Source organism: Gobius niger (genome assembly GCF_951799975.1).
Source record: "Gobius niger genome assembly, chromosome: 11".
Classification (NCBI taxonomy): Eukaryota; Metazoa; Chordata; class Actinopteri; order Gobiiformes; family Gobiidae; genus Gobius; species Gobius niger.
In genome coordinates, this window is record NC_136862.1 from 25023220 (window position 1) to 25167398 (window position 144179).

General features: G+C 42.3%; 1 protein-coding gene across 2 annotated transcripts; it reads right to left on the reverse strand.

Moving 5' to 3' along the window:
• Positions 1 to 3193: 3193 nt before the first annotated feature.
• gabrg2 (gamma-aminobutyric acid type A receptor subunit gamma2) lies at positions 3194 to 99372 on the reverse strand. 2 transcript variants are annotated; one of them, XM_079565989.1, is made up of 10 exons: positions 98766 to 99372; positions 81077 to 81216; positions 69124 to 69191; positions 62703 to 62923; positions 58690 to 58772; positions 55016 to 55153; positions 18635 to 18787; positions 12103 to 12308; positions 9270 to 9293; positions 3194 to 3999 (listed from the first exon to the last, which is right to left on the reverse strand). In XM_079565989.1, exons 1-10 carry the CDS (start codon positions 98870 to 98872, stop codon positions 3721 to 3723), a joined length of 1419 nt encoding a protein of 472 aa, XP_079422115.1. In that variant the 5' UTR covers positions 98873 to 99372; the 3' UTR covers positions 3194 to 3720. The 2 variants fall into 2 exon arrangements, with proteins under 2 accessions (XP_079422115.1, XP_079422116.1); XM_079565990.1 differs by lacking the exon at positions 9270 to 9293 and having other exon boundaries at positions 98766 to 99371.
• Between the last annotated feature and the right edge of the window lie 44807 nt (positions 99373 to 144179).

A 144179-nucleotide genomic window follows, 5' to 3' on the forward strand; every position in this document is an offset into this window, starting at 1 on the left:
ACAAAAATAAGTATATCATCAATAAATAGGTAAATAAATACCCTTTTTCGCCCTTGTTTTTGAGTCCATAGCGTTATACATGTTTGAAACTAAGAAGATGCGGTACAGTAACAATGCAGAAATTACAAAATATATACCCTTTTATAAAAGTCCCAAAGGGTTAGCTTCAACAATATTTCTTTTTTTTATCTTCATATTCTTTTGTATGTACATAAGCAGTGCGATTTTTCGTGTAATGGCGTACTGAAGCAGACTCGGTTGCATCCAGGTCGGACGCTTTCGTAACTTTTGACTGGTCTCTTCACACAACGTCCAGCGCGGTTGTGGATGGAACTTTTTAAGAGAGTGGGAAACAAAAACAAACGAAAAAAAAGAAGAGAAAAAGAGATGATGGTTTGATCAGCGGCGTGAGAAAAGAATATTTCGCGACCCATGTAGTTATTTACATTCAGATTGATGCGTTTACCAAAAGCCAGGATGTGAAACATAATAGTCGTAATAAGGCATACACGATTTAACGAGTAATGGCAGTCTATTGTTTCGTATGTGATGGAGACATATCATGCATTTTTTTTCTCCCCTCAGCTTTCAACTGTTTCAACAGCTCAGTTGAATTTTCCATCATTGTAGAGACGGAGTGGCCACATTTTAAACAGACCTGTCTTAGAAATGTAAATTACAAGAGGGAAAAGAAGCTTCAGAAGAAGAAAAACGCCCTCGGATTAATGAACCCGGTCAATACGCGACATTTAACCATATTACAGCATTTCAACATACCTGAAGTAGCATTTATCTTGAGCAATCGCACTCGCGTCGTTTTTTCTTCTTCTGCTGAAACGCTTTGATCTACTTTGTCTAGACTCTGTTGGGTCATAGATGAAACATAATCCACCTGCAGACCTGTTCTGTGTAGTCAAAGTGTGTTCATCACGGCGCTATTGATTTGCTAGCATGCCGTCAGCTCAAAGCGAAAGCTCGTATTCCCTCTTCATTCTCTGCCGTTCCCCATGCTGCCTGCAGAGGGGGCGCCGATTCAAAAATCCCGACCGGCCCAGTTCCTCATATCTTTTTGTTACATTGGCCTTTTTAAATTTTCAAATGTAAACTTGTTATATTGAGGAATTGAAACGAATGATTATAATCCTCAACTTAAAACACTAGATAGTCAGAACCTGGTATTGTGTCTATGGCAAAAAATAATTTCTCCACCTCACAGTCGGTGAGGTGTATTTTCTGTGCTGATATCAGTGTTTGGTAATTTGGTAATGCAGCACCTTTTTTACAAGACAACGCCTGTAAACAGAAGGGTTTCATAACCATAATTATGCGTATTATATAAAGGCTTTTAGCGATGAAAAATCAGCGAATGGGAGGTCAGTGGCGCCCATGTAAGGTGAAAGGAAAAAACGACTGCAATTTTCTGACATCCACCCACCTGTATGCAAAATGAGTTAAAGTCGTGTTGTTGTTTTTTTCTCTTTTTTTTCCTTTTTTTTTGACGTTTCCGTTACCAGCAAAAAAGAAAACATGATCTGTTTATTTTGGCCTGAATAGATGCATGCAATAAATGTAAACCACTATGCATGGAGTAAAATATATACAGTGTCTGTACAGAGGAGTCCTTTGAAATGCATTGTGTCGGACCGTTTGGTGGGTAATGTGGAATTGTGCTAGCGTCGCAGCTAAACCAGAGTGAATCCCAGCGTTTGAGTTTTATCTCTAAAGTGCTTCAGGGGTGTTGGTCGACAAATGAGGGTAAAAAAAAAAGGGCCAGTTTCACAAAAAAATATGTTTTAGAGTAATGTATAATGTAGGAGTCACTATACAATTTCCGCCATGGAGATTTATGGAGCTGAACTGAAGTGGATGAAAGGGTTTTCGATTTGAATTCATGTACGGAGTAGAGAAGAGAGTATTACTTGGTTAAAGGGATAGTCTGGAAGTTTAAATGTTTTACAAATTTGATCAAATGTGCAAAATCAACCACTTGGTCTTACATTTTGATGTAAAGTAAGTAATAATATGTATATATATATATATAAGTCCCTCCTACCCGTCCCGGATAACAGCACCTAAGCAGAGGCTAGTATCCTCCCGTGTTGACCATTGAGACAAGCTTTTCCTGTGAACCAGCCTGTCAGCTCCAATCAGGAGGGAGGGGGAGGAGCTTGATCATTAACTTTTGAAAATTCTGCTCCTACTCTTTTGCTACATTTTGCAAACTAAGAAGGGTTTTTAAAGAGGGGAGGAATTTGAAACTTACAGACTATCACTTTAATGGAGACATATCATGCAAAAGTCTATTAGTTTACATCCTTCACGCAAATTTGAGAAATCCTGTTTACCCTTGGTACCTCCTCTTCAGCGGAAGAAACGCTTCGATCTGTATTTCCTGTATTTTGTTGAGTAATAGAGAGATAGATCTGCAATTTCAAAGTCCATAAAATATCACCATTCCCATTTTGGAATTGTTTCCCACTCACACTGCATTTATTTCAATATCATGTCATTGGCTAAGAAGTAAAATGTTTCTCTTTTTAATGGATAATGCACCCCGCTGCCAGTGGAGGGCGCACCACACAAGAAACAAGAGTGCAGTTTTCACTCATACAGTACGTACTTTTCCATCAGATTGATTAGGTGAAATATACATTCTGAGGTGCCAATAAAGAAGATTTGTAAGCCACTACTATCCACATGATATGTCCACTTTAAAGTCTACGATGCCTACACAACAGTATAAATACTTATAAAGACTTAAAGTGATAATCTGGAAGTCTAAATTTATTAAACATTTTAGAAAATGTGCAAATCGACCAACTGGTCTTGCATTTTGATGAAAGTAAGTTATAAAACATCTATATTATTTCATTGCGAAGACCCTCCTCCCTGCATCTAGGGAACTAATCAGAGTCTAGTATCCTGCCACATTGACCAATGAGACGAGCTTTTCCTGTGAACCAGCCTGTCAGGTCCAATCAAGAGGGAGGGGGAGGAGCTTGATCGTTTACTTCTGAAAATTCTGTTCCTGCTCTCCTCATTCTGCCAACAAAGAAGGGCTTTTTGGTTAAAGAGGGAAGGAATTGGATTGTTTGCTTTCAAATTTCACTCTCTCCTCACTTTGCAAACTTACAGATTATCACTTTAAAGGGTTAAATTCTACCTAAGGGATCAGAATGTAACCGAATAGAAGAGAGCTGAAGTGTCTAGGAAGGTATTTTTCTCACGGCATGACATGGAATTAGTTGAAAACTGAGTCGCTTGTCGGTTTGTGGTTTGCGATACGGAACGTGAGCTAACGTTTGTGATACTGGCCCCCTTAAAATAACTTTATCTCCTATGGTTGTGGATTGCTTTGAAAATTCTGAAAATGAATGATATACCAAAAAAAAAAAAAAGCAGCTATAACCCAATAATTCTCCCCAAATCAAATGTTACGTCCACATACAACAATATTCTCACAACAATCGTCAAAACCAGTTCATGCCGTTTAAAGATGTAATGCTACAAGATCCGCAGTGTCTTTAGTTGTTCCGTTTTTAAATACGACTTAAACAATGAGTGAAATCAACGCGAAATGAACGCAGAATAGTTCAAGCCAGTTTCGCTTCCGTCCGAAAGTCCTTTTTGCTTGCTTGTGGGGGCGAAGAACTTAAAATAAAATAAAAATAATGCAAAAACCGATGTGCGCCAGGGCCCGAGGACTTCCGCGCCTGATCCCTAGAGGTACAGGTAGGACACCCAGTAGACCAGGTTGAAGAGGCCAAACGCGGTGGGGAAAAAGATGCGCGCGTACGAGTCTATTTTGGCCACGCGGATGTGGAGGCGCCCGTGCCGCCACGCCCCCGTGCGGCAGTCCTCGAAGCAGCAGAAGAAGCTGGTGCAGTCCTTCCCGTCCAGGCACTCGTAGCCGTACTCCTCGTCGCGCTCCGTCATGTGCGTGGCGTTGTTCATCTGGATGGCGGTGGCGGAGCGCGGGCGGATGTCGACCGTGGGCGTCTACATAGGAGTTGTTTACAAGGGAGAGAAGACAAGAAGGGGGTGTTAGAGGGAGACGGCACACTTGGGCGTTCTTGAGAATCAACGGAAGGGAAATGTATCTGTAAAATTTCAAGCTTAAGTGTTGGTAGCATTTTACAGCCCAGTACAGTAGTAGCATGGTAATAGGATGGGAATTGCCTAGCACCTATTAGTGTAATAACCAGGTAATTATGGCAATTACAATTACATGACAATAATCCAAGCCCTGTAAAAACTGTCTATTACCAGGAACAACTGTTATTTTCCTTATTTTAAAGCAGAACTAAGTAACTTTTTTTTACCTTAATCAATCCTTGTCGTAGTCCCTCTGAGGGTAATACAAGTGTTAATGGGATGATCGGGGGGTCTTTCATCTCCCCCTGGTGTCTCTGGCCAGAAAACCACAATTACAACTTTCCCTGCCTCCGACCCAGCAGCCCCAATACACACTAATGGAAAACTGCTGTCAGTTGTTTACAAAGTCACTTTTGGCTATAGCATTTCTGAGGTTTATGACATGGCACAGGTAAGTCCTGACTGGATTCTGTCTACTGCTTTCGTTTTGTTGATGAACATTTTGGAAAACGTTGTTATTTGGTTGATCACAATCAAAAGAAGCTAACAGGCTAACGGGTAAAGCTAACTGTAGGCTGGCGCCACTTTAGCAGTATTTACAGCCAAGTGTGAGCGAGTTTGTAGCACAATGTACAATATCCCCCTCTCCCTTTGTTTTTTCTCAGCGTAGTATTTAGTCTCACGGACAGTTAATGAGTGGAATGTTGCTTGTGGCCTCTGGGGGCAAAAGTTACTTTGCTCTGCTTTAATATAGAAACAGATCTGCCAAATGCATTCTTCCATGTTATCGCTCCAAAGCATGTTTTTTTTACATCTTGTATTACCATGTTTAATACTTAATGGGAGCTGAAACTGTGGGATCCATTTATGCCGAAGAGCCGTTTAGAAGACTGACTCATATGTATTTATCTTTTTCTTTTTTTCTTTTAAGCCAATTGGATAACTCAACAGAGGCCCACTGTGTTTTGAATATAAATTCTGCGGGTAAGGTTCCAGAAAATGAAATGCAGCAACTGATCTGTCAAATAATTGCAATTGCAATAAGTGCAAAAAGCTTTCCCTGATGTTCCCTGTTCTGCACTTCACTATGTGGTTGACATTTACCTCAAATGTATTTTTGTACATTCTTGAATGTACCCTTGCTGTTTTGTTTTGGCCTTGGTTATAGTTGAGATTGAGCCCTTCTTAAAAGATAAATAGAGGATGACATCTTTGATGTTTTTGCTTTCTAAAAAGGCAAAAACAATGAAAAAAACGCTACAATGGCGACCTTTTTGTGGTGTATACTGTATAAATATAGCTGAGATTGTGGTTATTCTGGTAAATATAGCATAGCTATTCCCACCTGAAATAAATCCTGCCTTTCACATTCTGAAGTCGTGCAAAAGTACAGTAGTTAATATAAGCTAAAAGAAACCACCAATAGCACCAAACATTTAAATAGGTTTGGGAACATAATTATTTTCTCATAAGTGTCTCATATGTGTCACTGTCCAGAGTTTCCCACTTAACGGTATACCGGACTCAAATGGCTACCTACTATTTAGACTTATAGTAGGTATCAGTCTTTGATGTGACTGATAACCTCTTTCTCAGTCCCAGCTTGTTTTCCCTCCCAAAACTCCACTCCCCCGCTTTGCTTTCTATCATTACCCTCAGAAATGCAATTTGCACCTTGCACTCACCCAAGGACCCCTTCTAATGTCATGAAAACACAAATGGGCCCGTAAGTGGCACCTATGGTTGTAATTAGCGAGGCTCCCAGTAACAAAGGCGTCGTCCCCACAGGCCGCACCATGCAAATTACACCTTTGGGTTGGGACGTAGTAGCTGACGGCAAATTTCCAAACGGCTTTATCCTATTGTAGCAGTGTAGCTGCGGCGTCAGGCATCGCTAACTTACTTTTAATTGTGATTAGCGAAACATTTCGGGAGGGCGGTAAGGAAGACTGAAGAAGACAGATGGCCAAAGGCAATTTGTTGTAAACACACAATGCAATAATGTTAAATGCGCCGTGATTCAGCGGAATGCAATTATTTGAACCGGTGTGGATTTTCTACATTGCGTTTCGACCTACATTAGAGACAGGGGCGGGCTATTGGCACAAAGTCAGCGGCAAACCGGGTTATAAATAGCGCCTAAACGAGTATTACAAAGTTCATGTGCAAAAAGCAAAAGTGGCTTGAATTTATCATAGAATTCAAGCCTCAGCCATACAGTCTTTATTCCTATGTGCACTTGTGACATTATACTGAAAATGTACAGTATGACATGAGAATAATACTGAATTAGATTTGAACAGATTTTTCCCTTCCTGTGGCAACAGAAGTCACAAACCATGACAAGAGTTGGCAAAGTGGTGAAAGCTTAACCACACATTTGCAAGAACAGCAAATAAGGCGATTTACAAAAGAAATAACTACAGGGACTAAAGGAAATGATTCCACTACAGGGATATAGAGAAGTTGCTTTTGTTCACATTCCCCTCTGAAAGTGGAGCAGCGGCGTCAGAAACAGCGGCCCGTTCTAAGGGAAGACAATTAGTATTCGATGTTTTCACGGGGCTTTTATCTCCAAATGCCACGCCACCTTTGCACAAATTGGACTGTTGGCTGTTTGGCACATTAAATTTGTCTTTTCTTTTCGGCGGTGCGCCAGCTTCTTTGACCTCGCTGATAAATTTGGGTGTCACGCTCGTCATTTATCAAAAGACAGTGGAGGCAGGCACTATCCAAAGTTCAACTTGTGAAAGTTTACACCTTTTTCTGCTTTCAGGCGGTGGCAGCAGCTGTCATGTGAAATGTTTATCTTTTTTGTCAAGAAGGGCAATCTATAAGTGGCTACAAAGGAGGGTTTTACATTTCTTGGAGACTGTATTCGTGTGTGCATTTCGAATCGGTGTTCTTTGACACTTCAATAGAAATGAATAGTATTGATGAATATTGCATTGAAGGGCCTAAATCATGCAGAGTTAACTTTTAAGATCGAAGGGACACAGGGACACCTCCTCAAACTCTTTCCCCTGCCCTCACTCGAATGTTTATTCCAATTTCCTTTTAGATGACAACGCACATTTGTTCCGAAAGAAATTTACATTTACAACAGATTGTTTTACTTGTGGTTTTCCCTGCAATTGCAAAACTATGGCCATGCACCAAATAGAATTAGGCCAATGCTTTTCTCTTTGAAGCATTACGAGCAACAAGCAAGCATCACACAGTTAAGTTACCAGAATCTCTTGCACAGCACTTGTGCATAGACAAACTGTCCCTTTGAAAACAATGCATAACCATGAAATGCAAACATATTTTTTAGGCTTTCCCAAAGGAATTTCATCTGAGGAGGTTATGAGTCAGTTTCAAAGGGGGGGGTCGGTAGTGCCACCAAAAAACAAAACAAAAAAGGAAAAGAAAAGTGTAAGCTCAAGCAGAAGGCGCATAAATGAGGCCTGCCGCGCGGTCGAACCGGACTGTGTCGACCAGTGTTAGCAAAGGAAAAAGTTCAAAAAGACAAAATCATACAAGACAGTGGCATTGTCAGCTTTAACTGGCTGAAAACAGACAACCTCTTTTGCTCGTAGAGAACTCAACGGGACGCTAATAGCCCTGACCTGTGCGTGTGAGCGGAGATTAAAGCGTCATTTTGGGCTAAATTTAGCTGTGGGTTGGTTGCCCCACCCCCCCCACCCCACCCCCTTCTGTACATGGGCATTTCCTTTAAAGATTACGCCGTGCTAATCTTGTGTGAATGGGCCCGGCGACTGTAATTAGCCCCAGCGCATTTGTGGTTGTCCGTTTCAGTCTGTTAAGGCTCTGCTGACTCCACGGGAAGCGTCAGGTTTGAAAACAACAACAGGCGTGGACAAATGTGAGGCGCGCTTCGATTAAAGGAACAAAAACACACACGTGGGATAACGTGGCACTGGCAAAAGCAACAGACCTAACAAAGCTACCTGAAATAATTGACATTGATTTGGAATTTGTCACAGGAGATATTTTGAATATATCGTCTACTGGACTGGATTAGACGAGTTGAAGACTTTCCAAATGACTGAGATTCAACACAAATATTGTGAACGGAAGCTTTAAGATATTTAAAGGCTTTAGGCATTTTAAACATACCCAGGAGCACTAAGATTTGATATTCTGTAGTTTTGCTACTTTTTTCTTATTTTAAGTGTACAATTGATCTGCTTTTAAAGTGATAGTCTGTAAGATTGCAAAGAGAAACAGATTTCCAACAATTATGTCCCGCCCCCACCCCTTTTGATTGGACCCAGTTTAGTGAAATGAGTAGAGGGAGAAAAACATATTTTAAAGTAAATGATCCCCTCCTGAATGGACCTGATTGGCCGGTTAACAGGAAAGCTCGGCTCATTGGTCAAAGTTATGGCACCAGGGATTCTGATCAGTTTCGAAAATCAGCAAAAGGAGGTACATTAGAAGAAATATGATGTAATATTATTTACGTTACGTCAAATTGCAGGCCCAGGTGGTGAATTACACTCAATCTACAACATTTATAAAACATTTAAACTTAAAGACTATCACTTTAAGCCAAAAAATGTCTAATTTCAACAATTCAAAATTGGATTTGATTGTGAATTACCGTTCATCTCTCTCATATTTTATTTTCGCTACTATTTTCCCAATAGTCATATTTCAGTAAACGCCAGCTTCATTGCCATTTTAATTATAAAAAGGTGATCCGTTTTTTTTTTCTTTATTCATTGAAGGCACCAACAATTTTGTCCACGTCCGTAGGTTAAGATTCAGTGGCAGGTTTGAAATTAGGGAAAAGAAGAACAAAAAAACGTAAGCTGTGCCGTAAGTTACAACAACAAGAACATAATGAGTGAAACAGGACAGAGGGAGCCAGCGTCAACGGGAAAAGTGGGATTTGAACACTTTAAAGTCAGGATCGCTCTGGCTGCAGCAGCTGCCTCTGCACTGCGAAGTGCCCCTTTTGAGTGTTGGCTTTGAAACCTGCTGTCATTGTGTGAGTGCATATACTATACAATACATATATAGGTTTAGTATAAAGAGGAAAAGAGGGCGGGGCTGTCGGACAGTGAAGCTGTGAGGTTCGGAAAAGCTCAAAATGCAGCAGACACATGCATCAGAGACAGGCAACATCATTGTTATGAATATTATTATGATGATTATTATTATACCTTTGAGGAAAAGAGCCGCAGGAGCTTTAGTCCAGACGGGAGACAAAGAAAATGTGGAGTTAACACAAAACAAAGATTACAGATAGACACATTAAAAAAAAAAAAAAAAAACATACAAATAATAATTAAAAATACTGAAAATAAAGGGTGTGAAAAGACATGATTGATATATATACAATATATGTAACATATACGAAGAAAGAGAGAATAAACTGCAGACATGTACTTTACAAACAGAGACAGAGAAATGCATGAAAAACATAGCACACATACCATAATATACTTAAATGAAACTTTACTTGAATATACATGTCGTACTTGTCAGTTTGCTAAGGAAAAAGATCCCCTCAGGTAATGTTTTTGTCCCTCAAGTATATTCTACAGAGCAGTGGTTCTGTGTAGTCGCAACACAAATGAAAATATTCATTTCAACTTACAACAATTTGCGGTTTGGCCTGTTTTGGTATCAATATCAAAAAGCGGTACTTCATCAAGAGATCTATTGATTTAGGTATTGATCAAAAGACTGCCCCAAACTGCGTTGTATACTTGTTACTTGTGTGAGCTGTTACTCGTCCTTTTACCATACTCGTACATTAAACTGTGGATCTGCAAGTGGTTCGTATGGACCAGTTGCAGTACCAGTACTTTTAGCTTGCCTTAGGGTTCTATCAACATATCTCTGTGAGTAAAGACCATAGACTGTAAAAAAAAAAATGGACGTCTTATGCTCACTCCTCCCCGTTTACCATAATGACCACGGTCGAGGGGGAATTCATGGCGGATTTACAGACTCCCCCTCCCCAGCTCTGACGAAGCATGTTCCTAAAAAGGACATACGGGCGGGATCTTCACCGTAGACTCGGCCCTTGCGTGACGTGTAGCTTGCGCTGCTCCAATGCTAACAGTCCGCGCCTCATTAAGTACGAGATTTCAAAAATTCATATTACGAAAACCAGCCTGGTTTCATATATTATGATTAACCCAGCGTTATCTCAGGAGGAATATCTAGCCTAGTCTAGTGTTGAAAAAATTGAAACCAGGCGTTAAAGTTGTTTTTAATGTGTCTAAACTCCAATGCTTTTCAAAAGGGGCCTAGTGACGATATGGAGGTACTACAGCAATGGCGGCCATTGGTAAAGACTGTATTTTGATGCGTAATATCATTAAAAAAAAGGCCAAACTCCAGATTATTTTTTACAAAACGTTGAATTCAATATTTTTACGTCGGTCACAGCTACATGTTCACTGTTCCAAAGCTGATCTAAACCTTTAAAAGTGTTGTATTTGTCCATATGGACCAAATGTTAGTTAGAATCTTTCCATGTATTGGTTTCCTTTTTAAAAGAGTTATCCAATGCATTCTCCGGCTGTACTGTATGCCTGATGAATTCCATGGGATATAGGCCGACATTAGCCATGGTGCTTGTGAAACGTGGATAAACAAATCCCCCCTCCCCCACCAACCCCCCGAAATAAGGTGCAGCATTCACATTATTCCATGGCTTTCTCCATCTTGAAGTATTCATGAACACCCAAAATAAATTCAACATTTTTCTGCCTACTTTGTTCCCGCAGCATCCCGAGAAAAGCCCAGTGAGATGGCAAGCCGCGATACACCTTCCACTTCATTATACACTCAGTCATCCACGAGACAGTCGCTTTGGCCAAGTGTAAATCCTGCTGCAGAGACTAGAGTGCCCCCGTTTCATTCACCGCCTCCTCCCCCAAGAACGGTCTCAATTCTCCGGCTCCTTTTAGCCCAATGTCACGTCACATTTTGAGCTCTTAATGGCGCTCGCACGGGCAAAGCATTGTTTACTGTTTTAATGCGTGTCCTCAAAGCGCCGAAGCTCGCGTCTGACCTTTTAGTTGGTCTGGAAATGCGCTTGTGACAGATCTATCCAAGCTCAAAATGCAATTTGGGTGAGGGGAATCAATGAGAGGTTTCTTTTGGGGAAAGCAATGATTTTGTGTGGGACTATTAAAGCTTATGAAACAAAATGGTGGAATGGGCCGGACCAGACAGGACCTTGCATATTTTTTTTTCCTACGTCTGGTGTTTGAAAAAGAGGACATACAGATCAAAATATTTTAAATTACAAAAAAGAATCCAAAAGAAGCACCTATTCAATGGTAAATGTGTTTTAAAGGATGTTTACATGGCGATAAACATAATTGTCAATTAGTATAATGCATTTGATCTAGGCTGTAGTACTTTTTTTTTTTTAAATCTTTTTTTTGTGTATTTGTTGTGTATGTGTATGTGTATGTTCTGACCATCAACCTGCAGTACTAAATGAGCCAGAGTTAACTATCGGCGAACTGGACTGAAGGCCCTTTGCCTGATTTGACATTATTACCCATGTGTGCAGTGCATCTAATAATAAAAGCATTTAGATTTGAGCTTTTATAGTTTGTAAACAAAAATAATCAGGAATAGGGCCTTTAGTCAATGTGCCCAGATCCAGAGAGACTTTATTTGTTCTCTGCATTTGATCAGGTTTTAGTTGGGAGACTGGCCAGCATGTGTTTTAAGTTGATGGGGGAAATTGAGCTCCGACGGGGCATCCACACGGGCATTCTGTGAACCACACATTCTGTGAATAAAATCCCACACCTTTTAGTTTATGGATACCTGCTGTTACAATTAGGTCACAAACAGCTATCACCATGAAAAAGAAAAGAAAACAAACATTTTCCTATACCTTTTTTTGCGCTGTACTGTACATTGGTGCAACAGTGAGAGAAATCCTACAGTGTAAGTTGCTCGAGACACAACTGGGGCAACACTGAGTGGCTATAAAGAGGTATTAATCACAGAGCGACTCACTGGATTTTTCTTCTTCTTGTCCTTTTTGGCGCTGGGCTTCCTGTTGCTGACAAAGTAGTGCAGCGTGCCGTACTCGATGAGCGCGGCGAAGACGAAGATGAAGCACACGGAGACAAACAGGTCCATGGCAGTAACGTAGGAGACCTTCGGGAGGGACTTTCGGGCGATGGTACTCAGGGTGGTCATGGTCAGCACTGTGGTGATGCCTGCGGGGAACAAGAGGGGGAAACGTGTGTAAAAGTACGACAAATTGAGCGAAACCGCAGTCAACTTTCAGCAAAAGTGGAACCAGCCAAATCGGGTGTGAACAACAACATCTGTGTATAAAAAAAAACATAAAACTTACCCCATGAGTCCCTTCATAATCAAAGTGTATACTGTTGTGTGAGACCTAAAACACTATTGTTTGCTTGAGCTACATGCTCAGGGTCCTGGGGGTTCCTGACTAGGCCATGTGTGATGACTCGCCCATTCTTATACCTTTCTCTTGGACAAAATATTTAATAGATATTTCATCTACATTAACCAATGAGTCATTCTTGGGAGCATGGCCAGGGCATAGGGTAAAAGACCTGTTGGAATTATTATTTCACTCTTCCAAGGTTTTCTGGCGTAATATGACCATATTTAGCCCTTTTATCTTCCTCTACAGGTCTCTGTACCTTTTTCGGTAGAAAATATGCATCATAACATCACAATGATGGAGTGAACATTCACCGTTTCTTAGGATTATATTCTGTTCGGTAAGGGTAAAAAAGTGAATTGATTTCACTGATAACATATGTATTTGTTGTTATAGAGCTCAACAGTCCTGGCCACTTCCGGTGCCATCCATCCATCCATCCATCCATCCATCCATCCATCCATCCATCCATCCACCATCCATCCATCCATCCATCCATCCATCCATCCATAAATCCATCTTCTTCCACTTGTCTGTTGCCGGGTCGTAGAGGCAGAAGTTGGAGCTGCCCAAATCACATTGCACCAGCCCCTATGGCTCCTCTTGCAGGTGGTGGGTCCACAGAAGGACGACCTCACGAATAAACCGCTCTATGTCTGACCCGTCACCTAGGACCTGTTTGCCCTGGGAAACCCTACCGGGGTTTATACTTGAACGCCGACTGTAACAAGTGAATTTCTCCTTTGTGAGATCAATAAAGGATTATCTTATCTTATCTTATCTTATCTTATCTACAGGCAGAACCAAGCCAAAAGTAAAAATCCCATTTTGCATTGACTTTTCTAAAAGTCACATAGCTTGCATGACGCAGGGTAATCAGCTATGTGATAACTCATAAAATAGACATGACAGACATAACACACAATTTATCTAAAACCTTATTAAGTGAAAAGTTATAAAACCATTTTGCCATATTATCAGGTACTTAGTGTGTTCTCTCTTGTAAAATGTCCACATGATGATTGGTAGGTAGAACATAGCTGATGAGCTTGCGCCTTGCTTCTTTTAAACTCTTGGTATTTATATTTTTTGAGAAGTCAATGCGAAATATCAATGGGATTTTGACTTCCGGCAAAGGACCGGGAAGTGGGTGGGACTGTTGAGCTCTATAGATACAGATGGCAATGCGACATGCTTTGGTCCATGGCCTAGCGAAGGAAGAGGAAGTCTGTTATGGGAAATAGCATCTACAAAGAGGGAAAAAAATATATACTATTATAACATATTTAGCGCACATCAATAAAGTCAAGTCATAATCGGGAAGCTATGGATGTTATGACACCAAATTGTTCAGTCGAAGCGGAAAGAACTGGCATCATGAGCCATCACTGATCTCATGTTAGCATTATGGTTAGCATTTCCTCTTACATGCACAAATTTGGACCGTTTTGTCCTTCTCTGTGTCTCTGTATCTTTATTTGGCAGAAAATTAATCCATAAGTAAGCATTTGGTGGAGCAGTCGGTGAAACAGTAGTTATTTCCCCCTTCTGTATCTATAGTGTGGTAACTGTGGGAAGAGAAAAAAAGATCGACTTCCACTCAAAACAAAATGTGCTCATACAACTTTCATCGTTGTGAAACTTCTATTTACTCTTTCAGCCCACGACATGTGTAATGCCTGCGGAAAAGAATTGAATCCATTTTGGAAAGAAGAGGGTAGAAAATTATGCTGTAAACATCGATTCGAGTTAACTTAAAAGCCCTTTATCTGATTCATTTATTTGTTTTGTTTAGGAATAATAAAAGAGTGTCAACTGTGGCCCAAAGTCATTCCTAACTTTCCTGTAGCATTTCTAGCATCCCACATTTTATTTACAGTGAGAAATAAAGGGTTTGTGCATTTGATTGTTTATACAAAAACAAGTGCCAGTTTTTTTCTCTGCTTATGGGGGGCATTTTGTCTATGCTGAATGATTTTTGGCACACAACTCTACATAGATCGTGGTAGAATTAGCCTCAATACATCAATGGATTTTCCGATTTTCCTGTAACCTCCATGGAGAATACATTACTGTGTTACAACCGCAGCGACTTGTCTTGTTTAGTAACAAATCAATAAGAAGATTAATGGGTGCAGTTTGATTGCAGTTGGGGGAGGAGCAAGCATCTGTTTTGTTTTCTCCCTCCTCTTTCGTCTTCATCCATACAGGCCTACGTCATGCAACCATTAACTGGAAGTCGGTTATCCCACGCACTTAAATGCACCATCTGCCCAAGCCCATACATCTAAATCTACTACAACCACTACGTATTTATCCGTGTGATTCCAATGTTGGGGGAGTGGACCAGATCATAGCACATTAAGGGGAAATGCGTCCGTAAGCTTGACCCGATACAATAGATTAGCACAAAGCCCCAACAAGAGGGTCCACACCGCCCACGTACACTCGCTACGTAAACATCGCGCCCGCATAAGGAAGATGATGTACGTCTATATTTGTTGCGGATTGAAAGAAACCAGTCGGTCGGAGATTAGCGCCGCGGCATTGTGGGTGAATTGCTGTTTCCCGGGGGGGGAGAGAAAAAGCGGAGAAGGATTAGAAATTATGTTGAAAGTATTAATCCACTCCTGAACCACCTGGCTGCCTCCGTGCCTCCTGACTCAGAGGAGGAGGAGGAACTGAGGTGAAATTCAGTGCTTTTCTAAACATGGAAATATTAATTTGGGCCACGGATGAGACTTAATGTGTAAAATGTAATAATAGAAAGCTGCAGGCCGGAGGCGAAGCAGATCCACGATGGTGAAGCGGATTCGCCATGATAAGGGTATTATTTGTTAACATATTTGATGTTTTACAATTACATTGTTAGGGTGAGATTAGGTTTGTTTGGATTAGGGTTAGGTTAGGGTCGTTTGGGAACAAAAACAGCAAGCAATTCTGGTAAATGGTCTCAATTTACAGGCGAAAATTAGAATATCGTCAAACTATATGATAGACTTATTACATGCAAAGTGAGATGTGCATATTATAATTTAATTTATTGACTGCAAGCCATGATGATCAAGATTATAACAAATAAAGGCTTGACATATGTCACTTGCATGTAATGAGTCTATATCATATATTAGTTTCACATTTTAAGTTGAATTACAGAAATAAATGAACGTTTGAACGATATTCCAATTTTCCGAGTTTCACCTGTATATCGCACTTTTCCACAGACTGTACATTAGGCACTTTACAGCAAGGATCCAGTCACCCATTCACACTCTCATTCATACACCAACGTATGCAGAAACTGGAGGCAAGTTGGGTGAGGTGTCTTGCCCAAGGACACAACGGCAGTGTGCAGGAGGCGTGATTTGAACCCCCCGACCTTCCGATTCATGAGACGACCCACACTCTACCATCTGCAGCCACTGTCGCCCCCAATATCAATCATGTTGTTCAAGATGTGTTCACAATAGATTAAATATTTCTTTTGTGTGATTTCTTTTTTTACTGACTCCTCACATGCGTAACGTAGATCAATATCAACCTTCCTAAAAGCTGTACGGCCTAGATCCGCTTTTCCAGCAGAGGGCGCACTATCATGGATGGACGGTGGATTTGCCTCTCGGTGGATTTGCTTCGCCTTCGGTGCAAACAGCTTTCCCCTTCTTACAAAACGGGAAGTTCGGGTGTCTTGTTTGAACCACTGATGAATGAAATATGAAAGCTACGTCGAAAACATAGGTTTTTCTATCATTTAAAGGGGGGGTATTATGCAAAATCGACTTTTTTACATCATGTTATTATGTCATTCCCTCATTAAAAAACATGCCTGAAGTGTTGCCTTGGCACATTCACGTATTTTTGAGTAATCTGTAAAAACTGATGGCGGCCATTTTAGGGATAGGTTTGCCTGAGTCCTCCTAGGAACGCCCCCACCTCCTGGAGACGCCTCCGAGCTTTCGTCACCAGCCGAGTAACCAACCCCTGCTCCACAGCAGAACCCCCTCCCCACTGATGCCACAGACAGAGTGTGGAGGGGGCGTGTCGGAAAGGGTCAGAGGTTCTTAAAGAGACAGAGGTCTATTTCAAGACATTCACTACAGCCATTTTGAGAGAGCAATTTTATACAAGGCAGTTATTCTAATTTACTGCATTTACAGACCAACAGAAGGTTTGGTCATCATTGTAGTGTCTAATAGACTGGTGCTGTGTGATTGAAAAAAAGCATAATACCCCCTCTTTAAATCAGGCTCTATTCCTGATTATGTTTTGTGGTTGAATTACAGCTGCAGTTTGGTAAATCCAGGTGACGACTTGTTGAGGATAAAACACGTCTGTGCTCTGTATGTAAAGCCTTTTAATCTATCATGAAATAGCAGCCTATAGTTGTACTTTACATCGCTACTACACTGTATGGCTCTCGGTTTAAAAATGTGCTCATTAACTCATCCGGGATGTTTGAAATGCTTGGGGAAAGTTTAGGTGCGAGTTTTCAGGCCAAAGTTTTCCTCGACCTCAAACTGTGTAATGTGTCCATTTCTACGTCGGCGCGTCCGCTTCGTCGTGAATCCTGCAGCGATGTGGAGGTCTTGCTGGATGGGTGGGCCAGGGAAATATAGCGTCAGCGTCAGCAGAGGGGGGGAACAAAACATCCTTACTTTTAGTGCTGTTAATGATGGACAAAGTAATGATGTTAGCGATGCCCTGGAGGGACTGGCGCACGTTGCTTTGCTCTCGCTAATGATCACATCCTGAAAGACTGGGGGTCAGGTTCGGGGCTCCGAAGAAAGCTGAGTAAAGAGGTAGGGAAAGTCAACTTCACACCGCACGCCAAGGGCAAGTTCAAGGCTGATGAATTTACTGGAAAGATGCACTTTTACCCCGTTTTTTTCTCCCCTGCCTCTTCCTCCGGGCCTTGTGTGGATTCAGCGAAGACGCCACCTGCATGATGATTTGCTGAGGCGGCGTTCTCCCTGATGTTCTGCATAATTAATGTCTCATTAAGGCCCGCGCGAAAACATATGTGCGACGGTGGGCCCCTCTAATCAGGACGGACTAGAAGGACTGTTGAAGTTTTGTCTCCGGGGTGAGTAGGAGGGGATGAAGGGAGTTTGAAGATTAAATAATTGCTTTACCACATGCCATATCGCAAATTATTATCAAACAAGCTTCTTTTCCTCTTCATAATAAGTCCAGTTTGACGTCGATATAAGACCTCTCTCGCCCCTTGATTTTTTCTTTTTTCGGCTTTGCAAATCCAAAAGTTGATCCGCCATTTCAAGCAGTCAGTTTAATTTTGTACTTCAGTCGCTTCACGGTGTTTCAAAGAAATTGCTCATTTGATCAAACAGAACCTCACCGGAGGAGAGATTTTACCGTAAAATAGGGGAATGGGCGTAGTAGCCTTCAAGTCTCAAACTCTTCTAAACCATGTCCAAGAAAGTGGTGGCAATTATTGGGTGCAGCTACTATCATTACCCCATCATCGTGGCCTATTTTTTTTTTTTTTAAATCAACCCCTTGTCTCTCGATGGTCATAAGGAGCTAGCAGAGACAAAATGAGGTGAAGAATTGCGTCCTGAATCTAGTTTAAGCGGATAGTCCCCACCACCAGGCTGCAGGGAGCAATTAATGACGGGGCGCTAAATGAAGCTGCTAACCGGAGAGTCCGTTGCGTCTTTGTGATGATAGATGTGGGGAAGGTGTCCGCAGAAGGAATCTAGCGCTGTCATGTAATTAGCAACAAGAGGCAGTGGAATTAGCCAGGAATGTGCGGGGCATTCACCCGGAGACAAAAGGCGCTGTTATTAACTTAATGATGTGATTGAAGTGTTGTTTTGTCAGTTCAACCATTGCATCGAAAATCGTTAGAAAACCAGTGGATATTCCTGGCCAAGACTACCAGTTTCTTCCTATTCTATTCAAAAAAACATAGTCTGGTTTTGCGATCTATTCAAGGTCAGATGAGTGTGATCGACAGGCGGGCAAAGCGAAAAGGATTAAATACAACTCCAGGTCTGTTTTTGACAAAGGAACAAAGTTATATGTTTTTACGGCCTTCTTTTTGTCAATTATATAATGACAATCCTTTGCAAAAAAACACCTATCGCTTCGGTCCTGCCCAGACGTTACCTAGCGAAGTGCGGGCGGGGACGGCGTCCTTGTTGATCCAGAAGGAGACCCAGGACAGCACCACGATGAGGGTGCAGGGGATGTACGTCTGGATGGTGAAGTAGCCCATCCTCCTGCTCAGGTCGAAGAAGACGGTCAGCACCACGTAGTCGCCTGCACAGAAACAACACATGGACTGTCAATGGGCGGTTCATCAGAAGACTTTATGTAGCAACCTTTAAACGAATCCTCACGTCGACCGCATGTCATGCTGATACAGAGAGTAAACAGGCAGATCCCTGGTCAGAACCATTGATACAATTCTCACTAACAATTAGGCCTGGAACAAATTTGGAGTTCGATATATTAAAGGCGCTAGATGCAAGTTGGCCATTTTATACTCACTAGTGCCACCTCTGGTCATATGCGTAACTGCAGTATCTATATTAAGCTCGTGCATGACGGCACTTCGGACCCAAAGTAACAACTTTTTGAGTGACAGTGCAGGATTTTAGTGGCAGTTGTGGTGAACAGGTCTGAGCTCATTCTACACATTAGGACATGGCTGGAACAGGTAGGGGGAGGAAAATACTAACATTTTTAAACTCTGTATAGTCTCTTTAAGGCAGGACAGTATCTAGATAAACGATATTATTGACTCTAATGATACTAGATACTGTCAACTCTCAGGCATAAACATTACAGTAAACCTTTGTTCTATAAGTGCATACTCATGTCCTCAAATTAATTTGCTTCAGTTGCAAATTTTTACAAAAAAAAAAAATACAATAAAAAAATAGGGGGGTAATGCTAGTAAATGTACAGATGATAAATATCTAGGCAAAGTCGATATAGTCATTATCGTGCACAGCCGTACAGAGAAAGAAGCTGCTAAATCGGTATATGTTCAGCCTACTGTTTAAAAGATAACTCAGTACTGATGAAGCCTCTTGAGGTGAAAGCTGAAACGCTCTCAACACCAAAACAATCCTGTGTTTCTCAACTACACCCGTAGGTTTATCAGTGAAATGCTTTTGCAGTAGAAAAAGTAGCTGTGCTCGACAATCACCGTGTCTTTGAGTCAGCCACCAGAGAAGCATAAACGAGTTAAGTTGGAATAGAATAAATATAATTCGATGATGGCGACTGATGCAACTGTGGGTATGATTTTAATGGGACAAAAATCTCTGCAAGGATGCCAAAAGTGCACAACAGTTGATTGTGATTAAGAAAGCTCTATAATTTATACGTACGGGACAGAATGATAAGTAACAACAAGGACATGTGTCATCTATTCTGAAGAGTAATAGAGCTACTTAAGTCCTGAGTGTTATCAAATGCAGTGAGGTACCGTATTAGGTTAGCTGCCAACATCATAAGTAAATGGTTAATTAGCATAAAGATCAATACACAACAACGCAGTACAAACAAAGATTTCAAAGTGCGCCTCTGCCAAAGGCATCTCAAGCGTAGATTCGGCCCGATCCCAAATGCAAAATAATGATCGAGGGAGCCAGCTTTTGTCGTTCAGACGCAACAAAGACCGAAGCTCCTGCCAGTTTGGAGTTGGATCCCGGACAGCGGCGCGTCTGACAAAGCTTCATACCTGCGCAGCCAGTCTGACCCCTGCAGCAACTGTTGGTGTTAACGGATTGTTTGGGGGGGTTGAGCTCATTCACATATATATAAAAAGGCGTGATTTTAATTGTACTGCAGTGAGCGTGCATTTACCGTCGTCGACCTGTTTAAAAATGCAAGCCAAGCACTCACACATGTGCACATTTTCATATACGCGGCTCTCGATCAGAATGCATCAGCTAATCCAGAACTGAATGCGGAGACAGGCGTGCAAATGAGCTCACAGACAGGGGGACGCGCTCAGCTGTACGTCTGCCAGCGCAGAGGAGCCTGCCAAACACACCGTCCTGCTTTACCTATGGGCCGCTTTGTCTCTGACGGGGCATTGTATAAACAATTGCACATTGAAGGGAGAGGTTTGTTATTGATGCCGAGTCACATTGGCAATGGGTCAAATCAGCAGTGAAGACGCGACGCTGCAGGTGAACGGGGGGGAAAGAAAGTCGAGATGTCAATTTGAAACTTTTGCTGTAGATTTCTGATATGCTAATAAGCTTTCTGCCAAACCGCCTTTGCTCTGCCCAATCCCGTCAGACCTTGGAAGCTAAGCAGGGAAGGGCCTGGCAGGACTTGGATGTGAGACCGTTTGGGAACACCAGGAAGCCTAGCGAATGTAGTGTGTGAGTGAGTGGTTGGTGGTGGTCGGAGGGGCCGATGGCGCAGACTGCTTGCCTCGCTTCCGTCAGTCTACCCCAGGGAAGCTGTGGCTACTATATTAGCTTACCACCACCAAGTATGGAGTGTATGAATAGTGCAATGTAAAGCGTCTTTGAGTGTCCAGAAAAGCGCTATACACTGCGTTCCAAATTATTATGCAAATGACATTTTTCTAAGATTTTCTAAATTGTCAACTCAAATGAGAGTCAGCATATTTTTTAAGTCTTTAACTGGTAGAGGATCATTTAAATGTGGTGGAAAAAATTTCCTAGTGATAACAGTATTTTTTTCAAAAATAAATATAGTAAAAACCTCAAAATCCACTGTTCCAAGTTATTATGCAACTCATCGTTTCAATACATTTTAAAGCTGGTAATTAACTGAAAATGGTCATTTGTTGTATTTGTAGCATTAGGAGGTCATATTTACTGAAATCAAAAGCTATTTCAATCAAAAAAATATTAACAGGTCAAGTTATATTTTACCATAGGAGCCCTTGTGTGATAGCAGCTTCAAAATTCTTAAATCCATTAAAATTGTACATTTTTGGACAGTTTCTGCTTGGATTTCTTTGCAGGATGTTAGAATAGCCTCCCAGAGCTGCCGTTTGGATGAAAACTGCCTCCCACCCTCATAGAAGTTTTTTTTGTTAAGGCTCCAAATGTTCTCAACAGGGTTGAAGTCAGGAAAGGAGGGGGTCCACATCATGAGTTTCTCTCCTTTTATGCCCATAGCAGCCAGTGATGCAGAGGTTTTCTTTGCAGTATGACATGGTGCGTTGTCATGCATGAAGAGGATTTTGTTAGGGAAAGCACGGCTCTTCTTTTTGTAGCATAGAAGACAGTGGTCAGTCAGAAACTCCACATATTTATCAAAGGTCATTTTCACACCTTCAGGGAGCCTAAAAGGGCCTAAAGGGGCCGACCAGCTCTCTCCCCATGATTCTGGCCCAAAACATGACTCCGCCACCTCCTTACTGACGTCACAGCCTTGTTGGGACATTGTGGTCATTCACCAACCATTCACTACTCCATTGAGTTGACCATCCAGGGCTACACGGCGCTCATCAGTGAACAAGACTGTTTGAAAATGAGTCCTCATGTATTTCTGATCCACTGCAGCCGTTTCTGTTCATCAGCATTCAATTAACCGTTTAGGGGAGGCCCGGATAGAAGGTTTATGCACAACTGCAGCCTCTGGAGGGTCCTACACCTTGATGTTTGGGGGACTCCAGAGGCACCAGCAGCTTCAAATACCTGTATGTTGCTTTGTGGCATCTGTTCTCCTAATCTGATGTGTTTGTCTGGCAGAAACCGTCCATATTGTGCATTTATCTGCACAAACCTGAGTGTGCTCTGAATCATCCACAAATCTCTTATCAGTACGATGATTACACTTAATCTTTCATGAAATATCGAAGGTTTTCATACCTAGACCAAGGCATTCAACTATTTCACGCTTTTCATCAGCAGAAAGTCCCTTTTTCTTTACCATATTGCTTGAAAATGATGATCTGCATAATAAAGTGGAACACCCTTTTTCAGTAGTTTTTCCCTTAACTGGGCTTAACCCGACAACTAATCATCCCAGGTCTCTGAGATTTATGTCAGTGATTCATAGAGCCCCAAGACACGACACCATCCATGAGTTTCATTATTATTGCTTTTTTTTTTTACCTTTTTGACACAAAAATCCAATTTGCATAATAATTTGGAACGCAGTGTATAAAACCAATGCATTGTTATTATTATTATTATTGTTTTCACATAAAAATAAGGGATTTTATACTTTAAAAAAATGCCAAAATTATCTATATCTTCAGTGTCAACATCTAAATATTGGATAGAGTCAGGTTTAAATTTGTAGTTTTATTTTGTTGGAATATTAGTAACAAAGGTTGTTTTTTCCCCTAGGATTTCTTGTTTAGTTTTTGATTAAGCCATTCATAAGTGAGGAAATCTGGATACATTCAAATTTCACCATGTTTTTTTGCAGTTCAAAGTTATAAACAAACTTGACAATAAACCTAAAAGTGCAAGACTGGGTTGGATAGTTTGTAAGAGCTACTATGTTGGAGATTGTTGCAAAAGTGTAAAGAAAAACGGTTCGAAAGTTATCTAATGTCTACGCATGCCTGTATATTTCTCATTTCTTTATGGCCACGGCAGTCGTCCAGAATGAAAATGACCATATTTGGATTACAGGGTCGTCTCAGTCGCCTCTCGTGCTACACATGGATACCAAACATGTCGGTATTGGTAAATTAATAAGCGCGGGGAAGACGAGGGACCACCGGCTGCACAGTTGTCGTTATTTACGGGAAATCTCTGGCTCGCTAGCGGACAAAACATCGTAAAAAAAGCATGACAAAATAATAAGTTTTGTCTAACACTGACCACTGCGTGTAAAATGTATGTTTTCAACTGCCGCGTGTCGCCTTAATGATCAATTTATTGAAAGCCTAAGTGATCCGCTAAGTGCATGACTGTCACACCCGTTTACTGCCCTTTTATTCCTCACTGTAATGTGTCCATAATATGAGCATAATATGAAAGTCTTAAGGACGTTACTCCATCTCCCTGTCCGCCCAATCATTACAGCATCATTACACAAAACCAATGTTACACCCCCCAGCTGCCCCATCAAAGTATCTGCTCACATGTGCTTTTGCTGATACAGGCCGCCCCACATATTACCGCCTCATTTTGCCAGAGCGCTGTAGACATATGAAGCGCGCTCCTCAGGGTGCAACAGCCCACTATTCGTTTTTTATTAACATTACATTAGGAGAGGCCCCACACTCCGCACCCAGGGTTAATACACTGAGTCCAGCTTGGTCAGCAGCACCAAGCCCAGTGTGCATTTACTCAAGCGCCTAATGATAATGGTGTGTCCCACCACAGGGAGCGGGAAGAGAGGTGAGTAGGTGCGTAATGTAGTTTGGTTGTGTGTCTGGAATTGGGTTTGTGAACTCTAGAATTAAGAAAAACTCTCGCACATTGAAGTAATTTAGGTTTTGTGAAGTATTAAAATGGTGATATTGTCATGACTACTTCCATCACTATGGAACAAATTTACCATTTGGAATGAAAAGAAATAAAGTCATTCTTTGATATACTTTTACAAAAAAAAAAAAAAAAAAGAAGCTGGGTGAGGGGTTGTGGGAGTGAACATGTGCTTTTGTTTTGGTCACGTTGACGCAATTATGGCCGCGCGAGTGCCGACCCGTGCCACGGCAGGACCAGCTATAGGCTACATCTCTTTCTCTCGGGACAGAGACATTGTTTATGGGGTTATTAAAGTTTTTAGTTTAGTTAGACCTGTGAGACCCTATAATGCTTAAGGAAGAAAAAAAGTCAGCGCGATGCAAACAAGGAAATGTGAGGCGGCCATCAGAGCACCGCTTTCAGTGCTGCTTGTATTAAACCATTCTGTGATTAGAGTTTGCACTGTGCTCTGATCAAGATCGGTCCCCAAATATTTTTCTTTTCATATTGTGAAAGCAGCAATTTCATATAAGTAAATAGCCTGTCTCGATTGTATATAAACCAATCATTTTGATTGCAGAGAGCTGTTGGTGTTGCCATAAAAGTAAACTCAACTTTGCATTCTGAAAGTTGTACATTATGTGACAGGAAAGGAAGGAAATCCAGGCATTCTATAGAGCAGTGGTTCTCAACTGCTGGGTCGGGCCCCAAAAGGGTCACAAGCCAGTCCCAGGGAACATTTCTTTCAATATTCTATCTTCTTAAAGGTTGCAAAAACACTTCCTGAGTCTGTTTTTGGCACTGCTAAGATATATTGATTATGATTTTGAGCTTTATATGTTAAAGGGGCTAGATGCAAGTTCGCCATTTTATACTCGCTACTGCCACCTCAGGTCATACATGTAACGGCAGCTTCTATAATAAGCTCGTGCATGACAGCACTTCGGACCCGAGGATGCAGGATTTTAGAGGCAGTTGTGGTGAATAGGTCTGGGCTCATTCTACACCTTAGGACATTGTTAGAACATGTAGGGGGAGGAAAACATAATTTCCAATTTTTTAAACTCTGTATAGTCCCTTTAATTTAAAGCTTATTTAACAACAATATGTGCAACATAATGTCTGTATAATATACATAAGTGATAGTGGGTCTCAAAGTCATACCAGTTGAGAACCACTGCTCTAGAGTGTCCAATCATCAACTTTGCCTGTAGATTAATACATGTGGAAAAACAAGCTAAAAAGGACTCTGCAAGTACACACTTTCCCTCTCTGAGTATTTAAGCAAAAATATGAAGTTGAAATTGCAGTTTCTTCAGAAATAATGAGGGTTTTGACGTGGCCCTTTTACTGACATCATCCTCTTTGTGGTCAAGCGATGCCACTTGAGAAAACCTTTAAGTGTTTGTGGAAATTACCTCAAGGATAACTCACGATATGTGCAACATGTTCAGCGATGGACCACAAAATCTAACATAATGGGAACTGAGTAATTGCAGGGGGTCAGCAGAGTACAGTAAACCATTAGCGTGTTTACAGAGGAAACTTTGCATGTAGCTGAGGATGTTTACATTGTATAACTGTCAGCACATGGAGCAGATCAATTAGCTCGGATCCGGGAGCGCCATAACTCCGCCTTTACAGTGCAGTGGGGAGCTGATGACTTCAAACGGCCGGGTCCACATGCGCGCCCGAGTCCGCCTGGCTGTGTGCGATCAAAGAGCCGTGTTGATTTCTCCAAAGACAGCGGCACACAAATCAAAGCCCTCTCTCCCTGCAAGAAGTCCTTCCCCAGCACCCTTAGTTAGACCTTCCCATCTGTCAGCAAGAACAGATGAAGATGTGGGCACAAGGCTGCAAGACACTCGCGATCGGTGGCCAGTGGAATGAGTACGAGAAAATACCTAGTCCTAGTTTGCTTTCCGAATCGTTGTTGGTCATAGTGATGAACCATTGAGAGGTAAAGCACGTGACGAGCGCCTTCTTTAGAGTAAACACACACTGCATCAAAATGCCGTATTCAAAGGATGCGTTATGGTTGATAAAGTCACGCGTGGAAGATGAAGCGCAAGCTCCCGGCACAATTCCGTCACAATAAGTCCACGATTAAACTTTAATGTGTAATAAACGCCACGCACGTTTCGAGAGTGAAAAATCGCCCCGAAGACAACAACGTAAAAGCGGCATTTGTATAAAGATAAGATTTGAAGTCTTTTTTTAAAATTTTATTACGATCACACATCTTTGTTGGCAAAAGCGATTTACTACGCGGTGATGTAATCTTCGGAAAGCAATAAAAGCTCGGGGCGGACGATCATTCATCAGGAAAAACGCCGCGGCTTTGTTGTCAGACACATAGCGAGACAGAAACGACGACGCACAACGCCACAAAGGAATAAATATCATTGCTCAGCCCGGGATACTTTCTTGCATCACAACGCCAATGACTTTGTATCGTTTGGAGTTACGGACAAGATGGATGCTTCATTACTGCTACTCACAAAGTGCCAACAGTTTGTGTCTTTGACTTTGGGGCTTCAAACTTCGGTGGGGATATCATCACTGATCATCACATCACTGATCTTGGACCAGGTCAGGAGAACCTAGCTTTGGGATTAGCCAAATCTGCATGCAAACGTCTGCCTAAATCACAGCCTTAACCCTCTATAGGCCTCCCTGCTGCACATCAGGTAAAGCATGTAGTCCTCACTCAGCCAATCACCCTACATCAAGATCCCACCTCTGTGGCATTTGACCAATCAGCAGAGACCAGTCGCACTCTAAACTTCCTTTTTCTGAAAAAGACCCAAGTTTGGCTAAATTCATGGTACATTTCTTTACATAACTTGAAAACAAATCGTGATAAGTTGATGAAACTCACACATTTTATTGGTGAATAATTGTGCTAAGTGATGATGTATGTGTTGGTTTTGGAGGACGTAGTGAAATAAGTGAAATCACAGTATGAAAAAGGCAGGCACCATATTTGATCATATGCCCTGTTCACATTACAAAAGCTCTTGCCTATGACAGGTGTGATAATTCAAACATCAATATCACAAAACACAATGTCTCCTGAGTACCAACACCCCCGAGACCCAAAAGTACTTACTGTAAGTTTTATATATAAACCTTTGTATTTTTTTTTTTTACGCCTTAAAGGACAATTAACTAAATATGGTAACTTCACTCATTTTCTCCATGATAATAAACATTTTTGAAATGACTTATTTAAGTATTTCAATGAGTGCCCTGTAAAGGGTTAATATAAAAATTATAGCCTACAATGTTTTGCAGTTTTGGCTGAAATTGAACGCATTTATTGGGTCAAAAGTTACCCGTTGTGTCCAATTCTCTTTCCCCTGTGTCTGAAATGTTTTCAGATCTTAAGAAATGAAATATAGGCCGATTTATTCCCGCATTTGTGGCATTAAACTGCAGTTTTTTTGCATTCATTACATTTGGCTTGCCTCTGCCTGTATAAACCCTGCCCATCGTAAAATGTAATCCGGTTTCATGACATTTCTTTTAGTTCCATGTATTCATTTGGTGCAATTTCTGTTTCAAAGTACAAAATACAACGTCATTAGTTTTGAAAGCTGGATCCTGTGCTCCCGATTTTGCAGCAACAGGCCATAAAGGTATTGTACTTTTTTGTGTGCGCGCATAATCTTCTGCGTTACAACAACAGCCACAACTTTTTATTAGTTCCTATTATAAAGAGATGGATGTTTTATTATGCACATCTACACAGAAATTGCCAGCGCGTCGTGCTGTTCATAGCTCCTGAGAAGAATGCCGGTCCCTGTGCGGCCGTACATTTTTGCGTAATGGCCAAAGGGGGGGGCGGGGGGAGGCCATAGGAATGAGACATAGTGTATAGAGATTGCTGACCAAAGGAGAAAATATCTTGTCACTCGAGAAGCATTGTCCGAGCCGCGCGCCTGTAAATTGGAGAGGCTACAGCAGGGCAGCCAGTCCCGAGGCGTGTGCCGGTCAGAGCTGCTGACAGACTGTCTGCTCCTGTCTTCTCCAGTCAGAGGCCATCAGTGTCAGGGAACCGCAGGAGACAATGTTGTACAAAAAAATAAATAAAAAAATGTGTTTTCGCTAATGACCAGCAAATTGTCAGGTCAACAGTGTTTACGTAAAAATGTGAACTCTTTCCTCAACGCGGATGGAAGTCGCTTTGCCACAGCCGAGGTTTGCACAAAGGTCCGGAACTGTTGAACAAATACTTCTATTATTTATTAGTACGGCACCGCTCCATTGATTTTGTAACTCGGGAAAAGGGCTGGATTTAGAGGACAAACGTGGGACAGAGCTAACTCCACACGCCTGGGTGAATACTTCTTGTGGAGAGGTAATTGTGTGACAGTAGTTCAGTGGGTCGTCCGATAACTGAGAGGTTGGCAGTTCAAATCCTTGCACGGTCAAGGTCAGGCTCAGAATGTCATGTTGTTTGACGGTCGTCCATGTGGCGCGTCAACACACATCGACACAACACGCACCTCTTGTCCCTCCCTAACAAAAGTCTACAGCGCCCCCTGTCTGTCAGGTGTCAGAGGCATACCGTGTAGTTGCCAGTGTTTTGGCCGTCATAAAGAGCTTTATAAAGGGCATACCGGGGCACATAGGTACCGGGGAACATATTTACCGGGGAAAATAGCGAACCGGGGAACATATTTATCAGGTAACATATTTACCGGGGAAAATAGTGAACCGGGGAATATATTTACCGGGTAACATATTTACCGGGGAACATATTTACCGGGTAACATATTTACCGGGGAACATATTTACCGGGGAACATATTTACTGGGGAACATAGCATACCGGGGAACATATTTACCGGGGAACATATTTACTGGGGAATATAGCATACACTGAAAGAAATGGGAAAGGCTGTCTGTTAAATTGACTAAATTTTATTTTGCTACGTCTACTCTATTGTAACGTGTTCTGTGTTTCAGCACGTTAGTTTTGTGTTGAACCGACACAAAGGGCGATAAAATGCGCATACACCTTAGATAAGTGTCAGCTCAACATGAACAGTCCATGTTACAGTAACGCAATTCATTTTCCCGCCGAAGACTACAGAGGCGGGCTTTTGCAATGCATCATGGGAAGAAGACAGCGGAGACTGCGGTCTTGACAATCAGCAGCAGCAAAAAATAGGAATAATAACCATCAAAAGTTGGTAAGTACACATTTATGAGAGCTACATAATTTTGTTTTTAGTAGATAAAGGAATGTTGTGTTTTTTGTATTATTATTATTAATGTCAAAGAAGCGTTCGGCCGGAAAAAGTGGCTTCTGCCAATGAGTCATACGCCATTACTGAAAATTTTGAAATGAAAATTTCATATTAACATTTTCTTCGTTTGCGGTCATTACCCTTTTTTTTAAAAGTTACTCCTTACAGATAAACTGACCGCTGTGTACATGTACTTAAAGTATATCCATAATTGTGGAAATGGCCTGTTACATTCGCGTCTCAGTGACCAACGTTTTTTTTTGGGGGGGGGGGCAACGTCTTTTTCTGCCGCTGTTTCAGCAGTGCTAATGTTAGCTAGACAGAGCGCTGGCCTCGCCTCTGTGGAGTTTACACGCGTTTACAAGAACGTATTGTCACTGTTTTTAAAAGCGTTTCCCCTCTCCTGCTGGCTCTCGCGTTCCCTGCCCGCTCCGCGCTCACCCTAGCCGCCCCATACTGCAGCACCGCGTTGCCTCCACGCTCCGGGCGGAGCCCCGTGCTGCATCCCCGCTCTCCGCCCCGCGTTGCCTCCCCGCTCCGGGGGGGAGCCCTGTACTGCATCCCCGCTCCGACTGGAGGCTCGCGCCGCGGTCTCGCTCCAGCCACGCAAAGACATGCATCAGGACGCAGAGGATTTGAAGCGGTTTTTTGTCAAGTTCTTTACTCCTGGTGTCCTTTGCTATGTTAGCTTGTTAGCTTTCCTACATATCGAACTGAATTTGGGAAAGAATGGAAATCTGTGATGTGTCTGGTGCAAAGCAGTCCTGTCCATAGACAACACGAGTTAAAAACAATATCTAAAGTTTGATGAGGGCCACTGGCTATGTGAACGATGACAGTTTTGTTGTTGCAGATTGTGACACGCGGCTTAACTCAAGTTGACCCAACATGGCTCTCCCTCACGTTTTGTGGTAAGAAATATTTGTGGTTTTACCATTAATTGTCTGGAGCTTTATCTTGGGTTGGTTTTTGGAGGCTGCTGTCTGAACCTGACGATCCAAGCAGCTTATACTTCATTATTTTCACTGCACTTTGTCATCTCCTGTAAAATGTGGTATAGGAGTATGGTTGGAATAAGCAATAACCTCTACATTTGTCATGTTTTGTCCTCAAGTTTGTTTTTATTTTATTCTAGTTTGATACAACATGTGATGACTGGGGATGGAGTCAGGCCATGCCCTCATTTATGTAAGTATAAATAACAATATTTTAATATTTAGTCCATTGTATGCTATAATTTACATTTTGATTTATTGTGCTGTAGTTTGTAAAGTCAGCCCATGGTGCTGGAACAATATAGTTATGCAATTTTGTGTAATAGTTTCCACAATTCTAAGCTTTACATTTTAGAAAATATATATTTAGTGATTCATTTGGAGTTGATCACTGCTACATGTCCTTTGAGAATTTTAACATCAGCCAGTCAATGTAAACCCCTTTTGAAATAGTTCTGTGTTCTGTATCCCCTTCATGGCTGTGAAATATCTTCCTTATAGAGAACGAGGAAGGGCTGCAGCCTCTTCTCACCTGCTCTCTGTGAAGCAGCTCGGCCACTGAGGCGCTCAGCGATGGGATACATGTGCAGTGCATTTCAGGTAAATGTTTGGAGGCTTTTTTATTCGTCTTATTGTAATTTCAGCTGTTGAAATGTGTGATATTGTATATTTGCAGATAAATGCAGAGTTCACGTGTACAACAAGAGTCCTGTCACAACGGGACTGTTGGATTCCAAATCTTCTGAAGGTGTCCAGGAAGCTCTCCATCCTGCATGGAATAAAGCTCGAAGACCAAGCTGCTGAAATGCCTGTAAGTACTTAGTGGAGTCAGTGGATTTCTGTTGTGCTGTTTTATTGCGTAGTTATAAGGCTACCTCAAAACCCGCTCGTGTTCCTTTGTTCTGTCGACATTTTAGCAGAAAATTATTTTATGTCACAAACTTAGAGCAGCACTGCTCTAAAGCTACATCACTGTGGAGCAGCACGCAGTTTCACTTTGCATTTCATATGTAAACTAAACCGTCTTTTATGGTTGATGGTTCCAACATGATGCACGCTCACATCAACGAGAGATTAATTAATGACCGATTAAAATGCCCCAAGACCGATTGTTGTCCAATATGTATGCAAGATATTCTATGAATTTCTAACATTGTAAATTAACATGTTTCATTTTAATTATTATTATTTTTATTCCCACTAGAACATGGACATGAAGCTCAGAATAGGCCACCGCTGTGAGGATCCACCAGGCAAGATCCAAAGTTGGACTATTCTGATGTGTTGGGGTGAGGTCGTCCTCCATGACTCGGACAATGAGGCCCTTGAAGTGGGAATAAACTCGTCATGGAGTTGGAGCCAACTCTGCTGTCCAGAAAAACTTGCGCCCTGAAAACGTAAATGAACATTTGTCTTTTTGGGCTCCTGGAGGGATATTAGCTGTGGTTCAGTATTGTGTTGTCAACATTGTATAGCATTTAAACTTTGGCCAATGCTTCAGCGTTAATTTTGTCTTCTAAAATTCTATTTTATTTGTCAGTAATATTCTTGCTGACTAAAATAAGACCAAAAATGACTCAAAAACTAAAAAGTAAAAGGGACTAAAATTATGTGGACTTCATATGATTTAAATTCACTCAAAGAAACAGGTTTGAGCTTTGTCCATGTGGGACTAATTGTGCATTGAATTATTGTTTACTGAAAACAATCATTTGACTAAGTCTTGACTGACTTGTTTTTGACAGTGAGGAGATTAGGGAGAAATCTATGGTAGATCTATTAAAAAAAAAAAAGTTTGAATCTAAATTCCTAAAGCACTCATGGATATGGTCAGAATGTTTATCTACATAAATGTAGTAATAGGTTATACATTGTTTTATATTGGCAAATATTTGTATCTTTTGATGCATTTGTGGGAGTTGTGTTTTATGGACTGAGGGGGTGGGGCTTAGCTTCAGCCTGACTCCAAACATAGACTGTATTATAGCAATGAACTAAGTCTGTGTGGCCTCCCCCATAGTGTTCAGCAGGGCTCACTGAACCTGGTTTATGCAGTCTGGCTGGACTTTTGCCGTTGGCTCCTATATTTTGAACAGAGAAGTAAAAATAGCAAAAGGGGGAATAATGGGACAATATAGCATATGGTAAGACAAACGCGTTTTCAATCTAACTTCAACTGAGGGATGGAAAAGTCACTACAGCAAGGAACTTTCAGAGCTTCCTGTTCAACTTCCCACAGCAAACATGTTTTTGTGTGTTCACTGACACTGATTTTACAGTGTACATAAGTGCAGTTTTATGCTCAATTGTTGGCACTATGTTTCTTTCACATTTATATCAAATAAAGGTGAAAAAAGTATTGAAATTGTTTCTCATTTTGTATGCATTTCATTTGCATTGTCATCCTTCATTTATTGTAAATTGTATTTTACTTCAGTTAAGGTTAATGAGAATACAGGATGTGTGATAGATTTGAGGTATCTTGTTAAAGTCACATGATTAGAATCATGTAAAAGTCACATGATTAGAATCATGTAAGAACAACATGATTAATATCAAGTAAGAACAACATGATTAGAATTATGTAAGGGTAACATGATATAACCATCTGAAATTGAGTAGTTTTAACACATTTTAGTTCTGCATACTGAACATAAATCTATAGTGTCAATTCTTCAGAATTACTTCATGTTGATGCAACACAATTTGCATCATGTAGCATCTACACAAACTACACGTGTGGAACCAATGTCCACAATTAAATTGTGTTAAATCAACATGGTACTTTTTTCAGTGTACCGGGGAACATAGCGAACCAAGGAACATATTTACCGGGGAACATAGGTACTGGGGAACATAGCGAACCAGGGAACATATTTACCGGGGAACATATTTACTGGGGAACATAGCATACCGGGGAACATATTTACCGGGAAACATATTTACTGGGGAACATAGCATACCGGGGAACATATTTACCGGGGAACATAGGTACTGGGGAACATAGCGAACCGGGGAACATATTTACCGGGGAACATAGGTACTGGGGAACATAGCGAACCGGGGAACATAGCGAACCGGGGAACATAGGTACCGGGGATCATACTATAGGGCTGACCCGCGTGATGAACGTTAGCAACATTAGCATCGCAGAGCAAACAGTCCCTTTTATAAACGACTCGTATGCAAGAGCTGAGTGACAGACAGCGAAGCAAAGGAGGACAACTAAAGAAGAAGTCTAAAAATATTTTAGTCGGTTGTTTTTGTTTACTGCTAACGCCGTGCATCGTCATGTTGTTCTCCCCAACCTCGGGGCTTGTGAGAATCGTCAAACTTTCCCAGTGGGAAATCCGACACTGGGGGGTGTTCCAGTTGAAAGTGTGACTACAGCCCAAATTTGCTGCTTGCACAAGTTCAGTAAATGTTATACTGTACGTTTTAAGCCAGAAGCCGTGATTGCTGATACTTTCCCATTGTTCCATGCACGGACCAGGCCATGGTCTAGCCTGCACCTTTATCATGATTACGTGCACCGTGCATTTTGTTGCTGTTACTTTGTAGCTTTTATTCTTGTTTGCCCTACATTCGTTATCCCATCATCCTCTCTGCAGGCGTGATGATGAGGTGACGCCATGCGGAACAGTCACGGCATCGTCATGGTGAGTAACCACGGCAACCACCCGTCTCCCTCCCGTCTCCAGCCCCGCCGTGGGTTTTCTGATTGCCTCGTTGTTAACATTGTGTTTACTTTGACAGGGACCAATGATTATCCCCCTCCAAGACGCGCTAACAGCTCGCAAATTATTGAGAGCCGTGCTGTTTATGAGATTCCCTGACAGGTTGAGAGACGTGAACAAAACGCTTTTCATCCGGCCCCCGTGGGAGTGCACTGAGATACATAGAATTGAAGTTTTTTTTTTCTTCTCTCTTGCGGGATTACGTCACTTCAACCCACAGTGGACATAAAAATAAAGATTCTTAATATATCCCAGCAGCGCAGCACTTTCTTCGATTCCTTCTTCTCGCCTCTTTCTCGGCTTATCCGGGCCCCGGCTCACCTTGTCTAAAAATGGATTCATTATTTCTCATTCGCACTTCTCCGAGATGTGATTTTCACTCTTATATAAGTTCTATCTGACACTCGGGTTTTTACTTTTTGCAGGTGTTGGGGGAAGATTTGCCATGAAGATAAAAAAGTAAATGGACAACTTAGAGCATATGCCAAGCACAAGCAAGAGTTCAGCACGAGGTCATGACATAAATTCAAAGCACGACAATCAGATATTACTTTTGTCACATACTAGACGAAACGAGAATTTTTCCTGGATAGCAAAGAGCTTTTTTTGTAATCGGCGGTAAATGAGCAAAAAACACGCCGAGGGTAGGTGAGTTTTGTGATTCATAATCCTGTCCTTCACTGATTGGTTTACTCTGCTTCCTGTTGGTTTGCCTATGTGCCGACTTTAACCAGCTGCACTGTTCTGTCTTCACCTGAATTTCTTCACTGGGGAGTTTGACTTCTAGTTTTGCATTCAATGTGGTCGTCCAAATCTTTGCATGCATAACATTATTTAATTGCCGATAAATCTTGTTTTGTACCACCGCACATGTACAATTTTAAGGCACTATACCTGATTTTTAACCTTGTTAGTCAAAATGTGATGAAATGGGTATTTCTAATTGGGTTAACCGTACACAACATCAATAAATCAAAATACAATGCAAATCTCACCCATCAGGATTTTTTATTTTACAACATACTTTTATGGGTAAAAAAGAATGCCAGGAACAGGGCCTTTAAAGGTGCATTATGCAACTTTTTCTGTGGAAAAAAAGTTGATATTTATGTGTTGACCCTTTTTTTTTTCCATATAAAAAGTTGCGTAGTGCAACTTTAAGGCTGATTAGTTCATTTTCCTGATTCCATCCTATGACCTATGCTAGTTTAATAGTGCATTTTTCATTTTGTATGCACACAACTGGACATAAAGGAATGTGGAATACACAGAACAAGTACAACATTGTACCAACAATGTTTTTTTTCCGATGTGTATTGAATTTATTCAGTATTTGTGTGATGGATGGAGCTGTGAGGCCTCTTCAGAAAACAACAAATGAACGAGTGGACAATAACATTATTTGATCAGTGACACATCATGACACATCTCTCTGTCGTCTCATATTGAGGCCCGCAGCTAAAAGCAGTCAGTCAGTCAGCAGGGTTCAGGCCAGGGTTTTACCAGAGACGCAGAGATGCATGAAGCGGAAGCTGTTTCCTTTATTTTCCATTGGGCATCACATTTACACCAGACAGAGGCATGCTGGGTAATTGGGAGAGTCGGGACGTTTCCCGGTGGGCCGCTCGATCGCGGTGCTTTTGGGCCAGCCCGTCAGAATAAAATAATGAATTAAATATCGAATTGTGCTATTCCCTAAAGGCTTTAACTGGGCTGTTCCAGATATAAATTAGGTAGCACAAGCGTAATTGTCAGGTAAATCTATTAAACAACGAATGATGTATCAAAATCAGAAATAATTTTTGCATCGAACTTTTCATTCTTGTGGCAGGGAGATACCATTTGGTGTTGAACTAACTCAGAGGGGTGTTTCAGGAACACCCTATGTTTTAGTTCAGGTTGGTGCAGTCCAATTCAGCGGAGACAAGTGCCGTATTTGAACTGTGGGGGAACTACCTGCTCTGGAGAACTGAACAAGTGCTGAGACCAAATGAAAGCTAATTAATTATACATTTATGAAGTAATCATTCTCTTCCTCCTGAGAAAGCAGGTTTGAAGCAGCTGGACCGCTTATCTCTCCTACGCCGTCAACACTTTCCCTTCAAGGCCAAGCCACGAAACTAAACCAGATAACGACTGAGCTCTCTGGGTCATATTTTGCACTGACTTTCAGGATTGTGAACAACTGCACACACATACCCCTCCCTAACCACGCCCCCGTCGTTCTGCGCCTGCCTCAACACGTTTCTTCAGGTCAATGGCCGGTCGTCCTTCCAGTCCCCAAGAAGAAATTCCGCACATGACCTCGTGCTCTGTGTTATTCCTATATCTGTTTTTATGTATGTGCTTTGCCTTAACTTAACCTGATTGTAATTTTGCATAATCTTCTTCTGTAAGGCGCATTGAGTCGCCTTGTACATGAAAAAGCGCTGTATAAATAAAGTTGCCTTGCCTTGCCTTTGAACCAGCAACATCTTGTACTTGAGGTGAGCGCACTACAACTGAGCGATAATTCCTCACGAAAGTGGGCCAGTCTTCTCTAAACTCCCGGGCCGAAATGAGGTCCCAGCACGCCCCCAGACACCCGAGCTGGAACACCGCATTGATTTCGAAATATACTGTGACTTCCTGCCTAATATTGCGATAACAATGTTGATATTGTGCAGCCCTGATAAAATCTCCCGTGAAAGTAAAGGCACTGAAGCCACATGCACACAGTGAAACCAACTGACTCACTGCTTGATGAATACAGAGAATGTAAAGAACTGACTGGACGACTGAGCATGGCCTCGCAGCATTTAAAATCTAATCATTGGCACTCAGTGAAATGATTGCCTTAAAGTGTAATGTATGCCGGTGCATACCCACACTCATTCATGTATATCATTCATCTGGAATTAATTGGTGTGAAATAATACATGTTGCGTGGATTAGGCGATATAAGGGACCATCAGACTTCGTATAGATTCAGGGCTAATGAGAGCAGCGCCCAACTGAAGAGATTTTTAAATTAAAAATGAAAAACGTCACTCCTAACAGACCTAACATTAATTTTGAAATGATGTGTTGCATAAGTCATTGTAATGAGCAATAAATTCATGGGTTTAACTTGGGTATAAAAGTTTGCTAATTTAGCTTTTATTGCAGTGCAGCGGGTGAAATATGGACTGGCGGAATGAAGTATTTTAGCAACATACTGAGGAGCGAGACACGGCGTTCTCATTATTCCTTGTAGTTAATTACTTTGAAAGCCGCGCATTATTACACAAGGCCAATAACCTCCGTGCCGAGGGCGCCCAGGATTGAATGCAGTACTTCATCGTAAAGTAAAATCCCGGTCAAGGTGAAAGCGCTTTAGTGAAGGTGCAACCATTTTAAGAAAAGACAATAGCCTCTGGTTATGCTTAGATTTTCTTTAAACTAAAAAGATTTAAGGTAAAAAAATAAAATAAACATGAACAACAGGCTACTCCCACTGAAGCCGCATGAATCAAGGTCAAGGAGAAGTTTGTACTTAACATTTTGACGTACTATTTGTGTGTATGAAAAGGAGGGTACCGAGCTTCGGTTGGAGCGTACTCCGCTGGCAGCAGGAGGGGGATAAAAAATGCTGAAAACAGAATGCAAGCCTCTATTTTCACACAACGGCAGGCTGACAAATCAATGGTGGTGTGATGAAACGACCAAATGAACAAGATTAAACAAAATGCTGTGAGAGAATCAAAATATTACTCGAGGGTAAGTCATTTTGCATGGCATGTTCTTTTTTACGAGGGTAGCAGCATAGAGGACGACCAATTATGCATTGACCAGCTTTTGGTCTTTCATATTCATCCCTATTCAACCTGTTTGGGCTAACCACTCTGCGAATGCTCAACACACGATTGCCGTTCCCGTTGTTTATTCATATCTCTCCTGCCTCATTATGAGCAACCTGCTTCTTTTTTTTCTTCACCCAGTCTTGCAACTCTACGACTCTCTCCCATCAATGTATTCCGCTGTGCCCTAGTTTACCGCCCTCGGCTCTTGGTGGTCGGTCCTCAGCAAAGATCTCCATGACGACAACTGAGGGGGGAAGAAAAAACAGGAAGTAATGTATTTCCCAGTTGTGCGGGCTTCCTACGGTGCACTCCGCGGGTGCTCTTTAATGCACAGGTGCCCATGGACAGGGAGGAAAACATACTATAAGCTTTCTTTTCCCAAAGCAATCGTTTTCTCCGCATCCCTTTTGCGATTCTGCACTTTCTGGTGTTAATTAGCAGCTCATTAGACTGTCAGGGAAGGGAAGCGGCGAGGGAGACGCACGTATGTTGGGGTTAAAAAGTAGGACACACATATCAAATATAAGGTATTTAATGTGAGCAGTCTACGTTATTTGGACGTAAATGACTGGAGACTGGACATGGGATGAAGCTAATCAAAACTATATCTTAAAGTGTGGTGCTATAACTTTAACAAGTGTTGAGTGATGGTTCCAAACACATCACGATCACTATTTTACATGTTTGTGAGATGCCATGGTCAACATGCACCACAAGTTGCCTAAGTATCTTTATTGGGAGCTCACTCCCCTCGCTCCACATCAACACAAACCTCTGCGCATATCCGGCTCCGCGGATGTAGCTACTGTTGGACGTCAGCACAGTATTAGAAGGTGCTACAGCGTGTTGCTCTGTGTAGGAATATCTACTGTAAATAGGCATGAATTGCTCAAGTTCTTGAGAGGTCGCAAGTTCTTGGGGTCCCCCCGCCATAACCATTTCTCCAGTTTAGCTTTACCCAAATCTAAAATGTTACAGCCTATAGGCCAGATAAAAACACCTCATTTGAAAGCTAAGACCTACAAAACTGATCTAAACAGATCTTTTTCCTCACGTTGTTGCTATGTTGTCATCACTTTTTTATTTCATCTTTCTTGCCACTTTTTCATCACGTTTTTGTCACTGTTCTGTTGCTCTTTTGTTGCTTTTTTGTCACACATTTTTGTCACTTTCTCATCCCATTTTTGTCTCTTTTTCGTCCCATTTTTGTCACTGTTAAGGCTGTGAGTGAGTGAGTGAATGGAGTGAGTGAATGGATTGAGTGAATGGAGTGAGTGAATATGGAGTGAGTGAATGGAGTGAATGGAGTGAGTGAGTGAGTGAGTGAGTGAGTGAGTGAGTGAGTGAGTGAGTGAGTGAGTGAGTGAGTGAGTGAGTGAGTGGTCATCAGAGGGGCTGATGGCGCAGACTGGTAGCCTCACTTCCATCAGTCTACCCCAGGGCAGACGTGGCTACAATAGTCGCTTACCATCACCGAGTATGGAGGGGATGAATAATGCACCGAATTGTAAAGCGACTTTGAGCAGCAAGAAAAGTGCGGAAAAGACATCACATTTTTGTTGCTTTTTCATCCTGGTTTTGGCTTTTCGATTTGGGTAAAGCCAAACTAGAGAAAAAGTGCTTGGTTCAGGTGCGGGCAAACCTGTCTAAGAGCACTGACACCACAGTAATATTAGCTCGTTAACTATTACAATAACCATGTCCATTTCCACACATGTCTCCTGAGGGTTTTACAGACCAACACTCTAAGAGAATGAGATATTTACTTCTCTGCAGTGGATATTATGCAACTGCAGCCTTTGGGATCCGCTAATTGCGGCCAATTCCAGCAGCTACTTTTTCTTTTATTTAGTTCCGCCCCACAGAGCAGAGAGCTTACAGCGCGAGCATCCAGGGTGAGTTTGGTTGTTGTGTGATGGGCGGACTGACGGGGAGGAGAGTAAATTGGTGTTTAAGATGACAAAAGCAGGATTCGGGCTGAGTCAGAGGGCTTGTGCCACACACTTAAACTATCTGCACAAGCACACAGGGGCGCGGGGGATGAAGGTGGATTTAGGACAAGCCGCGGGCTGTCATAGAGGCGACGGAGCAGCAGTGAATTGTGCCACAATAACCTTTAGTTTTGAGCGCTGATTGCCATGTTGTAGGGTAATTGTTCAAAAAGTCACATAAAACTTGGTCTGAAAAGCTTGTATTTAGTGTAAAAGTTCATATTTCTTCTCTCGTATGTTAAAAAACAAAACCCTCATCCTATCCTGTGCCTGCTTTCTAACTCCATGCGATATTAAGGACAGCACTGTAAATGGCATGTTTTTAAATAGCGACCATCAGTCAGATATTGGCAGGCCACTATAGAGCTCTCGTATCCCACTCGCAAGCCCACATGAGGAACTGGGCCGAGCTGCAGGCATCAGAGCTACATCCCAAAGACGGATATGATCAAAATCGTCCACTTTCGCCGCAACAATTCCTGCTCCGCTTTCTGTATTGCTCAGGGTCAAATATGTGTAAGCCTGTTGTAGTCCACTGAGCAGCGATGACCTTCTGCACAGTAGATAAAGACTTGGCACAGAGTTGAAGAACAGCCTATATCTTCAGACATATTATAGAAATATATTATATTTCATAAGTATTCATTCATAGTTGCCATCCATCCACCTTCTTCCACTTGTCCGTTGCCGGGTCATCAAATCACACTGCATCAGCCCCTTGTGGCTCCTCCTGCAGGTGGTGGGTCCACGGGAGGATGGCCTCATGATTAAACGGGCCTATTGGTCTCTCATGAGAGGCTTCTGATTAATAGTTAATAGTTGCCGATAGTGGAAAATATCAGCAGAAGGTGAGACACTAGTAGATATCAATATTAATCTCTTAACCCCCCGCCAAAACCAAGTGCATTTTCTCCAATTCAGCTTTACCCAAATCTAAAATGTTACAGCCTATTTGCCAGTGTAACACCTCATTTAAAGCTAAGACCTACAAAACTGATCTAAACAGATCTTTTTTTTGTTTACACTTTTCTTTTCTTTTCACTTTTTCATCACTTTTTATCTCTTTTTTGTCCCTTTGCTGTTGCTCTTTCATGGCTTTTTATTTGCATTTTTATGCCTTTTTTTCCTCCTGGTTTTCGTCTCATTTTTGTCGCCTTTTTCAACAAGGTTTTAGATTTGGGTAAAGCCAAACTGGAAAAAAAGTGCTCGGTTCAGGCAGGGATTACGAGGTTAAACTTTTGCTGTACTGTACTTTTGCTAATATAAATATGAGGGGGAAAAAAAAGATGTTTTCAAGTTTTTTATCCTTTTATATGTATAAAAATGAAAAATGTATGGTTTTATTTTGTTGATATATTAGTAATACAACCATTTGTTCTGAGGGTATTTGGGATTTGTTTTTGAATAAGCTATTTTCAAGTGAAAAAGATCTGTAAAACAAAGTCAAATTTCGCCTTGTTGTTTGTGCTCAATACACCTGGCTTGGAATTACGCATATACATTTAAAAAATCCCTCAGACGAAACCTTCAAAATACTGGTATGTATAAGCCTGGAAAGTTTGGCGTCCCAGGAGCAATGAAAGTGGGATATTATTGCAAGAGTGCAAAGAAAACCTTGCCTTAAAACACAAATCCAAGCTCACAATCATTAACCCAGGCCATACAGTTTGATAATTGTGGCAGGGGGTCCATTTTGAGAAACGATTTACATAATCTTTTTGCACATTGTGCGTGTAATATCTTCATTTCTGAACGCTGTTTCGCACTGGAGTCGAGAGCTGCAAGGGAGCTACAAATTTGTCAAAAATCAAATCAAAAACAATATCTGCTCCATCTAAATCTATATAGACCTTCAATAATATCCCGGTCTGTTGTATTTTGATCATCATGAATTATTCTGAAAACCAGGCCCCCGGGCGATTCGGGAATTGAAAACTCAAATCATGCGCTACAATAATCCTGGTGCATTCACAGGTGTTTTATTTGATGTGGGATGTAATGTCTCCCTATTGGCATTTGGGTTTTATTACATTTTTCTTTTTTTCTTTTCTTTTTTTTGCCTTTCTGAGCTCCCTTGATTAAACCAAGCAGTCGACGACAAGCACCCCGCCTCATCTTTTCATTCTCGCCGAGTTTCATAAGGCTTTCCACGTAATTTGTTTTAGACTTTTGGCTCCTAAACCGTATTGGGCGTAACTATTACAGCGGGGATTTCTGAAGCCCCCGGGCGCCGAAACAATAATGCCACATGCTCGTCCCTTATCACTTTTAAGTGGATTTTCTTAAAAAAGCAGCTCCTTGGTTTTGAGCAGTGGGAAGGGTCAGAGGGGAGTTGGTACGGCAATGGCACAGCACTTTGTATGCTGCGGGTTATCAAAGCAAAGTAAATAATATGCAAGACAAAGTAAATAATAGTTGAAAAATAAAATGAAATAGTGGTTCAGACAGAAACAGATCCACTATTTTTTTCTTTTAAGATTTAAACAATGTTATAATGTGGTTCCCTCATCAAAAACAAACCTGCTTCAGTTTTGAGTGATTCCGTTCACTTTGGTAATTGATTGACTGCGGAATTCTTCCGCAGTCAATTATTGGTTTTCATGTTCTTTATTATTATTCCTCTTCCATCTTTTTCCCGATTTTCTAGAGCTTTCAGCAACTTCATGCTTTGTGCAATTTATGCAAGTTATGCATCAAAATGTTCCGCATGTTGAGGAGAAGGGTGCTATTACTTTTGGGACTTCTGCAACTTACGGTCTTTCCGCAATCGGCCAAAATGTCGGAGATTTTTCCCATTGACTTATAATGGGGCTGCCGCAAATCCATGCTTTTCTGCACTTTTTTCTGCATTTTCTGCAATTTCTGCACTTTGTGCATGTTCAGCTTCTGCAGCTTGTGGGTTTTGAGAAAAAATTGGCCTTCTGCAGTTTTCCAGTTTTTTGCATTGGTGTGTATGGGGGGAATCCAGCCAATGGGGAGACTCCAGGCCTTTCAGCCATTTGTGCAGCTTCTGCCAATCAAGCACTGAGGCCATTGCAACAGTTTGACCAGTTTATGGAATATAAAAGTTTATGCAATATTAACAATTTATGCAAAGCAACCACTTTATGGGATTTAACCACTTTATGCATTTTAAAGCGTTTATGCAACTAAGAGTTTATGCCATTTAGGATTTATGCATTTTAAAGAGTTTATGCAATTTACATTATTTATGCAAATTAACCCATTCATGCATTTTACCACTTTATGCAGTTTATGCAACATGACATTTTATGCATTTTACCAGTTTATGCAAATTTGATTATGCATTTTGAAGAGTTTATGCAATTTCTGCATTCACTTCCTGCATTTCCGCAGTCAATCGCAATGGCGCAGCCATTGCATTTCTAGTTTCGTATTATAATGCTCAGATCACGCCTCTATTATGGTTTTTATCATGAAGAGCTACCAAGTGGAAACAAAAAAGGGATAAACGAGGAGGTATCCGGGCAAGACTCACGCCTCTATTATGGTTTTTATCATGAAGAGCTACCAATTGGAAACAAAAAAGGGATAAACGAGGAGGTATCTGGGCAAGACTCACGCCTCTATTATGGTATTCATCATGAAGAGCTACCAAGTGGAAACATAAAAGGAATAGACGAGGAGGTATCCAGGCAAGACTCACCGCTAAGCCACTATTGTTCTGGCTAATGGACGTTCACTGGATAAAACAAATTAACTAACTAAGCTTTTCCCAGAAGGCGGTGAAAGACTGTTGTGGAGTGGAGGGAGCTGCGAAGGAGGAAGAGCAAGGAGGAGGTGGCGGAGCTGACCAGTGCAGGACGCCACGCTTTGGCAGCCAGGCTTCCTTCGGGTGCTACAGTTTCCCCGACGTCAAAAAAAACATGCTGGTCAGGTTGACACACAATGGTGGCGCGGCTCAGGACTAACACCTGAACACACTTTTGTTAAAGCATTTACTTACTCCAAAAGTAAAGGCGCATTGAGTTGCCTTGTGTACAAAATGCGCGGTATAAATAAAGTTGCCTTGCCCAGTTTTATGTTAGCACAACACAAACACAAAGATTCAGATCTATATTTGTGCCCGTGCTTCTGTGCGTGCCACAACTAAACTTGTGCCCCTATATGTGCAATATTAGTTTGCCAGTCTTTAGTTATAGATCCAACCCTCTCTATAGACACTGGTTAAGTGTACTTTTTATCCTAGATAGTGGGAAGCCATGCTCTCAACCTACGCTGAAATATTAATAGTTTTTCTCTCAAGCAACATCCTTTATGGGCAGCCTAGTACTTGACTACAACCGCCACTTCGATTTTTGGCTCGCGATCAAAATAAAACAAACAGGAAACAAAATAATACGCTGTACACTAAATCTCAATCCGCACTCTTTATTTCACCTATGTGTTTATTTTATTGCCGATAAGCTGTTGGCCCTCTGATGCCGAGGTCACCACAGGACCACTAAAGAGCTAAAGATAGCGCTGCGCATCACTTTGGAAAGCTATAAAGGGAAAGGACTTCACACTATGGTGTATCGCCGGTGTATGTCCAGTATTTTAGATGCGATATTGGAGTTGAACAATCTCAGAAACATACACTATCCGAGGGTGATTTCTTTTCCCCACTGACAAATAATGGAGCCATGATTACATTTGCCGTTTATTTTTCATATCAAGATTTGGTTTATGGCGCAACATTGCATCACATTGACCACGCATTACCATAACAATGGCTTCTCCTGCGATTTGATGCAACTTTTCAAATTAGGATCCTGACTGCGATTGCCGCCCAAGGGAGCATATGAAATACGCTTGACTTTTCTGCACTCGACGGGCCTTTTTTTTTTTTTCCTTTTTCTCCAGCGCAGCCTTCCAGATTCGCCCCATCAGAGGATTCATGTGCAAAATCGTGAAGCGTCCTGATCGCGGAACGGGCCAGTGATGTGTCCCAGGGCTTCCTCCACTCACAGTGAATCACACAGGCTGCCGCACAGAGACAACGGAGGCAGCACGGCTTCGGCTTCCGCGAAGGTCACTCTAAGAATAGACTGCAATAAGGAGAGAGGGGGGAAAAAAAATTGCATATACAAATATAGGGGGGACTGCACGCGAGCGAACGGATGCATAAAACATGCATTGATTCGCGGAGCACTCCCGAGCACTCGCGGTGGCGGCTCGAAAGGTGGACGTGTGCTGCAGCTACATGCCAGCGTGTTTAGTTAATAGAAAGGCAAATTAGCCACCTCACAGCCTGCCTAAACACCCTTATCATTCAGCACAGGGGGAAAAGAAGACAATTGCAGAACAAGGCCCAAACACAGTGAATTGTATTGATTTGCTTTATACTTGGGAGAAAAGGCTTTTAATGCTCTAAGTGAAGCTTCTTGTGTTCTTGTTTATGCCGCTAACGTGCTGTAGGAGGTCGGCAGCCAGCGCCAGAGGGAAGAAAACAGTGATTATTGTTGGGCAATTCACAATGGTTTGAGCCTTTGTAATGATCAACACTGATTTGGCCAGAGATTCACGGCATGGTCATGGACGACTAGTGTGGACTCATAGAAAGGGTTGGGCCTGGAAGATTAGAGAAGATACATGCAACCACCAAGCAGAAAAAAGCAGAGGAAAAGTCCATAAATAATCCAGGCATTTTGTTTTCTTCATGCCGTTTCATCATTATGAGCGTTATCACATGGCTATAATCCCAATTCCAGATTTGCTAATCCCCTGTCCCCGTAATAGAGATGGACCGCATAATCACAGAGGTTTTACGGCCCTTTCGCACACGGTGACTTTGTTGACGCCATAAAACGCGATATTTACAGCTCGCCGTCACGGCGCAGCTGCACTGACAGCGGGCGACCGTAAAGCGGCGAGTGGGAGCCGAGACTCTGTCCTTCAAAGCAACATGACCCCGAGTCCAAGTCTCATCTCAACATCTGCCACTGTGCGTCTTCTGACAGGCCCATGAGCAAAGCACCCACTACTCAGGGGTATCTCCAGACATGACCTTGTTTGAAAGTGCCTATACGTCAAAGTGTTAGAGTTTCACCGTCAAACTGCAAGGAATAACTGTGTAATAACCACAAAGAGTCCGATGAGTCCAGACCACATTGAGATCTTTTCGTGTGTAGGAGAAGATTATAATTACAAGATCTTGGTGAAAAGTTAATGTGACAATGCAGTGGAAATACATTGTTCGACATTGCAGAAGATTATCGAAACAATGTCAGCGAGTGAGTAATCAATGCTAAATCATTCCAGCTCAAAATTGACACTGACTTTCCATCTTTAAATATTCAATTTGAACACATTTTCTACCTGAGTTTAGCAGGTTTTAACAAGTATGATCTAAGAAGAGTATATTATACACTTGCTGCTGTAACTGCTGCCACTCCTTGTCCTTCTACAACTATACTGCCAGCCTCAAGTCCAAGCCAAGAATGTACTTACTTGGAGTGCCATCCATTCAAGGCTATGCTGTAAAACGTCCACATTAAAGAGTTTAAGGCCCGTGTATAACAGTGTATTTTGTTTACGAATGCCACGATGTCGGGGTCAGGTGAGGGAATTCACAGAGTGTGAGAGTGAGTCAGACGCAGGTGGAGAGGCCGTGATGACTTTAGCAACTCCCTTTCAGCACGTTCACCAAGCTCCCGGGGGGCTTTGCTCTCCCGTCCTACGCACTTATTTTTGGAGCTATAAAAAAATAATACATATAAGGTGATGAAAAGCGGTGCATGATTAAAGAAAGATTGAGTGATATTGTGAAGCGCTGGGGTTTGATGTTTCTTTGTGGATTTCCATCTGCTCCGCAGGATTTCAACTTTACCAAAAATGAAATAAATAAATACAATGAAATTCTACTTCAGGTACACTGATCATCATAGAAATAGTAATGCCTTTAGCTATCTACAACTGCGTACTTCTGCTAGGCAACGGCATGAATGGAGTGTTCTGTCCCCATACAAATGAATGAAGCTAGGCTCTACAATGCATAGCGAGGTTTGACATGGCCTTTTCATGGCATTTGTATAATTTCTGTGTTCTGTGTTTCTCCATCATCAACATATTATAAGAGGAGGCCATTAGTGGCCATTGGATGTGTATCTGTATACCTCACAAAAATTCAGAGGCTACTTCTATATGCTAATTCGTATCTAAAATAAAATTTTCAAAAGGTATGTACATTCATTGACCCCAGTCAGCGGGTTGACAACACCTGAAATCATAATCATAATCTGTGATGTTTGACGGCTATAGGAAAGATACATTAAACAGGCTAACGGACTAGCCAGCTTGCTAACTGTTCGCATATGCCGCTTCTCCTTTTTATTTCCATACTGTTAATCTTGTCTTTTTTTAGTGTGTGTGTTTTTATAGTATTAGGCAGGTCACAATACAGCGAACACTTGTGAAGGGATAGAAGAGACATTCAGCAGACTGTAGGATTAACTTTAACCCATTAGTTGATCATCTAGCCTACCCAAGGAAAGAAAGTATCATTTAGACCAGACCTGGGCAAAATACGGCAAGTGGGCCACATCCGGCTCGTGAGATAATTCACGACTGGTAGGGCATAAATTCATAAGTATGTAAAAAAACGTAAGTCTCTAGACCATTCCTGTGCAGAGTTATGATTTTTTTAAAGAAATTACCAGACTGCTCAGGCCAGCCACTAGGGGGCAGCTTAAATAAAAAGGAAAGAATTCCACTGGTGTCCAGCAGAGGGAACTGACATAATGAAAGATCAGGATATGAACAACACGTTATAGTCAAGTGGGAAATGGACAGTCTCCCCCCTGGGCAGCTGTGGCTACAATAGTAGCTTACTACCACGACGTTTGGAGTGAATGAATATTGACTACAATGTAGCAGAGACTTGTGACACAGGCTGGTACAGTGCAAGCCAAAATTATGAGGCTACAGTCCTGCCAGGCTAATTATTATTCATTTATTGAAAAAAAGTTTCCTCAATAGTATTTTCCCAATCAACACAATTTTTCATTTTGGAGCTTTTATTTATGGACCCCGTCCATACACTCTCGAAGAAGCACAGAGGTGCTTTCAGTGAGATGGTTGAAGTTTACGAGGATAAAAAGTTGAATAACTTAAATAATGATGCACACACATGCGTGTACTTGGCTTGACATGGCTAAATATTTACAGAAAATAATAGTCCTACTAAATAACTGTAGGTATTGAAAAATACACAAAGTTGAGCAGGATAAGTTTGAGTTATTGTGGGTGCGGCCCTCCAACTCAATTCAGGTTCTCATGTGGCCCCTTATGAAAATGTTATTGCCCACCCCTGATTTAGACTTATGAATATATATCCTAGAACTGGGACATTGTCTCACGTAAAGTTTCAAATAAAGTTTAATATTCGTCTGTAAACCTCCCTTCCTGTCTCTGAGCCGGTGTCCAAAGGCTCGTTCTCTCGACGTGTCACTTCACATCAGGCCAGCCCGCGGTGCCTGCAAGTCTATACCTGCATTTACAAACAGACAAGCCGCCATTTGCATGCACGACAGCCGCGCTCGGGCCTCCCAGAAGAAAAGAAGAAAAAAAAAAAAAAAATGACAAGCCCTTGAAACAGACACAAGGACAGCGGAGAGGAAAGGGAAAGAGATGCAAAGAGTTTGGACAGCCCAGACAGCGGCGCGGAGCTAGCGTTGCTGTTAGGTTAGCTCCACTGTTACCGGCGGATTAAAGATTAAAACTGATCTGAGCATTTGATGTAGACGTCGTCAAAAGGCCAGATGGTCAAAGTGCAGATAAGGCCATAAAGTAGGACAATGGTGAATAGAGGGGTTTGTAAAAGAGGAAATGTGGATTACAAGTTAATGCCGTTTGTGGTGGTTACACTTTTGGATGATTGTTTGCTTTATTGTCAAAAGTATCAGTATGTAAAGGGGAAAAAAAAACAATCGTCCAGACTATTCTCAGACAAAATGTATGAATGGAGAAAATATTTGCATTGGCAGCAGGTTCAGTACTAGGACTCTAGGCCTCAACTTTCTACATCTCTCCATTTTCCTAGAATCTCAAATTACCTGGACGCCCACAAAGCTGAATCCCTTTGATATGGTTCGTCTGATCTCTTGACCTCGCCCTCCCTCTTATGCTTTGTCTTAAAGCTTTCTGACTATCCACCTGAGACCGACTCCCACCCAGAGTCTCAACAACCCAAGCAATTCGCAACCTGCCCATGTGAATAATGTAAAAGATTTTTCTAAATAAACGTTGGCCCCTGCAGCTTGGCATAACGAAATCAATGGGACAAACGCGGAGATCAGAGGAACACTTTCATTTCCAAACAAACACAACGGCCCACTTTTGCACGGCGGACATTGTGTTTCAACCCGCCTTTGTTATGGTAAACTGCTTTTGTGAAGTGGTTTATGAGGGTGGAAAAAAAAAAAAAAAAAAAAGCACTTACGTAATCCTTTCTCTGACAGACTAAAAATGGGATTCGAAAGAAACGCTGCAGTGCCTCCCACTGCGGATTGGCCACGAGGTAGTTTATAACAAGATTCTTGGGTGAATTCTCTTCGTGATACAAAAATATTTCCTACCACCATTTTTAGGTGATGCACAAAGACTCTGCACAGGCTTATAGGATTTAAAAATGTGGAGGACACTTCTGGGTACTATCTATGACACAACAAAGTGCAAGAAATCTTAAATAATGTTTGAGAGCTTGTTTGATGCCGTCTAAACTATAGGGTTAATGTTTTGTTATAGAACTGAATCCAATGAGGTTGTTTTTGAAATGATTATTGCAGTCAATTTGCTTTTTGTTTCCAGTCTAATTGTTATTTTGACTCGATTGCGTCTGTGACTTTTTACTTAATATTTGCTCTGTCTGCAGCCTCCCTGGTGCCATCTTGGTTCGGGGCGACAGCTGTTGTGTTCATGAATGTTGCAGCGGGTCAGATACGCGGGCTGAGTGCTAAATGAGACAAGGGCCTTCGCACGCTCACTCAAGGTTCCCTGCACTGACAAGACTCCAGATGGCAGAACAAACCATTCCTCCGCTGCTGATCATCCTCCTACGCGCACTTGGATTGTCTTTTTCAAGTTGAGAAACGGTTTCATTAAGATTCCCACTTTCCGTTCTGCGCTAAACCGGCGCGGGGATTTCTTCACGCGTGGGGAACAACTCCGTGTGTAGATGCACAAGGCAGGCAAGTGCGTCACGGCGGCACGCTGGTGAACCGAAGATTTACAGTAGAGGCATGACGGGATCGACTCCAGAGGCGAGGTCAGCTGTTTGTTTGGTAACACAGGAGCAGCGCTGCTTGTTATGCCAGACGCCTAATCCGCAGCAAGAACCAAGCAGTCTGAACAGGCTGGCACAATAGATGGGATGGGGATGGGATTTGCAATTGCAACAACAGCAGTAGATTTAAAAAAAAAAAGCATGCAGTCAAGACACATTTCTGGCTATATTCGTATGCAGTGGAGTGTAGCTGCAAACTTTTATTTCTACATATTTTATGCTATTTGTGAAGTGCTCCTCAAAAACATAACTGGAGTGATGCTTTGTTTCAGTAATCCTGTGCGCCATCTGCTTATACATACTACATTTGCATAAGGAGGAGTACGGTATATTCAAAACACAAACATTACTTTAAAGTTACACTACAAAAAATGTCAAGGCTAAAAAGTTTGAAGTAGTTGTGGATGTCCAAATAAAGCATATCAAATCTGACTCAAAATCACATTATTGCTCAAATTGCGCAATGGTCCAATACAACAAAATATAAATCTAGGTGTGCAGTTTTTTGTACACCTTAAAGTGCATATGACAGGTTTTTGAAAATATGACTTACTTAGATAGATAACATCTGTTGTAAGTACCATATTTTCCGGACTATAAGTCACACTTTTTTCATAGTTTGGTATTTTAAACTCCGGAGTGACTAATATGTGATTTTTAAAAAAGCAGCAGAAAGACATTTTGGAGTGAGCGAGGAAACGGAGGTTACTCTTAGAGAAGAAAACAAATCAAAGCTAATCACCGGTTAAAAGCTAGATGGCCACAGCTAGAGGAACGAGTTCGCAAATGAGAGCTTGATAGACGTGCTGCCGGGAGAGGCTTGTCAACGGTGCAGGTACGCCTCCGTGCCCGTAGTTGCCATGGTGATTGTTCAGAAGTGACACAGAGGATGAAGATTTCAATGGATTTAGTGATTTGGAGTGAGATCGAGAGTTTGGTATGTTCTTTATACTATTTTTTACGATATACTATTATACTGAACTGTTTATGTGACGTTAACATACCAGACACCTATTTAGTTTGTTGTTTATGCTTCATGTAGCTAACCATCAGTGCTTTAAGTTATCATATCGTACGCCTATTCAGCCTGTTGTTTTTATCTTCATTACACATTTTTTGGCTAGTACGTCTTTGGACTCTGGAGCGACTTACAGTCCGGAAAATACGATATTAATTATCTTTTTTTTTTCAGTGGAGCAGCAAATTTAATGATGAAATGTTGGGCAGAAAAGTAATTTTCATTTGAATGTTTAAGCCCCTGACAGGAAGTGATGTAGATTGAGGTAAAGACTCACTCATGTCCCATCGACAAAATTGTTTGCCTCTATCCATGTCACTTCCTGTCAGTGTCCAATAAGGAAAAACATACAAAAGTATCCACAAAAACAATGTGAAGCACAGAAACCACAAATGCAGTTTGCAGAAAAAGGCAAAAAAAAAAACACAGCTGTACCAAGAGAGAGAGAGAGGGGTTGCTGCTTGTTTATGCGTCACCATGACTTTAAGCATCCCTCTCTTCATTGTATGCACCACATGCCCTCTTTACCTAATGAACCATCAATTGGATTACCAAAGTCATCTAGAAGCCAACCTAAAGGGAGTAGTTTCCCTAGAGTTTACTGTAACATTTTTAGATACTATAGGTGACAGGTGTTTTCATATCTAGCCAATAAATTCATGAGCAAATGCAATGCAGTTAGCTCACCCCCCTCCCTCCGCTTTATGCTTGGAAACATTGATATAAGAACAGGTGGTGCAATATTACACACAGTCACGCTGCGCTACCCCCAAGAAATCCATATCCGTCCCGCCATGTCTCAGGAAATTGTGGTTTAAACATGCTTAATCTGTTCTTCATACCCTATACTCTGGACTGTGGACCGATCGGTATCGCACAGCCACACCTCACCTGGTGCGTACTATAGATTCGACCATCCATCTCAAGGCTCAGAGTTAGAATTTGGAGACAAGTGACAAAATGTGAAATCAACTCTCAGTCCTTCACGATCGATCATGTAGTCAGATGAAAATGTCTCGAGTCGACAGTGGCCGGAGACGTGAGAGTGTCATCCATCACCAAAAAGCACCTGCCACTTTGTTTCGTTTGAATACTCAGGTGGAAGATTCGAAAATCCAACATCATATATATCACGACCGGCCCTTGTTTCCTGTAAATTTTGTTCCCGGTTTTCTCCTCAGACGAAAGCCAAGAAGCATCAATTCTCTTTCTGATCAATAGCGCCATTAACTAAATGAGCCAGCACCATCGAACATCTCATAAAAACAGAGAATTTCCCATAAGCGACGGCACAGATCCCTTACGTTTCCATTTTAATTTGTCAACCTGAAACTAAATCATACTCATTTCATTCGGATTGTATTGTCTGCAAAAGCCAATATGTTTTTACTTATGGTGATTACAGCCTTGTTTTAAATGAGCCCAGTCCTCCGCATCTGATTTAATTAGGATGAATGGCTTTTGTAATCTGCGCCCGAGACAAGCATAAATAAGACTGCCATGCTGTGGAGTTACTGCCTATGGAGCGTATATTACTTACTGTTATGATTGCGTGCCGTATAAAACGTTCATATGGAGAGCGCCGGCCTGTCAGAGCTGTCCGGTGGAAGCAGCTGTGTGTCCCCCGGGCTAATATTCAGATTCCCATCATTCTTGATTTGAATGCGACCATGTATTACACTTTACAACAAGGGATCCTACTACCAGCAAGGCAGATGGAAAATGAATAGTACGAAAACATCTGGAATTAGCAATATTAAGAATGACTAATTGTGGAGTTTACCTTAGAGATCCAGCGTTTTGTCTTTTATTTCCAATACCGATACTTGGGGTTTACGGAAGCTTCTTTATAGTGGCTTGTTGTAAGAAACAAAGTGAATGGTCATCTTTGCAAACAAGATGTTACATATTCTATTAAAGAAGAACTAAGTAACTTGTTTACATTAATAAATCCTTTTCGTAGTCCTTCTGGGGGTAATACAAGTGTTAATGGGGTGATTGGGGTGTCTTTCATCTCCCCCTGGTATCTCTGTCCAGAAAACCACACTTGCAACTTTCCTGCCTACGGGTCGGAGGCCCCTATATACACACTAATGGAATCACGAAGAAGAAGCAAACAGGCTAACGGGCAAAGCGAACTGTGGGCTAGCGCCACTTTAACAGTATTTACAGCCAAGTTTGAGTGAAAAAAATGATCTCCATTGTGTAATTGGATGTACAATATCCCTCTCTCCCTTCGCCTTTTCTATCACCGTTTTTACATACAGAGATATGTTCTCACCTGAGCTTAGACGAGTTAATGCGTTCCTGTCTTGTCTTTTTGTGTGCGCTCAGTCACGCAAAAGTGACCAAAGATGTTGTTAGCATTTGGCCTCTCCCAGTATATTCCTATAGCTCCAAACACGGTGAAGATAGAAGCGACCAAGCTCTCCCACAAAGACCAGGCATTACGTATTAACTCGTCTAAGCTCAGGTAAGAACATATCTCAGAATGTAAAAACGGTGGCATGTTCCTTTAAGGTTACATTAATGTAAACAACTCACAACAAGTGAACTGATCACAAGAAACTTCTGCATTTCAGGTGTGATGTATCAGTTATTAACAGCATTTCATAAACTGAACTACAAACTTGGAGACAGCAGTTTTATTATTTTAGGGCTGTCTGTCTTGATTAGTTGACATTCTGCTGCCGCAAGCTGCGATATTTTGTGTGGCGATCCAAATGTAAAATCCAAGTGTAAAACTCACTCAGCATTTGAAATTTCCAGGTTAAGAGCTTCAAAACAGTGAGCATCGAATTGGTGCATCCCTCCTATTTTTTAAGGCAGAATTGCTGACGACATGTTAAAAACTATGTGTGGGATATAACCACTTCACCAGAGGAAGGTACGTTTGTATGTTTGACTTGATTAATATTTGAAGGACAAAAATACTGTTACTAGCCTAAATAAAAGATCAAACTAAAGTCAGGAAGATCATGCGGCTACTGTGACTTCTATTATGCATCAGGTATAGCACAAGCTGCGAGCCTCAAGAAGGAAACTCCTCCCTTCATGAAAATAAAAGCAGCATCCAGTGAAATATTTACACTCTTTAAAACACATTATCCATCATCATACATTATGAAATGAAGTCGTCAAAAAGGGGTCTATTCCAAAGAAACAACATCTTGAAGACAATAACATATCACAGGCCCCAAAAGAAATATCCACTCGGCACACGCAGACCTCCTGTCGAAACACCATCGGCCTGTGTCACTGGGGAAATAAGACAAACCGGTCCTTTGGGCTTGATGAGAGAGATCTGAGGAAGATTGAAATACGCTGTACGCGCCTGACAGCACTGTAGCCATGGCAACAAGGACAGCCTGGTCATTCAAGGCTGTGTCCCACGAATAGGAAATTGTCGCTGAATTGCTCATGTTGTTTCATGTAGGCTCCTCGTGAAAGATATGGAAACTCGTCCAAGCCAGATCTTATCTTGAGGTCAACAATGGAGTTCGGGATTTAATGATTAATCTTGGATGTTGCCATTTTAGGACGTAAGAGCAAATTGTTCACATTTAGTCTACATTTAATCTACTTGTTTAGGCCAAAAAAATACAGGCACAAAATGCGAAGCCGCTGTTTGGCGACGCAATGATGGATAGTGATGTAAAATGCAAGCATGTTATTCCTTGTTGACCTTATACAAACATGATTACTTAACACTATATATAAAGCGTATGCAAAGTCCTATAGCCTCCACAATGTAAATATGTCACCGTCTCGCACCTGCACCCTCATTCTTCCAGAAATAACTCTGAAATTCTCCAGTGTATCCGCAAAGTGTTCCAGCTTGTTCCATCAGCACTTGCACACCAACTATACAGTACACGGTTTGAAATAACGCAAAAACATCCAGTACGAGTGAGAAGAGGGCGGCCACACTGACTATAGATGATGCTGGTTTTATAAACGCCACATACTTGAGAATGAATACAGGCTATAGCGGTAAAGAGCGGTTAGGGTCTTACCTGAGACGGTCCTGACGGTCTCGGACGTGTTCCTCAGACCCACGAAGGAGAACTGGTAAAGCCTCCAGGAGCGGATGTCCCCCACCTCCACGCTGCTCCTCTTCCACTTGTACACGATCTCTTCACGAGGGTATCCATCTGTGCGTAAGGGAGAAAAGAGATGACTAGGAGATGGCAGACTATGCTCACTGTGCTTTATGGAAGAATAAAGGTCCCGTTGAAATGTCACAATAAAGTAAGGTTTTCTCTTAGAAGCTGTTCTATTAAGGTTTCTTGTCAATATTGCAATGTGTACTTTGTGTTTTTTGTTGTTGTTGAAAAGTCAATGCCCACAGTCCAAAAAAGCAGCTAGTTTCTTTCATGGAGGAACAGTTACATAACTAAATTTATCGACTAAGTGTTCTGCCCATCTGTGAGGAGCCAACTTGTTTTTTTAGAGAGACTGTGTGGCCGTAGAAACAGACATCATGAAAAAGATGAAAGGCTATTTTATACTTTGAAAAAGAAAAGGCAATTTGTTAAAAAAAAAGAACAAAAGAAAGAGCAGCCGTGAGATAAACAACAGTGATACGGTTCTTTAAAAGAATAACAGAAAATGACTTGAAACATAAATATACAGACTTAATGTTTTGTGAGTTTTCTTATATTAAATCCAGTGGCGAGAAAAAGTGAGTACACCGTTTGGAATTTATCACATTTCTGCCTAAATTGGTCAACAATAACTGCTTTTCTGTAGTTGCAGATAAGACGTCCACAACGATCAGGATGAATCTTGGATATTCCTCTTCACAAACCTGCTGCAGTTCAGCGAGATTCAGGCGGTGTACTTACTTATTCCACGCTCTCCTGTGAATGTCTACATGTTGTGGCCAATAAAAATATAATCAAATGTAAATGTTTGGGTGGTATTAGTTTAAGCAGACACTGTTTAATCATTCCTGTGATTTTGATGAAGTTCAGACCTCATTTAGTGACCAATTTAGACAAAAATGTGAGAAATTCCACAGGGAGTACTTACTTTTTCTCGCCACTGTATGTTCAAATGAAAATGCAAAAATGACCTCTTTTGTCTACATTTGTGGTGACAAAAACTGAAAAGTGGATGATTTAAAATTATAAGTTTGTTTTGTTGACATGTTAGTTTCAAAGATTTATTTCTTTTTCTTCGTTCTGAGGGAATTTTGAATACTGAACTTGAAAATCTGAATCTGTTAAAAAAAATACATATATATATATCAACCAAACAAAACAAAACAACAACTATAAAATCTGGTTATGTAAGCTATCAGACTGCCATTTGATGATGTGGTCACGACATTGTGAAAAAGCAATAGCTTTATTTGATAAAATGTTCTTTACAATTACAATTGAAGAGTTCAGTGCAAAAGCATCAGTTTAGATTTTCATTGTTTTGTTTCTGTACTTCTTGTGAAACAAAGTATTAGTTATTTTATGTACATCTTTAAACAAACATGGATAGAGTGAAATGATAAAACAGCTTATTGTGAGACCTTTTCTTTGCTTCCTGGTTTTGTCAAGTAAAAGAAACCCTATAATTTTATTTGTTTTAATGCCTTTCAAAATAGTGATGATGAAATACAGCACAGCCAAAACCCACATTAACAATGCTGTGACTACTTTTGCGGATCTGGCAACCCAGTATACGATAGGTAAAACTACTCAAAACCTCAAATTAACTCAAGAGTGTCTCCCCGTCCACACTTTGGGTCTATCGTTGTCACGGTAAAATCCTTGCCAGTTAAAGCTGTTCTTACATTTCACTTTACATCATAGAGGGAAGGGAGGGGCGTCAATAATGCCACTTCTTCTGTCCACACAAACTTTAAATGGCTCTAAGTGCTCTGATGCAGAGTGCACACATCTAGCCATCCGCCACATTATGTATAGCCGCAGTCTGCTTTGGCACGTCCACAGGCAGCACATACATACAGTTCCAGAGCAAATTAACGATTCACTCTCCTTATGGGAGCAGCGTTGTTCTGGCCCAGTAACAGGAAAATCACTTCTGGAAGCGCGGCTGGGATCATCTTCTGTTGATACTGTTCCAGAAATCTTCCACAAGTACAGTAAATGTATAACAACGTGAATATTCTAGATTTCACTATGGTGCTAACTTGTATCTGTTCTGCTGTTCATCTTTTAAATCACATTTGCAAAATTATCGGCAGATGCACTACAAAATGTGTTGCCCAGCCCTACGTTATAATCAGTGACGTTTCTGCTAAGCTGAGAATCTACATCTCTTCCTAATTAGCATTGCAAAACACGGTGCTGTGCTGCTAATCTTATCTCGCCACATCAAAAAACGCGCATAGTTTGTAGTGGCACGTTTGGTTTGATTCGCCGGCACGTGCTGAGAAAATATGCCTCGTGATCCGCGCGGCTCCACTCCCCCCGCTGCAGCCTCAAAGATCGGGGGAACTGTGCATGATGCATTTTTCACCACAATCTTCAGAAAGGCATCTACCTCTTTTCATCGGATTTAAATGAATGCCCATGCTCCAGCTTTTTTGGTCTCCGGCGATTTAGGCAACAAGGGAATCCATAGTAACATTATTAGCATAATTTAGCATCCATTTTCTGTGAAAGCTCTTGGACTTGGGTCACTCTCTGAAATGTCATGCAAAAAGAAAAAAAGAAAAACCTATTGATCAGAAGCAAAAAAAATCAATCCTCCATCTTGGAACACGAAAGCACCATTTATTATAAAATCCATCCGGTGAATAATGTAGTAAAAGCATTTTTTTAAGTAGTAGTGAGTAGGCAGGTTTGGCCAAAGATGAAATGCTACTTGACACACAGTATGCTTCACTTTTTTAATCTGACTTTTTTAGTCCTACCATTTTTCTCCCAAACTTTCACACAGGGCCGGCCCTGGGCGTAGGCGACCCAGGCAGCCACCTGGGGCACCATCTGCTGGATGGGGTGCCTACTAGAGCTTTCATTTTCTAACCCCATGCATCTACAACATCACTGATTTTCAGACATAACTTTGGAACAGAAAGTAATACAGACTTAAGGTCTTTTGTGTTGGAAACTAGAAATCTCAAGCTTCCAAACCAGTTCCTTCTACACCTCTGGGGAGCCGTGTAGCATCACGTGCATGAACATTTTTTAAATTGAAATCAGAAGTAGAGGTCCCTTCTCTGATATGACTGATGTGCGCACATTCAATGATCACACATGATCTGTTTTTTTTATTTATTTTTTCAAAGGGGCTAGATGCAAATTGGCCATTTAATACTCACTACTGCCACCCCAGGTCATACGTGTAATTGCACCTTCTATATTAAGCTTGTGAATGACGGCACTTCGGACCTGAAGTAACACCTTTTTAAGTGACTGTGCAGGATTTTAGAGGCAGTGGAGGGGGCCTGGGCTCATTCTACACATAAGGACATTGCATTGGGGGGGGGGCAAGTTTGCCTAGGGTACCAAATTGGCTAGGGCCGGCCCTGCTGTCACATTACACGACCAAAGCGCTCAACCAGATGAAAAGCTTGAGCCTAATGTGCCCTCTGTGTCTCCATTGCGCTCCTGTTTTCCCTGGATTTAACTGTTATGTATGTGCTTTGTAATGAGAAGAGGAGAGAGAGAGAGAGAGGGGAAGGAAGAGGGATCGAGACAGTTCCAGAGCATATGGCCCAACTTACAGCTTGAAAACTCCAGGGGACACGAGTGCTCATCCATGGGGAAGTTGTTCAGTTTAAGCTGGCACTCGGCATCGATCGTCAACCTGTGGAGACACAATATTTAGATCCGAGCCCGCTGCCTCTGTCACCGCAGTTAATTTGAGACAAAACAAGATGGATGTTTAACCAGCGCAGCCTGTGCGTGTGAAACCGCCGCACATATGGACGATCAACAGGAGACACTGTCGATCAACGTTTAATTGTCACTTTGTGCTTTCTGGGGCTAAATGCAATAAAAGAATATCATGTAAAGCCATAATTTTGGCTCGTGAACCTGCTTTTGCATACCTCAGCACTGACACTTATCTTTTTAAGACACTTGATGAGAAAGGACTGCTCCCTTAGCATTTCCTATTTTGCTTTAAAACACTGTTCGCTGTCTGCAGACTAAAATAAACAGAAACCATAATTTATATGTTATAAATAGACGGTGCAGTAAGTAATGCAGCTTGAATGAAGAATAGCTCTCAATGAGTCGTAATGGTTTATGGACTTTCTATCTATTGCAAGATTTACAGCTCAGAGTTTACAATGCTCAAAGAATATGGTACTGCAGGTACGTTTTAACATAATGCTACACAAGACAATTTTGATGACGATTTCTACTGTTGCATTTTTGTTCTTCATGCTATAAACGGTATGAAAATGTCCCCTAATCGAATTTCCTGTTGGTAATTTCAACACCTGCAATGTAAATATCCAAAGATTGTGTAAATCCAAATTATAGACTGTAATACAGAATGGACATATTGTGGCCTGCTTCTTCCTGAAAACATAAGGAGCAGGCACCGGTAAGTATTGAACACAGACTTGTCAATCTGACCTCCAGGTGTGTGTCTTCACATGCGCAACATCATCCTTATTTTATGTTTTCACTGTTTTTATTTTCATTTTATTCTACATAATGAAGCTGGCTCCAAAAACCCAGTCAAACTGCTAGCATGAACGAGCTTCAGTTAGCCTGCGCTGAACGCTATGGGTCGAGCCTCGCTCCCTGAGTCCATTCTTACAGTCTACGATCCAAATAAAGCCAATATTTATGGCTCTCCTGTGAATTTAAATATGTATATAGGAAAATAAACAAATATAGATTTCATTGAAGTTTGCCGACTGTTTCAAAAGCAGTGAGCAATACGTTACACATACCATGCCACAAAGGACTGGATATTGACATAGCGTGTGTCAATCAAAGCTCAGTGCAGAATAGGTATAATTCAATTCAAAATGATGTTAAGAACACAAACATCTTTACAGACTCGTAGGTGTTTGTCTCTCAGAACTGTGACTTTTACACAGCAATGCAACACCATCTGCCTCTTTTGAGAGCTGTGTTGTGACCATCTCGTTAATCTAAAAAGGACTACTTTGTTATTCCTGAACATGGCTTCAATCTAGTTCATTTCCCTACATTAACCTCATCGGCATCCACATTAGGCATTATTAATCAAATCCCGCCAAATTGAAAGCGATGGTTTTTCCCAGTGACACTCGCGTCTCTTCTGTTCACACTCGAGAGACAATGGAGTCCGTCTCATTACCCTCCCCCTGTAATGAGTGAGTGACCTTAAACGACTTTTCCCATCAACACACTTCGGTCATATATCATTGTCCCATGGTCATCTTAATTACACACCAGTTAATCCCTGACTTCTTTAACACATTAATGAGGTGGGAGAGGTTCTGTGCGTAGAAGAGCATTCGTCAAAGCTCCACTTTGAGTCCTTCAGGAGTGTTCCTTGTTATCGGGGAGAAATGTTGCTTTGTCAGTGTACTGTCCGCCGTGTTTATGATGCTGAGGTACGTGATAATAAGCTGCATTATTTCACTCTAATCAAGCCTCCTGTTCGCGCTCGACATTTTGCTTAGTGCTACAAATTCTGCACAACAGGAGTGCAGAGAGCGCCGTGTGGACTAGTGCCAAAAACAGCCCAGTCTCACAAGAAAGTCAGGCCGAAACTGAACAAAGTCAATGATGCCTTTGCATTAATTCCTGTTTTAATTCACAATTTACATGTATAAGAGCAGAAGTGTCCAATAGCTATCATCTGCTGTGAGCTACTTTTACATGCCAGGAGCTACTTGCTATGAGGAGTAAGTTATTGGGCCTCATTCACAACACATTCTTACACACACTTCTTAACACTTTCTTAGGAAGGTTTATGGCATTAACAAAATGTGTTCTTAGCTGAAAATGTTCCTCTGAAGGAACAGAGCCTAAGAACAGTCAGGAGGACTCTTACGAACAAACAAGTCTCCAGTTCTGTTCAAGATTGGCTCCTGATGGAACCCAGAATTCTGAGTCACATATATTTGTATGTATTAAATCTTGTAGTAATAATTTATCCGGGGTCGAAAGCGGAAGAAAATGGATGGATGGATGGATAGTAATAAATACCAGAAAACATGTTAATATACAGCAATTATGATAAATTACAGATACTCTGTTTATACAGAAATAAGTTGGAAATACTTGCAGTCTAAATAATGGCAAGTAAAGTACTGCTGAAACTTTTTATGTCACCGCTTATAATTAGGGCTAAATGCACAGCATTAATGTTATTTGATAAAGACGAGCGTCGGCCACGTTCATGCAGCCTTGTGTTTACACATTGGTGTGGCCAAAGGTTTAAGTGGGTCCTTGAGTGCAGGGCGCTGGTCAGTAAGTATATTTCAGTGATGGGGAGGGGGGTGAATGCTGTTGGTGACCTGGTGGAGAAGAGAATGAGGAGCATGATGCAGGCCATGATACATAGTCACCCCCTGCATGACCACGTCTCCTCTCTATGCACTGCAGGACTGAGAGGTTCAGGAGGTCGTTTGTCCCGGCATAAGAAAGTACAATGGACCCTCGTAATGTGCACCTTTTACTACAATTGATAGTAGATAGTAACTTTTTAACTTTTTATGTATTGGTATTGAGGCTTGTGTTGTTTTGAGTGCTTTGATTATGAATGGCACACACTGTGTGCTGCTGGACACTCGCATTTCCCTAGTTAGGGAATAATAAAGTATCTATCTGATTTTTTGGCTTTTTTTTCCCTTTTGGTTCAATTTTCTTGGTTAAATCCATTTTGAATTTGTATGCTCCTCTGGCTAACAGTTGCACATGGCACTTTTCGTTGTATGGTGTTAGTCCTCACCCGTACCCGCTTCCAAGTTGGCATTCACCAACCTCAGAACACAGGTGCAAAGGATTTCCCTACTTAACAATGCGTTGTGAATCTGGCGCAGTTTCCTCACAGTGCCTTAGTAAATGCAGATGTTACCTTTTTTAAGAAGGTGTTCATAAGTGGGGCCCACTGAGAGTGAATAGCCCATACAATATTTGTGTTCAATAGGCTCGTAAGTCAACAGTTTGGTGTACAACGAGAAAATGTCCTATATTTAAAATGATTTCACTGCAATAAAAACAGGGGAATTCTACAGATCAAATATGCAAGCCCAGTGAAACAACATTATTTCAGCCGCCAGTTTTTGGGCCTAGAGACAAGGACTTTGCTTAATGGCAAATATTTAAAGCAGACATTTTAACTGCGCCCTGGGCCTGGTTAAGTTAATCAATAGCATGAATCATTCACGCAGGCGGGTTGTAAATTGTGGGCTATTCTAATTGCTTTTAGTATCCTCCCGAGGAAATTATTCAACGAGTAACGGAAACAGAAATTCAATATTTTTAAGAGTGAGTATTCTTTTTTGTGAGACTAAAAACGTCTGGTCATTGAAGGAGAGGTTCATTTTTGTGGCGAAACGAAAAAAAAAAAAATCAAAATTAAAATTAAAAAAATTGTTAAATCTAAAGTAAAAAAAAAAAAAAAAGCATCCAGCAAGTTTGTACACTAAAAGCTGAAACATTAAAAGCTTCCTGTGTAACATAATATACTTTGAGCGAGGCTTTATCGGGTCGAGAAGTAGATCAGTTTAATCGGATGGAATGCTATTAAACCCTATCTAAAACGTTAAGGCATTTCCTATACCTTAGAGTGTAGAGTATCCGTCCGTCGTTCCAGATCCGCAGCATCCGATTGGGCGTGGTGATCCAGTGGGCGTCGGCCTTCTTGGAGTTTCGGAAGAATGTGTCGGGGATCCAGATCTTGCCCACCATGTTGCTGTTGAGCCGCAGGACCTTCATGGTGCTGTTGAACTTTAGCCTGCGGTCGTACCAGGTCTGAGCGAAGAAGATGTCGATGGTGTACTCCTGCGGACACGAGACGGACAAGATTTGATCCCACTAGGTCAAAAAAGTGGATGATTTGTTTTTTTTGTAGGTCTATAATAGTGAAAAGTAGGGATGTGTTTTGGAAAGGGTCTGATGACACTGCAGGTGAAAAGTAAAATAAAATAGAGATATCAATTTTAAACTTTTGCTGTAGATTATTAATATACATAAGAAATGAATTGCACATCATTCTATGTTTTCATCAGACAAAATTGGCTACATTTTCAGTATATTTAAAAATCTATGTAATGAATGGAAAGTGATCTCGTTGTTATATTAGCTATATAAAGCCGTCTTCTTTAGGATTCAAAATTCAATAAATCAGGCGATGAATAAAATATGAATACATCCTTCTGAAAAAACAAAGAGACACCTCCACTGCAGGTGTCATAGCATGTTGCGTTTCTTTTTACTCATTAATTGTCCGTGAGAGTAAATACTACGCTGACAGAAAAGACAAAGGGAGAGAGGGATATTGTACATCCAATTACACAATGGAGATATTGTTTTTCACTCAAACTTGGCTGTAAATACTGTTTAAGTGGTGCTAGCCCACAGTTAGCTTTGCTCGTTAGCCTGTTAGCTTCTTCTTCGTGATTCTATTGGTGTGTATTGCGCCTCCGACCTGGAGGCAGGGAAGTTGGAAGGGTGGTTTTCTGACCAGAGACACCAGGGGGAGATAAAAGACCCTCCAATCGTCCCATTAATACATGTATTACCCCCAGAGGGACTACGAAAAGGATTTAATAAGGTAAACAAGTGACTTAGTTCTAGGGAACCGCGGCCTAAGGGGTTGCAACGTCTGCATATGCAGTTTATGTCTGAATTTGATTTGCTGTTGCGGTCTCTCAGACAGTAGATGACCATATTTGTAATACAAATTCATCTTGGTTTCTTTACATACGACACATGGATACTAAACAGGTCAATATTTGTGTATGGATGAGCGCGGGTATAAGGATGAAGCCAAGCTGTTGTGAATTCCTGTAACCACATCAAGAAATATCGTAAACAGTGTGTTTGGTCTCTATTTTCTCTGACATTAAAACTGATTAAAACTTAAATGTTAAGGGAGAATAGCCTCTTACCCCCACCACAGCGAGTACATTTTCTCCAATTCAGCTTTTGTAAATGTCAAAGGTTCTTGACTGGAGCTCCATGCTAGATAAAGGTTCTTGAGTCATCGTCTGTACTCTGTAGTAGAAACACTTCAACGACAAAGTAGACGATGACTCAAGAACCTTCGTCTTAACCTGGATGTTCCTCGTCCCAAACCGTAACCCCAAGTCTGAGCTGAAAACTTCGATGTTCCTCCGCTGCTGGGGAACATCGGGAACACCTAATGTCTGGTGGTTATTTTTTTTTGTCCTCGCAGTCATCCTGTCGCACATCCCCCCCAGACAAGATGGCACCTCTTCAGGCCGAGGACCGCTTTTGTCCCCGTGCGAGTGCTGCTGTTGAAAAAGCCCATCTTGACGCTCTCAACCTGAAAATTAAATGTTCACCGGGCCAATTAATAATCCCCTCGTTTGTTTGGCTCCCTCGGATTATCTAACCTCATAACCCTCAGACGTTTGGCATCGCCTTGTCCATGCGCAGACAAAGGCTCCCCTCTGTCTCCCATTGCAACAGCCGCACGACGTGGTTTTTTTCGGCTAATGGGCCGAATCGACAAACGCAACGGCAACAGCGCTCCAATGTCGGAATAAAAGAGGGTTATCGCCGTCTTTTGCCCACTCTGTTTGAATGCTTGAGCCTCGAGGTTTTCAAAGCAGAGATGGAAGGAGAGAGTTGGAGGGGGGGGGGATGGCGGGGATTGTGCGTGCAAGAGGGCATAGAGGCATTAGCTCCCCGACAAAGCTTAGGACACAATAAAGCCCCGATCCACGCCGAAGAGTCCCAAACCAGATTTGAAAACAACATTCTCACCCAACAGCGTTTGGGAGAGTTTTCTTGCCACAGAGAATACAGAGAGACTTTTATGTCAGTGATGAGAGGCAAAAAGGGAGCCATATGGGATAAATGTTCCTGTTCTTGCTTCAGTTTCCAATGGTCTCAACATGACTTAAAACCACAGCAAATCCAAAAGATTACTATGCCGACTGATGTTGCATGTCTTGCCTTGATGCTGACGACTTTCTCTGTACAATAAAATGATGACTTCCTATGGCAGAGTGCTACACACATAACCTTGGGTCAGGACAATTACAATATATTTGGAATTTTACATAAACTTCTTGCTTTAACCCCAAATTTCATGACATGGAGCCATCTCTGTGCACGCCATCACATAACGTTTTTCAATTTCTCACACTGTCGAGTCACAACACTTCGGATGATTGCCTGCGATCTTTGGCCCACTCGTGGACTGCAAGAATGTCAAATCTTTTTCCTGCATATTTCAGATTTCAAAATGCAGATGCGAGACATACCAATCCGCACCTCGGCCAGGCCAGGTCTCTGCGCATTCGTCATGTCACGGGGTAAAGTATACTGGCCTGAGTTCCTGATTACAAATGAATGGGCAGCAATCAGTCAACCGTTCCTCCAAAATGCCACTGCCGCATACGCAGCCACGCGCATTCCGTACACTGATTTGTAGTGAGAAGAAATGTACGCAAGACTAGTTGTGAAGATTGGAATAGTTCTAAGGCGGTTATATTGGAGGAGAAACCTCTACTTCTGAAGTAAATTTAAGATTCTTTACTGGAATGTTACGTGGCTCCTCAGAAGCGTAGACATTTGGTTTGAAATTTCTAGTTACCAACAAAAAAGACTCCAAAGTTATGTCTGAAAAACTGCGATATTGTAGATAGCAGGACAAGAGAGTTAAAAAATGGCAGTAGAAAACCTGGCAGAAAACCTGCAGCTGTTGAATAATTACTTCCTTAAAATAATGTAACGCTAATGACAACAAAGTAACGCCATCGGAAGTTTTTTTTTTTTTTTTTTAAGAAACTAACTTGACTTGACATTTTTATATTATTATAAAAAGATAAACAGAAGAAAACTTACTTATGTTTTTACCATCTTTTTATTATTATTTTTTAAATTTACGTTAAAACAGTACTTAGTTAGTAACTTTTTTACCTTGATAAATCCTTTTTGGTAATAAAAGTGTTAATGGGAAGATTGGGAGGTCTTTCATTTCCCCCGGTCTCTCTATCCAGAAAACCACAATTGCAACTTGACTGCCACCGGACCGGAACAATCAATACACACTAATGGAATCACGAAGAAAAAGCTAACAGGCTAACGAGCAAAGCTAACTGCAGGCTAGCACTACTTAAACAGTATTTACAGCCAAATTTCAGTGAAAAAAATTATCTCCATTGTGTAATTGGATGTACAATATCCCTCTCTCCCTTCGCCTTTTCTGCCAGCGTAGTATTTACTCTCTACGGATAATTAATAAGTTAAAAAATTGCAACTTGCTACGACACCTGCAGTTGCGCTTGCGGCCTCTAGGGGCATGAGTTACTTAGTACTGCTTGAAAATGTGGACAGGAAGTAGTCGTCACCTTACACTGGCCAACAGGAAGCTAGCTAAAACATTCCCTGCACAAAGTCAATTTGATTTTAAAAGCATCTGGTGATTCAAGCGGTTCCATTAGCAAGCTTAAATGGTAAAACCAAGTTACAGACACCTTTAAGACACCGAAGCAAAATACAGTATTTAGTCCCATTATTGTGCTCGATCAGTATATGACTTCATCTTTGTGCCTTCTTACGCATTAGCCCTGAAACCACGAAATTTCGAATCCCATCTACTTTGTCCCTCAAGTGTAGAGGGACTGATACAGAGCTTACGGTATAGGGCCACAAGCACAGATTCTTTGGCTCTCTCTCCCACTGCTTCTCTCTCTTGCCTCTCTGTGAGCGCGGTTATTAGCAGTGGGTGTCTGAGCTAAGACTAAGTCGAATGGAACAGTACCTCCGCGGCGCGCTCTGTTGTGAGGAATTACAATACGAGTGGGCTCTCAGCGGGGCCCGGCCAAACACAAAACAATGACACGAAACAACGCCCTCTGCCAAACGGAATTGAATTTACAATTGTTCTGACAGCTACCTCCGCACCTTCACAATAATTAAAAGTGAAACGGTACAAGGCAAGGCCATAGAACAGATTCGAGAATCGATTCTTATGACATGAGCAGCCTCAGGGAATGGCTGTCCTAAACTCAAAGAAGCAGCAAAACCCATATTGCAAACAAGAAAAGTCATTTGTCAACTATTAGAATTTGTCCATTTATCTCTTTGACTGGTATTTCTCAGCACTAAGTGGGTAGACAAGGTACTGATGTGATGACGGGCAGTAAATCTTATGTAGAAATAGGTAGACCGGTTGAACTTATTGCCCAAAAAATATGTGTTTATTTACTTAGCTTGCAATGGTCAGTAACACTGACATCGAAAAAAAAAAAAAAGTGTTGGCCCTCCTCTTTCTGAGCTTAAAGCAATCACATCTGACGTCCCTGTGAAATATCGCAAAACGAGAAGATCCCCTCATGAGGTTGGTCGGGACAAAACAACAAAATTAAACTTTATTTTCCCTCTTGGGGAAATGTGTTCTGGGCACATAGTTCAGATGCAGCTGACAGTATGAACACATAGGACAGAAACAGACAAAAATACACTAGTGTAGAATTGCTGCAAAATTAGTAAGTGCAATAGGGCAGCTAGTACAAGAATATTAAAGCAGTACTAAGTCACTTGTTTACCTTAATAAATCATTTTCTGTGGTCCCTCTGGAGGTAATACAAGTGTTAATGGGTGTCTCTGGCCAGACAACCACACTTGCAACTTTCCCTGCTTTCGGGTCGGAGGCGCAATACACACTGATAAAATCACGAAGAAGAAGCTAACAGGCTAACGGGCAAAGCTAACTGCAGGCTAGCACTACTTAAACAGTATTTACAGCCAAGTTTGTGTGAAAAAAATAATCTCCATTGTGGAATTGGATGTACAATATCCCTCTCTCGCTTGGTCTTTTCTGTCAGCGTAGTATTTACTTTCACAGACAATTAATGGGTAAAAAAACGCAACATGCTACGACACCTGCAGTGGCGCTTATGGCCTCTAGGGGCATGAGTTACTTAAAAAAGCTAAAAGACAACTGAAAACTGAAAAAAACAACAACATATTGGTGGGGACATGTATACCAATGGAAAACTACGCAGTTTTGGGATTGATGTGTTTGGTGCTCAGAAAATTTTAAATCTGTTTCAAGACATGTTCTTCTTTCTGACTCCGAAACAAAAACACTATTATTACAAGGGTTAGGTTTGGATCGACTTATGTTTGTAGACAGTAGTATTTTACTTTGCTCCACCCCAGGACGAAATGCTAAACATTTAAGCCGTCCCGTCTTTGTAAGTGGAAGCATGAGCTAATCCATTGTTTATAGCAGGACATGTGAACTTCCCTCAAAGAGTTTGCTTGTTAGCTTTCCCAGACCACTATTAAATTTGTCCATGAAATATCATTAATCTGAAAATCTGGCACATTTACTGGTACATTTAATTAGAACACAAACTTATCTGTTTACTACTAGAGCCAGTTTCATTAAATCCCAAGTAAGTCCCTAAAAACTGGTAAATCAAAAAGTAAATCAATACACAATCTGCTCCCATTTGCTAGGGGGAAATAAAGTTTCTAACAACAAAATTGAAAGCAAGTTGATGTTTATTTGCTCATGAACAAAGATGATCATTGCGTTTTGGACTAACATTGGGGGAAAAACATGATAACAGCCCAGAAGCTTCGCCAAATGACTTCAGCAAAAAATTTCCTCCCACTAAAATCTCTTTGGTCTGCGATGAGTTGCCTCTGAGCTGAATACAATCCAGTGCATTAGAGTAAACAGACACCCTTCCAGCCCCACAGAGCAGAGGGCGGAGAGGGCGGAGAGGGCTGTGTGGACGTGATCGCCGCTGCATTGTGCCACTACTCAGAGGGGCAGCAGGGGCAGCGATTAGGCGAACAAGACGATCCGCCGTGACAGCCGGCATCTGCAATACTGAGGAGCAAGATTCTGAGCCTCTGCCAACTCCACAGAGAAGCAGATAGTCAGTGCTTTATAATGCACCGTGATGTTTGGGAAGATAAGCCACTCGCCACAAAGAAATGGACCATTAGAGTAGAATGTGGGATCATGAGCGCATTTCAGCTGCACTCACCATGTTGATGGCATTGACCGGCCCGATGCTGTTGACGAACATGTCCGTGTGGATCACCGTTGGTTTGACTGCAAAGAAAAACAGGAGAAAATGCATTTATTGAGGAGTTTGGAAGCCGCATATTCATAAGAAAACAGATGGCAATAGTGTCGGGAGAGTGAGTAACAGTTTTTCTCAATTTGTAAGTCACTGTTCCTGACACACAGCACACATTTCCCTAAACACTGCTCACTGTATTCTTTGATACACTGCCTGAACAAAAAGAAAAAAAGTTGCCACAAAAAAAAAAGATCACACACTCACACAATAGTTTGCTGATCCAAAGATCCAGTGTTGCACTTATTTTTCACCAAGAACTTGTATTGATGATGGGAGAGTGTGGTCACTGCGCTAAGCCTTCTTCAGCACATCCCAAGGATTCTCCATGGAGTTAAATTTAGACTGGGTGGTCAGTCAATGATACAGTCCATGATGTCTCGTGCTCCCTGAACCAATCTTTCAAAATGTGAGCCGGATGAATCCTGGCATTATGATGGAAAAACCTGGTCATTCAGCTGTTAGCTGATCTCATTCTGTGGGCACATAGTGTTGCTAAACCTAGACCTGACCAATTGCTGCAACCCCAGATCACAATCTCCAGGGACCCTACGCACTCATCACATATAGGGCTTTTCCACTAAGGTGCTGGTTCCAGTGCCGGGCTGGTGCCTTACTTACTTACTTGTTTTTCCACCAAAATGAGAGCTGGCATTGTGCCAATTGCCATAGCAATGCTTTGGGAAGTGAACTGTCACATAAAACATGGATAGTAACATCTTGCTTCAACCATTTCTGGTTAGAAAAAAAAACACAAAAATAAGTTTGTGCTAGTGTCACAGCAGCCGTTAACATTTTGATTTCTTCTTTCTAACTGCTTCCTCTTGTTTTAGCTGTAGCTAAAGAACATGAAGCAAAACAACAGTTCTCCAGTTCAGCTTCTCCAGCAGTCTCAGCAGAGATGCCGAGACTTCTCGATCCACGCACACCTCCTCCAGCTGTTCTAGGGGGACCCTGAGGCGACACCAGGCCAGCTCGGAGACATAGTCCCACCAGCGTGCCCTGTGCCTTCCACAAGGCCTAAGCTCAGCTCCCTTTTCACCACAACAGTGGCCGCGTCACTGCTGATGCCGCACCGATCCGTCTATCGATCTCACACTCCATCCGTCTCTCACTCGTGAACAAGACCCCGAGATACTTGAACTCCTCCACTTGAGGCAAGGACTTCCGAGGGGAAGCCACCGGAAAAAGGTGGCTTCCCCTCGGAAGCTCCTTTGAATCTAATAGTTGGTTAAATCCAGGTGGCATTTTCTTTTTTTTGTGAGGCACTGTAGGAGCAAATTCATTCACACAGCATTGCACTCTAAATCACACTGTCTTGTATAAATAGGGACTTTGTTGCCAAAACGTACACACACACAAATAACACACCGCACAGAAAAACACTTAACACTGTTGGATCATTGTGTCTTTGCACATTTTGACATTATGTGTGACAAATGTTTTTTTTTTTTTTTTTAAAGAGAGGAAATGGTCTTACAAAGAAAGAGTTTGCTTCAGGAACTGAAATCCATGAATAGTTCAAGATTTTGACCAAAAAAAAGCAACGTTTTTGAGAAATGAGTTTAATGAAGTTGGCGCAGTCAAAAGAATTTAGTGGCTTATCCATCAAGACAAACTGTGATGAACATGGCGTCTCACAATTCCAGCCTCATGACGTAAACCCGAGAACTTGAATGTTTTCTTCAGAATTAGGAATATAAGTGACGCAATATTTATCTGGTAAGAAGCCTCGATATATTACAAGTTAAGGTCTTTCACCTGACTGAGATTTACATTTCATGTATTATACAGTACTGTAATGAAAAGGTTTCGTAACATATTGCAATGCCATCGCAATATGCAAGACATCAAACATCCCAAATTGTTCCTCATGCCGTGCAGCCCTATTGTGTAAGTTGTCAAATGGCAACACTTTTCCTTTGATATCTGCCCAGTCCAGCTCTGTGCCAGTGTCCGAGTCTATATTTACGTCCAGAGTCCTGGTCAATTTACCAGAAGAGCTCTGTGCCTCTGTGCCCATCCCTCCCTCACTATAGTTCTATTCTCACAGCTGCAGAGCTTCCTTTATTCGGCTGTTTGAAACCTGCTGGCACACTCCCAAAGACCATGCACCGGTCTGCTTTAAGGTTACTCTGTGCTCATAAATATAGTTTTACAAAGACGTTTTAATGTGTCTCAATGGAGGTAAAAAAATGTGTGTAGTTGTAGTTGTAGTAGCAGCAGCAGCAGCAGCAGATGAGCAGCAAGTGCAACGAGAATGCTGTTCTTGTTTTAACTCAGGATACTCAATATGGGAATGGCAATTTAATCCATGCTTTTTTTCTTTATTACTGAAGGGTAAGGCAGACATGTTTTCAAAAAGAGTCCCTCCCTTCTTTCAGTAACGTGTGGAGAGGAATACAAACATACACAATGGGTTGTAGAATTAGCTTAGTCGGCTATACGTTTGGTACAGGTCAATGGAGTCTTGGATAAGTCAGTAAAACATTAGTTTGACCAGTTTCAGCGTTGTTTCACAGTCTTTGAGGAATGATACAGAAAGACTACGGTTTTGAACGTAGGGACACAGTTATTAGTTCAGTGAAATGCATGTATTTAAATATATTAGAGTATCTCAAACATTAAAAATAATATTGATTGCACATCCCTGTATACATGTGGGTAAACATGCAAACTAGGTCAAGTTATTGATAAACATGGAAACATGGAAAAGCCCAGTGAATCAAAACAGGACAGGATCACATTCTGCATCGTCTGTCTGAGCCCAATGTACCGTGTAAACTCAATGGGTCGGCCAATATCATTGCGACAGTCTCTTCCCTATAGTCTACATCAATACGTCCGCATGAACGTCCGGTCGCTCCCCCTCCCCCTGCACCTGTGTATGTTACAGCTCATGTGACTGCGCTGCACCTTCAGCGCTTTAGTGACACGCGGCAGACCCGTGCACTGCGAGCATGATGCCGGCTAAAGTGGTCAGCCCTGGGTCAAACGCTTGTCAACGCTCTGTCATCGCCTCTGAGTCATCTCTGCTCCATCTCATGTGTGTGAGCCTGTGAGGGTGTGCACGGACTGGCGTCGTGTATGAAGTTGGCTGCATTGTAGAATTTCATGTCTGTGTAACTCGGGGCTGTGTAACTCGATGGACGATTCAGGAAAAAAAAAATGTTTTCTGTTGTGGGTCCAACAGTCTTCACTATTAGGCATTCGGCGGGCTCTGTGCATGGAATATGTTTAGCTAGCTTCCTGTTGGCCAGTGTGGGGCAGGGTTGCCAGTTCCGCGGTTAAACCACAGAATTGGGAGGTTTTTTTTTAAGACATTTAAGCCAAAAAAAAACTGTCCGCAGTTTTTTGCCTTGTTGTTTTCAAAGTAAAATTGGCTATTTCTGGGCTCTGTTAAAGGAACGGGCCACCATTTTTATATACTAGGACATGTTCTTGCCTGAGCTTAGACGAGTTGATACATACCTGTCTGGTCTTTGTGCGTGCCCTCAGTCATGTATTCCTATAGCTCCAATCAGGGGTGAAGTTGGAAGCTACCACACTCTTCCACGGGCACGCACAAAGACCAGACGGGTACGTATCAACTCGTCTGAGCTCAGGTCAGAACATATCACAGTATGGAAGAACTGTGTGCCCTCAGTCACGCAAAAAGACCAAAGATGTTGTTAGCATTTGGCCTCTCCCAGTATATTCCTACAGCTCCAAACGGGGTGAAGTTAGAAGCTACCAAGCTCTTCCACGGGCACAGACAAAGACCGGACACGTACGTATCGACTCGTCTAAGCTCAGGTAAGAACATATCTCGGTATGTAAAAACCGTGGCCTGTTCCTTTAACTCAGGGGTGTCCAAAGTGCGGCCCAGGGGCCAAATGCGGCCCTCAGACCAATATTTGGTGGCCCTCAGCCTTGTCACTGAATCGGTACACATCTTCAGAGATTGTCCTTTTTATTTGAAAAGTTATAATTCTACACAATTCTAACCTAACAACTAACATTTTATTGTGCGGCAGAGCTGGCATGAAGGTTTTAAGCATAAATAAAGGTGTGGGGCACAATTTAAACCTCTGCTAGTCCAAGGTTTTGTGGCACTAACCACCGAACTATGGCCCTTCACCCCGAGTTTGCTTCAGTATGCGGCCCCCCATGAAAAAAGTTTGGACATCCCTGCTTTAACTAGTTAACAATACTGAAAATTCCAATATTGGCTGGTTTGGCTGCTCAGACCTGGCAACCCTAGTGTAGGGTAATGACAACTTCCTGTCTGTAAATAACACACACGTTAAGATTTAAAAAACAGAAGAAAAGCAGAGTGTTTCATAAAAAAAAAAAAACTGTTCAGATTGTAGTGCTATTTTACCATGTGTTAGCATCAAATTAACATTAGCCTTTAGCTTCAAGGCTAAAACACTTACGCAGAAGTCTCTTCCAGTGAAGTATTTACATCCTGATTAAAGTTGCTGCTTGTTTCCTGCCACATACTATTTAAATATGGATTTATCTCAGCGAGACGAGGCTAACTCCAGGAATGAAACTCAGAAAAGGAAACAGCCGTTGCCCGAGGATGTTAGCATCATTAGCATGCAATCTAACACGCACAGAGCCTCTACGAAGATTGTATGATACAATTCTGTCCTGTCCAATGCCATGTCGCTTCAACAAAACCTATGGAAGGTCTAAGGCTCCAAACAGGAGTGTAGTAGATGAGGTTTTGGATGCATTTTTCATGTCAGCTGGAGAAGCGGAGATGAATGTAACCCCCCGCCATCGGGCCGCACTGAAACGCTGTACATGTGTGACTACAGGGACCAGGGACGCGCTCATGCGATCGCACATTCGCAAATATTCGCACGCACGTAACAGCATTGCTCTCACACTTCAGCTCACATGATGTTCCCAAACAATTACCCATGGCTTTTAAGCACATTTGAGTGCGCGGGGAAACGTACAGTCGTGCGTGTGGACCAAGTGCTGAGGGAAAGGACTTTGGAGAGAAAATACAGCCTTGATTCGCTCCATAAACGTCCCCATGTCAGTACAGTAGGTCAGCGCGCGAGATGGCATTTACAACATGGGTCAATAAAGTGATCAAGAACAAGCATTGCCATTTGTCGGGAACACAAATAATAATAGCTGTTTACGGACAACAGCACATACTGAAGAGAAATACCACTTTTAGTCGGTCGTACACCCGCGCAAATTGAGAAATGTTAAAAGTAAAACCACGTCGTTGTCGCTGTGCTTGTTCTCTCATGTGATCTGGCAACCCCCCTGAAATTGTCTCGCCTCCCCAACTTGAATGAATGTGGCTGCATGTGTCAGTACAATCCAGCAATATCATCTGAAGCGTTATTACCACACTAACTAATGCACTATGGTTATCCACTTCCATTCTCAGTTCGAAAAAGGACTGGCAGTACCACCCACGATACAGTAAAAAAAAAAAAAAAGAAAAACTCAAGAAACGTCATTGTTCCTGACAGCTTTGAAACAATCCATTATTTTTCACAGGGCAACGACCTTGATGTGTGCAGTGGATTAGCATAAATTAAGACTTTCTTCTCTCCTCTCTTCCTTCTCTCTGCCCCATTTGCTCCACTTTTCACACGTGCACACGCAACTCCAGCGAAACCCACGGGCGTTAAAACTAGATGAGCGGGCGCAGTGGACTTAAAAAATACCAACAACAAACCAAAGCCACAATCGGCGTCCAATCTAAATCCGTGGCATTCCGTGCAGTCGTAGATGCACTGTGGTAGCTTGTTTTGGCTTGATTGGTTGGTATAGCCGCGATGACAGTGGATCACCGGCTAATTATAACTCTTGTGTGGCTGGGTAGCTTGGCAGAAGTCGCATTGCAGAAGTCTCGAGATCATAGGGCGTTTGAAGATGACGGCTAAGTAAGGCGGCAGAGCAGCTAGCTTTGCAGTGGGGCTACAGCGGCTCTCAAAGCACATCATCTAAGCTATACTCTCCCATTTAAGATGCTCCAACTCACTCCCGCTCTTCATGAGCGATGCGCCGCGCTGTAGCGACGTATCGATCGAGCCTTTGAGGTGTGACATAAAAGTATGCACATGATACAGTATGTGTGTGTATTCTTTTACCGAGGCTTGTCTCCTTTTTTAGTTCATTAGCATTAGTCGATGGTCCGCTCACATAAAAGCTTGTCTAAGCACAGTGAGTGGTGGGAGATGTTCTGTGCGATGCTTTTTATTGGTTCACTAGCTCATGACAGATCATTATGTTGGGGGGGAAAAAAAGCTCTTACTGTTTTGAAATGTTCTCCCTGGAGGGGATTTCTTCAACTAATTCAATAGCACTTCCGCGCTGAAGTGTAGTAATTGGTTTGCTTGCTAATAGGAAAAACATTGGCATTGCTAAAGCTTAAAGAGGGACATGTGATGCAAAATCAACTTTTTTTTCAGCCTTAACCATGTTGCGTATACCTTAATTTTATATAATCAACAACATAAGCTCAACAATTGAAACGGCTACATAAAATAATGTTTAATTAGCTCTTGTCCAGGGGTGCCTTAAGTGGGGCCCGCGGCCAAGGGGGTGACCTACTTTTGTGCCTATGGTTAATACTAACTCTCTCCCATTCATTCTCAATGGTAAATATGGATGCAGTACACTTTTTGACAACCAGTGTCGAATTGGGGGCGCTGTTTCACTGTGTTTGCATTTGCAGGAAACACTGTTGTGTTGTCTTGGTATTTATCAATCACAGAGCATTGTTGTTTTATTGCAAAGGCTGTTGACGTTAACAAAGGTACATGTTAAAAATTGACTTATAAAAGATTTTATGCTGAGCTGACACTTTCAAAATGATCTAATGTGGCATTTTCTTTGCTTTGACAAATGAATGAGGTGTTGTTTTGCACCATATTGCCACAGTAGTTGATTTTGTTCTACTAAAACAAGGATTTTGCCATAGTTGACATTTGTTTTAATGTAGCATGTTATTTGCTTAGATAGAATAAAATGAAAATGTATACCGAAAAATCAAATAAAGTAACTATTATTATTTGCAGTGATATGTGTTTCACGCTCGACATTGCTGTGATTGGCCCGCGACCCACAGACACTTATTCGTTTTGGCCCTCGGAGACAAAAACTTTGGGAACCCCTGCTCTAGTCGATTCATACCGTAAGTGGAAATGACAATGATAGCCTCAACATTTTAGTTTGCGGCAACTCCCGAGCAAGAGACTAGTGGGGCATCGTATTGAGATTGATATCTGTATGAAAAAAGAACAAAACAAATGGCTAATGTTGCCTTTCCGAGCATAAACGGAGACGACTCAGATGACGTGACAGTTGTGCGGTGAAAGGGTGCGTTATATGTAAATCTGCTCACCCTTTTCATCGATGCATACTAATGTAAAGGGTACCGCTGTGTTGAGTATGTCTACATAATGGTAAAGCTAACATTTACTGACAGAGAAGTAGGTTATGTTTATGGAAAAAGAAAAGCTTAGTGTGAAATGTGCTTAGCATATATGCACAATGCAGATGTGTAGAGAGGGCGGCGACGTGCTGGACTTTGGGAAGGAGGAAGGTCAGAGTAGCGTCCAGTGCAGGGGAGAAGCTGTATCTCTTCTTCTCCTTGTATGTGTGAGCTCTCGGCCATACAGGAGTTTTTATTTATACACATTTGGAGTAATTGGCAAATGTAACTACAAGCTATATTGGAAGTGTGAAAAGTACAAGTTTGTGACGAAAAATAAATTGAGCAGAAGGTGAGGAAAGCATTAACTGGATACAAGAACAGCCATCGGTGAAGATCCAAAGATGACTCAAAGATGTGCTAGTGGCTTGAGACTCAACTCCAGGTGTGTTTTTGATGATTGAACAACATTGCAACATGGTACAAGCTCAAAAAAGTCTATTTTGCATAACACCTCCCCTTTAAATAATCAAAGCTGTATAATCACGGCATGTAAGAAAAGTTTACCACAATCCAATAAGGCGGAGGGAGGTTTAAATGAGTAGTCCACCACAGAGAGTAAAAATGCTCCTCGAGTCGGATAGATCACGCAAGATGGATCGAAATATGGCGAAACGGCACTGCAAGATATAGAGAGGCAATCTGCTGGTGGCATATGAATTGCTACTGTATCATTCTTTTTTCAGGGGGCTGGAGCGCTCACTTCGGAATCAAAATCCAACTTTGAGAACTCTATTCCATGAAAAGCCCATTCGCTATATGGCGCAATACATCTCTCCCCTTACGACGACGTGACAGACTCGTTCATAAAAACGGTTTTCTGCAGAAATAGCGGGGGCCCCCCGTAAATCAAGTATTCATGGTCTCTAAGCACCTGTCCGTTCCCCACTGGCGGAGAGTTGTCAGGATGGGGATATACGCGCGGAAGAGGAGGCAGGCCGCTCCACTCAGCTGTCCGTCAGGCTGAAGGGAAGAGGGCCGCTGTCTGTTTAAGCACCTACAGCGCCATGACGGACTGGCCGCGAGGCGGGAGAAGGCGAGACAGACAGAGATGTATGTCGTGTGTCTGCGCTCATTCGCAAATCAATCATCACATGTCTGCGGGGCCAGTAGGTCAGGGTGGCTCATGCCGCGCGGTACTTTAGGCACAGTTTGAGAGATGATAATGATGTGAAATAAAATGCCACAAGATTTAAAAAGAAAGAGGCCCATGTGCAGTCGAGCAGCAAAAGTTTTCAAGAATTTAAATAGACGGAATAGAAGCAGAAGAGATTTGTTAACAGCTAGAAAGTTCCCATTTCAATACATTCAGATCTAAATTCCAGCCACATTGTAAAAAACAATTTGTTCTTAATGTTTTGCCTGACAAAATAAAGGAAACTTCCTCTTGTTATTAGACATTCTATCCCTTTCTTCATCAAACTCAATATCTGAATGTCTTTTAACGAATGAATAAATTAAAAATATAATTCATTCTGGCAATTATTGAAACACCTCTTTGGATGGTTGAGACAGTGCATGTCAATGAATATCCTAAGACTTGCATATAATCATGGAATAACGGAGTAGAACAAGGGATTCAATGGTCTAATACTGGTATCAGATATCAGAGCAGATCCTGCAAAAATAGGGGATCGGTTCGAATCCAAATGTCCGAAACTGGACCAATGGCTTTCACCAACTTAATCAAAGTGAACACAGACATGCCATATCTCATGAAGCTCTTCAGCCTGGAGAATTAAATCACTGAGTGACTTTTGCACAAGATACAAAATACTTTTGATCTAGGGCTGAACGATGAACTTGCAATGTGCAATATCGCGAAATATTTCACTGAACCATTTCAACACGATGTGTTCAACTTCAATGCATGGTTTGTTTTTGGCTGAATTTGCTAAAAACATGTGTCGATCAAGGTCAGATAAAGACTTTAGTGATGCCGCGATATATTGTGGCTTCTTGCGATACCGATATTGCATCACCTAATATCATGATACGATATTAATATCGCAATATGATATTTTTTTTAGATATATTGTGCCGCCCTATTTTGATCAAAACACAAAGTAGCAGTATGCTAAAACTGCTAGTGTCAACAGATTGGGACAGAAACTATGTGTCACCTAAAACAATAATATAAGGTTAATATTAAATAACTTCGTAAATAGCCTGTGCCATATCAATAAGTATAGCCTATTTAGTGCCGATAAGTCCAGTGATCCGTCTTTATTGTTTTTCAACAGTTTATTGATAGAAAACCCCTTGAGACGTAACATTTTGTTTGCAAAGAGCACAATTGACTTCTTCATTCACAGCCAACCACTTAAGAAAGTCTCTTGGTATCGGTTGGTATCAGATATCGATAGATACTCAAACCCAAAGTATTGCGGTGTATCTCTTATCAAAACTAGACCAAATTGCTATATCAAGGCAGCCCGGCTAGCCTTACAGTTTAGTCATTGTATCTGGTGTCTCTCCACTCGGGCTTGTCGTCCTTCTAATGTCAAATTACCATATTCAAATGACATTTATTTGTTGAAAGCAACATTATGCATAAAATTCAACAGAACGCTCTGACATTGTACTTTTCCGACTGTACCAAGAAAAGCCAAAATGAGCAGGATAAACAGGACAGACTCCAGCCTGAATGAAGCTTAAGTGTGTCTGTGTTTTTTTGGGTGGCAGATGTTCCACTCTCTCGTCTAAATATGGACAGAGTGAGCGCAGACAGCCTTCGCCACGCTTTAGTCCCTTTACAAATGGCTGAACCACACATGCTGCCACATCATACGCTACACTATTTACATGTGCAGTTTTACACAGATCAAATGCCTTTCTGTGTATGTAAATGATCAGAAGGGAATGAATATAGAACATGACCCTTTCTGTGTAGCTATCCTGTGGAAGGAACCGCACCGACCTGAACTTTTACAAACATTACGGTAGCAACAAAAAAAAACGTAGCAGACTTTCAAAACTCTCTACACAACCTTCAGTCTTTGCCTGTTCTGTCTTCAAACCGTAGACAAACATGACTAACTGCTGGTGCACTTGCAGTACTGCCCCGGGGGAAGTGACGCAATCGTGAAAAGGGACTAATGGCGACTCGCTCTCCAGGGTGAATTCCACCCAAATCACAAAGTCACAAAGCAGAAGCAGATTTTTGGCTGTTTTGCTGGTAAAAGTAGCTTACAGGGTAAACAAACAAGGTCAGAGGGTAATCAGTGTAGGATATTTAGAGAAGTAGAGAAAAAGCTTATATAATCTTTTAATGCCGGACTGCTCCTTAATGAAATAGAAGTAATTAACCTCTTAACCGAGCACATTCTCTCAAATTCGGCTTTGCGCAAATCTACAAGCTTCTTGACCTGAGAGTTTACTATTATTAGATAGTAATAAGAAGCGACCTCCCTCTCTCCTGGTGCAGCTGAATTGTTTGCCTGCATTTGTGGCTTCTGTTCCACATTGTTTTTCTGGATACTTTTGTACGTCTTCGCTGTGTTTTTGTGGAGGTTTTGGTGGATTTTAGTCCAAACTGGTCCTGAAGAAAGCAGCCTTATTTGAGATCTACAAATGTCTTCTTCTGAGACACTGAAGAGGCACCAAGAGCCCCCCACACCTGCAGGACAGTGGAGGCGTCACAAGAGGGAGATGGTGAAAGACTGCTGTGGAGCGGAGGGAGCTGCGCAGGAGGAAGAGGAAGGAGGGGCTGAGGAAGCTGACCAGTGCAGGACACCACGCTCTGAAACAGGGACAAACCCAGGAGGCGGTGCACCGTTTCAGAGGATCAGAGGAGACTGAAGGCAGCCAGCCAGGCACACAGTGGCAGCGCGGCTCAGTCGCAGCAGCTCAGGACTAACACCTGAACACTATTTCGTTGTGCGCTTGAACAATGACAATCAAGCACCTTCTTACAGCTTATAGACCGGTGTAAAACCTCATTTGAAAGCTATGAGCTCTTCCCTTGTTTTTGTTGACAAGTTTTCTTCAAGTTTTCGTAGCATTTGCATCACATTATTGTCTTGTTTTTGTCACGTTTTGTCACATTTTCGTCACATTTGTATCATGTTTTTGTCTTGTTCTTGTCACATTTGCATCACATTAATGTCTATCGCTTTATTACAGTTGCATTACACTAAAAAACTAAATTCGGCCAAAATGCTACAAAAAAAGGCAATGAGAATGTGACAATAACTGCAGCAGAAATGCGATGAAAATGCAAAATCAATTAAAACAAAACAAGGAAGAAGAAGCTTAGTTGAGTGTTGTAGGTCTTAGCTTTCAAATGAGGCATTACACTGGCCTATAGGCTGTAAACTCTCAGGTCAAGAAGCTTTAAGATTTAAGATGTTCTTGAGTTTACGGTGGGGGGGTAAAGGGATTGCAAAGGGAAAGCTGTACCTCCGATGTCGGGCCGCAGCTTGTTGTCGTAGCCGTCCAGCAGGCTGTTGAGGATGTGGGTGACATCGCTCTCGTAGACTTTGGGAGTCAGCACCCACGTCTTGTTGGCAACCTCATCGTCATCGTCATTCTGGAACGAGCTGCGCAGAAGGGACAAAGATCACACGTTTAAATCAAATCTTTTTTTTCAGTGATATGGGACGTACCGATTTCCTCACCGCTCGGTTTCCCCTTTTATTTTAACCACACGGAATGAATGCAAGCGTAAATGCTAAACTTGGCATTTACCTTTTTGTAAACAATGCGTTTGATCAAACACAAACCCGAGAGTCGTTTCCAATCCTAAAGACCGTCCATCACCGCATCATTGGACAGAACATAATATCGTTGGTGTACTCTCCCGGGGGGCTAATAACGTGCCATAGAATGAAATAACACCGCAAATGGCTCAAGGCTAATGTTTTCAATTTAGAGCATGGAAAAGCCCACACGTACATGCAGATATTCCAGATGACAGATACGGCGATAACGGAGGGGACAAGCCTTTACATGGAAATCTGCAGTTTCTCATCTGAGGTGAAATCATGCGTGGTAATGTTCCCTACAAGACCATCTGAGCACCGCGGACCAATGTGCGGTACATAGGCAATGTCCACGCTTCCATACGGTGCAGTCTTGAACGTTTTAGTTGAAAAATGTAATTGCCAAAGATGCTATTTTTGTATTTATTATTTGAGCAAAAGTGAAAGGTTTGTGTAACAGGCGGCGACTTGTTCTGACATAACCATGGTAATCTCAGGAGATTAAATACTTTTTTTTTTTTTTTTTAGTACATCCACACAGCTGTTGGTGGTCCCATGTGTGTGCTATCAAAAAAGCAAGTTGCAGTGTACATTTAAACAAGCCTTTAAACTGACTGAAATATCTGAAAATTAACCAATACAAGACCAACCAATACAAAAAGAATGCGTATGGAATAAGACACTTAAAGAGTGAGAGCTGCTCTTTGACTTAAAGGTGCATTATGCAACTTCTTATGTGAAAAATTAGAAAACAAGAAAACAATTTGATATTCGTGCGTATTTGACCTTGTTGTGGTAGAGCAGGTCTGTCGGCGGTGAAAACCTTCCAAACAATTGATCCTGAAGTGTCCGCTATGATGGAAAGTAAAGGCACCACGCTGGTCACTCATACAGCCACTTGATCACTACATAGGTCAAATACACACAAATATAAACTTCTTCTTTTTTTCACATAAAAGTCAGTAAAGTAAAGAGTAAAAGACACGTCCTCACTCTTTAAGTGTCTTTTTCCATAGGCATTATTTTTATTTCCAGGGGGGAAAAAAATCACATATAATTGCTGAAATACCCAAAAGCAGGTTTAAAAGTCGCAGTTTTGTATTGGTTAATTTTCAGATATTTCAGTCAGTTTAAATGCTAGTTTAAATGTACACTGGGACTTGATTTTTGCCATAAAAAATCTTTTTCCAACTGGTCTTAAACACACTAGATCAGGGGTGTCAAACTCATTTTGGGTGACGGGTCTATATTCAGCTCCCATGGCGGGTCACGGGCTGCATATAATAGAGAAAATTTTTCCATAAATGAATAATAATAGGTGTGATTTGGTCAAAGCCCCAACGTGACTGTAGCTTCATCAAAAACAACGGCTTACACTTGTATTGCACTTTACAAGCCTGTGTGACAAGTTCCTCAAAGTACAACATAGTAGTCATTATTCATTCACTCGCCACAGCCGCCCTGGGGCAGACGGTCCATTTACCATGTGGCTATATAATGTGTTGTTCATATCCTGAGCTCTTATTATGTCAGTGCCCTCTGCTGGTCACGTGTGGAACTCTTGCCTTTTTAAAATTGTATGCCCCCTAGTGGCTAGAATGAGCATTCTTGTTATTCTTTAACAATGCATAACTCCGCACAGGAATGGGCTAGAGACATACTTTTTACATACTGTGGAATTTATGCTCTACAGCAGTGGTTCCCAACATTTTTTGTCTTTCGTAGCCTTTGGCCTTTCAGTGGTCAACCGTGTACCCCCTACCTCAAGGGTGTTATAGTTTATTTTGAAAGTAATTACTTAAAAGTGGTATTTGTAAGAAAAAGGACAATATTGCAGTCAAAATAAACCTAAAATTCTCCTAAAGCAACACATTTTACTGAAAAATATAGCCTTTCCTATAAAAACTATGTTACATTTTCCCCTTTTTTCAATCTGAAATAGTTCCAAGTACCCCCTGCTGGGTCCTCGAGTACCCCCAGGGGTCCCCGTACCCCTGGTTGGGAAACACTGCTCTACAGGTCAGGGGCCAAATTAAATCATCTTGCGTGCCGGATCAGGCCGGCGGGCTGTATGTTTGACACCCCTGGGCTAGATGCAAGTTGGTCATTTTTATGCTCACTGCTGCCACCTCAGGTCTTACGCGTAACTGCAGTTTCTATATTAAGCTTGTGCATGATGGCACTTCAGACCCTAAGTAACAACTCTTGTGACAGCTGTGGTGAACAGGTCTGAGCTCATTCTACACAATAGGACATTGCTGGAACATGTAGGGGGTGGAAAATACATAGTTTTAACATTTTCAAACTCCGTCTAGTCCCTTTAAACTTTTAATCGGGACTGTATTACCGACATATTGCAATTTGCTGATTCTGACCACTCACTTGATTAAATCCTGACTAGCCTTACAGTGGAATGCTCATAAATTCAAAATGATAATAAACAAACATAAAACATAACCACACAATCCAAGCACATCCCCCCCCCCCCCCCCCCCCCCCTTTCCTCTCTGATTCACTGCAGAGCCGCGCTTTAATTTGTGTGCGTTACGATTCAAACAGACGGTGGCGGAGTCCAAATATTATGCATGAGCCATCATTAATATTCTGTTAGCATCGAGCTGCCAAGAATTAGCATGAGGTGAGAGGAGAGGCGGCCTGTGAATGTCACATGTATGTACTTTACTAGATCATACTCCAAGCTCAGCTGAATCAACATGAACCGTAAAAACCAACATGCCACCATTTTGTTAAGTTGCAAACTATCATGCAGGGGAAATAGATCAAACCCAGTCAAAAAAGAAAAAGGAAAAAAAGATTCAAACCTGGACTAAATCAAGCAGGGAAAATCGCATCAGTTCAGCATGCACAAACTACCCACACTGTTAGAAAGATAATTATATGCACATTTAATTCAATTTATTCTACCAATGTGCGCTTAATTAGCCCAGTGATTTACAATGGCAGGAACTCATCGCCGCATCAAAGGCCAGTGTTGCCTTAAAGATGCATTTTGCACAGTTCAGTGGCGGGCCTGGGTCAGACCCTAAAGAACACATGGACAATGTCACATGATCGTATTATGAAACGCGACCGATTGGAACGTGAGCCCGTGAGCTATAATGGTGTCGTTATCAAAGCAGTGAGAAGGAACACTCATTTCCGGGAGGCAGTTGAAGCAAAGCAGACCTGGGGAGAGAGGAGTATTTCTTTTAAGATCTAATGAAAGGCATTTTTGTAGTGTTGCTGATCAAAATAGGACATGTGTAATGAAACATAGCACACAGATGATTCTGATAAAAGCTGGGTTAAGGACAAAACCTGCAACTTAAATGACCATGACGTTTTTTTTAGGCAACCGACTTCTACTAAGTTCTAATATGATGTTTAATTCAGGCTTTTACATACATTCTTTATACCTTGTTGCATTACAAGGGTCAATATTGTATGACATAGGCCTTTTAACCTCTTAACCTCCACCTTTTCTCCAGTTCAGCATTACCCAAATTAGGGCTGGGCGATATATCGATATATTTTAAAGAGATATGGAATTAGACCATATCGTATATATATAGGGATATTCCAAATTCAGATAAGCTATTAAGTTAACAAAAAGAAATAGGTAATCTCAGGCTGAATTAATCTCTTTATATATATATGTTATCTCGTATTTGGCTTTGACTTTGACTTAACATTTCATTTCACAGCTCTCACTTTGCCAAAACAATATCAGGATATATATCGATATTCAACCAAAATATATTGGGATATGACTTTTGGTTCACATCGTCCAGCCCTAACCCAAATGTACTGTCTTCTCGCCTGAAGAGCTTATATAGGCCAGTGGAATGCCTCATTTGAAAGCTAAGTCCTAAAAAATTGATCTGAGATCATTCCCCGTGTTGTCGTCACTTTTATGACATATTTTTATGTTTTTTCCCCACGTTTTTGTAACTTTTTTGCAACTTTAGTGTTGTCTTTTTGTTGTTTTATTTTTGTTGTTGTTTCTGTCAGTATTTTAACACTTTTTTTCCAATAATCTTTTAGATTTGGGTAATGCCGAACAGGAGAAAATGTGCGTGGTTAAGGTGGCGGTTAAGCTATTGAAGGTTGCATTCAGCGTCAAAAACGGCCAATGCTCCTTTTAAAAATGTGCACTGTGAGCAATCTAGGACGATGACCAATGGAACGTGCTAATGTTTTCAATAGAAATATTTGTCTGGAAAAAATACACTCCAAAAAGGTGAAACTCTCATGCATGTGGTAAATAAATCATTCTCAATTGCACATTTTCCACACGAGTGAGCAGTGTGTGCATTATTCATCTAACTAATCAGTGTCTGAACCCGAACTAGCTCCAGGTATCCGCGACAGCAATAAGCAGAAGATCATTGGAGCTGGACGCTGTAGCACTTATGCGGCTGCAGTATTAGAGACAGGATATCACTCCTGTTCTCAAGGCTCTTCATTGGCTTCCTGTTGAGTTTAGAATTACGTTTAGAATCCTTCTCTTCACTTTACAAAGACTTGAATGGTATGGCTCCAATCAGTCTCCTGGGCGCTCTATCGCCATATCAGCTTAACAGAGCACTTCGCCCTCATAATACAGGGGCTACTGCTGACTCACAGGACGTAGAGAGTATTGCTGCAAAGCTCCGGCTTTACGGAATCAACTTCCGGCCCATGTTAAAGAAGCAGAAGCACAATCTCTCTCCACCTTTAAGACTATAGGCTCAAACTATTCCTCTTTGAAAAAGCGCATGGTGAGGTCCGCTTTAGGTACAGCTCTACACTGCGCAATTATCCACCTGCTGCTTCACTGCTGACTATACCTTTGGACAGCTTTACGGTTTGAAAGTCTGGGTCATTGCTGCTTTCCAAACTGTTCGTGTCTGAGGGCAAAAGCGGGAGCATATTTCCATCAAGCGAAATAGTAATTATTGCAGATATTGATTTTGCCTCCTTGTGTCCAGCCCCGCATCTACCACAAATCCATTTCTCTCATAATGCGCGATATATATAATGTGGCCGCTCGGTAATTACTTGCAGATTCTGTCAAAGGACAACTTAATTAGTTTCGCAACTAATGCAGGTTTTGTCATTTAGTGAACGAGGCGAGGACAAAGGTGGCGAACGAGGATGCTAACACGCCGTGCGTCATCGGAATACATGAGCACGATCCATCGCCGGTGTTTCCAAGCCGTCGGAAGGGAAGGCAGCACAGATTGTACCGTAACCATGGAATCAGATACAAAGATGATTCGGCGGCACAAAGAAAAGCAACCTTGAGAGCGCCCGCGAGCTCTTTTGCCGAGGCCGTAGCACAGCGCGGCACAGGCAGAGGCACTTCTGAATGAAATAATAAAGAAGCCGAGAGGAGAAAAGGAAAGGGATGGTGGGGCGCAGGGGCAAGGGCTGATAGCGTTCTCGTGTCGCGCGGGCCGAAAAATAGGCGCCGTGTTTTGACAGCGAGCTCTCCCGGACTGCATTAGGGGTCCATTAGGTGCCATCCCCGCCACACTATAGCGCCAGACCCCGGCACATTAAATCTTCATTGTGCTATTCAGGGCTATTTTGGACAGTGTGCAAGATGGGGTGTGGAAATGTACCGTGGGGCTGTTGAATGGTTGAGGGATTAGCAGAGAATATACTAAAAAACCTTGTATTTATGTCCTGTTGTAAATCCTAATGTTCATGTGTGACATCATCCCTATGGCAGTGTCCTTGTGAAGGGCAAATTTAAATGACAACACCTGAAGTGAGAGCTGGAAGGCATAGAAGAATGTCACTGAAAACTATGAATACAAATGAGGTACAGGTAGGAGTTAATAATATGGCTTACACATAAAGCATTTACAAACACAGGTTGATCGTGAACTGATCATGGCAAATATTACTGTTGTAAGACTTGAGAAAGAGCAGGAATATTTGTATTATATGTATATGATTATATTGTATTATATTTGACTTTTTCAAGATTTGGTAATAGTTTAGAAAGTACAAACAAGTTTTTAAGTAATTGTTTCCATCAGCCTGCACGGAGAGTACAGTTGGAAATTAGCCCATATCATATTGCACGTCTTCAGTTTGAGGTTCATGTATATTGCTCTTTGTCCCTATTGAAACACAAATAGATAAACTTAAATAAAAGGAAAGGAAAGGAATTCGACACAAATGAATATTGAACTAATAATAAACCAATGCTTTGCAAATGCCTGTTCCTAATGGTTGACAAATGACACATAGCGTAAAGTACTGAATCATCAACTCCTTACTTACTAACTTGCGTCGGTAAAGACTTTATTATTAAGCGTTACCGGGTAAAGTATTATGTAAAAATATGCATACTGAATAAAGTGAGGTCTAACAACTTTGAACATGAAAATTGACTTCAACCAGTAAAGGGAGCTACATCTTGAACCACAAACAGCATGAAGCTGTAGTCTTCATCCAACATGGGCATGTCACCAGCTCACCACTGCTCTTTGACCAGAGTGTTTTGGACAGATGCAAACCACTACAGGCTGGGAAGCTTTGGACATGCCATGACCATTTGGCGATAGTCATTCTCTCTTGACTCCTATGGGCATGTGTGGGCACTTTCCAGATGCCAAGTTGTTTAGAACAATGGTGCTTGGAAATACAGCAGAATTCACTAGCATTAGTTAAAGCAGAACTAAGTAACTCATGCCCCTAGAGGCCATAAGCGCCACTGCAGGTGTTGTAGCATGCTACGTTTTTTTACTCAGTAAGTGTCCGTCAGAGTAAATATTACGCTGACAGAAAAGACAAAGGGAGAGAATGTTATTGTACATCCAATCAATTACACAATGGAGATTTTTTTTTTTTTCACTCAAACTTGGCAGTAAATACTGTTTAAGTAGCCCGCAGTTAGCTTTGCCCATTAGCCTGTTAGCTTCTTCTTCCTGATTGTATTAGTATGTATTGCGCCTCCGACCCGTAGACAGCAAAGTTGCAATTGTGTTTTTTTGGCCAGAGACACTGGGGGAGATGAAAGACCCCCCAATCATTCCATTAACACTTGTATTACCCCCAGAGGGACGATTTATTGAGGTAAACAAGCGCGTTTCACTAAACACACGTTTCACTAAACCTCAGTGAATATGAACATGCTGCATGTCATCCTGAAGCACAGGACCTGGAGAATTCAGATCGCCGCGCAAAATGCCGCAGCTAGCAACAGCATGCTAATGCTAACGGAAGCATGCTAATGCTAACGGCAACTAATCAAAGCGGGTACAGAAACCATGACGGAATCACCTAAAGTAATAGAATTAAAAAATATATATCATAAAAAAAATATGGCTGGAAAAGTCAGCCATAAACATCGGTCAAAACATCGGCCATGCATATCGGCATTGGCTAATAAAAATCCCCAAACAACGGTATCAGCCTAAGAAAAACCCATATCGTTCGACTTCTAATTATCACCATAGAAAATAGCTTCGTAAACATCGTCAGCCGTGTCAAGTGTTGTTCCTGTTAATTATTAAGATTCATGGAAATTTTGTGTATCAGTCTTCTACTGTATATTCCAACTCCTTCCAAGGCGCATGTGTGGAAGAAATGCATATCTTCCCCCCACATCATGATTGTGGACACATTTAAAGCAGCTGAAGCAGTAAAGATATAAACGCAGTGATACATTAAAGCGGTTCTTGCGTTTGCTGCAGTGAAATGATCTTTATTCATCTCACAGAGGCGCTGGCTGGATATGGAAATGCTCCAAAGAGTGGCAGATCAAAGCGTGAGCCATGTGTTCTCCACTGCAGGCACATCTGAGCATGAGAGCTAATTCCGTACCTGAGGTCCACCGGGGCCCGGCTAATGCCTCTGTGCAGCTCCCGCTTGTTTTTTTTGTTTTTTTTTCTACGCATTTCCATCTCCTACTTTTTAGCAAACGAGGATGCAGCCACGGGAAGACAGCTCAGAGTTCAAAGCCGAGAAAGAGGACACAGCATTGAGGCTGCAGTTGTAAAGTGCCATTAAAATTAGCTACAGTCTTTTTCATTCTCTTTTGTTTATCATATTGTAAATCCCTTTTCCCTCGCAACGAAACAGATTAATTGAACTCACTTAAAAGTTTATTTGGGTGTTTTAAGGGTTTGTAAAGACCTGCCACTTGCCAAACGTACAGGCCGAAGTGATGCTAATGACAAACTGATCGCGACAAATGTAAAATCGATATCTAATCAGATGTAAGTTAAACAGTAAGCATTATGCAGCACGAGCTTGGCAGTCCAAATTTGTCACGCAATTGTTCTGCAAAACACCTCATTGAGAACAGTGACATTGCGATAATGCCTTGATCAGGGTTAGTGGATATAAGAGTCGTTGCTACCAAACAAGTTGCACGGGAATGCATATTCATATATGCCCTTCCTGCCCTAAGCAGACTCAGTACTGTGTGACTGGAGTGGACAGTGCGGATCTGTGCCTTTATAAAGGACACAGCAGCATGCGCCTTGTGTCAGATTTGGCCTTGAGATGCTAACGCTAACAGGACACTTAAGTCTGTGTTTTTGAACCTGTTTAATGCTAATGTCTTATGTCAGATTTGGCTTTGAGATGCTAACACTAACAGGAGCGTTAAATCTGTGTTTTTGAACCTGTTGAATGCTAATTTCTTATGTCACATTTGGCTTTGAGATGCTAGCGCTAACAAGAGAGTTAAATCTGTGTTTTTGAACCTGTTGAATGCTAATTTCTTATGTCAGATTTGGCTTTGAGATGCTAGCGCTAACAGGAGAGTTAAATCTGTGTTTTTGAACCTGTTGAATGCTAATTTCTTATGTCAGATTTGGCTTTTGGCTTTTGTTTTTGAACCTGTTGAATGCTAATTTCTTATGTCAGATTCGGCTTGAGATGCTAACGCTAACAGGAGCGTTAAGTTGAATGCTACTTTGCTGTTGGGTGCGTACCGATGTTCCCCGGGTCCGATGTTCCCCGGGTCCGATGTTCCCCCACTTGTATTGACGGGGGAACATCGGACCCGGGGAACATCGGTACCTCGCATATTAAAAAGTCCCGATGTTCCCCCGTCAATACAAGTGCCAACGCTGCACGCGATCAGGGTAGATTTACGCACAGGCATAATGCAGCGCTCTTCATTCATCAGGCAAAACGTAAAGCAATCATCAGCAAATATAAGTAGGCTACTCATGCCCCAACACTACGTTAGCCTGTAGTGTTCTCTGGAGCCGGTCACAGCGGAGGGTGCAAGCAGGGATGACATGTCGAGGCAACATCTGCACAGAGACAGCCAGATGTGCACGTCCTGCAGACAAAGGTACAGACCGCGCAGATGTCTCTGTCCTGGAGAGGCAGTGAACACTGAATGATCAGGACCGTGGGGTGGGCTAAGGACAAAAGTGGGTGTTCACAGGTCCACCCGCGGTGCCGCGTAATTGTGCCATAAGCCCCGATCACTTTTCCTTTGCTGCGCTTCCTCGGCGTTCTCATTTAATATAGGCTATGGATCGTTTTATGTCAAAAAACAGCGGCGCAAACACAGTTCAACGTCATTCAGTCTCACTGGCCTCAGTGGTGCCTCTCAGAGCGTCTGATGGCCGAAGCACAGTGCGTAATGCGCGCATGACAGGCGGCGGCACTGGGAGAGGAGTGAGGACGCAATGCATGTTGCCCCATTCGTAAAAAGATCCCTAATTTAATGTGTATAAGGCTGGAGTGCAGCCATCAGAAAAGACTTGCTGAGAATTAGGAGCGGCTATGGCATGAGCCGCTGCACTTGGCTCTCCGCGCGCCGCGTGATGGACTACGCTGGGGCTCACGGACAATCACAAGAAAAAAACATGGATTTAAGCACGATCGAGCTACAACAACGAACCAATCAAGCAGGTTGCGAGGATAAACGGGGGAGATCTGTTTACAAAAAAGAAAAGCGGCTGTGGGTGAGTTTGGTGTTGCTAAACTGCGACACGTTCTTATTCTGAGGTTGTACAAAAATGTTGTAGGCTATTACAATGCGAGATCTACAAGACTTATAGTATGTTATAAAGTAGCCTAATCACTAGGCTAGTTATGAGCGAAACCAAGCCGCTTGTTGCTCCATTATCCGCGCGTACAGGGCCGCTCTGTGCCAAGCGGTGAAGAGAGAGGCGGGGGGCGTGTTCACTGCTTGCATCGGTCGGGGAACACCGGACCCTCCGGCGTCCGGAGGGTCCGGTGTTCCCCGAGGTACGGGGGAACATCGGACCCGGGGAACATCGGACCCGGGGAACATCGGGCCGACCCCTTGCTGTTAGTCTGGATTGACTTTTTTCTAATGTTGCTTTCAAATCTCTTGTCAATCTTTTGCAAGCAATTCAAGCCATCACACTCATTCCAGCAAGCTAGTTTGTTTACATTGGACGTGAGCATAGATACAGGCAGCAACGCGTCGTACAGAAAACCTCTCCACTCTTTTTAGCCGTTTTCTGGCAAACTATAAACATATTTATCGCGCCCAAATAAAGTCAAGTCAAAATCGGGCCCCAGCAGATGTTTTTTCACAGCAAATTGTTCAATAGAAGCGAAAAAAAAAAAAAAGGCACTTGTTGCTAACGTTAGCTAAAGTGAGCTTCCTGGTTAGCATTTCTTTAGCGTTTTTTAAGTATTCATGGATTGTTGAACCACTTTGCTCCTTTCGATGTAGCTGTATCTTTATTTAAGAGAAAAATATATTCATAATTCAGCACTTGTTAAAGGAATAGGCCACTGTTTTTACATTCTGAGATAATTATGTTCTTACCTTAGCTGGTACCTTTGCTGGTCTTTGTGCACGCGCTCAGTCACAAACATGTTGTTAGCATTTAGCCTCTCCTAGCATAGGTATAGCTCTGGGGTGAAGCTAGAAGTTACCAAGCTGTTCCACATTTTCCCTATTTAAATACAGCTATGTGAAACGTTACACAATCCAAGTCTAGTTTCACAAGATGAAACATGTCGATTTTCTAAGCGGATAAAAGGGGCACTATATTGTGAGGCGTAATAACACCTGGAGTACTTCGACATCCGCGCAGTAATGTCGTAGAGCTTCACCCCATGCTGGGAGAGGCTAAATGCTAACAACATTTACGTGACTGAGTGAGCGCATGCAAAAAGACCAAACAGTTACGCATCAACTTGTCCAAGCTATGGTGAGAACATTATCTCAGTATGGAAAAACAGTGGCATTTAAGGTAATGGTGGAGCAATGGGAGACATTTCTTTTTTTTCCCCCTTCCCCCAATTCCAAAGGTATCTATATCTATTGACTGTAGAATAGCAATGGACAAAGTGATGGTGGCTTCCCCCATAGAGTTCAGCGCTGGCTAACTGAAGCTTGTTCATGCTTACCAGTTTTTGAAGCCAGTTTTTGGAGCCAGTTGTTGGAGCCAGCTGTTGCGCGTGTTCAGACTTGTGTTCAATAATGACTTAAAGGAAAGTTTTAATGGAAAGTCCAATACAGCAAGGAACGTCCAGAGCCTGCCCCCATTTCTGATTAGCTTCAGCAGCTAACAGCAAAGCTACATCCATGTTTTTTCACAGTCCGTGGTCAGCTACCTTTGGATTTTCAACCATTTTCCAGCTGTAAGGTCATCCGAAGCAAAAACCTGTACAAAGTGTGATCCAGTGCTGACCTGAGAGCTGGAATTAACTACGTTGTTCTGTTTTGATAGTGAGGCTATTGCTGCCTTTATGGACTCTTATATATATCGACCCATCATCTTGTGAAGGTAAAGCATTAACTCTCCACAAGTACGTCATACAAACCACTTCAATAATACTGAGCCATCACTATAACTGTGGCCATACTGCGCAGTGCTCTCCTATTAAACTAATGCACTGAGCAGAACAATCTCATGCCCGTGGAGAGGGTTATGAAAATGGCCTCCAATCACCATCATCTTCCACTGAGCACTGTTCACTTCACATTATGAACTGTGGCAAATGAAATGACCTCATCAGCTATACCCCATGCTTGTTATTGCGCAACATTGCACCTATGGCAACAGCACGTCAGCCCTCTACAACACAGAGAAATGCATGGTGAACCCCATGTTTTTCTTCAAAGCTTTGGAGGCATTTCTCATTATCAACGTGATCTCAAATACCATTTTTAAAAAGAGCTGCACTAATGTTTCTTTCCACTTGACCTCAGAGGTCAAAATTTCCAAGCTCAGACCAGGAAATTTCAACTGGAATGCACACCAAACTCTGTAATTGCGACTCGGAAACTCGGTGGCAGAATCACCGAATCCAAGAAGGAGCATTTAAAGATGGCTGCGCCCTATGTGACATGCAGCTAAAAGGAATGTATGAAACTCGTGCTGAAAAATCACTGCATTTACGATAATTATAATGAATACATTATACAACCATTATAATAATAACAGTTCTAATCTGACTTAGAAAACAAAATAACTAGACCTAGCACCTGTGATCAATACATTTTTTTGTAATAATAATAATATTTTTTTTATTATTCATGTTATATTTTACGTTACACTACACAATATCCTTGTGAGGAGTATGGAGAAATGTAACAAGAGAGGAAGAAAAAACAAAACAATAACAAAACAAACAAACAAAGAAACAAAAACGATTAAGAAATACGAGAATTACCCGATTGGGTTACATTTTATTTTACACTACCTTGAAACATTGTATCCAAGCAAATTTAGTCCAATGTAATCTGCTTTGTAACAATGTGTAAAAACCTGTGCCTATGTAGTATACACAATGGAATAATGTGTATTTGTACTTTGGAGGTACATAATGTAATGTTAGGGTTAGAGTTAGAGTTTTTTTACACTATGTATCTCCAAACTACTAATACATGTTATTCCGTTGTGCATCTAACCCATTGGTACAAGTTATTACATAACACAGCACATTACATTGTTCTAATTCTTTGAGCTGTTTTTTGTAATTTAGTTTTTGTCACATTTTTGTTGTTGTTGAAAAAATATAATTTGACTAAAATTATGATGAAACATTTAGTCGACAAAATTAGCACTGCTATACACTAGTATAAATATACAAGACCAAAAATGGCAGCAAAAACAAAACAAATTCCTCTATATAATAGTATACGCCTTTAGAACGCTGTGATGTCACCTGCAACCCAGCAATTCTAGCTGGAGACAGGTGATTTTTAATGGAACACCTACATAGGTGTGCAGAGGCGCATCGCTCCAGTGTTCAAATCGTTAGCCACATAGCATAATTGCCAAACTCATTTTTGTTTTGATTTTGGAAAACATGTAAAAAGACGTTTTATAGGAAACACATTGTTTTTCTCTTATTGCCATTTTAACAATAGAAAATTACTTAGGCAGTTATGCCATGTGGCTAACGAAATGCTACATTGTGTTAGCTAATCGTGTTAAAGGGTAATTGATGATTAGAAAACCATCATGCAATTGTGCTAGCACTGCTGATTAGAGAAGCTGTAGAATTGGACTGGGTGACCCCAAACTTTTAAGGCGTCGTGTCAATTCTTCAGTATAAACATAACAGAGTTGAATATGAACTACAAGAATGTTGTGATACTGTGATATATTTCTGACACTATATTACTATGAAGCTTTCTGTGCTCAAACGTGAGCAACAAAGCAATGATTGTTTCTGACCTGGACAACTGGAACGCTACAACTTGGAGAAAACGTTTGATCAGTGCAACTCAGCAAAAGAAACGAAATGACCAAAGTAAAAAAGATTATTCAAGACTAGCGCAAACAAAGCAAGGAAAATAAATAAATATATAATGTCTGAATTATTTCTATCTCAGGTAGCAACTATTCTCTAACTGATAAATGACTTTAAAACCTAATAAAACCTCATGGAAAACACCCAGGCAGAAGCTTGATGAACCGACTAAGAGGCAGGGCTACAAATCAACAGCACTGGGATAGAGAAACAGATAAAAAAAAACAAAAAAACAACCCATTCCGTTTGAATTTTATTTACGGCCAATTACAGGATGCTAATGCTATGCTAATGTCTCCCTGGTTTTATGTGGTGCTAATGAAGCCCAGCCTTCAGTTCAGACGGCACCCACCTGCACGGTTCACTCTCCCATTCTGCCCGGTGACCTCTCTGGCACAAACGGGCCGGCTATTTACAGGCTTCACTCGGGCTAAACACATCACACAGATTAGCTTCTATTGGCATGCACACGTCTCTGTCACCAAAACAAACGTCACACCAGGTACAAATGTGGAGGCACTGCCAATGGACTACAGAGAGGCAACTGTGTATTAAGTAGGTTACTCCAAGAAAGAGAAAGAGACTCGGTTGGACCACTTACTACTACTACTACTACTACTACTTCTACTACTACGAATGAGTAAAAATAAATGGATGAAAAACACAATTTAATGGAGGAGTTTCAGTATCAGTGATATAAAGTACTGGTACTCTTTTCTTGAAAAACATGGCAGGCTTCTTCTCACTGAGCCTAAATAATGCAGGCACAGTCCATATAGGCTCGTGGCTGGGTTACAACCTTCTATGCAAAGGTGTGATCAAAAATGTATGGGTGAATGATGATGGCTTTTGCTTCATATTTGCCATTTCAACCAACTTTGCAACAAAAGCAAAAATACTACCCCGACATGACATATTTCCTCATTTTATTCTTTTTTTTTTTTACCCCAGACAAAGCTAGATCAAGTCCAGTGGCATTTCTTTTGATTAAAATGGCTGTCACGTTTGGTTTCTGTCCCACTTCCCACGTCTGTACTTGAGGTTTTATTATCACCCTCTCTGCCCAAACTAAATGACAAAACTGCAGTTAATTCACAGCCACAAGCCTCTTTTTCGACAATTAATCAAGTCCTTTTTTTAATCTATTCTCTAGCAATACAGTAGGCCCTCACTCCCATTTACTTTTGCCCTATCAGAGTGTAAACATACAAACTTGACATTGTCCGTGTCAACTTCTGCTCGGTGAGAGAAATGTCTTGGAGCTGTGGTGAGGAAGTGATAATGACTATGGAAGAACTGAGGCCAGAGAAATTGTATTTAATGTGTGAAGTTTTGTGTTGTTTGCCCCATACTGTGGCCAACTAACGATGAAAGCAGCTATGGGCAAAGCCAAAGCCAAAAGTTGTTGAAATTGTATTTTATTTAGAAGTCACATTCACTAGTCAGTTGCAATATGTATAATGTAATAAAAAAAAGGATTTAAATGATAACGCTGATATAAAAGTCTGTAACAAACCAGAATAAATGGAGCGGTTTACCCAACTAGCAGCTAGGAGGTACAGTATATATACACATATAGGTATATCTGTTGTGGCAATTTAAAAACGCCAAAGCTAACGGATTCGGATTTTGTTCGTCTCTGATTCACTAGCTGAATTACTTTACTTTTACTTTGCTTCGTTATCTCCACAGGTAGAAATGTGTAGTTCAGCCGACATACAGTACACATAAATAGCAAACTTAAATGTGCAGCGCAGTTACTTCATACATTAAGAACTATTCTCTACTTGGTTGACAGAAACATTACCACAGACATGTCAGAAAATCAATGGAGGCCACTATCCATTCCATATCTCTGGAGGCTAGCAGTGTAAACACACGTGTGTCATGACACAACAATCCAGCCACAGGATCATTACACTGAGACAGGACATGATTGTGGTAAATGATATCATGCATCAATATGAAGAAGCAATCAGACATTCTGCCCATAGTAACTGCCAATGAGTCACAGAGACATATTTTACAGGCAAGATGCCACGGGCTGTGAGATGTCTTATGTAACAGTCTCATACATGAATCACTCTCAACTTCAAACGGAAGTTGAAAGACGATCTGCCATCTCTCACACCCTATTGAAAAGTTACATGTTTTCACTTCCTGTGTTGTTAGTGAGTAGTTGCAACATGTAATCCATCCATCATGAATTTGTCCAAATGCAGCCGGAAATTTAGACTTGTTTTTAAAAATAATATTTTAGCCTTGAAATGACATTGCTTCATGTTAATTATGCTTTATGCCATAATATATAGTAATGCACGTACAAATGTCCTGCAGCTATCCAAGACAGCCATGAAATAGTTTTACATCCATAATTGGCAATAATTAGCAATTTACCCCAAAGCACTTGATGTGCATTGATTTAGGTTTAGTTCAACACTGATCCTATTACAAATGTCCACAGTCCAGTTTATTGATCAAGCCTTGGGTCAAGGAGCTGAATAGTTTGTTTCCAACTGAAACTTGATTCAAAATCCAGAAGTTAATGTCTAGTCTGTCACTGTCTCACCTCCAAAACTGCACCCATTCCCTTCACTGTGTGCTTGAATAGTCTATAGAAACAGCATACCTTCACTGTCAATCTCCTCTGCCTTTACTGTGTTAAGCCAGTGGAGCATTGCAGGACTTACCCATAGACATCTGCCATGAGTCAGTCAGGTGCAGGGCTTACTCAAGCGTATTGTGTACACTGCTTGTGCATACAATTAGAGATGCTGAGGCCTAACAACCAACATCTTGCATAGGCATGGAGCCCGGGGCAGCCTTCAACCGGACACTGATTGATTGGATACGATTTACCTCAGTCCATTTTTCAACCTTAAGTAGCAGGAGAAGCTAAGAAGCACTGCCTGGGCTGCCATTCTTTAGTGTATTGACATGAGACATCAATGGCAATGACAGGGAAGGGGTGGACTGTAATATGACCAGTCTGTCCCACAGTTGAAGACCGTATTGTCTTCCATTTTGGATTTTATTATTTATTTATTATTATTTTATTGCCCTACGTAGCATGAACCCTGATTCTAATGCTCATAACAAAAGACTGTAGCATATTGTTCACCACCGGGCAATACCCCACACACTCCAGCCAGTGTTGAAAAATAATGAGCCTCTCAGAACAGATCTGATTTGCAAAGACAGCTTAGCAGAGTCTCCATGTAGCCTTAGCTTCACTCTTCTTAGCCAGCCTCTATGCTATTTCTAACAGCGAGCAGGCTGTGACAGGCTTCATCATACAGTGCGCAGAAAGATGTTGTGTAATACAATGCTTAATGATGCACAGGCCTACATTAGAGAGGCTAATTAGATTTAAATATAGGCTATAATAATGGCATTTCTCATGAGGGTGCGCTGGTACTGGTGCATGCACCGTGTTAGGCTACTGGGGCTAGTAACAAACCATCACAATCCGAAGAATTACGCGTAAAAGCAGCATCGGTATGTGAATAAAACATTATGAATCCTTCCGTAGCTCGCCTTTAATAATCACAAGCATTGCTCTACATGCCACCGCTAAAGCTCCACCTCACACAGTGGAAGAATAGCCTCTTCTTTTCCAATCGAAAACAAGGCAAAGACGTGATTTCAGCGGCGGTCGTCGGTCGTTATGGTCTTACCTCGGAGGAAGATTAGCGGCGATAAAGACCCAGAGAAGCAGCTTGAGTGGAAGGGAAGGCTTCGCCATTGCTGTCGAGCCTTTGGAGGCTAAATTTGGTGAAGCCATCGACAGCGACTCGGGTTCCCTTCTTCGTAGCAGATGTCCGTCTCCCCCTCTCCCTCTCTCTCTCTCACTCTTTTTATTTTTTTTTTTTTTTTTTTTTTTGGCGCGTTCCCCCTCTTCTAACGAAACATCACGCGCGTTGTAGCGGGGTCTGCCTGTGCCGAAGGTGGACCCGAGACTGGCGGACCGAAGGGGCGCTGTGCGAGCGGAGTCCGATCAGCCTCGGCGCGGGATCGATGCAGGAGTCGAGACTTGGGTGATTTGGTACGGCTCGTGTTGTTGCGCGCTCTTCTCCCCCCCCCCCCCCCTTTCCGCGCTGCTGGTCTAGTCCAAAACGCGATCAGACCCTTACAGCAAGGCCCCGGACGCAGGGACTGCACGGTGCGAAGGAGAAAGCTACGGTGCACAGGCTAGTGTCTGACGGAGAAGCGGGAGGGGATAAAAAGCACCGGGAGTCTGAAGGCTGAGCGCGGATTAAACGCGGGGTCAGGGAGCCAGTGATGCACGTTGCTGCAGCGAACATCAACACATGCGTGGTTTCAGCAGGCGGAAGCAAGCGCCGCTCACCAGGGCATCCGGGGCTGAGTGGCCACTGGGAAAATATCATTTATCATGTTTCATCGTCACAAAAGGGGCCACACAAAAAAAACAATATTAAATCTACAAACATTATTTTTTGTGACTTCACTCACTGGGGCCTCTTTTGTCACAATATAATCACAATTTAATAATAATAATAATAATAATAATAATAATAATAATAATAATAATAATAATAATAATAATAATAATAATAATAATAAACTGTACTTTTAGGGACTGTCCAAATACTTCGAAGAGTCCTTGGCTGAAGACTTGACTCAAACCTGAGGGACCTGGTTGGCCCCAGGTGAACGAACCAGCTCAAATGCTGAGATAATAATAATAATAATAATAATAATAATAATAATAATAATAATAATAATAATAATAATAATAATAATAATAATAATAATAATATTGAAGCAGTGTGCCATAAACATTCACAAAAATGACCTGTTTTGAGCCAAAGGAGCCATGTCATGCTGTGGTTGCCATGGTGACCTCACACACAGCAAACCCTGTCCGCTCCCCGTCTCTGCGCCAACGGCTGAAACATCTCTATAATTACACCGTTGGATTATTTTTTTTCTTTTTTTTTTTCTTTTTCAGGTGCGGCGTCTGCCTTCTTTGCACAAATGTATTCGGACTCTCCTTAAACGGGACACGAGCATAAATTCAGCCCAGTCACGCTTTCAGCACCTCGGACAGCTCCATTAGTCTCCTTTTTGCTTTACAAACCAGCAATCAGCACCAAGGACAGCTCCTGCCACGGCACTGCTGCGCTATACGTTTCGGGAGATGTATTCGCGACTCAACCGCGAGGATAGTTTCGGCAAAGAAAAGTAGAGACATCAGTTACTCCTGTCGATTTTTTGTTTTTGCAGTTGTAGCGGTGTTTTTTTTTTTGGGGGTAGTAATGTTGATAATAGCCAGTTAATACAGCTGCGTTCCATTTGTCCATTTGTTGGAACAGTCGTTGCATTTTGTAACTACAGAGGCCCAAATGTAGCAATATGGTTTGTGAAGTGCTTTGCCCTTGGACACTTTCTCAGACACCAGACTCACCACTGTATAGAGTCTGTATAGAGTTCGGGAATGTGATGTCATATCGCTAAGCATTATGGGATTAGCAGCAATTGTAAACTAATGGAGATTTTAGAAGTTAAAATACTGGAGTTATTGTTCACATTAAAACACTTGGACACCACAGTGAGTTAGAGCTAACGGAGCTGTTCCACGGCTAATTTCTCCACTTTATAAACTGTTTTTAGCTAATGTTAGTCAATGGAAATGTATGCTAACAACTGCAAAGATGGCCGATCTCCATGGTAACTATAGACTTTCCCGAACTCTATTGTATTGAGCGATTGAGTCTGGTTACCATGGCATCAACTACATTTCAAGAGCGGAACATATGCAAGCAAACAGGAATCGGAGTTACCAATCCGTGATGGGCAAACGAATGCGGTTCAGCTTTATAAATCATGAAACTTACTCGCCTACTTTTGATTGATGTGTTTTTGGTTACTTACGCCGACTGGAAAGAAGAACCCAGGACCTTTCGCCAATCATTCTGGTCTCGCCGTCTACGAGGACACAGCTGTGGCTTGAACCAACGACCTTGGAGTTTGAAGCCCTCTTTCAAATACTTTTCTTTTTGACAACTCGCTTAAAAAGCCCTAGCTCACCAGTGGGAGTTCATTTAGTGTTGCTGGCATGTTTGTTCATTCATCAGGGTGTTGCTTGCTCTTGGTTGGAGGCAGCGTGACCCATGATGTGTCTGTACAAGGACAAGTTCTCAACCAGCACTTCTTAGGAAATCCAATATGTCCCCTATTTGCATGATTGGCCCCAGTTGAATTGGGTTTAGTCTTAATCTCCCGCCCTCCCCCCCAAAAAAAGTGTGTTTAAATATAGGAACAGGAGACATTTTGTTTTGATTTATGCGCTTTTTGCGAGTCTCTTGACACATCCTGAACCGGCTCCAGCTCCTGTATCCTGGGGTTTGCACTGTCCTTTGCAAGGTACCCATTTCAATATGCTTATGTAAGTATGCTAATGCTCCCATTTCAGCAGAAGGGAACTTTTCCCAAGGACTCCTTCAGGGATGTTTGAGAAAAAAACGATGTGTTCATAATCTAAAATACAAAATGGCTGCCTGTCTCGCTGTGACTCATAAATTACTCTGCTACTAACATTTTTGCTAAGGCAGTATCTCTCTCTCTCGCCGGCTTCTATCTTCATACACACACTAAACTTGAATGGCAGCTCCGTTCTCTTTCCCTGCGTTACCTTCAGGGAAAGAAGAAAGATGGCAAATAAATAAACAAGACAGAAGCCACACAAACACAGAGGCTTGGCTCGAGCATAAAGGGCTGCCTACGTAACTGTGTGATGCCGGCAAGAGAACTGGGTCACATGCTCCGCAGCTGAGCTCTAACCCAAGGACGGCTCACGTCGGGGCCAACTTTCCGTTTGTCTTTGAACCTGCCCCCCCCCCATCCTCCCCGACAGACTGTGTGCGGCTCAGAGGTGATGAATAATTAGCAGATATCAAACCAAATATCGCTGCGTGTTTTCGCCTGTAATCTCGGCAGTGCGAACAGTCAGGCTTAAAGAAACGGGAAGTGAGAGTATATGAAAAAAAAAGCAACAAAAAAAAGCAGCTATTTGTGGAACCCGCCTCTACCATCGAGCAGCAACGATGCTTTGCAGCGCCCCTCGTTTTGAAATAGAATTGGAAGACAGGAACAAAGTATTCGCCGGGAGCTAATTCTGGCATATTTACAGTACACAATGTCAGTGTTAGTGTTCATGTATTGGCAATTTATTTTTCATGAATCGCATGACACTCATTCGTCCAAGTGTGCTTAGTGGCTCTCAAACGTTATTGGCTACCGGCACATAGGCAGAGATTTCCACTTGTGTTCACTGATTTCTCTGCATTCTCAAATAATACAGTATTGTTAAGTATTGTATTGTTATAATGTGTCTCTAAGAGGTGGCCGTAAACCATAACCCACTGTGCATTGCGTGGTGTTGAAAAAGCCATCGGGGCCAGACACCCTCGGGGCCTTATACGCTGTAGCCTCCTCTCTGCCTCCACTCGTGCCTGTAAAGCAGGATTTTCATATGCCCTTGTAGAGCAGTGGAAGTTGTAAGACCATGGTAAGTGTGGCGGAGTGGCAGGTGCGATCAAATCAAGCAGGTGTTTGCGCCGCCATCTCGGTGTTATGGCGCATTAGCCTTAATTCCCCCCTGAGTTCTTACACTTCTATACAAGCAGAGAGGCACTTTTACAATCCCACAAGGGCGAAACTTTGGGAACTGTTATTACTCATGCATTATGTCTATAGAGCCAGGGAACACGGCCTTTAAATCTGTTCCCTCCGCATTGACACGCAGTCAGAAGCGTGCAGAAAAGACATCCAAGTACACTTTGAGGAATACTTAAAACGGTATATATTTAAAAGTGAAACAGTTTACTGTCTTCGCGAATGCAAGAAGTAAAAGCACCTTAGACACAGTTCAGGAATGGTCAAGGTCGGGAAAAGGGTTTGGCATGGCGTCATCATTGACTGAATTATACGTGGGTGCTTATAAATGATTAACAAATGATGAAGTAAAGACTTTAAAGTTTTCTAATATGCATCCCGGTCGCTCCCTGGGGAGGCGTTCAAGGCCAGGCCCAATGAGAAGAGGCGCTGGAGGGACTACATATCTTGGGTGGCCAGGGGACGCCTCGGGATTCCCTCAGAAGAGCTTAAAGATTTGTGCAGAGGAAGGGAAGTCAGGGTAGATAGATATAATCCCAAATATAGTATGAGTGAAATTGGAAAAAACTCACTGCTTGTGCATTTCTCTTTACATAGTAGTGTTTTTCATGACCAGACCTGTTTCAGTACTACATTATCAACTGAACACACACAAATAAACTTCATACACTTTTATGAAGGCTGAAAGGTTTATTTAATGATTTCCGCGGCAAATAGTCCCCAAAAGTTTGCGTGTTGCTTGGCGGCGTTTGTTGTGATTCCAGGCTTTGTGGCTAGGCTAGTAGAAGCAAGGCTAGCTCCTTATTGCTAGCCTAGCTACTTAGTTGAAGGTGCAGTTGGAGAGGAGGAATGGTGGTGAATCTCTGGGTAAGTTGAAAGTCGGACTCCCGTTAACTTCACAAGCGATTCCCCCAACTTCTCTCGCAGGGACGGGGACAGCGATAGTGTCCTCTAATACTACGTGCGTGCAGAGTGATATGAATGACCTGTATCACAAGCACGACCTCCGTTGCCATTGGCAGCGGTCATTATTTTTTTCAGAGGTCCTCTAGCAGATAATAATGACCGGTAGAACGTTGGAAAATCCCATTCAAGTCAATGGAGCGCTCTACTTGCAATTGTGAAGAGCCGCACTAAAATAAGGAAATATGCAGTATAGTCACTCTTTCAAATTTAGACAACTTTAGTTTCACAAGTGTCATCTGTAGAGTACAGTAACACATATCCAAAACAATTTTACAAATACATAAAGTAATGTACATTTTGCAGATGCCAAAGTCAAGAATTGCATAACCAAAGTGCAAACCTACCTATTACGGCCCAAATCCAAATCAAATCCAATATTGATGTTGTCTGTTTATAATAACAAATGCCACTTTGATGTATTCCTAAACTAAGTATTTTATGTGTTTTCGGAATGGAGAATGAGCTCCACAGATTGGGCAATGAGATGCTGTGGCTAAAATCAGTTTGCAATAATGGAATCACAAGTCGTAGAAGTAGATAAAGGTTACAGACTGGATTGAACTTAAGTTGAGTTGTAATTGTGCATATACACATTCCCCACATTCTTACTCAATACAAAAAATAGTGTGTGTAGTGAGAAAACTCCTCAGAAGTAAATCCCTCAGAATTGTTTCCCTGATGAACGCACCACCTTCCCCCCACCTGGGATTGTTCGTCTTGTTAAAATACAGAGGCTGATAATCAGGAGCTGATTGCAGTGGCTGCCTCAGGGGCGAGGAGTGCACCGAAGATGGCACTGATTTCAAAGTGTGCCGTTGTTTATTTGTGGCATGGAGGTTAATCAACTTGAGGGAAATTGAGAGACGCTTCATCAGCCATCCAGTGCTCCATAAAACAGAGTAAACTAGCAACGCTTTACAAAACAAGTCTCATATCTGGCTTCTGCTCGCAAGCCCGCACCACGCGGAATGTGGGTCACGTTGCATATTCATAAGGCCGTGATGTGTTGACTGTGGACTTCAAACTGGAATACAAGCAAATGAAAACGGCGCACCCTCTTATCAACTTTATTCATACGTGTAATGTTTGAAGTTCACAGTTGTGTTACGTTCTGACGTGAACTGATTTGAGAATCTGAGCTGGGGCTGGGCTGGGAAGTTATGAATGTACAAGACAGTAGTAAAAGCAGCCCTATTTACTGGGCTGCTTCGACCACTGGCAGATTCAGTGCACAGAGGGATTGGCTGTAGCATCATTTCAATTTACTATAGGGAGTTTTACTCATGGGGATTGACAATAAAGTAGTTTTTTATTGATTGTTTGTGGTTAATGTTGAAATCTTTAGCTAGTTCTCTTCATTAACGTCTCAGTTTTACTGTCAGAGTGAAAATAAGCCACACAAGGCCATACATTAAGCATTCTTTACACTTTACACATGCAATATCTCCACTTAAGTAGCTCCTACAGATTTCAAAGTTTCCAATCTTTACAATGTTAGGACGTTTTAGATTTGTTATCTTTGTTATTTTTACAGATTTTTTTTATTCCGACAGACTAAAACCATACATTCAAACCTGGCTCTGTTCATTATTTAGATTTAATCACTGTCAATTGGTATGCATAAAATACTGTATTTTATATTAAAACCTAAAATAACAGAAAACCTGCGATACATTTCCCCCCATATTTATGTCAGACTGTACAACAAGACTGTAAAGTGACATGTGCAATAACCCCCCTTTGCAAAACCAGGTGCAATATTCTCTGTATCAGTGCCACTTGACAACCTGCGCTAGGACGGTAACTTTGCACTGCCAATGGCGACCTTGATGTTCTACTTTTTATAGTCCGTTCTAATTTTTATTCTATTTTCATTTTATTCTTTATTTCCTTATTGCTTATCTTTATGCCCCTTAAAGGAACAGGCCACCGTTTTTCCATACTGAGATAAGTTTTTACCTGAACTTAGACGAGTTGATATGTACCTGTCTGGTCTTTGTGTCCGTGGAAGAGCGTGGTCGCTTCTTACTTCACCCCCGTCTGGAGCTATAGGAATATACTGGGAGAGGCTAAATGCTAACAACATCTTTAGTCGTTTTGCGTGACTGAGGGCACGCTCAAAGACCAGACAGGTACACATCAACTCGTCTAAGCTCGGGTGAGAACATAATTCAGTATGTTCCTTTAAGAGTTTTGCATTTACTCATTGTACATATAAGATACCTCTTTTTTTGTTTACTATTTAACAGTTTATTTCTTATTGCATGTGAATATTATTCATTATGAGTTAGGCATTAACTGTCGTAGTTAAATAGTCATTAAGTGTTTTTTTTTTACTAATGAAGTGTTCATGATGAATTAAGTGATAATACATCATTTATTAATGCGTAGCTTTATAAAGTGTTAGCTAATTATTTTCCCTATTCACCCGCAGTGACTCACCTTAAGAATAAAGTAAATGCGCCTGTGTGTTTCCCACTACTAGCCATACCCTGACCCACAATTACTTTGCAATACAATACTCATTAGAAATGCATGCGTTGGTTTTACTAATTGGCGTCCAGCACTTTAAAATGAACCACTGTGCATTATGGTCGTTTAAGTGCGCCGGCTAATTGACCTGATTGAGTTTTTTAATGAGACATTGTCGTGGTTTGTTCTTAGTACATGTCGAGCATTGAGATATGACCTTGAATGTACCTGTCTTACCATTGGATCTCTGGAATGCAATTCATCGGACAGGAGGCAGTGATAGAGAGGGAGTGTCAGGTTGCATGTGTTTGGTTGAATGAGCACAGCGGAGATTTGAGGCAATCTGGCATGTGCTTGTATCACGCACCTGCGCTCCCCATGATATTACCTACTACATGTTTTATCTAGACCGCGTTGCAGAGATACGGCGACGGGCGAAGCAAACGCGTCCGTGACTCGTCGCCGCCGCGTCATTGATTCTGATACAGTTCGACACCAAATGAAAACCATTTGAAGACATTGTGGTGCGATTCACCGGAGGAAAGATAATGTTGTTTATCTACACGGGGGGGGGCAAGCCAGATGGAGATGGAGAGGGATGTGTCAGGAAGGGCATCTGAGCATGTGGCCAAGACAACGTGAGGGATAAAATTGATAAAACATGTTGCTGTCATGTATGCCCAGATACAGACTTGGGACAGTTTGCCACCACGTATACTTATTGCTACTACTTATTTACTTATACTTTAACAGGAATTATTTGTAGTTTCATCTTACCATGGTCAATAGTAAGGCATGGCAGTTAGCACAGGCCGGCTATTGCGGGATATTTTTAAAGAGGGGGTATTATGCTTTTTTTTTAATCACATAGCACCAGTTTATATCACACTACAATGATGACGAAACCTTCTGTTGGTTTGTAAATGCAGTAAATTAGAATAACTGCCTTGTATAAAATTGCTCTCTCAAAATGGCTGTAGTGAATGTCTTGAAATTGGCCTCTGTCTCTTTAAGAACCTCTGACCCTTTCCGACACGCCCCCTCCACGCTGTCTGTGGCATCAGTGGGGAGGGGGTTCGGCTGAGGAGCAATGGTTGGTTACTCGGCTGGTGACGAAAGCTCAGAGGCGTCTCCAGGAGGTGGGGGCGTTCCTAGGAGGACTCAGGCAAACCTATCCCTAAAATGGCCGCCATCAGAGTTTTGACAGATTACTCAAAAATACGTGAATGTGCCAAGGCAACACTTCAGGCATGTTTTAATGAGGGAATGACAAAATAACATGATGTAAAGCTTGAAAATGTCGATTTTGCATAATACCCCCCCTTTAAAGGACCTAAATATACTATCTACACTTCATGAGCTCTTCGCAATAAAACCATGTTGTTTTCTCATGACACACAAGCATAGATTCATACTTTGTTTCACTGATGCGTCGAGAACCTCGCATATTCTTCTCAAAAGCTCGAAACGCTCGACCCTACCTGATGATGTCATGAGTTGACGTTTTTCAGTGTCCTTGAAGGGGTTACGGAAACATTTTAGAGCCTTTTAGAGCCTTACAATGTTGTTTTCTCGAAACTCTTAACCAGTTGGGCACAGCGAAGAAGCGGGGAGGGATGAAGGATGGGTGTGGGAGGGGCTTAGGGTCGCTCTTGTGCAGGATCAGGAAGTGAAAGTACTGGATGCTCCGTTTTCAGCTGTTTTAGATTAATATCGCCTTCTCTAACCAACAAAGTGCAAGATGACTCGCGACGTGGAGTCTCGATCCGTGTCCAGGTCCAACTGACTGAAGGACGGCTCCATCCGCCAGTCTGTCCGGATGCTGAACTCTCCCCTTCCATCTCTGCTGCCCCCCTTTTTTAGTCGATATGTATGTGATACTTTGCACCAGTTTTGCAGTTTTGGTTCACTGTATGTGCTTCAGGGTAACATTGACTCTCCTCAGCGAGAGCCTGAATGATGAATAATCACAGACCTTTGTCCGTCCAGTTCTTTTGTCATTTAGTTCTGGTCACTTTTGCATGTCTGCCTCTCATGACGGAGCACTGGGGGGGGTGGAGGGCGGCTGTTGTCTCTGTAACACAGCGGTTGAACTCCGGGATGCCCAGAACAGCCCACACATACACTGATGTCAACACGTTCCTCTCTTCTCCTCGAGATGTGGGAGAGACCAACAAGAGATGATGCAGACGCTGGCATCGACACCGGGGTGACGCAACATGCTCAGGCAAAAGAGAAGAAACACTGGGAGCAACATAAAAGTAAACTTCAGAATGGTGCATCGAATACAGTCTAAATATAAGTCATGGTATGGAATAGATGAATGTAAAAAGATGTGTCTATACGCTATAATAATCTTCATGGCCTCCATTATAGTTGTATATCTTACAACATGTCCTGTTGCTCATTCCGGATCCTCCATTGTCTCGGCTTGCTCCAGTTTCCAGGAGTTTTAACTTGTTGGGGTCTTAACTGTTTTCTGTCTTTGTTGGAATTATAGAGAAGTGTCTCGTCAGAATCAACATGTATTTAAAGCAGTACTAAGTAACTCATCCCCCTAGAGGCCATAAGCGCAACTGCAGGTGTAGTAGCAAGTTACGATTTTTTAACTTATTAATTGTCTTGGAGAGCAAATACTACGCTGACAGGAAAGGCGAAGGGAGAGAGGGTTACTGTGCATCCAATTATACAATGGAAATATTTTTTTTCACTCAAACTTGGCTGTAAATACTGTTTAAAGTGACATTAGCCCGCAGTTAGCTTTGCCCGTTAGCATGTTAGCTTCTTCTTCGTGATTCCATTAGTGTGTATTGCTTTCTCCGCACCGGTGGCAGTCAAGTTGCAAACATGGTTTTCTGGTCAGAGACACCAGGGAGAGATGAAAGACCCTCTAATCATCCCATAAACACTTGTATTACCCCCACAGGGATGACGAAAAGGATTTATTAAGGTAAACACGTTACTTAGTACTGCTTTAAACGTTACGTGGCAGGCAACGTGCAGCTGGTGGGTAAAGTGTTTTAGGATTGACGCTATGGCTAATGCTAATTTGTTAAACTAGCACCACAATATGGACTCATTTAGTGTTTAGGTAAATAGGAAACAGTCATGACCCAACAGGAAGTTAACCACATCATTCCATTCACAGAGCCGTAGAAATAATCGAAATGCATTTAACTGTCAGAGCCTGTTTGAATTGATCACTCTATCCCCATTGAAATATAATAGTGAAGCCAGTCTCTATATTAAAGTATGTTGAGGTATGACATGCCCGTTTCCTGGCATTTATATACTTTTTTGCGGTGTCTCTATCTTCAACATATCCTAAGATGTTGTTTAAGAGAATATGATTTAGCCGTTAGCTCAGAGGCTATAGGCTAATTCTTTTCTAAAAATCTGACAAGGTCTGTACATTTATAAATTATTTCGATCTAAGCTTTGACCTCACTTAAATGTGGTGAATGGTTGACAACAGCTGAAAAAAACCTGGATGTTTCATAATTTGCAATGCCTGGCGGCTAACGGCCATGAATACATGCAGTAGAACAGGCTAACGGACTATGAAGTGTAAACTTTCCCAGACTAGCTGACTTGCTAACTCTCTGTATGTGTTAGGATCAAACTTTTCTTTTTTATTTCTATGGATCTTACTGTGTACTCAATTTTCACCGCTGCACAAAATTACTAGAAAGCTACTACAAGGTTAAATGTATAGAGCATACACGGTTGACCTTTTGATCTTTCGTCCGAAAGCCGAGTATTAATCATTCCCTCAGCACGATGACAGTTATAAATGAACCCTTTAGTATATTTGACATATTCTCTTCTCACAGTGTCTATTGCGCTGAATACAGAACTAAAAAAGACTTTGCAAGTGGTGGTGAATAGAAAAATTATGCTTCGTAGAGGTTTTTATAGACCTGCATTTATTTTACACCACTGCATTCATATACTCCACAACAAAAATGTACATTTGGCCACGTGTTTTGTTTATTTCAAAAGCCTTAAAATTCACACTCCAGAACTGTGGCGCTATGTAGATGTACTGCCATGCAAGGAACAAGTATTGTGTTGCTGTAGGGGTAGTGAAATTGAATGCAAAGTTCTTTTTTTATATATCACATATTCAAACTGATTGGTACTTTCTACTTGGGTTTTTCATTCTTAAAAGTGCACTATTACCTCATATTTGACCTTTCGGTGACCCCGTGGTTGTATGGGTGGCTAGCTTAGCACCTTCGCTTTCCATCCCGGTGGCTCCTATGATGCTTCAGGATCAATTCTATTTAGGTTTTTTAGGATTTCTGGTAGGTTTTCGAAATGTAATGTATATGTAACCATGAATATGTAAAGTCAAGTGTAAATCGGGCCCATATGGATATTTTCTCACAGCAGATTGTTCAGTAGAAGTGAAAAAATGCAATTGTAGCTAACCGTTAGCATTAGCCCGATGCTAATATGTAGCATCAGGTTAGCATTCTCTGTTATTTATGTATTTATGGGCTGTTGAACCACTTTGCTCCTCCCCATGTCTTTGTATCTTTATTTAGTAGAAAACTATATTCATACTTTAGCATTTGTTAAAGTAGTTTTTGAATATTTTTCTCCAAATTGTTTCCTCCCTTAACTGTTTTCAAACATGACCATATATGGGTGATTCCAGAGATGCCGTCTGTATAGATACAGACGGCATCTCGTCATAGAAAGGGGCGTGGCTTCGCCAAGGGGGAAAATAGAATCTTTAGAGAAACAGAATTTCCACTCTTTTTAGCCATTTTCTGGTGGAATATGAACTTATTTATCACACACAAATAAAGTCAAGTGTAAATCGGGCCCATATGGATATTTTCTCACAGCAGATTGTTCAGTAGAAGTGAAAAAAACGGCAGTTGTAGAAAGCGCTAGCTAACCGTTAGCATTAGCCCGATGCTAACATGTAGCATCAAGTTAGCATTCTCCGTTATTCATGTATTCATGGGCCGTTGAACCACTTTGCTCCTCCCCATGTCTTTGCATCATTATTTAGTAGAAAACTATATTCATATTTCAGCATTTGTCACAGTTGTTTTTGAATAATTAGAGAAAATTTAAATTTTGTCAAAATTGTTTTCCCCCTTAACTGTTTTCAAAAATGACCATATATGGGCGATTCCAGAGATGCCGTCTGTATCTATACTATCATATAACATATAACAGTGAAAACCTAAAACAAACTGATCCTGGAGAGTCTTACAGGCCATCGGGACGGTAAATAAATGTGCGATGCTAACCACCCAAGCATCCGCCGGGTCACTGAATACAAATACAAAAATGGATTAAAGTGCTTTGATGATCACCAATGCTACTTTTCTTTTATCACTGAATACGTGCTATTGTAAACGCCGCTTGTAACCTGGTGTGCCCTGTTTAAGCCTGCTCCAGCTGCGCGGCGCCTGTGAACCGCTTGCTCTGCTCCCGAACTGCGCCTGGCATCGCTAACTCCTCTGTGAGTACGCGGGGAAACTCATCCGGCTGATTCCTCTGCCTCTTTCGGCGGCGGCGGGCGTGTCTGACGTTATAAGCAGGTATAATCTTCCACTCCCGGCGGTAGGTGGCTGGGAGTTCGTGCTCCCGGCCGCTATTTTTTCCGAGGCTTTTATGTTCTCTTTAGGGTCACGGGCTTTGACAAAACACAAGCCAAAACGCTGGCCCCAAAGTCACGGATGAACGATAGGGCAGATTACACCGAAAGAGGGGAAATGGAATTGACACAGTTCAGTTGAGTTCAGAGAGATTTTTATTTATTTATTTATTCATTCAAGCTCGAGCAAATCTCCCTATCATTGCACAGCAGTTGCTATAAAGATTAGCTGTTTCCCTAACACATCGATATGCAGTACTTTTCCCAATAAAATCCTACACTCCACAAGCTCTTCCCCCATTGGTATAAGAGCAGCTTCGGGGTGGCCTGTCGTTTGTTTTGAATTTTTGTTTGTTTGTGTGTGTGTGTGTGTGGAACTTGAGCCCGTTCCAGGCTCACTTAATCATCCCAAACACTAATGCACTGTCATACCGTATTTACCGCACACTCGGACGTCAACACTAACAAATCACTCCGGCGCTGCGGAACTGTACAGCAGCGGGACAGTGGTATTAAACTACTGTTAGTCTTTGTAAAAGGAGATAAAGGGGGAGGGAAGGGAATTAATCTCGTCCAAAAATGATCCGTGGTAGTAGGAGACTTTCATATACAGCGGCGACTAGGGCTGGGTACCGTTCATTTTTTTTCCTAAACCGGTGCTTTAACAATACTTGGTTTTCGACCTGAACGATACTTTTTTTCCATACCTACACTGAAATATGTGACATATAGAACCATAAAACAGATTTATTATTGTTTATTATTGTTAATCTATTCCAGGGGTGTCCAAACTACAGCCCGTGGGCCAACTGCGGCCCGCGGCCCACTTTTAATTGGCCCGCTGCAAATTCTAAAAATATAATTGAATTTTTTCTTTAATTGAATATATATATATATATATATATAAATGAAAATCCATTAATGGAAAGCTTTGATGAAGGATTTTTATTTTGTATTTGCTTAAAGCATATTCAATTGAAAAGCATTGTTATCATTTTATTGTATTTGCGAACTTTAAGACAATAGAGGTAAATATCTGACCTCTACTGAGTGTGGCCCAGTTGTTTGTATATTTAACTGCATGTGGCCCTCAGTGAAAAAAGTTTGGATACCCCTGATCTATTCCTTTTCCTTTCCTTTCCTTTCTTTTGCATTTGAGTCATTTGTTTGAGGAGAAACAACCAATAAACTTACTTTCCAAGTTTTTTGTTTTTTTCCACCCCCCCATGTTTTTTCAAATTTTGTCAAAATTTTTGCCCAATTTTTCCCAAAGTTAGCCCAATTTTTTCCACTTGTTTTTCCCATTTTTCCCATTTGTTTTTCCCATCACAAAATTTCCCCTTTTTTTCCCCGTTTTTGTTTTGTCTCAACTTTTTGTTTCTTTTCCATTTTGATGACGAACACTATCAACACTTGAATATATAGATTTCATATTTCTTTTTGGTACCTGCTTTTGATACATTTATTTTTTCTGATACCAGTAGTACCTGAACCTTTTTTTTTCGATGCCAGACTGTTATTGTTTGACGGTATCCCAGCCCTAGCGGCGACTGGACTGGGTTGATAACATGAACAGGAATTGCCACCCTTTTCTTCACAAGAAGGGGCGAGAAAGAAGGACGCCGCCATATTTGTGTTGTATTTTTAACGAACGCCGAGCCAGCTTTTATCTAATCAGCTGGTGTAGATCTGCTCACACCTCGCTGGCGTTTAATGCCAGTGATTTAAATTCATTGCGTAGGTCGGAGAATGCTTTATCCCGAGCCCATCACTTTTTTTTGCCGCCTCTCCATCAAAGGGTGTTACGCAACATCTCATTCAACCCAAGGCCACAGCGTCCTGCTCGCTGTACATCCGGCACTGGACACTCACAACAATGGTCGTCCGTTTAGGCCAGCCTTGTTGTGTCTGCCGTGGAGAGGATTCATATTCCTCCCGATCTGGCAATGGGCGGATTTGTTTTTGCCAGGCAGCGCGTGGGGGGATAGGTTTCCGTTACCAAAGCGGGGTCCAAAACCCTCACCAAAAACTTTGCCATATGGTCTGGTGGCGAAAGTGTGTGGACTATTTTTGTTTCCAGAATAGTGGTGCGAGACACAATTTCCTGTTTGATTCACAACACTTGACCAAGTAAAGGGTTTATGTGGATTTGTCCCTGCAGTAATAAGACTTAGTCAAGAGAACATTACAGTGCAGTTAAAACACTGGCTTAACTGGTTAACAAGAATTACATCAGGCCCATTTCAATTCATTCATAAGTTTGATAAAACCAGAGATCAAAGCTTCAAGGGCATTAAAAATTACAAAACCTGAGGCCGGTTTTGCTATGTTGGGACACGGAGCATACTGCTGTCCTTCTCATTAACAACTGTTTCAAAGTCTGGAGACAGCAGGGGGCCGAGCAAAGTACCAAATAATTGAGTCTTTTAGCAGTCCTCAGCAAAGACGCCTCCTCAAAGTGGTTCAGCCTCTGGAATCATAATGCAATGGAGATGATCAAAAATATATCGATATTTTTCAACAATTTCATTCATGTTTTCCCCCACAATAAAAGAAAAGAATTTCTTGGAATCGTGGACATTTATATTTAGTCTTTGAGCAATTCATTCTGGCTAGACTCAGACAGACAAAAGCAACTTTGTACGAAGATTTATTAACAGAATATTACTTTTTTGCGATCAGACCCTGGTGGTAGACATTGATGTAAGAACTGAAGTCAGGTTGGACAGGTTGGAGTTAGGGAAGTCTTCCCCGGAGCCTGGACACTGGTGGTGGAATGAAAGACCCGTGAAGATGCAACAGGTAGAAGCCGTGGATGGAAGAGGCGGAGATGGGGTGGAGGTGGGTCGCAGCACAGCTGGGAAGCGAATGAACCATGATTGCTAGAGGCTTAGTAAGCAGGACCGAGGTAGATGATTGGCTGCCACGGAGGTGCGGCTCGGCGCTGATGGGCTGAGGTGGAGGTGTGGCCCTCACGGAAGCGATCACTGGTTGGATGTAGGTGATGCTGAAATTGGTCTCCCAGGTTGAATTAACGCCTAGGCTTCATATCGCAAACATGTCCTTTACATGTCCCCCCCCGTCAAAGACAAACCTGCAGAGTTTTGGTTCATACACGTAGTTTTGAGTAATCCTGTTCACATCTTCTACTTCTACTTCCATATGAATTATATTTTTTTATTGTATTATAGAGGGAACAAAGAGCCAATTGGTATGCCCCGTGGATACTGCATACCAAAGGATAAGAACTCCAAGACCCACAACAAATCCCTTCACTTTCTTCACAGCTATTCTCTGTAAAATGAGACAATGGTGTGAATGAACAAACACACAGTCAAGGACAATGAAGACTGTATGGACTCACAGGAACTTTTATGTTTAATTGTATTATAGAGGGAATATAATATAATATAATCTATAATAGAAAACGCAATCTCAATGGCCGCCGCCTGGGCGCCGCCATGTTTATTTCCCATACCGACTTTGAAGCTAAGCAGGGACGGGCCTGGTTAGGACTGGGATGGGAGACCGTTTGGGAACACCAGGAAGCCTGGCGACAGTACTGAGTGTGTGCGTGGTTCGTGCTGCCGTGCGTGTGCGCGCATCCAAACAGAGCGGTGTATGCGTATGTGTGTGTGTGTGCGTGCGCGCGTGTGTGCGTGTGTGTGTGCGCGCGCATCCAAACCGGGCGATGTGTGTCATCGTCACTCACCGCTAACCTGCAGCTGTAGACGCTCCGCACAGGTACAGATACATCCTCCAAAAGACATCTGTGTGTCTTTGTTTAAGTCTCTCCTGCAGTGACCGAGGCTGTGGTTCATTATAGATCCAGGGCTGCGTAATGTCAGAGACGCAGACAAATGCGTAAGATCCAATCCTGGCCGTATCCGTCTCCAAAGCTTTGTCTCCGAAAAAAAATACACGCAAAACATTGCCCAAAACCTGCTCAAACACGAGCCTCTAATCAAACGCGCTGCTCCGACTGATTTATCCTCCATGTGAGTAAAAGCGAAAATGAAACTACCACTTAACGAGCGCATGGCCTGCACTGCGTAGTTTTTTTCTTTTTCTTTTTTTACTTTGCTGCTTTACCATTTCTTTTCTATTTTGCTTTCACGTATTGTGAGCCCAGAGGTACATTTAATTCTAAAGCAGCTTTGAAAGCATTGCCAATTTTATTGTAAGGTTATAAATACTGTCTAACAACGATCATTAGGCTATGTCATTTCAAAACCTACTTATTATTTTTTTGATTGTGCACTACCGTGATGCACCAAACCACGGGTCCTGCACCGTGAACCAAACCGTTAGAGCTGAACCCCTAATACTTATCCATAATTATTCCACTGTCTCTTGAATTCTGTTCCCTGAGTTTAGTGAACATATTGTTGTTGTAGTTTATAAAAAAGGAGCACGGGTGCATCAAACACTCCAATTGCTGTTTGTTTGAAATTAGTTTTAGCATTCATTATTTTACACATTTGTAGTGGCCATAGTTTTTGGACTGGGTTGGGAACCACTGGTCTACAGCTGAATTGTGTGACGGCTTGGACATTTCTTTGTAATAACTCATAATCTCAGAATATCAAATGTGGAGACTAGCGAGGCCCGGCCGAAGGCCGGGTCTCAGCTAGTATAATATAATATAATATAATATAATATAATATAATATAATATATAATATAATATAATATAATATAATATAATAGAATAGAATAGAATAGAATAGAATAGAATAGAATAGAATAGAATAGAATAGAATAGAATAGAATAGAATAGAATAGAATAGAATAGAATAGAAAAAAAACAACTTTATTTACCATGCACAATAATGGCAGAAATTTGCCTTTGGATTGCTCACACATTTGAATACGGAGCCATACATTGGTATGCCGGTTTAGCTCAAAGTGAAGGCTTGCGTGCACTGTGTAATTCTCTATTCTGCCTGCAGGGGACCATTGTCAAACGTTTTGAACCAGATCTCTGTATTTTGAAAGACGTTTCATGCCATTTCCCTCTGCATGGATGAGATCAGTGTCTGTATTTTTAGCCCCCGCTGATTCACAGCTCTCACCTGTATATTTGTTTTGACGAGTATCCGGTGGGTCTGAGCCGTCCGCCGCCCGAGTGTCTTTTATCCCTCTCTTCCGCACAGTGGGGAGTCTGCAGCATCTTCGCTGCCTTGAAGTCGACATCTCCACTAAAGGCCCGGATGGTTTCAAGATGTTTGACAACAAGCATTGGGAGGGTATGTGTGTGGTGGGTCAAATCCCAAACTCAGACATCAACTTTGGGGATATAGGCATCCGATCTGGACAGGTTTAGAGATGTTCAAGGCCAACTAGAAGACAAAATAGAGTTTTGCGCTTGATATATGATGTATACATTTAGATACAGACGGCAAAGCACCATACAAGGGAAGTGGGCGTGGTCCAGCCGAGGGGGAAGAAACCTCTCAAGAGAATCACTCTTTTTATCCGTTTTCTGGCGGACCATATTTATCACTTTAATGGGCTGCTGAACCACTTTGCTCCTCTCCATGTTTCTGTATCATTATTTAGTCTAAAAAATATAATATTTTTTTGCTAACGTCCTGCTAACAAATCAATGGCACTGTGATAAAGGCAGTTTGACCGCAGAACAGCTCATTGTGGCCCATTTGAAGGGATAAAAAAAAGGGTTGACTTTGTATGGCACGTTGCAGGAGGCGCCAATACATCATCAAGTTGACTATCAAGGACACAGACATCCTTTCGATCGGTGGCTTTGAAGTGTGTATAAACTGCTGAATGTATGGAGTGTAAGACGTAGGCGGCGCTTCTGTAGGAGTCTAAATCATCGGTGAGAAATCCCAGCGCAGGAATATTTAGAGAGATAATGAAGGCTGAGCAGAAATGCCTACTTTCATCTCCATTAATTATTTCAAATGTGCCGGGCTTACTTAGCATGGCAAAGGGCTGGGGGTGTTAAGTGGACTGTGAGCACACTACACCCAGCGACTTTTTGCGCCGCTTTGATCAGAACTTGTTAGAGCCTTAACAATATTCATCCGGCTTGTAAGGTCCTATATTTTGCATATTATTCAGATTTTTTAAACTAGTTTGGACACTTGAGATCTGGTTAAACTTATCATGATATATGTGGCAAGAAATGCAAGGCCCTTAGTTTTCATAAAATGTATTACGCATCAGCACAGGGGGAGAGGAGAAGCTTGTGTGAAGCTGCGTAGTCCAGACAATTTGAGCACGGTGGCGCAGCGGTTAGCACTTCACAGCTAGAAGGTCCGGGTTTGATTCCCACCTGGACAGGGCCTTTCTGTGTGGGGTTTGCATGTTCTCCCCGTGTGTTCGTAGGTCTCCTCCGGGTGCTCCTGTTTCCCCCACCACTAAAAACATGTACAATAGGCCAGGATGAAGGATACCGCAGTCAATCAATTACTCTCCTCATCGTTACAACGCCGTTATCGGAAAACAAAGTAGCACGTTACAATTCGGTTGAATAAAGTGCTCCGGTGTGAGGCAGCATGGGAGAGCAGGGGTGGTGATGATTGGCTAAACAGTTAGGTGGGCGGAGTCTCTACTCACGCTGCCTTTGTTGATTCCTCTCACTAAACTCAACAAGACAGCGACAATATCCATCCATCCATCCATCCATCCATCCATCCATCCATCCATCCATCCATCCATCCATCCATCCATCCATCCATCCATCTTCTTCCACTTTTCCGTTTCCGGGTCGTGGGGGCAGCTGTTGGAGCTGCCCAAATCACATTGCACCAGCCCCTTATGGCTCCTCCTGCAGGTGGTGGGTCCACAGAAGGACGGCCTCACGATTAACCGGGCCTGTTGGTCTCTCATAAGGGGCTTCTGAACCGCTCTTTGTCTGACCTGTCACCTAGGACCTGTTTGCCATGGGAAACAGGTCCTTTGTTTGTCATGCAAGTTTATATTTGTGTGCCTTATTTACACTTAAATACAAAGTGTGTGATTATTTTTATTTGATTTATTTTTCAGTATTTAGTTATAGCTATATTTTATATTTCTAGGCATATGATCAGTTGCAATCTGTTCACTTTAAATATATTTATATGAACATCTTTGACACAATATTACATAATATAAAACTATCTTTGCAGAGTACAGTAACTAATTACTTTTTTTAAAGTAAAACGGCCAACACTATTCATAAACATGCACTGTCCCTTCCAAATAAACCAACCAAACCAAACCAAATGATCAGAACAAATCAGGCAAAGGCATATGGATGAGTCTTTAGATTATGATGTGTTATACTGTGTGCCAGAGAGGGACGGGTGACAACAAACAAGTGGCCTCGTGTTGTGAAGCTATGGCGAAAGATACATAGAACCTCAGGAGGAGCATTTTGGGAGGTGCCACTGCGTTACCAATGGCGTAAGAGAATATTCAAAGAAGCTTCATCTATCTATCTATCTATCTATCTATCTATCTATCTATCTATCTATCTATCTATCTATCTATCTATCTATCTATCTATCTATCTATCTATCTATCTATCTATCTATCTATCTATCTATCTATCTATCTATCTATCTCTACCTACCTACCTACCTACCTACCTGATGTTCTCACTGGGATATACAATGTGGTCAGTGCTACCGGCTGAATTCCTAATGAATTTCCTTGGCTCGTTGCGTCACGCGGGGGCCACTCCTGTTGACTCGCCCACAATGAAACAATGAATGCCGATAAGATTCAGCGCGCATTTGTATTTTAAAGATTTTCAATTATGCCGAGCTCCTCTTTGATGGGCGCCATGTAAAGGTCAATTTGGGCTTCGCACGCTGAAGCTTTGAGTAATTCATTTGCTTTGGCACTCTCATTTTTCTTACTCCGCAGCAGAACGAATGAGGACTAATGTGCCCTGCCTGCAGTCTGCTGTCGAGTCGGCTCTGGACATTCCCATACACACACACTCTCTCCAGCTGCAGAAGGACAAAGGCTCTGTATTCACAACTGTATTTACACTTTGCAAGGTTTTAATACGACGTGGAGATGAGATAAACAATGCACTTTCTAATAGTGCCATTTATTCCTATGAGTTAATTAACCTTTTACCCTACCGCCTTAATTGAGCACATTTTCTGCAGTTCGACTTTACCCAAGTCGAACTGGGTTAACTGGGTTAGTTTCTTGCTTTGTCAAGAAACTAAGCTTTGTCAAGAAACTAAAGCTTCTTGAAAAAAGTGTATAAAAAGTGACAAAAACAAGATAGAGAAATGAAGATGAAAACACACCAAAACATGACAACAAAAGTGATGCAAAATCGACAAACATGCGACGAAAACGAACCAAAAAAGTGTCAACAACACGGCAGAGAAAAAAGATCAGTTTAGATCAGTTTTGTAGGTCTTAGCTTTCAAAGGAGGCACAGGACTATAGGCTGTGAGAAGCTTTCAAATTCAGATAATGCCGAACTGGGGAAAATGTGTGTTACCTGAGTTTAGACGAGTTGATGGAACCTTCCAGCTTCTCACCCGTTTGGAGCTATAGGAATATGTTGGGAGAGGCTACCAACATCTTTGGTCTTTTTGCGTGACTGAGGGCACGCACAAAGACCAGACAGGTACGTATCAACTCGTCTAAGCACAGGTAAGAACAAATCTCAGTATGGAAAAAACGGTGGCCTGTTCCTTTAAGAGTTTAACATTTGCTGTACACACAATAGTAGTCTTTTCTATCGCCCTATCCCAGCATAAATGAGCCCTCAGTTGGCCAAGTGAAGCGTCTATATCGCTCATCGCTGTTGTGAGCAAATGTAGTGCGTGCGTCAGATTTAAAGGCGTACCAGAAACACACAAATCAAAAGGTTCTGGCTCGGGTCTTTTTCAACTGCATTGAAAATGTTAATGCATTAAAGCAGTACTAAGTCATTTGTTTACCTTAACTAATCCTTTTCGTAGTTCCTCTGGGGGTGACACAAGTGTTAAAGGGGGGGTATTATGCAAAATCGACTTTTTCAAGCTTCACATCATGTTATTATGTCATTCCCTCATTAAAAACATGCCTTAAGTGTTGCCTTGGCACATTCACGTATTTTTGAGTATCTGTAAAAACTCTGATGGCAGCCATTTTAGGTATAGGTTTGCCTGAGTCCTCCTAGGAACGCCCCCACCTCCTGGAGACGCCTCCGAGCTTTTGTCACCAGCTGAGTAACCAACCACTGCCCCTCAGCAGAACCCCCTCCCCACTGATGCCACAGACAGCGTGTGGAGGGGGCGTGTCGGAAAGGGTCAGAGGTTCTTAAAGAGACAGAGGCCTATTTCAAGACATTCGCTGCAGCCATTTTGAGGGAGCAATTTTATACAAATTTTATACAAATAGTGGGACAAGGCCTTGTGGAAGACCCAGGACACGGTGGTGGGACTATGTCTCCGAGCTGGCCTGGTGTCGCCTCGGGGTCCCCCCAGAACAGCTGGAGGAGGTGTGTGTGGACCAGGAAGTCTGGGCATCTCTGCTGAGACTGCTGCCCCCGCGACCCGACCCGGATAAAGCGGAAGAAAATGGATGGATGGATGGAATTTCATACAAGGCAGTTATTCTAATTTACTGCATTTACAGACCAACATAATGTTTGGTCATCATTGTAGTGTGCTATAGACTGGTGCTATGTGATTGAAAAAAGCATAATACCCCCTCTTTAATGGGATGATGGAGGGGTCTTTCATCTCCCCCTGGTGTCGGATCCTCTAATACACACTAATGGAATCACGAAGAAGACGCTAACAGGCTAACGGCCAAAGCTAACTGCGGGCTGGCACCACTTAAACAGTATTTACAGCCAAGTTTTAGTGAAAAAAAATTATCTCCATTGTGTAATTGAATGTACAATATCCCTCTCTCCCTTTGTCTTTTCTGTCAGCGCAGTATTTTCTCTCACGGACAATTAATGAGTAAAAAAACACAACTGCTACGACACCTGCAATGGTGCTTATGGCCTCTCGGGGCATGAGTTACTTAGTGCATCAAAAATCAACCTATAAACAAAACAAAATCAGGTATGACCTTTAAAAACACAACACAGCTGTGACAACCATCAGCTCAAACATTTTGGGGGATAAAGCACAAATTACTATGGGTTGGAGAGTAATGCAGTTTCAATAAAACTTTAAAAACGCTGCTCCTTGAGAAAAATCACTTGCTTCCTGAAAGGCCTTCATAGGAAATCATCATTGTGTCAACACCCCCTTTTGCTTTCACGTCTGCTGGTTCTGTTCTGTTATAATTGTTGCGTTTCATCAGGCTAATCTCACAGCCAGCCAATGGTCATTTGGTTAATTGCGCCATCCCCATTATTACCATTTCAAAATCTCTGCCATAAACCTATCCCTCTTTCCTGTCCACTCACACACACACAACCATGTGCCCGGCCCGACCGGCGAGTTGGCATCCCGCGAATTGCACGGAGGCAGTGACAACAATTACCCGGACATATGATTCGATTGGATGCTCTAAAGCAGTTGTCTCGCGCGGTGCGGAATGGATTGAGCAAAGTAACTTCCTAATGCTTTTTCTGGAAGGCAGTCAAAAGCCTCTATCGGATTTCCTGCATTTCCCCCACTGTCTCTCCCTCTCCCTTTCCCTCCTTTGTTTGGTCGACTCCCATCTCCTCCCTCGGCGTCGGTAGACTTCGAAAGTGAAGCGCGCAGGACTGGACAGGTGCACGGCAGCGTAGCACGGGTCAGGACAGGCAGGGGAGGAAGAGGAACGCAAGAGGCAGAAAAGTGCGGTGGTGGTAGGGGGGATGTGTGCCCGGCTGATGCCCCATCAATCACATGCTTTAACCAGGCGTGGAACCCTCAGCCGGGATAACAGGACTGTACATGGAGAAGAAGTGATGGGGAAACATCAGCACTGCAGCTAGAAATCCTTTCACATGATTCTCAAAAAAATACCCGAATGGTAACGGGATTGACGGGATCACAACACGCTAAACGTTCTATAGTTTGAAATGGAGTTGATGCAGCAAATAGTCATATTGTGGTAACTACGGCAGCCGTGAAATGGCTGAATTTGCGACTCGGTTTATGGTTAAAGCAGTACTAAGTAACTCATGCCCCTAGAGGCCATAAGCACCACTGCAGGTGTTGTAGCATGTTGCGTTTTTTTACCCATTAATTGTCCGTGAGAGTAAATACTACGCTGACAGAAAAGACCAAGCGAGAGAGGGATATTGTACATCCAATTACACAATGGAGATATTTTTTTTTGCTTAAAGAGGAGGTATTGCTTTTTTCAATCACATAGCACCAGTCTATAGCACACTACAATGATGACGAAACCTTCTGTTGGTCTGTAAATGCAGTAAATTAGAATAACTGCCTTGTATAAAATTGCTCTCTCAAAATGGCTGTCTTGATGGTCTTGAAATAGGCCTCTGTCTCTTTAAGAACCTTTGACACTTCCCGACACGCCCCCTCCACATGCTGTCTGTGGCATCAGTGGGGAGGGAGTTCTGCTGAGGAGCAGTGGTTGGTTACTCGGCTGGAGACGAAAGCTCGGAGGCGTCTCCAGGAGGTGGGGCGTTCCTATGAGGACTCAGGCAAACCTATCCCTAAAATGGCTGCCATCAGAGTTTTTACAGATTACTCAAAAATATGTGAATGTGCCAAGGCAACACTTCAGGCATGTTTTTAATAAGAGAATGACATAATAACATGATGTAAAGCTTGAAAAAGTCGATTTTGCATAATACCCCCCCTTTAAAATTGGCTGTAAATACTGTTTAAGTGGTAGCCTGCAGTTAGCTTTGCCCCGTTAGCCTGTTAGCTTCTTCTTCGTGATTCCTTTAGTGTGTATTGGTTGCTTCGGTCCGGTGGCAGTCAAGTTGCAATTGTGGTTTTCTGGCCAGAGACACCAGGAGGAGATGAAAGACCCCCCAATCATCCCATTAACACTTGTATTACCCCCTGAGGGACTACGGAAAGGCTTTATTAAGGTAAATGAGTTACTTACTTATTTATTTGTTTATTTATTTGACAAGGAAACTGTACATTAATCAACATTTCTGTAAATGCACCGGAATTAGCCAAAAGGCTATTACCATCCGTAGTCCCTGGACAGATGTAAATAGTCTCCCTAAGACAATAAAACATTCAAAGTCAGTGCAATAAAATACAAAGTAGGACACAGTCATTGTTAAAAGTCGTATGCCCATTTTGTTATTGTAACGTAAGAGTGTAGTTTGTCTTCACATGACAATGATCGTTTTAAATGTTTAACTTATTTCAGTAAGTTCAAAGGTGAAAAACTCTTTGAGGTGTGTTGGGGTAACATTTAAATACATGAACTTGACTTAGTTTGGTAAGTTTAAGAAAGAGACCGGATCTTGTAACCCCACAACCATATTACTGCGCCACACATATAGTGCTAGAAAATAATATAAAATAATATTCATCTTTTTTGAGAGTGAATACTTATTTTTAAAGAGGGGGTATTATGCTTTTTTCAGCCACATAGCACCAGTCTATGGCACACTACAATGATGACGAAACCTTCTGTTGGTCTGTAAATGCAGCAAATTAGAATAACTGCCTTGTATAAAATTGCTATTTCAAAATGGCGGTAGCGAAAGACTTGAAATAGGCCCCTGTCTCTTTAAGAACCTCTGACCCTTTCCGACACGCCCCCTCCACACGCTGTCTGTGGCATCACAACAACACTGCGCTCGTTATCTCAACTGTATTGAAACTACGATCGGTGCATTTTAATTTTTATTGTTGGAAAGGAGCTACTGTTTATCACTTTGTGAACAATGGCCACACAGGATATTATTTGGAGACAAACCTTCCACACCGGACGCTTGGAAGGGGCTCTTGCCTGAAAAATAACTGCTGTTTGGAGGCTATCTCTTTGCATCTGCCATGCCCTATGGATCTCTAACTATACCCCCATGGACAACACCAGGATCTGCAGGAGCCCATACGATTCAAAAGACGGACATTATCTGTGCAGGTGGACAGTGGTTTTTCGAGGTTACCCCGTTAGCTTGTTATAATCGACTACAGCTCATTGTTGATGAAAAGTCTGCAATAAACCACAAATGTGTAAAGCCAGGCTCATTGTGTGATCATCGTAAAGGCTGCTTCGAGTAGTTGCTGCTTTATTGACGTTATTTGTGCATAATATGCTGCCTGTTTTCAATGAATGTTGTGAAGGTGAAGGTTGTTAGCTTGTCGCGGCTAATAGTGCCTTAGCTCCGGGAGAAAACCACTCGGCTACGACTCACTGTAGATGAAATGTGAGCAATAAACTACAAAATCAACAAGCCAGGCTCCGTGTGTGATCATCATAAAGGCTGCTTCAAGCAGTTGCCTGTTTTAGTGACGTTTTCAATGCATAATATGCTGCTTGTATTCAGTGAATTTTCCCGTTAGCTTGTCGCGGCTAGCTTGTTAGCTCCGGGAGAAAGCCACTCGGCTATGACCCATTGTAGATGAAATGTGAGCAATAAACTTCCAAATCAACAAGCCTGGCTCCGTGTGTGATCATTGTTAAACGGTTCTTTATGTGTGTGGTGGTTTTATTGACTTTATGTGTGCATATTTCTCGTTTTCACGTGATGACTCGAGGTTTAGCTTAGCATTAGCTTTCTCCGGAGGCTCTGCGCATCATCAAGGCCCAGCGCAGAACCAGACACTGAAATAAGCGTTCTTGTCACCGGTTTTAATCCTGGGTGTTTCGGTAACAGAAACACTGATGTGTGTCTTTGTAAAAGTCTGCTGTGGCTCCGGTTCACAACACATGAAGCTAATCCTCCATGATGACTCTGTTTACATCTTAGGGCTACACACTGCGGGGAGGGGGTTCTGCTGAGGAGCAGGGGTTGGTTACTCGGCTGGTGACGAAAGGTCGGAGGCGTATCCTGGAGGTCGGAGGCGTTTCCTGAAGGAATCAGGCGTTTTATCCCTAAAATGGCTGCCATCGGAGTTTTTACAGATTACTCGAAAATACGTGAATGTGCTAAGGCAACACTTCAGGCATGTTTTTAATGAGGGAATGACTTAATAACATGATGTAAAGCTTGAAAAAGTCGATTTTGCATAATACCCCCCCTTTAATAATAACTCTTACTGTAACAGCTTAAGAAATGTTGTTGGTAAAAATCAATCTGGACAAAACTGGCGTAAGAATACGATCCACATCAGTCTGTCCTACGGTACATTTCAACAGTTTTGTTTTCAAACGGAGTGAACGTTTCTTCGCTGAGGATCGCGCTAAAGTAAGGAAACAATCTTTCACTTGTGTTTTAGCCAAATAAAATATATGTTCAATATCACCCTAAGCCATGTCCTGCCCATATATAGATATATGGATAGATTTTTTTGTAAAGTAAGCCATGCGGTGCTAAAGCTAGCTTCAAAAGGGGTGGGCTATTTGAAGAAAGTTGTCTTAGAGTGGGGTTTTTAATTTGCTCTAAAAGCTTCATCGTGGTAATATTTTCTCGTGTAACACAGCAGGCGAAGTCCAGACCAGTCTCCCAGAAAGGAGAGAGACAAGGAAGAGAGGGGAGCTACTGGGCTAGCCATGCCACAGGTTTCATCTGAGTTCGTGTCTGTGCAAAGGTAAACTAGTACTAAGGCTGTCATTTAACTGTTTAGCAAGTACTTTAACCACTCAAGCAATGACTTTGCTGCCGATCATTTCTGCATTACGTTATATTATTTGTGTTGTACAACGCTGTGCGCCACTTTTCTCTGCTTAGTGGAGCGGCAGTGCTAAGCTAAGTTAGCAGGGGTGCTAAGCTAAGCTAAGCTAGCGCAGTTCAAGCCCAAGAACAGGCCACGCTCTGCGGTCACTGCAAGTGTATCTGGCCGCAGACCCGTCTCGGTCACTGGGCTGGTAAAGCCCCGTGCTCCGTACGGAGGTTTGAACGTGACCATTCTGAATATAACGTAAAGTACAGATAATCTGCAAACACATAGACACAAACAACTGACTCACAGATAGACAGTCACCCTCTCAGCACAGAGGAGCAAGACTGGGATAAAAGGAGATAAAAGGTCTGGACTTCTTCTCTTTCTCTGAAGTCACCAGCTGGTTTTACTTCTTTGTAACTGGAACAATGGCAGTAAAAGCCTTTTCTTTGAGAAAACATATATCTCCAGTGTTTGCTTTGGCCATATCCAAATAACTGTTCTCGCGTGATACAAAAGAACCAGATCCTAACAAACCCTAGAACACTATCGCTCAAACTCTGTTCTTTGACAGAGTAATATGGACATTCAGGAAGAAAGTCTTATATAAATCTATTAACACATATCTGAAGGAATGAAATCTTGAATCTTTTAACTATACTGACGAAATCAAAGCACAATAACACATAGAAATCCAAACTTTAAATGCAAATGTGAATATTTATTCAAAATTTGAGGTCACACACACACACACACTTAAGCATCAACATTATTAAGGTTTAATGTATAACAGGTCTTAAATGGGGTGAATGACAATTACAGTATTGGATGGAGTATCTTTGTTACATTGGTCTAATTATCTTTAATACGGTTTGGCCTGATCGATTTACAAAGGGTTTTTAAAAGTAATGTAATAAAAATTGTCAAAGGTAGCCTGGTCTTACCTCATGCTCATTTCATACAGAGGGTCTGGATCTTCACAATTGAGCTCCATTTTCAGGTGGTAGGGGTGAACTCCTTTTATAGTTTGATCTGATTTCACGTAGGCGATGTAATGCGCCTGAGTGAGTGAAGAGAGCGATCAAATGCTACACCTACAAGCCCCGCCTCCCCTGCTCGCTGATTGGTAGGTTGAAAATCAACAGATGTAACGCGGCCACTGAGATCAGACCCACACGAAACATGTAGGGAAATAATCATTGGCCGGAGTTACGGATGGCGATGGCGAGGTCAAAGGGGACATTGGTCAGAGCTGGAGTAGCCTGCGCTCAACACCAAGCCGACAGACACCGCAGGATGGAGGCGATCTTTCACCTGGAGGCCATGGAGGTGGACAGCACTTGTTTTGGAGGACGGGTTTGGCACCGTGGTGGTCAGCCTGGTGGCGCCCGAGAGGAGCCAGGTGCGCCTGGTTTGACCACTTCTCTCCTTGTGTGGGTCCCCAGAGGCTCTCCAGTATACTCGCTCAGGCCCAGCGCAGGTACTCTCGTGGAGCCGCGCTGAGCTGCTCTTTAAAGCTACTGCGGCCGGCGCTTGGTCGAGCCCGTCCAAGGCTTTATTATGTTGCAAAAACTGCTTTTAACAATTGTGATCAAAAAACAGTTTCCCCTACCACTAAAAACGGATGGAATTAGCCCAAGGCTGCAATCCAGTGTGGCATGTTTACATGCACGAGACCCATGTATGTTAATTAACACGCACTGTCCCGACCAAATAAACCAATAAATTAATTAATTACAAAATTAAAGACAAAATTAAATTTGTAAAGCTATTTTTTTTTACCAGGATTTGCTCCAAATGGTAAATTGTCGACTTAAAAGGAGCGTATACGATTATACTGAGCTCAAAAATGTATATATTTTTAAAGAAAAATAAATGAGAAACACGAGGTTTGAAATGGAGGGTAGACGAGCGTGACCATGAGGATGGTCACCACAACAAAGAGAAGTTTTATAAGAGAGCGAGATCAGGCCGTACCTCTAATTTTGAAGGCAACATTAATACTCCATCAATTACTGATAAATATTCAACAAAGAGAAAAACATTTGTGTGACACACATAGTGAGGCAGTTAATATGTACATTAGTCCCATTGTCAGTAAAGAGTCTTTGGTCTCGTCCAGAGGGTCCATGGCCAGCAGCAGTTTCAGACCTGTTTCATGAGTGTCATCAAAGAAACAAATAGTTGAAATCTGTTTCTTTCTTTGTGATAGGACAGTCTTTGCATGGAAATTCACTGTCTGTGGGGGGGAACTTTGTCTGACCTCAAACACAAGGCCAAGATGTTGGAGATTTAGCAGAGTCAGGGCTGGCCACCTTCCCCCCATTTCAATCCTGAATCCAGAGGAGTCTGGCTTTTCAGCAGATGTTAAAAGCTCAAGGAAGTTTCATCTTTGTGAATGAGTTTTAACATTAGTATCAGTTCCTGTTTTTACTTTTGCGGGTTCCTTGCCATCCCAGTGGGGGTCTTGCTTCTGGCAAAAGGAGAAACAAAGGAGTGCCAGTCTGGAGAGGATGGAAGTCATCCATCTTGTTGATTAGATCCTAGGAGTTTAATTCTAAGTTCCAGTCCCAAAGAATTCATTATGCTATGTCATTACTTGAGTAAAAGCATCTTTGTAACTTCAAGAATATGACGGTAAACTTCTGAAGACGACCCAGTTCCTGATCACCTCTAAACATTTGTCATACGTTCTTAAACTCTGTACAGTTTGGGTAAGACGGAAGGAGTGATTAAACTCACACCAGCTGTTCCCCTTATTTCCCTCTGCAGGCCTGAGCTCTGAGGCAACACGTGGCCGTCCCAGGAGGAGAGTGTCCCAACACAGGAGACTTGAGCCGAGACCGTTGAGCTGAAGAAACAACCTAAATGCAGGTACAAAGCGATGCTGCTCGCGACAGCAGCCACAGAACGAGGTCCACTGCAGCTGCGTGGAGCCCTGCCCCGGGCCCTGCACATGGGGGGGTTTGGTGACTCATCTGTCCCAGAGCTGAACTCAGAAAAGCTATCTTGTCGCTGCCCAGTCCAGTTACACCCAGTACGCTCACGCCCCATACTGTCACGCCCTATCCTCTCTCGCGATGTCCTAGCCCTCGCTAAAGGCCGCGCGATGTCCTAGCCCTCGCTAAAGGCCGCGCGATGTCCTACACCTCACTAATGCCCCGCGCGATGTCCAACCCCTCGGTAGTGCCCGGCGCGATGTCCTACCCCTCGGTAGTGCCCGGCGCGATGTCCAACCCCTCGGTAGTGCCCGGCGCGATGTCCTACCCCTCGGTAGTGCCCCGCGCAATGTCCTACCCCTCGCTAATTTACCCCATCCTGGACTATCAAATCTCTACCAAACTGAGCTCAGTAAAAGCAAATTTTATGCCATTGATGTGAGAGAACCGCCCCCCTACTCCTGTAACCACCGTCCTGTCCTAAACCTCTCCCCTCCCCCTACTCCTGTGACCACCATCCTGTCCTACCCCCCCCCCCCTACTCCTGTGACCACCATCCTGTCCTAATCCTCCCCCCGCCCTCAAGTCCTACAACCACCGACCTGTCCTAACACTGGCCCTGTCACACCAATGGCAGCAAATTTACCTCCCTGACAACTAATCAGCTTTTCGTAGGGTCCGCTCGCCGCAGAGGCCCCTCCCACCCCACCGTGCGGGACCCCGGGGTCAGAGGCTTCCAGACGCAGCTGCAGGTCCTCGCCCTGTGGCCCGCTGTCGTTCGAGCAGCATCGTCCTTGCACCTGCATTAAGCTGTTTCCTCAGCTCAACGTTGTCTGGGCCCTGGTCTCCTGTAGGGGGCGCTCTCCTCCTGGGACGGCCGCCTGGTGCCTCAGTGCTCCGGCCTGCAGAGGAAACCAACGGGAGCTGAGATGTGTGTTTATCCCTGAGAAGAATATATTCATATTTTAGAAGACACAGTTTTCATTTGACCGAACACCTTTTACTATTAAAATAAGTACAAGCACTTTACTTGAGTAAAAGCATCTTTGTAACTTCAAAAACAGACAGTTCCTGATCAACTCTAAACATTTGTCATACATTCTTACTCTCTTACCCAAACTGTACAGAGTTTAAGAGGGAAGGAGTGATTAAACTCACACCAGCAGTTCCCCTTATTTCCCTCTGCAGGCCTGAGCTCTGAGGCAACACGTGGCCGTCCCAGGAGGAGAGTGTCCCAACACAGGAGACTTGAGCCGAGACCGTTGAGCTGAAGAAACAACCTAAATGCAGGTACAAAGCGATGCTGCCCGCGACAGCAGCCACAGAACGAGGTCCACTGCAGCTGCGTGGAGCCCTGCCCCGGGTCCTGCACATGGGGGGGTTTGGTGACTCATCTGTCCCAGAGCTGAACTCAGAAAAGCTATCTTGTCGCTGCCCAGTCCAGTTACACCCAGTACGCTCACGCCCCATACTGTCACGCCCTATCCTCTCTCGCGATGTCCTAGCCCTCGCTAAAGGCCGCGCGATGTCCTAGCCCTCGCTAAAGGCCGCGCAATGTCCTACCCCTCGCTAATTTATCCCATGCCGTCCCATCCTGGACTATCAAATCTCTACCAAACTGAGCTCAGTAAAAGCAAATTTTATGCCATTGATGTGAGAGAACCGCCCCTCCACTCCTGTAACCACCGTCCTGTCCTAATCCTCCCCCCCCACTCCTGTGACCACCATCCTGTCCTAATCCTCCCCCCGCCCTCAAGTCCTACAACCACCGCCCTGTCCTAACACCGGCCCTGTCACACCAATGGCAGCAAATTTACCTCCCTGACGACTAATCAGCTTTTCGTAGGGTCCGCTCGCCGCAGAGGCCCCTCCCACCCCACCGTGCGGGACCCCGGGGTCAGAGGCTTCCAGACGCAGCTGCAGATCCTCGCCCTGTGGCCCGCTGTCGTTCGAGCAGCATCGTCCTGGCACCTGCATTAAGCTGTTTCCTCAGCTCAACGTTGTCTGGGCCCTGGTCTCCTGTAGGGGGCGCTCTCCTCCTGGGACGGCCGCCTGGTGCCTCAGTGCTCCGGCCTGCGGAGGAAACCAACGGGAGCTGAGATGTGTGTTTATCCCTGAGAAGAATATATTCATATTTTAGAAGACACAGTTTTCATTTGACTTAATAGTAAAAGTTATAGTAAAGTTTTGAGTTTAAGTAATTTTGACCTATTTACATATTAATTTGTTGATGCTTTGGTCTTAGTGGCACCATTTCTACAACTGTCACTGAAGGATCGTTCAGAAATTGTTCTTGTTCTGGGGGAAAAGCGTGGTTATTGTGGCCTTCGCTCATGTTGGCGCTGTTCGCTGGCTCAAATGTTCGCTGGACGTTTTCTGCTCCTGATCCCTGTGTGTTCGTCGTCTGAGGGATTAATATTTCTGATGTTCTTTCAGTTTCGATGATGAGATGCCTTTCATCCTCTTTTAACACGTTTAAGAGAAGCTCCTAACGTACTGCAGACTCTTGTGCGGCGCTTTCAAAGTCTTGTAACTGTGACTTTCACACCAACGTCTTTCATTCTCAAATTGCGTCTCTGACCACTGTCGTTCTCTGGCATGAAAGAACGACAGCCAGAGCCTGTCACGCTCCTGCCTCCATCTTTCTCTCTGAAGGAGACCTGATCTCTCCTCTCTCCACTGACGCTCTCTGTCATGGAGCTCCTGGATCTTTTGTTTGAGTTTGTCTTTGTCAGAAAACGCTTCAGCTCCTTCTGTAACACTGTAGGAAGTGTCTTGGGCGTTTTCCATTTTGCTAATGTCACAAATGTTTGTAGAAGTCGATCAAAACTGTGAGAAAGTGCTGTTGCGTTTGCTAAGACGGCGTCACAATGTGAACTAAACCAACAGTTTGGCAGAAATGACCTGGACTCACCATAGCAACAGACACAGCATTCCATATGGAGCAGGAAGGAATGTGTCATGACACATTTTGGAATATGACCTGTTGCTAGGTTACAAGGTAGATTCCACTTTCCCAGGTCAAAGGTCATGGTACATTACACCAACGTGGCTAAAACTGAAAATTGCAAATGGTCTCAACTTATAAAGCGCTTTTCCACTTACATTAGCCACTCAAAGCGCTTTACAGCAAGGATCATACTCTCATTCACACACCGATGTACGCAGACACTGGGGGCAATGTGTCTTGCCCAAGGACACAACGACAGTGTGCACTTTCAGGCGGTGGGATTCGAACCCCCGACCTTCCGATCATGAGACGACCCGCTCTACCAGCTGCACCTCTGTCGCCCCTATAATAATGATTTATCTCAAAAGGTGCTCCATCTCAAAGCGCTAAAACTCAATTAAAATGAACACTGCATGAGTGCATCTAGTAGTTGTGGTAGGCCGGGCTATAAATAACACATTTCTTGGGGGAGGACCCCCAAACCCCCCTTCAGAGTACCCTCCCACACTTTCAACAGGTTCTGATGGCCATGTGGGGTTGTGCCAAACCCCCTCTGATCCATATGCAGCTCCTGATGTGCTCAGTCATGTAGATCGTAGACTTGCTTTTGGCTTAGAATTTAGTACGATTACGAGACACTATCGCCATGAAAAAGCCCCCCAGCTCGGGACCGACCAATGTCTCACTCCAAAGTTTGGTGAAAAGTTGGCAGCCCTGCTAGTGATTCTTTCACTGTCAGTATGGTCTGCGTTTTGGCCCAGTTTGACATTAAATGCTCGTCAAACGTCTGTGCGTCACTGTTAAAATGAAATGATTATTCTGTTGTCATTCTCCGTGAACATAACGTGGAGACAACACACGTTCACTTGCATTGTCAGGGGAGGATGAGAGAGGGGGGACTAGTGCAGTAAAGGCAGAAAGATGAAATGTGTTTTAATATGTATTTTTATACTAATACATTGCATACATTCTTACTTCTTTTAAATACATCTGGTGTGCTTCAAAATGCCTAATAAAGTATGGGAATTAAATTGAGGGAGTAACCCTTGGTTTTATTTATTGGCACATGACAAAAAGTAATTACTTTAAATGTGTTAGCATATAAACTTGGATTATAAAATTCCACTACTTGGGTCAACCTGGATATGTAGCAAACATGTTTCGATTGTGTGCTTATTTATGCAGCATGTTTGAGATTAAGTAGGTCTAATCTTAACATATTTCTAAAGGAGCCTCAAGAAGGTGACTGTGAAGTAGAAATGGAGGAAAACTGGAAGAATATGGAGAGAAATTCGTAAAAACAGCCCCATTCATGACAAAACCGATGGTGGGCCCAGTGGAAGAGAGAGCTTGTCAGTGATGAGGTGGTGTAACGGTTTACTGTTTTTTGTTTTGTTTTTTTGCGTGCTAATATACATTATTTGTATTTTGTTCTCTGATAAAAGCTAAATTTCAATAAGTGGCTGTAACTGAACTGCTGGATTCATTTTATTTATTATTTATTTCATTTATTTTATTCCTCAGTGTCTCGTCTCTTCTCCACATAATGAAGGAAAGTTGCTCATAAACAACATTTGTCACTTTTTGCAGAACACAAGAGGAACAGGACTGTTGCTCTGGTGGTGGGATCAGCACTGCCTCCGAGAAGATCCATCCAGTGTTTTTTTGAATGTTTGCGGTGAGTACACTAAATTTGATCTAAAATTAAAATATCAACAACAAAAATAATTAAATGAATATTTGTTCGTTCCTGGCTTTCATCATGAAACATGTTCGTTAAAAGTACACACTAACAATTTCACGGACACATTTCCCCCCAATTACATTCTGCTGCGGTGTTATCAAATGTGTGGTATCGTACAGTGTTGTGCTGTCATTCATGTGTCCATGCGTTTGTCCCAACACACACTATATCGTCCTGTTTTTCCAGTCGCCATTTTTATTTTCACACGTATCCTTCTGGTTATTGATTTATTGTCTATAGGTAGGACTTACAGGGTGTTTCTTCTACTTTTGGAGCGTATTTAAATACTGAGTAAGTCAACCCTACTAGCTCTGAAAGATGTTAGTGTGACTAATACTTAATAACTACTTAACAATGAATAAGTCAAGTATGTGAAGAACTATTCATTATGAGTTAGGCATTAACTGTAGTAGTTAAGTCATTATTAAGTGTTATTCACACTTAACTAATGAATTGTTCATGCTGAATTAAGTGTTATTTTATCATTTATAAAAGCTAAATAAGATTAATAATAATATTGATCATAATATTAATAATAATACATTAGTCTTATATAGTGCCTTTCCATACGCTCAAATTCAATCTTACAAGGAAACAAAAGTAGAAGTAGAATAATAGAATACAATTTTTTTTTAAAGTTATTCATGAAAGTAAGCCGTTAAAGTGATGTGCAAAATTGACCACTTGCTTCTTACATTTTGATGTAATAATAATAACTATATCTACAGTATATGTGTATATATGTATGTTTTTTTGTAAAGTGCCTCCCTTCTGGATCTCAGCAACTAATCAGAGTCTAGAATCCTCCCACGTTTGACCAACGAGACGAGCTTCTCCTGTGAACCAGCCTGTCTGGTCCAATCAGGAGCGAGGGGGAGGAGCTTGATCATTTATTTTTGAAAATTCTGTGCCTGCTCTCCTCATCTTGCAAACTAATAAGGACTGTCTGGTTAAAGAGGGGAGGCATGTGATTGCTTATTGTTTACTTTCAAATTTCACTCTAGCTTTCCCTCACTTTGCAAAGTTACAGATTATCACTTTAATATTGCAGCGCAGCTTTGACAACACTGCCCAAATTCTGATCAAAAATAATATTTTTTATTGAATGGTCCCACTGAGATTACAGTTTGTCCCTTTCAGACAAGTCCTGGCTCCTAAGGGGACCCTATTGTATATGTTGGATATATATATTTTTTTAATAGTAGTAACAAGCCAAACCGGAGCAGCAACACCAAATCCTATACCGCCCATATACTTGGAAGCACTCTGCCAGCAAGTTCAGTCTCACAAGATGAAACCCTTTACGGAATTAAAGCTGCACCTTTGAAAAGAGAAGTTAAACATGAAATCTGTGTCGGATTTTTTTTTTTGCATAAAAGTTTGGCCTTGACATTTTGTGTGGAATTAGGAGGAAAAACATGATCTTAAAGTTCTCTTAAAAGGTTCCCGTCGACTTTCGGAGGAGACTAAGAGTATAAAAAGGGCTGATCTGGTGGCCTTTCTGCTCCATGGACTCAATACGTCTCCCCCAGACTTCCATAATTGGTTCTCACCCCCCGCATATTTATACAATTCACACTTGCTTCATTCACCTAATTGCATTTCCGTCAAAAGGGACCGGGGCTTCTCGGAGGCAACGCAAACTTATGAAAAATTCATCGACATGAGTTCTATGAGTTCCACTCCGCCGCATAAATTGGAGCAGTAACTGCAGCGGAGGTCAGCGTTTGGTGCTGAAAAACAAGAGTGATTTATTCCACGATGAGGATTGTACATTTGAAGAGAATCAAATGGCACTGAGGGCATTTCGCAGTCTGATCAAAGCCTGAAATGTGTTAATAGGATGGCACTTTGGTGTGGCCCACAGGGATAAAAAAAAACAAAAAAAAACTTTCTGACATTACGAAAGTGCCAAAAAAAAACCTCCAAAGACACACATTGTGATATCATTCCTTTACCTGTGATTGATTTCTCTTTGTTGTTGTTGGTTTTCGTTATTACATCCGTCTCTCCCAGAGACTCGGCGCACACAAAGGTTGCGTCCCGGTGCTGCGCGCTGCATTGACTACCTGAGCAGCTTCATAATGAGCTGTGATGCGGCAAAAGCAAACTTGCGAGAACACTCTGACAGTTCTCAATGTATCACCGCTCACGATGAATAAGTTACTTTTCGCTATCTACAGTGCAGATGGCAAAGTCTCTCACCAAAGGAGCAGCGCAAATATATCACTTAGATCATTTCCTGTTGCTTTATATAGTCCATGTCATGATTCCCGAATAGTATTAAGGCAATCTTCACTCTATCTTGGCATTGTTTTGTTTTTTTGCTATGCTTTTTGGCCAGCGATATTTCATTTTCCTTGCAGATACAAATTTCTCTTTTGTTTTTTTCCCCCTTATTTGTGGTATTGCTTTCAATCATGTTTGTACAATTACTATTATTTAGCTACCCATGATGCTAAGGAGGGCCTAGAGCCTACAACATGTGACATAAAGTCTTTTGGCCATGCCTAGACCACACAAATGGAGGTCATGACTCTTTTGAGGTGTAGAAGGGACGTCACAAAATCATTTGATGTACATGACAGATTTGATTACACTTTTTTTTTTAAACAGGTAAAGTTTATTTACACATGTCTACATTCTGTGCTCTTGTCACAGGCTTTGAGCCTTGCGGCTTTATACAACCATGAGTACATTGTTATTGTGATCAATAACAATGCAACTGGCTCCAAAAACACTCAGCTGTTTCTAATAAAAGAACTCCAACATGAGAAAGATGCACTAGTAGCTCCAAATCTAAACATAAATTCATGCACATGGGGTCGATGCCAGGGGCGGACTGGGACTGAAAAACAGCCCTGGACTCTGACCAGCCTGGCCGAAATTAGCGTAATTGTGCACTTCCACAAATACATATTTTAACCTTTTACCACCCGCCCTAACATTAACGAGTGCATTCTCCCCAGTTCGGCTTTTTATTATTATTTTTTTGATTGGTGTCATCAGCAAAAAGAACGGGAAAGGTGGTCGTAGACACAGAAGCAAAAATCATTAATATAAATAATAAATAATACTGGTCCCAAAATTGAACCTTGTGGCACACCATACTCCACGGAATTCCTTTTAGATTCATGTTTTTTATACTGGGCTTTACCCAAATCTAAAAGCTTCTTGACTGGAGAGCAACAATGTAACGCCTCATTTGAAAGCTAAGACCTACAAAAGTGATGGAAACTTTTCGCCACGTCGCCACATTTTTGTCATATTTTTGTTGTTTTTTTTAATCATTTTTTCTATCATTTTTTGTTGTGTTTTTCTCACGTTTTTGTTGACTTTTCATCCTCTTTTTCTCGCTATTTTGAATCTTGTCTTTTTAGCTTTTAGATTTGGGTAAAGCTCGGTTGAGGCGGGACTGGTGGCCCTAGAGCCAGTGGCCCTTCTGTGCTCTTCCAGAATGGACATATGGCCAGTCCGCCCCTGGTCGATGCAGAGCGACTCCCTTTCAGACGTACCCCACTCAGACCTGTGGCAAACTTGATCGCTGACGTCCCATCAGCTCCAGCTCTGTCAGCGATGTTTGCTGCACACCGGGGCGGGGCCTACAGGATGCCCTCCCGCGTACGTAACTTCACATCGGGTGCATAATAAATGCGATTAACTTTCTCACCACTGAAATATTGTGGAGGGACAAAGCGAAGCGAGGGTTAAATTCATCAAAAGTCAGCCTCGAGTGATTGACCACAGACCCAGCTATGCCACGCTCTGAGCGCCGTCGAACACTGGGGAACAGAAACACAGGAAGCGCTTTTGTCTGACTGACCACTACTGCCACCTCAGGCCTCACGCGTAACTGCAGGTTCTATATTAAGCTCGTGCATGACGGCACTTCAGACCCGAATTAACAACTTTTTGAGTGACAGTGCAGGATTTTAGAGGCAGTTGTGGTGAATAGGTCTGGGCTCATTCTACACATTAGGACATGGCTGGAACATGTAGGGGGATGAAAATACTTTGTTTAACATTTTTAAACTCCGTATAGTCCCTTTAAAGCATAATCTAATTGGATTATACAATTTTAAATTCTTAACGCACTTCCATAAAAGGAATATTTGACTGCACACGGAGAGAAAAGTATTTTATTTCCAGTGCCGATGCTGCTTTCAACTGCACTTATTGACAACGTGGACAGCTGCGGCTCATAGACAAGGCAAGGCAACTTTATTTACACCGCGCATTTCGTGCACAAGGCAACTCAATGTGCCACAAAAGAAGACATGCAAAATTACAATCAAAGCACATACATAAAAACATCAAGACATGTGAAATACACAGTACACGGGGTCATGTTTTGGAATTTTTTTCGACGCTGACTGGAGGGCGAAAAAGAGAAAAGGTCACGAAGGCAGATGCACAAGGATTGGGGCGTGGCCTGCATATGTAAATTGTTTGTTTCCTTATAGGTGCCGCGTATATTCAGGCGCGCTCATTAATTAAAAAAAAGAAAAAATCTAAGGACATTGATCTTGACCTGCAGTTGTATCAGTAAAAAACTAGCAAATCTGGATACAATACACCTCAATACACCAAGGCCTCTTTCATTCTAGTCACAATTATTCAACTGAGAGAATGCCACTGATATTTATTTAAGAAGTTCTGACCCCAGACCGGACCACATTACAGTATTTTTTGGCAGCGGACACCGGAGCACCCTGTGAAAACCGCAGACTCCACATAGAAGCACTCCCCCTGGTCTGGAAAGTGACTTTAATTGGTAGCATCTTGCTCTTCCAAGCTCAACCAACTTCAACACCTTAAAACAATACTTGCAGCTGCTTCATACTTTGTTCATTGAAATTGTTCCTTGTAACTTTTGATTTAAATTGCAAATATATGAGTATACCAAGCACACTCTTGTTTTCCACAGCTGTCAATCTAGATTTTGTATGTGTAGACATGTCACCGTGGGAAAAAACACCAGCAGCACAATGTACATAACTCTCGGTATTGGAAACCTCTTGTGGAGTCGTTTTCTATCCCATTTTTCTTTTTGTTTGTTTCTAATGGACAGTGACTGAAGGCTGCAGTCCCGCGGAGTGTGACAGAGCTATAAAATGGTTGTGGTTCATCCAAAATATCCCCCTCTCTTCCCTCCCTCTCCCTCTCCCCTGCCTCCTCGGTGCTACTGCCTCCGAGTCAAAATGTCACAGTCTCCCCAGTGTGGAGACGCTTCACGGATTCAACAGCTCTGTCAGCCCATTCTCTGTTTACCTTAACATTTCAACCCACTGCATTTAAATCACACTCACACATAAAAAAAAAAAAACAGGGCAGAAATAGCTACCGTGAACACGCACCGAGTCAGTAGTTTGAAAATGTTCGCCCTATAGTTGGAGAACTTTATCCAGGCTTGGTTTTCATCCGGTCTATTACAACAGAACTTGGATTGCCAAAGTGGGGTGTGCAAGGTGTTTGTGGGAACATTTCATGATGATGTATCTGCATCCCGATGAAATAATCCTAAAGCCATTACCTTTGAACTTCATATGAGCATGCAAGCATACAGTACACGCAAATTCCTCATTTGAAGGCCAACAACCTCCGGAGTTCATCTGACTCCTGGAGGCGGCACTAACGCTGGCACTAATTCACACTCGATTGGAAACGGGTGCTGGGACTGGGGGAAGAAGAGGAGAGTCTTCTTTGTGTTCCTTTCCAAACACTTGGAGATACGTTTGGTTTGAGCCATATAGGATGTAGTAATCCAACATACTCACTCTGCTTTCTAAACCAGTACAGTATATAAAAAAGATGAAAGTTCATTCAAAAGGCTTTGTCAGCGACACTAAAGGCTTTCAGTTTTATAAAATATAAAATCAATTTGCAGATATGTTCTAATCATGTTCCGTCGTCACGTCTTCCAATGAGGAAGCAGAGGCTGGGGACTCGGAGGTGGGCTCGCCCATCACCGGGGCTGAAGTCACCGAGGTGGTGAGAAAGCTCCTCGGTGGCAAGGCTCCGGGGGTGGATGAGATTCGCCCTGAGTACCTTAAGTCTCTGGATGTTGTAGGACTGTCTTGGCTGACACGTCTCTGCAACATCGCGTGGCGGTCGGGGACAGTGCCTCTGGATTGGCAGACCGGGGTGGTGGTCCCTCTCTTTAAGAAGGGGGATCGGAGGGTGTGTTCCAATTACAGAGGAATCACCCTCCTTAGCCTCCCCGGTAAGGTCTACTCCAGGGTGCTGGAGAGGAGGATCCGGCCGATAGTCGAACCTTAGATCCAGGAGGAACAATGCGGTTTTCGTCCTGGTCGTGGCACACTGGACCAGCTCTATACCCTCCGTCGGGTGCTCGAGGGTTCATGGGAGTTTGCCCAACCAGTCCACATGTGTTTTGTGGACCTGGAGAAGGCGTTCGACCGTGTCCCTCGTGGTGCCCTGTGGGGGGTGCTCCGGGAGTATGGGGTCCGGGGCCCTCTGCTAAGGGCTGTCCGTTCCCTGTATGACCGCAGCAGGAGCTTGGTTCGCATTGCCGGCAGTAAGTCAGACCTGTTCCCGGTGCGTGTTGGTCTCCGCCAGGGCTGCCCTTTGTCACCGGTTCTGTTCATTACTTTTATGGACAGAATTTCTAGGCGCAGCCAGGGGCCGGAGGGTGTCCGGTTTGGGAGCCTCAGAGTCTCATCTCTGCTGTTTGCGGATGATGTTGTTCTGATGGCTTCAACGAACCAGGACCTTCAGCACGCTCTGGGGCGGTTTGCAGCCGAGTGTGTAGCGGCCGGGATGAGGATCAGCACCTCCAAATCTGAGGCCATGGTTCTCCACCGGAAAAAGGTGGCTTCCCCTCTTCAGGTCGGTGGGGAGTCCTTGCCTCAAGTGGAGGAGTTCAAGTATCTCGGGATCTTGTTCACGAGTGAGGGACGGATGGAGCGTGAGATCGACAGACGGATCGGTGCGGCGTCAGCAGTGATGCGGTCGCTGTATCGGTCTGTCGTGGTGAAGAGGGAGCTGAGTCGGAGGGCAAAGCTCTCGATTTACCGATCGATCTACGTTCCCACCCTCACCTATGGTCATGAGATTTGGGTAATGACCGAAAGGACAAGATCGCGAATACAAGCGGCCGAAATGAGTTTCCTTCGCAGGGTGGCTGGGCGCACCCTCCGAGATCGGGTGAGGAGCTCAGTTACCCGGGAGGAGCTCGGAGTAGAGTCGCTGCTCCTTCACGTCGAAAGGAGCCAGCTGAGGTGGCTCGGGCATCTGTTCCGGATGCCTCCTGGTCGCCTCCCGCGGGAGGTGTTCCAGGCATGTCCTAGTGGGACAAGGCCTCGTGGAAGACCCAGGACACGGTGGTGGGACTATGTCTCCGAGCTGGCCTGGTGTCGCCTCGGGGTCCCCCCAGAACAGCTGGAGGAGGTGTGTGTGGATTGGGAAGTTTGGGCATCTCTGCTGAGACTGCTGCCCCCGCGACCCGGCCCCGGATAAAGCGGAAGAAAATGGAAAATGGTTCTAATCATGTCAAACTCATCTTTATCTTAATACTGACCTCAGACAGCTGAAAAAAAATGTCCAGTAGATGAACTTCCTGAACCTGCAAGTGAGCTTCCATAAGCCCCTCCCACTCCAGTCCTCTTGCTCCCCTTAAAGGAACAGGCCACCGTTTTTCCATACTGAGATATGTTCTTACCGGAGCTTAGACGAGTTGATCCGTACCTGTCTGGTCAGTGCCCGTGGAAGAGCGTGGTAGCTTCCAACTTTAATTCCGTTTGGAGCTATAGGGATACATTGGGAGAGGCCAAATGCTGACAACATCTTTGGTCGTTTTGCGTTACTGAGCGCACGCACAAAGACCAGACAGGTACGCATCAACTCGTCTAAGCTCAGGTGAGAACATATCTCAGTATGGAAAAACGGTGGCCTGTTCCTTTAACTGTGTAGTGAGTGTTTTCACTTTGGGATGAAACGATTAATCTTAGCAAGAGATTGAGGTGAGGAGAGCATTTCCTGGATAGGTAGGACCTCAGTATAGGAGGGTTTTGGGAAGAGGCGGAGCTTTATGGTAGGTACCGCAGAGGTGAGTGTGACGAGCCAGAAATGACTCAAATATGCGCATGAGGCTCGAAACACAACTTCAGGCATATGTTTTGGAGGAAAGAATAACATTGTAACATTGTTTTGCATAATACACCCCTTGTAAAATCATGCAAAATGTTTTGTAATTGTAAATAAAAATCTATATCTGATTTGAACATATTCACCTCATATCTGGGGAACGCACCAATAGGTCATGTTTATGAAAAAAAGTAGTATACCCTTTACATTAAGAACGTAGCCTTAGCCCGGGTTAAGCTTGAACAGCGTTTGCCCAGACCTAGTTTTACTTTTTCTGTTACTGTGTGACGAAGTGACTTCACTTGTCCCTATATATATATGTATTATACATATTAACCTCCTGTACACACACAAGGGTTTATCTAAGTTAAGTGTATTCTTTGTGTTACTTACCTTTCTCTTTGTTTCTACTTGGGATGTGTTTGGGGAGGCGCCGCCCAGACATCTCCTCCATTTATGGTTTCCAGTGGTGATGTCACTGATGATGTCATCGCCACATCATCAGCCTGTACCATTTTGAAATGTATATTAAGAAGTTATTGTGACTTATCCGGTTATTGTTTTGAATTTGTTAAGTAATGTTGAGTTCCCGAATACTGCTTGTGCAGTTGTGTGTGAGACCCATGGCCTGGAGAGATGTTATGGGTTATTGTAATTCTGTCAGTGAGGTGGAATGGCCCAACTGATTGGCCATTGTTTTAGGCAGGTGTGTGCTGTTTTGGGGGAAGGGCTGGAGGTGATGGGAGACCTGTTGAAAGTCTGGAGCAGGGCACTGTAAATACATTTTGCCACGCAGGAAAAATGAACTTTGTCCTCTGAAGTTTCCTTTAAAAGACACTTTTTGGTCACTCACTGCTACACTACCTCACAAATGGTGGCAGTGATGGGATAACCATAACCATCATAACCATCCTCAAGTATTTTCATATTTTCAACCTTTCAACCTGAATTATTTTGCATTTTCTTTTCAAATTTGCAAGCCAGAATGCAACTGTGCACCTCTCCCACTATAGTACTCTCAAAATCATCCACTTCCTGTACCTGCCTTTTCAATTGTGAAAAAACAAAACAAGTGCTGCAACTGTGAGTGCCTGTGCATGTGCTTTGCCACTATCTAGCGGCGGTGGACCAAATATTGCAACACCTCCCCCTGCTGGATCTACTGCAGTGAGTTGAGCCTATGAATAATGCAATTGCAGCTTTCTCCCTCTCTCCTCTCTCCTCTCTCCTCTGCTCATGTCGCGCCATCATCTCCAAGGCTTTATTCCACTTTCTGTGTTCACTTTTAACACACTCTGGCTACTGAATGCATGTGTCTATTTTTTTCCCCCCTCTATGTGCGCGCCCGTCTCTCCCACAAACTCAAATCTCCCCGTTCTGTGGGATAAGGTCACGTGACTCTATGTAAAACAATGAGAGGTTGATGACAAACCCAAAACGCGCTGCCGGAGGGTGGAACAAATGTCAACAATAACAAATTACAAGCGCATTAGCAGTCCCTGTGAGTGCGAGAGGGAGAGAGAAGGAGGAGAGGGAGGAGTGGGGTTAGTCACGGCCAGTCAGGCAGGAGAAATGTAAGGGCCGAGGCTTCGGGGACGAGGGACACATCTCCCGTGGAAGTAAAGATGGCTCCAATGTGTAAATACTCTCAATTCAAAGACGGTGATGTGCTATGTGCCGCTTGGTGAAACTAGAAACTTGGATTCATGGTGTTGTTCCCACAGCTGCCAGGTAAAACGCTATGTATGTCTCTTGACTGCAAAAAGAGAAGATAATAATTTCATCTTTTGTTCCACTCACTATCACCGTGTTTGACTGATATTTGCAATCTTGCATTGCACACATCGTTGAAGTTCAAAGTGATTTTCTAATGCTTTCCAAAGAGAAAAGGCCCACGGCATCGTTTTCATCTTAACAAATGGAGGAGGAAAAAAAGAGATCCCTGAAAGCAACGGTTGTACATTCTGTATCTGATAATAGCA

Bases quoted from the DNA above. Each gene is read 5' to 3' on its own strand.
- gabrg2 (XM_079565989.1), bottom strand. From the start codon at position 98,872: ATGGCTTCACCAAATTTAGCCTCCAAAGGCTCGACAGCAATGGCGAAG. The intron at 69,192-81,076 runs GTACAGCTTTCC...TTTTCTTTGCAG, and splicing joins GCTGCGGCCCGACATCGGAG to TCAAACCAACGGTGATCCAC. The intron at 12,309-18,634 runs GTAACGTCTGGG...TGTTCCCCGCAG, and splicing joins CCCCGCCCGCACTTCGCTAG to GCATCACCACAGTGCTGACC.